Below are 144,179 nucleotides of genomic sequence, written 5' to 3'. Positions count from 1 at the left end.
ACTGTTAGATGTGTGATTGCTTTGGTAGCACCCAAAGAATGGAATTTATAGCAAATGAGTGTCAATAATGTGTTTTTGCATAGTAAATTGTAAAAAGAGGTATATATAGAGTAGCCAACAAGTTATGAGGATTTAGAATATCCCACATATGTGTGTAGGTTAAAGAAAGCGCTCTATGGGCTGAAGCAAGCACCTAGAGCACGGTCTGAAAATATTGGAGAGTATCTTTTCAACATTGGCTTTCATGCTTCTGATACTGACCACTCACTTTATGAGAGAAAGGGAGATGCGTGCTTAGTCATCATAGTCATCTTCTATATGAATGACTTGATTATTATAGGTGACAGTGATAGTGGAATTATGGACTTTTTGCAGAAGAAGTTTGAGATGAAGGATTTAGGTGAGAAAAGGTAATAGTATTGTGGTTAGACCATTTGAGAAATAGAGCTTGATCTCATTAGACCTTTATCAAGCATTAAAATAGAAAAGTCTTTGATGGCCTTTAAAAGCAAAAGTCACTCAAAAATGTAAAAAACGGGATGTAGTCTAATTTCTGACGGAGAATATATGATGTGGGTTTAGGATACCATTGAAAATGGTGACAAATTACCATTCCAATTTTAGAAATAAGCTAATTCAGGCATTGACAAGGAAGTTAGATTTGAAACATAGGTTTTCTATCCCTTACCACCCTCACTATAATGGGTTGGTAGACTCCTTCAATAAGACTTTGCATAAGATTCGCTTTAAATTGGTGGAAGACCATCCAAAGGATTCAGACAAGTACTTGCATCAGGCTTTATGGTCTTATAGGACAATTCCAAAGATGAGTACATGTTTTATCCCTTTTCATTTGGTATATGGTTAGGAGGCTATAATGCCTATGAATGTTATGTTTTCCATTATATAGTTTATAAGAAGATGTCAATTAGATCATTCATCATCAGGATTGGAAGTTGAAAGAGGATTGAATTTGCACATGCTAGTTGGATAAACAACAAACAATTGACTACTATGAGAAACAAAATATGAAAGAAGGGAATGATTTAATATGCAATTGAGAAGGAATGATCTTGATAAGGGAATGTTAGTTGTGGGATATGATAGTAATCTAGATTCTACTTTTCAAACTAAATTTTGAATCAGATGGAAATGACCCTTTATGATCAAGAAAAAATTTGAAAAATGATACTTATCTATTATTGGATCTAGATGATATGGTTTATAAAAGGAGGATCTGTTGGATAGCTATATAGAGCTCACCCTATCTAGACTAGGTCTCACTTATATATGTGTAGATTGTGATCAATATGAAGTAGTCTTTGGAAGTGTATATAGTGTGTTTCTTCTCTCTCTATCATGTCTCTACATATCTTCTCTCTCTCTCTCTCTCTCTCTCTCTCTCTCTCTCTCTCTCTCTCCATCTCAACATGGTATCAAAGCTATCGCGATCAACCACAACTAATTCCTTGAAGAAGATAATTAGGAAGTATATCTATGTAGTATCTATTCAATTATTGATTCATGTTCTTTTCATGCTTTAATTTGATGTATTTTGTATGTTATGAGCATTTTAGGTTATGAATTTTAAGCATAGAAGAAGCTCACTCGATCATCATTTAGATTGCAAATATGTTGAATTGTAGATATGCCTCTCTTGGACACCCTAAAAGTTTCTACTTGGGAAACTCTTAAGAAACTGCCTTTCCCAAGAAATCCAAGTTTTTATCATATGCTAGGACTCACAAATTTTCTTTCTATCAAATCCGTCCTCAATTTAAAGTTATGTGTCAAAAGTTATGTCAATTCAGGTAAATTGGACTTGAAACAAGAAAACAAACATGACAATAGCTTTTCATGTAGACTTCTATGAGACAGAGGTTTCGTCTTGATTACTCACTCTTGTGCTTCTGCATTTCTACCAAAATTAGCCAGATCATTATCTATTCTTGGCCAAAAAAGTAAAGCGATAACGTTTTGATTATTGTTCATATTTCTCATCTATGTTGGATTGATTTCTTCTCTCATACATTTTGTCTATTTTGGGTCACTTTATTATTGCCCATGTTTTGTCTATCTTAGGTCTCTTTCTTTTGGAGTATGTTTTTTGAACTAAACATCTTTCCTTACAACATAGCTCCTACATACGATTTGTTGTGCTGCACTTTTCTCTCGTCGTTTCATACATGGTGTGTAGATTTTGTGATCTTATATTGTATGTATTCTCTCAACCAGCTATGTCGAATTCGATAATTGTCAATGGATTTCCTTCTGGAAAACGTTGCATTCCTCACTTTGAAGGACAATGATGTCTTGGGTGGAAAGTAAAGCTAAAGGACCTACCTTGAAGAATGGCAAACTCTTTATAATGAGTGGGTCAAACATGACAAAGCAGCTCATCAGTATATTCTTTCTGCTCTTCAAGAATCTCTTATGGTTGATGCATGTAATCTTTTAACCTCACAAGCTATATGGGAGTATTTGATAGCAAATTTTGAGAAGAAATTTATTTTAGAAATACTTTATCTTTGTAGTACTCAGCTCATTGAGTTGGAATACAACATTGAAACTTCTATGACAACACATATCGAATCATTCAAGAACATTATCAATCAACTTGTTGCCTACTTGTTGCTGGTGATGCTATTCCATGAAAGCAATTGGTAACACAACTTCTTGATACTGTAAAGGATCCTGCTTATGATAATATTGTTACCATATTATTTAACAAAGATGGGATTAGTTTTGATCAAGCATGTATATCTTTGATTGAATATTCACAACAACATGAACGATGACACATAAATTAAGAAACAGTTATGATCTCACAAGATGACACGTAATCATAACAAATCTCCCAAGCTTTACTTACTCGAAGGCATCCCTTTCCACGCTCTACAGGATTTGCGTGCGGGTTCATAAATGTCACTCGTCACAGGGATGCTAAGCGAGATGGGAATCATGGATGAAGAGTACTCAAGATAAATTCATGGATGTATACTTGTTGAACATGTTGAAGACCATAATAAAGAAGCTCTTTCAATTGTTATTTATAATGATTGGGAGCAAAGTGACAGCGGAGAGATCACCTTCCCTTCTTAGGAGCTGCTTTTGTAATTATGCTCAACGGATCAAGACTTCTCACACAGCATTTAACTTTGATAGTGGATAATTGAAGGCCAACTCTTGGAGTATTTTCACTTTGGAGGCATCTTAAATTTTGAACTTGTGAGACCTCTTCACCACCATAATGACAGAATTGAATTAAAGGAAATTCCACAAGGTCAGTCACACTCGCAAGAAAGACAGTTCTGGTCTCTTTGATCTTTTTAATTGCTCTCTCAATATCTTTAGGTCTTCTCTCCAACTGACGAATACAAAGAGCCAAAAGATCTTCTCTAGTCATCTCTTCTTACTACCATGGTAAAGCACTCCAAGTAAGTGTGTAAGTCTCTGTAGGCATGGCTGGCTTCTGCCCATACATCAACTTAGTTGGCATATAACATGTAGTCACATTGTGAGTAGTGCAATCAGCCCATAAGGCGTAAGGCAACAATCTAGATCACTCCCTGACCCCCAACCGTCCACTGCATGCTTTGGCCAAGGTTTTCACAATCGGTGGATGGCCTCTTTTGCTCTTCTCATTGGCTTCTGGATTATATGCCGAATTCAAAGTAAGTTTAATGCCAAGACGAGAGAAAAATTCCCTAGCCTCATCAGCATCCAACTCACCTCTATCTACAACAATTTTTCCAATACATCCATATCTGCAAATAACATCTTCCACAACAGAAACTTACAAACCATTGAAGTAGACTTCGTCTATAATGCTCTTCCTTCCATTTGATTTTTGAGATCTTCTGCCAAAACAATGTAACGCATGTTCCATAAACCAACATGCATAGTAATCAAATCAAGAACCCACTTGTAATGAATACATAGCGCGTAAGTAGGATGAAGCTCGTCTCTATGCCTCACCAAAGAGAAAGATTGACAATCAGGGCATGTCTCAACAAACTGTGAGATATCTTTGTATATGCCTCCCACCAATAGCGCTCTTTGATCTTCTCATAGGTCACCCAAACAGCTTGATGTCCAGCCCAAAGACTTTCATGAAAATCTTTCATGATCTGCACGTATAAAGCTTTATCACAAACAACTCTCAATGGTTGTCCTCCTTGCTTTCGTGGATGCTTCCAAAGTAGCCCACTTCGCAAGAAGAAACCATAAGCTTTTCTCATTATTTTCTTGAAGTCTGCATCAGTCCATCCATCTTGTCTAGACATGGTACTCAAATAATGGCCAATTTATAAATACTCTCCTATATACAAAGACTCATCAATGCTTTCCAAAGGAGACACATGACAAATATGATCAGCATGCATGGCTGAAAAATTAGCCCCATCATTAGCATCATCAATGCAAGAAACATACATATCATCATACCTCGCTCATGAAAGTATATCGACTACTGGGTTGTTTTTACCTACTATGTGTATAAACTCAAGATTCATGGATTTTATGTACCCAATCCACCTAAGCATGGCAATATCTGGAGTAGAACAACTTGTGATCATACTTAGAAGAGGAAAACAATTAGTCTCAACCATCACAACAGCACCAATGAAGTACTCTCTATCATTGTTGAGACCCATGACAACTCCAAAGAGCTCCCTCTTAATCTGTGAATACCTACATTGCTACTCCTTTAGGACTTTTGCCCCAAACGAAATAGCATACATATTCCCATCTGCATCCTCTTGGCCAATGGCCCATCCAATGCCGATAGGACTAGTATCAATAGTAAGAACAATAGGTCTCCCACACATAATCTACCTTTCAAAGAGTCGGAGCAACTCTCAATAATTTCTTCATTTTCTGCATAGCTTTAGTATGTCTCATCTCCCAAGAAAAAAAATTCCATTTCCTCAAGAGCTAGTAGAGATCATCTACAATATGAGCAAAATGAGGAATCCAAATAAGATAAAACACACAAACTCCAAGAAACTTACAAATATCTGAAGTAGAAGAAGAGGTCTTCACAATCTTCTCTATGATATCAACCTTTGTAGGAGAAGGCTTCCTGCCATAATATCCACAAATATGTCCAACAATCAAAACTTCTCTAGCTCCAAAAATAGACTTCAACCCTGACAAGGTCAAATTTTCTTCCTCTAGCTTGCAAAGAATCCTTTCAACATCTCTAATATGTGAAGCCACAAAGAACCTGCATCCATGATCATCTAAAGAATCATCCTTCTCTTTCTCCAAGTAACCCTTGATAGGTAAATCATCAATGAAAGGCATGTTAAGCTCAGGAATAAAATCTCATAGAACCTTGTTCATCCCATTCATCATATGGGCAACCGAATTAGTAGCTACTTGCAGAAGCGTACACATTCCGACAAGGCCTAAAGGTGTCTTCATCGTAGTCAAATCTTTGCTCTCAAGGCCAAGCTGGAACTTATCATATCTGGAATAAAGATCACCCAGTGAATAGACAGTACGTCTAGCAAAAGCTTCGACAAACTCATCTACAATAGGTCCTACACTAACATTTAGAATAGTGACCTTGTTGTATGAATCTGAGTGTCTTAGTCTTCTTAGGAACTGTGAACCATCTATTGGAATATGGACCCAAAGATGGTTCTAAAATTTCCATTTTGATCTGCTCATTCAAAAGTTCCACGAATTTGGGCAAGTGAGCCCTAAGCACAGGAATCGGCTATAGATTCCAAGGGACATGCGGAATGGTAAAAATAACCATGGGTATCACAACCCTAGGATCAACACATCCAATCTCATGTGGGAATAAAGCAAACGCTTTCCCATGTGTCTGCACAACATCTCTTCAAAACATCTTACCTCTTCTACAAGCAAAAAATCTTCAATCCCAATCTTCATCTCTTTCATTGTCTCAGCTGAAAACTTATGTCCAACACCTATAGGATCTCGTAAGGGAGGTTGCATAGCAGCTCTCCTAATCATCTCATCACTGTCCAAAGGTAGCGGTCATACAACTGGTCTCACCTTTTTGTCAACTATCTTATGTATTTTTTGAACTTTGGCTTCATTGCTACAACCTGCAAATTTCAGCCCTTGTTGAAAATACATTGGTAAACACAAATTTTGCTGTGTATAAAGAGCGATATCCAACTCTTTTTCCCAAAATATGTCAGCAAAGAATACTTTTTAATGAGAATCCTTAGCACCCAAATTCTCTTCAAGCATGAAATAAAAAATATTGCAATACATTGCTAGAGAATGGACCTGTAAGACATATGACAACTCTTGATTGTTAGTATTCAACAATACTGAAAGATCTTCCATAGTATCTGAGCATGCAAGGCCATCATAGAGACCATCTATTCAATCTTCTTCTTGCAAAACACATGCAAGCATCAATTATTTTTCTTCTTTTTTTACATACTTCCTGGTAGCTCTAGGCATATCAGAATATGCTAAACACCCAAAGTACTTTCAGTGGATACACCATGAATACATGAGGAAAAACTGTCGCTACCAAGAGGCAAGAGCTTTCCTTAACTTGTGCCACTATCGTCTCGAAAGACAGTGGTACCTAACAAAAATTCGGCTCTCATACTGGAAGAGGGGAATCCCTCAAAGAATCTTTATTTCGCTAATGGTTGATACAAACAATTGTGAACTAGACAGCTCTCTTTCCATCCTTGCTTTGGATCCGTGCATAGGCAAAACCATCATCTAGAACCTTAGTCTCCATCCAAGACTTAGCAATAAATGGCTGCCCCAAAATAATATTAGGATAAGAACAAGAGTTCTGCACAAAAAAATGATAAGACTCACCCACATCTCTAGTAGAAAACTTTAAGTTCAGACAAGCATCATACAAATCTCATGCAGTGTTGTTGGCCGCACGCATGCACCAACCATGATCCACATCAACTAGCCATCTACGTGTATCATATAAACCTTGCACTATGACATTAATCTCTGAGCCATGATCCAAAAGAGAAACACAAGGAGTCTCTGTCTCACCAAGCTTTACTACAATCTTTGTAGTCACACAAGCCCAGTGACTATGAGAAAAATGGCTATGAGGCACCAATCTAGGTGCATCTTCACTTTCATCATACTGTACGGGTTGAAGTAAAGGATGAAGAGACTTCTTGGTCAACATACATAAAGCTCCATTAGTAGAATCCTCAATAGTCTCCTCATCAGAATCAATCTTCTCAATGTGCAACCCATAGAGAATAGCCTCGGCAATAGCTAAAGCCTCTCGATGGATCATATCTTGTGTCAGCTCTTCAATAACCTGTCATTTTCTTTTAATGATGTCAATGATAACATCATGAAATTCTCTTTTGGAAATCGCCAAGACTTATCCAAGAGTAAATTCAATTTTGCAATTAAGAATCTGATCGTCAAGTACCTTTTTCAATTCGATGGTCATCTCAATGTCAAATAGCAACTTGAATCCATGTTGCTTTTTTGGCTTCAGATCCTTTGTCTTTGGGGCCTTCTGATCTTCTTGTACTTTTTGCTTCTGTACACCCATACTCTGCTTCAGTCCTAAAGAAGAAGGCTAAAGAACTAGATCACTCCTAGTCGCCCTCTTTAATCCTTCAAGCTGATCATTATCTCTTTTTCGCTTCTCTTCAACATGCGCTTCAAATCCTTGAGATTTCGCAATGTAAGCATAGATAGAAAAGACATCAACTCGATCATTCCATCCAGTTCCTTTTCTAATTGCATTTCCTATGTGGCTGAAAGTTCCGATGATGAAGCTTTTCCCTTATTCTCTTCATGGAGTGCATAGGACCATAAAGGAGATTTGCCTTTCAGCAAACTGCTCCAACTGAAGACTATAGGCAACGTCTTCTCTTGCCACCTCTCAAATCACATAAGAAGAGCGCAAAAGAGATTCCTTCAATAATTTATTCATACCTCATTTACCAAAATTTGGTTTAATTGGTTGCTCTGTATCTCTGAAACATATCATCTTGTCCTTCCAGACTACCAGCAATCTTTTTGCCTCTTCAAAATCTTAATAGTCCTTCTGCTCATGGTCTGAACTATCACACCATATGCAATGACGAACATGATCATTTTTGGAAGAATTTGTGGGAGTAGAAGAGGTTGGGGCGAAAATTGGAGTTGGGCTAACTGGCTGTTGCTCCCTTCTAGTCATCTTAAATTGAAGATCTTTCAAGTTCTTTAATAACCGCATCAGGAATAGGCATAGGCAAAGGCATAGAAGTAGGCATAAACACAGATGGTACAATAGGAGAAGTCGAGGAAGGTGAAGACATCACTGATGGTGACTGCATCCTATTTTGCAAATGAGCCTTCCATCTTCGTCTCTTTGTCAATGTAGAAACCACATCGACAACATCCTACCAATCAGTCTTCAATCCCATAGGCTATGTATGGTCTTCAAGAAGCTCTCCCAATCATCTTGAAGTGCACAATTAGCCGCCTGCAAGAATAATTTCACTTTCTCCAAGTTTAGAGCTCTTTGCTCCAGTGCATCCAATTGATTGTATCGCTCTTCAAACTCTTACAAACTCAAAAGCAACAAGTATGAGAACCTTGTGTCTACCATAAGTAACGTTCCTAATCTCTCACTCAAAGACATTCAACATTCTCTACTTGATGGAGAAAGTAAAGTTAAAAACAAGGATGCAGAAGAAACCATCTCAGAGGAAAATGTCTTGTACACCAAGGAAACTTATGGAGCAAAAGGATCTGGACAAGGATTCAATACCAACAACAAGGATTGGGTCACATGTCATTATTATGGTAAGACTGGGCACATGGCTAGTGAATGTTTCCATAGTAAAAGAGGACAACATGTGCAAAATGGTAACCATCAAAATCAATTTATGAATGAAGAAGATGAAGAAAATGCTTCCACTACTATCGACAACAACATTGACATATTTTTTTGAAGAAATTATACTTCCCATAGTGGATTTTGTTGACTTTAGTGGATGTTGTTAAAACCCTTGCCAAAATGTATAGTTTCAAGCTTTAACTTGACTAGGCTGCCTATAGGCTAGTCTTCTGGGCCATGTCATCATGTAGGGGGCAAAAGCCAACAAGTTTAGGAACTCATCATTTGAGAGAGGGGTGTTGAAATATATGACAAATGATGTATGCTCCATAAAGAGATGCCCTAAATCCCATAGGCACAGTGATGCTTTAATTATGAGTAATGCAATGTCATGATGCTTTGTAATTTCAATTAGTGTCATTGTCATTGACAGTATCTTACACAAGATTGTGTTTATGAGTTTAAGATTCCATCTTGGAACCTAATTTACTTGTGTAATAGTTGGTCTATTTGTTCTCCATGTCACTATGAATCTAGTCTTCATCTTCCTACCTCCATAGCTGCCATGCTCTAGATCCATGTTTTAACAAGCAGGGTCATAAAAAATACAAGTTTTCCATTGTGTTTACAAATCATAAGTGTGACCGTTTCCTCTTTTCTTCTTATCTTATTTTTCTTGAATCTTTACAAAGACTTGGTTCCTTTTTGTCCTATGCACAACTCTTTGTGATAGTGAAAAATGTAGTCCTATTGGGAGGATTTGCAGTCTTCTCAATGTAATATCTAGGAACTTGAGTGGAAAATTTAAGTGTTTAATGGTATGTTGGCCACTTGTCATGGGAGAGGAACCTTACTAGTAAGGAAAAAATATGATAGATGTGGAAGGAAAAAAACATAGCAAGGTTGGATTGAACTCTCAATGAAAAGAAAGTGATGTAGGGAACCTTTTTTTGCCTTCTCTAGTGCTGATTCAAAAGATTTGTTTAAGAAAGGTTCTTGACTTTTGTCGTGTGGTGTTTTTCGAGTCAATACACGCCGACCACCCAATTCACCTATGCAATGTGAATTGATTAGATATCCACTATATGTACATGGAAACTTCCATTTACAACCACTGAAAAACTGATGAAATTTCTCAAAAACTACAAAAATATTCAATCTAAACCAAATCAATGATCTGATCATGCAATACATATAGATCCTCAAGAATAACATCTTGACTTAGAACTTGACAAAATACCAATTGAGTGTACAAATAAGTGATTTTGTCATCCTATTACAAAATAACTCCCTCAATAGCATTAATAATCTCAAAATAATATGAGAAACTTGCAAATCCATTGCTATTTTGACTTGAGAAACCTTTTATTGCAATAATTCTTTCTCTTCTTGCACCTAATTGATGATGAATAAAGCTTCAATTATTGCAATTTCAACTACATTTCTTTCCTTATCAAGCTTAGAAAAAATTCAATGAGCTATCTTAGTTGAAGATTAATAGAAGATACCTCATTTGAATCTTCAAGGGAAATTCAAGAACTATCTACATTTTTTTAAATTCTAATAATTAGCCAACTTCTCCAAAGCTATAAAACTAATCTCTTGATGTTTAGTTGAAGATTGATGATAGAACATATCTCATTTGAATTTTCAAGAGAAATATAAAAACGATCTAATTTCTATAATTCGACCACTTAGCCAACTTCTCCAAAGCTGTAAAACTATATCACTTCATGTCTAGAACCATATTCTCTATCGGGATAAAAAATGGGCCCTAGGGCCCACACTTTCTCTAGGGTTCTAGCGAGATCATATGCTCACCCATCCCCACAAACTCACACTGGTTAGAAGCATCTAGAGGCTATATACTACTATAAATAAATCACGTGTTTGTATCGATTTATAGTCCAAGATTTTTCCCATTTCTAACTCCAATAGAGGGAGTATCCCACACATACAGTTGACTAACACCTCATTATACACACACGTACTAAGCACCCCCTTGCTGATCATTGTGGCTCCTATGGCTCTCCTACACCCCAAGGATTTGGCCCCAAGATGAGCTGTCTCAAAAATAGAACATAATCATGATATTGTTCGCTCTTTTTCCAAGCTACACATTCTAGGAAATATTTTTGTTTCCTCACTTAATCAATCCCCAAAGAAAATCATACTATCCTATAGCTCAAGGATGCTCATAGTCTCATCAAAGGTCAATAGTTTTAGCAAGTAATTGTAATGCATTCAGCAGACTTCCTCCTTCTTGATACCATGTATAAGAATGAAACTGGGAGGTGTAATGCCATATAGTGCTCAAACAAATCAACCACAAACCAACCAATGTATCGTGTGAAAAATATTCTTTCAATGATTTTGTTTCTAACGTATTGATCATTGCTACATGGAAATTAGAATTTAATTGATACTTAACTTTTCACAATGCCTTTTTCCCTACCATTTAGATTTTGTAATTGTGCATCGGTTTAAGAGGGTGTTTTGTGTCCTTTTTTCCATGTAGGGAAGTGGTAAATATATACTTTTTTCCATGTAGGAAAGTGGTAAATATATACTTTTTCAAAAAGATAGATGTAAGCTAAGCCAAATCTCCATTCCCTACCTTCAACATATATCCACACATATGTACATAATTTAGTATAAATTATTACATATGAAAACTAAATTTTTCATCAAAATTTTATTTTATGATTTTTTATAATTCATTTTAATCTTAATTTTTTATTATTTTAATTTTCAAATTTATGAAGCTTATGTGGATTGTGATTTAGTATTATATTCAATATAACTCCATAAGAATACCATTTAAACCATAAGAATCCATGAATTATCATTTTTCTACTAAATCTTACATTACACACTTTAGGATTTTGATTTTTATTACATGAATTACATGAAATTCCTCATTATTCTATAATTTTAAACATGTTTAAGCATATTCACTCATTTTCAATTATATTTTATAACAAGAACAAAAGATTAATCATAAAGTTCAATAAAAGACGCTTATAGTATAATCCACATACATATCCCATCATATTTTAGAAACGAGAAGTCGTTGATGCTCTTTTACAGCCGATGATACCTTCTTTGCATTCCCTTGTTCCATTCCTTAGTTCTCGTCAATGAACTTGCATCCATTCCCCCTCATCCTCTTAGCTCATATGAATAACGTTTATGGAGAGAGAGAAAGAGGAGAGAGAAATATTGGATTTCTATCTTTTCATAGAATGCATAAAAGTGCATGCTATTTTTTGTGATATTTGCATACAATTCACAGAATCCATGGCCAAGAGGAGGAAGCCTGATGTGGAGAGATATAAAAACCAGATTTTTAATGGAATGGAGGGGCACCGAAAAAAATACCCCCTCCCCATGCCATTTGTCATTTTTTTGGAGTTTCAGGCTTCTTTTAATCATGCTTAGCTTATAACTTGTCAAAAAACTAGTTCATTCCAACACGTTCACACTATCCTACAAGTGGTTTTAGGCTGAATAAAGAGGCAAATGACCTTGGACTCGCGATCCCGATTGGACATGCAGTTTTTGGTATCAAAATCTATTATCTGGTCTCCGTCACTTGCTTTTCAGCTTTTTGATCAGGTAGCTATTTCAAAACACCAAACCTTGCAGCCATTAAATGGGGGATCAATTGACAAATGAACACTTGCATTGGGTTCTCAGCGTTGAAATGTAACTAGGAAAAGTCTAGCTCCTTGATCTATGATCAATATATTTTTTGCCAATAATGCCTCTTTTACGGATCTTGGGCCACTTTTGTTCTTTAAATTGGGCTCTAAAATTCAACTCTTGTTGGTGACAATGGGATATGATGACTTAGCCCCTCAAACCTACGAACTAATTTGTACAAACATAAACCATAAAAAGCACAAATACAACCCTCACCCTATCTCCTAACAAAATCAAAGCATGAACTCCATGAGAGGGATAGGCCAATTATAGTTTGACAAAGATCTAGAAATAGTCACTAGCCAACTACTCCAATATAAACTAGCTAAAAGAGCTTATCAAAGGAGTCATCCTAAGTGGTGGCCCGACTTGCCTACCTGACCTGGGACGATTGGACCAGGAACTTCTACTAGCTAAGGACTCCTCTAGCCTGGGCTATTGAAAATCATATATTTTTTCATTTTACCAAAATTTTTCAATACTTAATACTTAGGCATGTAAAAAGGAGGGAGTTGAGTAGTGTATTGTGGCCCAAGGAGAACAAGGCATCAATCTCAAGTCCTGTCTTGGTATCTAAGAATCTATCAAGCTCTCGCAAGTGGAAACAATTTTTCTTTTTATTCTCACTCACTTTTATTTTTCCTCTAGCTATCCTTATTTATTTTTCGGCAAAATGCCATCCCTAGGAAGTTAAGGCATCGATTGACTCATTCCCAAGAACTTACTAGGCTTGTACAAGGCAATCATTATCTGCTCTCTTGAAAAAAATTTCCTTTTGAATTTTCTTATTTCAAGGGTTTAAAAACCCCTTTTTATACACCTCTATATTATATATATTTCAAATATATTCATCATGTTTCTCTTTTATTTAGCTGACTTCCCTAGTTGCCTCACAACTAACAAGGATTCCTAGAAATAGATGCTTGGCATGCTAGTAGGATAGAAAAACTAAAACTACCCTAAAAAATATCTCTTAGATTTCGTGACAAGGTCTTTATAAAAGGCAAACAATAGCTCCAATCTCCCCAAACACATCTAACTGAACCTTGGGACTTCATGCCTTGAATGTCAGTCCCTAATAAAAGAAAAATACACAACATACCCAAAGCTGGTACAAGTTGAAAATGGTCCATACGGAGTCACATCCAAACAGAATGTGACCGTTCTCTATTTTCTACAAGTTGCCATATTGGACCCACTTATAGATCAACTACTTGTTGGATCCCATGCATATTTTCAAGAACATGGGCAGCTTACTATGGGACCACATCACAGGAAAGAGAGACACTGTAGGGGCACGAATGTATTTGAAGGAGTTAGGCAAGATTGAGACACTTTGGCCGCAGTCGAGTGCCAATGGTCACTTGCAACTACCTCGCAGTCCTTAGGTTTTGTCCACTAAAGAAGAGCACATTGTGAAGCAAATTGTCAAGTCTATCTGCACTTCGACAGGTGTGATGCGTTCTCTCGGGTCTACATTTTCTAAAGACGACCAATTATTAGGGCTAAAATCCCATGATTAGAATAAGACATGTCAGGTTTGTACTATGAATCGATTGTAAGTAGCGTGCGTATTTTGCTATATGGAGTGTAGTCGTTGTTCAAAATGTTTTGTGGCAGTTTGTACTATCGATCGCGATTGCAGGATCCCTTACTCCAAACATATGCGGGGCGATTTACATGTTGTCAACTTGATCTATCTCTTTGAGAAATACCTACTCATCAGCATGCTCACGATACAAATCCACCTTCTTGTGCTTGTAGATGAAGTGGAGATTGCTGGACCTGTCCATACGTGATGGATGTTCTTCCTGGAGTACTTCATGAAAACCCTGAAAGGCTTTGTGGGACAATGAGCTTGGCCAGAAGTAGCATGGCTGAAGGTTGGTTGGTGTCTGAGGCGTTAGTGCATATTTGACAGTGGCTACCAACGGTGAATTCAGACAACAATATGCTATGGTTTGCTGAAGGACGATGATAGACTGACCGGAGATGTGGTGGTTGGAAATGGGGTAGAAAAAAAAATGGATGTTGCAATGGAGGAGAAAATGAATTGCTTTTGTATGTTGCACCATGCCTCCATGGAGAGGTGGCTCACTAGGTATGAGCAAGCTAGGAAAGATCGGGAAGAAGTGCGATCTGAATTTCGACATAGTATGTGCCATCGACCAATTCGATATCCCGAGGGCATAGAGAAGATGCCGCGGTTTATGTCAACGCGATGGTTGCATGGAGCTTTGACCACAACGTCTCGCGAAGGGGCAAAGATCTCAACCAGGAGTTGGAATTCTCGAGGGGATGTAGTCCAAAGGTAAGGATGTGTTTAGGGTTTATCGTATCTATATGTTATATGCAATAAATAATTGAGTGTTTCAACTAGTACAGTACAAAATATATAGTGAGGCTTGGTCGCACTGATGGCATTTTTGCGTGGAGCGTATTGTTGAGAGTGAAAAAAGATTGAATTTTTTATTAATTTTTGTTATTTTTGAGGTCTGAATGGTTGATTTTTAATAGATTTTGAGTGATATTTAGTTATTTTTGGAAGTGTTTGAGAGTGTTTTGGATAATATTGATTATGTTTTGGAAGCTCATGATGATTCTTACTAGAAATATGAGGCTCTGTGATGTTCTTTTAGGTTCTGTTGAGGTTCTGATTGGTTCTGATACCTTCTATTTAGCCTATTGCTAGAAGAAAAAGGAAATATGAAAATGGGTATAGCCCCATTCCCCAGCAGGTTGGAGAAGCCCGTGGATCCTATCAAAGATTATGACTTGGTCAAAGACCTAGATACCTGCAAACCAAACCTAACCTTCCGACAATTGTTGATGCTATCTCCTAGTTGCCAAAAAATATTCAAAAGCATCTTAACAAGAAGACGTGGCCTAAGGATTGCTCCCCTAACAACAACAAAGTCCAATAGAGCCTCAGAACCTACGAAGGAAGTGGATGTGGCTAACACCTTCCTAGATCCTAGAACTCCAGAGATTAGTGTATGGATAGAATGATGCTTTATTTCAAATGCATTGATTGATGAAGGCTCATCAATAAACATAATAACGGATGTGACAATGAAAGACTTAGGTTTGCAAGGAATTCAACCTACACAGTGGCTTATCAGATTGGCAGATCAAAGCAGAATTAAACCATTGGGCATCCTCCCATACGTAAAAACAACCCTTGTAGGAAGAGACTATTGGCTGACATATTTGGTGGTCAAACCAAATTCTTATGGGACCTCATACCCTCTGCTCTTGGGAAGACCTTGGCTTTTTGAAGCAAGAGCCAAGACGGACTGGTTCAAAGGAACCCTAACCCTAGGCAAAGGACCCAATAAAGTGGCGTTGAAATTTTATGGATCACAAAAAGGTAATGGATCCACATCCATCGAAGTCATAACACATTCCTCCAATGAAGTAACAAATGGTACATTAGGAGACAAAGAGGCTGTTAAATAGATCTTTCCCAAGAAAATAAAGGCACAGTCCCTAATAGTGGGCATTGTAAGCCAACTACCGAAGGAAGTAAAGCCTTTGTCTATGGGTGAATACCTCCTACCTCAACTAAAATTGACTTCTGAAATCACCTCTGACAACGAGATAGAAGCATGGATGTATTGTTCCCCCTGTTACATGGCAGCCACAGAGTCAGAAGCAGAGACAGAGCCAGAGACTGAAGAAGAAGCAGAAGTAGATGTAGAGGCAAAAGATCTGTTCTTCTCCTATAGAGCCTCTACAAAAGCAAAGACAGAGCCTCTAGAGGAAGAGGATGAAAATGATGAGGAAGAAAACGAAGCACGTTATGAAAATGCAATTGAAGAAGATCCTCTAATAGCGGATGATCTTGTTGATATCCCTACAGAGACCTTAGAGGCCGAAGATCTCGTGGTGTTAGATGGAATGACCATGGTTCCATTTGGGTTGACCAATGGACCACAAAGTATGCAGAATCTGCATAAGAAATAGATCAAAGGCATAAAAATTAAGTTCACCAGTGGCTCTTGTCACCTTGACCATTCTATCTGGAGAAAAAATGATGATGATGCCCCTTGTCAATAGAAGCTAGAGCCATCAGACCCATGGCTTACAGAAGGTCCGTGCTCTGTGACATTTCTAGGCGCATCCTTTGAAGATGAATCCCTAAGTCGAGAAGAAATTACCAATCACACAGAAGCAAATAAAGCTCTGATACCCTTCTAGAAATCTCAACAGACAAATGAGTCATCTGTCCAAAAGGAGAACACTGGTTCTAGTGGAAAATCAAATGATGACATTACTCCCTTGAAGGAGTCTGACCTCTATCCAGAAGCAATTTGTGGGACATTTATCCGTGAGGTGGAAGGTGAAAGGCAAGTGACGTTGTTGGATACTAATGGTACTGAACGTCACCTGAAAGTGGATCTCAATCTTCCAGAAGAAGAACTAGTGTTGAACTCGAAGAAGAAGAAGGATCATTTCCCTATCCCTTTCACAAACCAACTGTTGGACACATTGGCAGGCCATGAGCTTTATTCCCTCTTAGATGGATTCAGCGGATATAAACAAGTCCAAATTGCAAAAGAGGATCAATCCAAAAGAACCTTCACCACAGAATGGGGAACTTATGCCTATAGTGTGATGCGGTTTAGGCTCTGTAATGCTCTTGTCACCTTCCAATGAGTAATGATGGTTGTCTTCCAAAATCATTTGCATAATTTCATTGAGGTGTATCTTAATGACTTCTGTGTCTATATCTTAATACCTGAGCATTGGTGACACCTAGAGCAATGCTTTGACAGATGTCGAGAGTATGGGATCTCTCTCAACCCTGACAAATATATCTTTGGCGTCTCATCAGCAGTCCTTCTAGGCCATATTGTCTCTACACAAGGGATTGCAACAAACCCGGTGAAGTGAGAAGATTGCCACCTTGACAACACCAACAAACCTCAAGCAACTAAGACGATTTGTTGACCATGTAGGCTACTATAGAAGATTTATTGCAGATTTTGCAACTAAGGCAGCCCCTTTGCACAAGCTACTAAGGAAAGATGCGGATTTCCTTTGGACTGATGATTGCAAAGAAGCCTTTAATACCCTAAAATAGTGCCTTATCCAAGCACCTTTTTTGCAGCCTCCCAACTGGATGAAGGAGTTCCATGTGCACATAGATGCATCAGTTGAAGGGCTAGGTGATGTCTTATGTCAAAAGGGCCCCTCTAAATTAGATCAACCAATATATTATGCAAGCCGAAAGGTCACTAATAAGGAATGGAACTACACACTGACAGAGCTTGAGTGCTTAGCCATGGTGTTTGCACTGGAGAAGTTTCAACACTATCTACTGTCAATGCATTTCAAGTTCTACGTGGATCATGAAGCCCTGTCCTTCCTGATGAACAAAGAAGATGTTAAAGGACGACTAATGAGACGGTTACTCCTATTCCATGAGTTTGATTTTGAAGTGGTCACTAAGTTTGGCCATTCCCATGTCCTAGTCAATCATTTGTCACGAATCCCTCAAACTACAGAAGAGAAACAGGATGATCCAGACCTTCCTGATGCTTTCTTATTTCTAGTTGAAACAGTTACTCCCTAGTATGCAGACATAGCCAACCTCCTGGAAACTCAACAGTATCCTCCTGGCATCTCAAGCCATGAGAAGAAGAAGCTTCTGTTAGAATGAGCCCCCTACACCTTGCTAGGCAATGCATTATACAAGAGAGGCAAATATGAAGTGTTGTGAAGATATGTTGCAGGAGACGAAATTGGCATAGTATTGAAAGCATGCCATGACAAACCATGTGGTGGATACTTTACACGAGAAGCAATATCCAGGAAGACTCTGTTGGCGGGATACTAGTGGCTGACCCTCCACAAGGATGCATATGACTACTGCAAGAGATGCGATGCTTGTCACTGAATGGAAAAACCCACCAAAATGTGACATGCCATTGCAACCTATTCTTCCCCTAAAGCCGTTTGAGAAGTGGGGGATTGATTTTTTTGGACCCATTGATCCACCCACCAGACAGAAGCAGAACAGATACATCTTAGTATGTACAGATTATGTCACAAAGTGGTGTAAAGCTAAAGCTCTAAAGCGGGATGATGGTAACAGCGTAGCCTTGTTCATGTATGAGAATATTATCACCCGTTTTGGCAGTCCCCTCGAGTTGGTAAGTGACAGAGGTACTCATTTCCTTAACAAGATCATGGAAGAGTTGACAGAACTGTATAAGATCTACCATTGCAAGTCCACTCCTTACTACCCTAGGGCCAACAACCAAGTTGAAGTCACCAACCACATCCTCTGCTCGATCCTGACAAGGATGATTGCCGCACATGGTCATGATTGGGATGATCGACTTACAAAGGCCCTTTGGGCATACCGAACCTCCCATAAGGCTGCTACAGGACAAACTCCTTTCCAACTGGTGTATGGTATAGAAGTTGTTTTCTCAGTTGAACTAGAATTGCCCTCTTTGCGAGTGGTAGTTAAAGAACACTTGGGAGATGATGAGTCACTGCAATGCCATCTCATGCACTTGGAATATTTGAATGAGATTCGGCAGATAGCCCTACAATGTACAGAAACCACTCAAGCATGACGCAAGGTCTATTATGATAGTTTCATTAAGCACAAGAAGTTTAAAGAAGGTGATCCTGTACTAGTCTATGATTCGAGATTTGGCAAGTTTCCTGGCAAGCTTCAACAATGGTGGATGGGCCCGTGCAAGGTACTTGTTGTCAACCCTAATGTCTCTGTTCAGGTGCACACAATTGATGCCTCTGATGATCATTTTCTGATCAATGGCTATCGTTTGAAGAAGTACTTCCCTCCTTGGGGATCTTGACAATCACAATCAACCTACCCTCCCTTATGATCTTCCTCATGAGATGGTCTCATTCTGCTAGCCCCTCACAGATACCTCTCAACCCTACCTTGTTCTCTTCTCATCTGATCCAACAATGGTGGTGAGGTTGGTCCTGACACATGGTATTTCTACCGTTCTCTTTATTAATGAAAGAAAAAAAGTTAGAAAAATAAAAAAATAAACTATCATGGAAGAAAATGAATAAATTCCATGTCATAGCAGGCCTCGTTCCAAGAAAAGGTGAAAACACCCTTGGGCATGAAGCTGCCTGTGGAAAAGGTGGTAACACCCCACAATTCAGGACAGTTGATTCATTAGTAGAACCTTTCCGCAAGCAAGTTGAAGCCATCCCCCTTTGTGTACCGTTTGTGCAATATCAGTCCAACTGTCCTCTTTAACAGATGATCTTTCATACAAATCATTGAAGTACCAGACTTGTTGGCTACCTCCCTGGGTACGCCTCGTCTTCAACATCCTGATGACAACAACAGACAAAGCGACCTTCATCACCAACTCCCTGAGTGACGCAAGCTTTCATCCTAACAAGTGGGGATGTAAGTATGGGTTACCCTCTGTATCTATTAAAAGAGTATGAGACAGAGGGTGGGGTGAGTGACCGATATTTCCCTTCAAATCAAATGAGAGGTGAGATGTATGAATGGAGTGTTGCACGCACGGGTTGGGCCTCTCAATACACAAAGCACGATCTGTTCATGTGCACTACACCATAAGGCTCCCTGGCCTTCCTTCTTGCACTGCATGCCGACACAGGACAAGATGCACAGTTGCACCATTAAATGCGCACAAGGCATACAACCTCTGCACAAGTGATAGTGAGGATTACATCAATGGGTTTCAGGAACCAGTCGCCCTCCTGTATCTATCAAGCAGAGCGTGAGACAGTGGGGGTTGAGTGTGACTGATGTTTCTTGAATCAATTATTGAGAGGTGAGGATTGAGAGACATTATGATAATTGGATTCAAGTATGTTCTCATTTCCATATGCACCCATAGGATGGGTCTCTACCATCGTCACAAGACACGCCACTCTATTATGTACACTGCACCGCAAGGCTCCCTGGCTTTCCTGCTTGCACCTATGCCAGACGAGTTGGACGCACTGATGCACCATCAAGTGTGTACCCTGGCATACTCCCTTTGCACCATTCCCTTTTCGATTCCTAAACTAGGTGTGAGATCTAGGTTTCCATCAATATTCACTCGCGTGATGTAAGTTATAGGGCAAGTGACCGTTCTCTCACCCCATTTGAGTGCCTGTGAGTTGAGTGACTCTCCTTCGTCAACGACACCTACCCGATGGGCTTTCTCAACCAGCAACCTCCCTGGGTGCTTCTGCATGGTCCTTGCCATGCTAGCTCAATGCTGGAGTGAACCGTGTTGCCTCCTGCAACTGACTCTAACCCTTCTGTAGCAGTGACAGTTCCTTCGACCATACGCTAGACGGGCCAATTTTTTTTAACCTTATCCTTATGATTGCAAGTGTATGTTATGTTTTAAGTGTGGAGACGCCAGAGTCTAGTCGGTTGATGAGTTCTAGGCTATGTTGCTACATCTAACCCTATCCGTTAAGGTTTTTAGTGTGGGGACAAGTCCCTGCGCATCTATGATATATGCCCCCCTACATATGTCTCACAATAATCCTATATGTATGCCATGACCTTATTTTACCCTGATGGGGTCCGTTCCCCACCCACCCATCCATATTCACCCCACCCTTGAGGCCATTCCTTCTCTTTTTCCCTTTATCCCTTGTTGTGACATTTTTCCATATGAACGCATTCTACATTCACCACAATCCACCTCCAACCTTACAACCTTGTTCGTCCCTTTGACCTGACCATTTTTCCTTTTACCAACCCCTGTTCTGGTCAATGGTTCTTGAGTTATTAATTTTTTACGCACTTCCCGTAAAGTGGATGGTTTTCCATGTGAACGCACCTTTATTGTTTCGAAAAAACACTATGACATGCCAGCCCTAGCCTCCATCTTTCCCTTACCCTTTTTCCTTTTTTCTCCCCGTCCTTCCGATGCATGGTTCATCTCCTCTTAATTTTTGTGTGTTTTCCACATCATCGTCCACTCTCACATTCAGTTCCATAAGAGCCATCCAGAGAAACTATATGCACCGCTAAAGAGCTTCAAAGATAAGTGCTACATGGAGTTCCTTGAAGTCATGGATTTAGATCTCTACAATTTTCTCCACTTGTCTAGCTTCTTTTCCATGGTCTTTATCGCAAGGCTACACCTCTTGCAGCTCACGAGCTTTATGATGCACCCAGTTAGGAACGAGCTCTCCATTTATTGGCATACTTGGGATAAGTTTCCCTTCAGTTGGGATCGATGATGGCATGATGCAGGAGATTAGTTCCAAGTGATGGTTGATTGCTTCAAGCTAGCAAGTGCTGTAGCACCGGACTCACCTCCTTTGGCCACAATCATGATCGAGGTGGCACGTGAATTTGACTCCATCGAGGAGGCCTCTCGAAGTATCCATGGAGTGAATCAAGATTGAGATGTGGGATCCTTTGATAAGATTCTCAAACAATACAAGGATTTTAAAGATTGTGGGTTGCTTTTTCCAGACGTACGACAGCAACAATTTCTTTGTTGCATATTTCTAGACATTTCACTAGATCTCAAGCAAAGGTACATAGAACTTGTAGAAAAGAAGAGGCAAAATGGAGATGAAGCTCCAAGGGAACATTTAGCTAAACATTCCAATCCCTCACCAAGGAAACGACGAGAGGATTCCAATTCTAGTCAAAGTACAAGCAGCCCTTCAATCTTTATACATGATGAGTTCTAGCTCATGTTCAAGGAAGTTTTCCTTTCTTATCCTACATGCCAGCAACATGATTGCTCCATCAATGAAGCTCAAGTGAAAAAAGTGATGTATAGAGGTATAGAAACCTTTGTATCTCACATTGTTGGCAACTAAGTATTGGTGATTTTTTTTAATGCGTGAAATAATGGCATTATGAGCAATCTTGGGCATAACAACATGATCTCGAAGCAAATGGTTTTTAGGTGTTGCATTAGAACAAAGCATCTATCGACATGACAATGTACTCCAATAGTTCAACATGTCAAGTTGATGATTGAGAAAATGGTAGTTGTGGAGAACATGAGGTCTTGATTATGACAAGCACAATTGGGCATCACACAACCAAGAATAGGATTGGAGCCTTCATCATCTCCAGCCATTGCTATTTGAAAAAGGGCTACACTTATCATTTTAGGGTATTTGTGCTGGTGTATGGGATGAGGAAATTTGATTTGTATGGTGATAGTAGCTCTTGCGATGTCAAATGTCGTGATTGATTTGATCTTTGGGGGTTTTTGCTAGCGTACCTAATAGTGTCCTTTGAAATGTCAAAGCCATGCTTCATGGGCATTTGAAAAACAACAACAACAACAACAACAACAAAACACAAAACAAAAAACAAACAAACAAAACATAACCCCACACACACCCAAACTCAACCACACACACAACAAAAACCACAAACACATACATAACTCCATAAATAAAAGAACAATAAACTAAGCAATATCAAACCCAAAAAAAAAAAAAAACAAAACAAAACAAACAAACAAAAAACAACAACAACAACAAGCAAACAAAAACAAAAAAAAAAAAGAAACCAAAAAACAAAACCACAACAAAACAAAAAAAAAAAACAAAACCATGACACACGATAGACCAATCCTAATAAAGATTTATTAAAAAACAAAAAAACAAAAAAATCCCAAATAACCAAATGCAAACCACCCAAACAACAAATCAAAATAAATACTCACACAAAAAAAAAAACCCAACACCCACAATTTTTTTATAAAAAACATAAATAAATAAATAATTAATTAATTTGAAAAACAAAAAAAACACATACACACCAACATACCCATAAGAAAAAACATAAAAAACACCAACACCACCAAGAAAAGACACAACCCACTAAACAAAAAACAAAAAAGAAACAAAAACAAAACACACTAATAATTTTCCAAAAAAAAAAAAAAACTTACCAACCGACCTAAGACCTCGAAGAGCCAAGCTTTGATACTAGTTGAAAGGTGAGAAGGATCGAGCACGAGAGCACATAGGTGCCCAACCACATTCAAGACCTTGAAGAGCCAAGCTTTGGTAGTAGTTGAAAGGTGAGAAGGATTGAGCAAGAGAGCACAAAGGTGAGAGCTATGGCAAATGAAGCAAGAGCAAGAAAGAGAGAGACTCCAAATGTGAAAACTCCAACAATCACAATGTGTGACCAACCTTCCCTTTATTCAAATGTCACTGAAAGAATAATGAATGAAGTGACAATGATAGGCGCCTGTCGCCTACAGTGTGCCGGTGTGGGTATTGTGAGTGTAGTAATACATGAGTGACTAGGCGGAGGCGCCTTTACCCCCAACATAAGCAAATCAAGCAAGATAGGGTCCTAAATGAGAAATTAGTCACTCTTTTCAACGCCTCAGTTCTTGAAAGTAGTGCTGTGATGAACACTTGGGAAGAGCTTGTTGATGACTATGATATCAATGATGAAGTTTATACAAAGATTTTAGGCATTTGCAATGATTGGGTATCAAAGAAGCTCACACGTGGAGCTGATGCATGGTCCCTACCAAGTGGAGTAAAAGATATTGCAAAATTTCTAATTGGAAAAGAGAAAAATCCTCTTCAATAATCCATTAGTTCACCTTGGCGTGTATATGTTATCAGATGCAATCTAGAAACCTTTGATTTTATACATACTGTATACCGAGATCCAATTACCATTGGGATTATTGTTCTAGATGCAACACATGGGGTTGAGGGAATGAAATGGGACTCTATAAAGTTTGGAAAGGTTGTATCCACTCTACTATAAATGACATGTGAACCTAAACAATTCATGTTATTATCATTTCTTGATCGAAAGCAAATAGCAACTTTGAAAAATGCTCTTGAAAGCATTTCTTGCAAGTATCACATGCTAGTTGGTAGTGTTGACTTCCTATCAATGGATCGAACCTTTACTTTTTGATCTATAGATTTTTTTGTGGTTTTGACATTAGTGACCATGGAGAAAGCTTCATCAATTTTGAGTGATATATAAACAATATCAGCAAGCCTTCCATTTTGGACTTTGAAGGCTTGGATAAGGAGTGCAATGATGAAGACCTTAAAGAAGACCAGAGGATTGCCAAGGCTATTTTGAAAAAGAAAATGAAAGTTATGGGAACTACAATCAAAGCATTCAATGATGCTCTCATGAGGTTGTATTTGATGTATATGCAAGTAGACTTGGATCTAAGGTGGCATTGGTAAATCACATGAAGACTATCACAGTGGTTTGCATCACTCAAGAGCAAAGAGAGATTGAAGCACAATTATGGAGGGTCCATAAGAGTGCCAAATAAAATTCAAATTTCCCAAAGGTTCCTCCTACTAAAGTTCAAGTTCTTAAAGTACCACCCGAGGGCATAGAAGAATCAAGCCAAGATATATCAAGTCTAATTATAAAAGAGAAATTAAAGGCTACTTTAGGTGTTTAAACTTTGTTTCTTCTCCTTTCATCAAGGAAGACCCATTGATGTAATTTTGAATTTTTCCTTGAGAAGTTACTTCCATTAGCATGTGCGATATTTTCTTTTTTTGGGTGATATTACTTAAAAAAACTATATCTTTAGTTTTTTTTTAATTTTTATAAAATGTACCAAGCATGTTTGGTTTAAAAAATCTATTTAAGTAAATCTTTTGCTAAAATAGTATTAAATAGCTTATTAAAATTTATCATCCTTTGTAAGGATATTTGTTTAAAGGAGATATTATAATCTAGTGTGTAAGAATACTTATCATAATGAAAAGTTTAAGCTAGCTATGCAAAATTTACTTAATTTTATTTTAGATCTTATTTCAATTAAACTCTTTTATGTGTTGTGTAATGATCTTGTTATATTAGTTTTGGTTAGATTTGTTCACATGGTCAAATCTCTTATCTCTTATAACCTCTTATACTATATCACTGATGTATGTCTATGCACGTACCTTAGGATAAGAGAGCCAACAATATATTGCACACCTAAAAAAGGATTCATTGCACCTCCCAAAGGAGTTTTACCTCAGTAGCAAATATTGCAACAAAGATTTCACCTCCAATGTATATTTTGAGATGTATATATTGAATATTAAGGTAAAATGCTTGTTATAATTCATGAGTTTAAATATCTATGGGATATAACTAGTTTAAAAATAGAATGGTTAGTCCTTAAGAAGAAACTATGAAAACTTATCTAAATAGAGTATCCCTAAGAGCTTTTGCATGGCTATGAAATATATGCTTGTTAGAAAATTAAAGTGTTTTATGTAGTTATATTGGTGTTTTTAAACACCACCAATATCAATGAGAGAAATTTACTTAACATTTTTTATTCTTTCAATAACATTAGTTAATTGTGTTGAAATTTCTTATAAAGTGGTCGTTTATGTCTTAGCTAATAAATAAGTCTTAATTAATAATAAAATTTATGTCTATTTTTTTAGAAACACAAACCATTGGTTGAAAGTTAAATCTTTGGTCTTAGAAAAATCATAGACTTCTAGCTTTGTATATAAATCTTTATTTTATAATATGAAAGTTCATTTAGATGTTTAAAGTGTTAAGCTAGTTGATTTTGGCCAAAGCCAATATCCATCTTGTCCATATATTGTTAAGATAGATAAAACTTTTGAACAAAATACATTTATATATTATGCATATACACACAAAAAATACAAATAGAGTAAGCAATTATTTAACATAGTTGTGTTTATTGATTTACACAAAAAAAAAAGAACCATCACATCATAGGTTATCCAAACTTATTACTATATTGTATTATATTAAGTTATAAAGCCACACCTAGTTAGTGGTGACTCTTTTAAGGTCCTAATTCATGAAACTTATACATGTCACTTTGAATGATGTTATATCTAAAAGAAAACTCATATTATAATATCTTCAAATCCATAACATTATAAATTTTGGCCATGATAACATATATTCACATAATGTTTAAGGCTCTTGTATTTTAAATTCTCTCTGTACTCTTTCAAACCTTTGTATTCTTACATTAAACTTAGAAATTTCTTAGGTATATCTTAGCTAAGCCTCTCTGACGTTTCCACCACCATACAACATCTCTTTTTGTTAGTATGCTAGAAAAGATAGAGGTGAAATCCAAATCTCCTAATAGCCAAATAGCTTACACTTCATCACTTATGCTCTCAAGATGTGTAATCTCATATTTGTAACATACAAAGTGCCTTTTAAAGACAAATATAAACATAGTGCTCTTTTTCATTCACAAAAGTAAGACATTCATGAAAAGTGAGACTTGAGAAATTCTCAAAATCTTTAATATGGTGTTTATAAAGAAAATATTAATTTTATATGCTGAGAGAGAGAGAGAGAGAGAGAGAGAGAGAGAGAGAGAGAAAACTAAGAGAGGAGAAAAAATAAACTAAAATAGAAGGCACAGAAATGAGATAAAATTAAACATAGGAAATTGAGGGGAGAGGGAAAGAGAGAAAGAGGGGTAAAGAAAAAAAGTAAAAACAAAGAGGAAAAAGAGGAGAAAAAAAAGAGATGAATTATTAGTGAAATTGCTATGCGATACGGCAACTTCACTTGCTAATTCGAGACATCAAAATGGCCTAGCGTTTCGTGCTACAATTGTAATGACAAGATACAAAGCACTCACGGAACACTAGTGTTTATACAATTGTAATTGCAGGTTCCCAAAATTAAAAAAAAAGGTGCGCCTTCATCAGTCGAGATGAGAGCAGAGACCAGCTGTTAAATGACGACTAGGCGCTCCGCGCCTAGGCTCGCCCCGACGTCGGGGCGGGCGCGATTTTTGCAAGGGGAACGGGTGCTGGACGTGTGACACCCGCCCCTGCGTTCTCTTTGTTTTTTTGGGGGAGGTGAGGGCCTGCCACGTGGCACCCACCTCACCCTTTCCTTAACTAATAGTATAGATGAGAGACCTCTCCTGCTTCCGGTACTTAAAGCTGACGAGTCACAGCTTGCAGAATGTGATGTGGGTCGATAAAACTAGAGATATACAAAGGTATGTATTGATTCCTGAATTGCCATATCTGCCGTTAGAGAGAGAGAGAGAGAGAGAGAGAGAGAGAGAGAGAGAGAGAGAGCATATCTTTTACGAAAAAAAAGAGAGAGCATATCTTACACCACTGCAACGAGTATTCCGAAAGTTGAAGGGGAACACACATAATTTCACGTCAATTCCGATTGCAAAGGAGATGGCTCTGACAGGAAGATGTAATTAGGTACATTGTATGAAGGTTGCTGAATGCATATCATGCCTGCTTCTATCATCAGGACATTTAAGAGGTAAGTTGGGATCCCTGCCCATCAAGGAAAAAGAAAGTGCTGAATCCGTTAGCCTACCGAGGGGCATGATCAAAGTCAGCTTGCATGCTGCTTTATATCATGGCACCAGTGCAGGCCTTCTCAAACGTTGATCTTCTATCAAACAAGTCGCAGCGCTGCTTATGATTATCACTCACTTCGCTAGTTATCATGCCTGTGCTAATTAACAAGGGGATTCTGCAAAGCTGCGTTTGTGCTTTTGTGTTTTGGATTTGCATGCACGTGTGCTCAAGCAGGATTGAACCAATTGGAACAAAGGGAGAGTGGCCTTTCTGCTGTCTGATCATCCCTCAGAGAAGCTATAGCTGCCAAGAATTCACAGTAAGGGAGCTGCAAGCATGCATGCATGTGTAAATCATGCACTTCTGTAGTCTGAGTTTGGTTTCCAATATAGTCTGCTGGTCAAGAAGATCTTAACAATTCGAGCATTGTATACAGAGTCACACAGATGCGTGCACTTAAGTACATGTGCAAGCCTGAAATGAGTTTTTGTACTATAGAGATGGTTGTTTATGCTTCCCTGAATGCATGAATGTAGAACTTTGTGTGTGAATGCATGAATGTAGAACTTTGTGTGTGTGTGTGTGCGTGGGCGCACGCGCGTGCACTTGCATGCGTGCATGCATGTTTTTGTTCTTTTTAGCACATTCTTGAAGATGTAAACAGACAAAAAGAGGTTGCAAAGGAAACGGAAGTGCCCACACTTGCTAGTTCAGACCAGAACAAACCATTGATTCTCTGTATATAGCATTCAATTGACCTGTGCTACTATCAATTTGAGAATTGACATTGTGTGAATATTGAGCAGGTGAAAACAAGTGATGGGTTCCTACTTGGTGTTCAACGAATGGCTGCCGTGTCAAGGAACAGAATCAAGAAAATGCCAGTCTTCCTCATGCATGGAACTTTATCTATATGTTTCATTTGGTTGTTTATACAGGTATCATACAAATCTGCTAGATCCACTGAAGATGAGAAATTTTTGGGTCCAGGGAGGAGACACGTGGGTTCTTAATTCACCTTCCCAATCTCTAGCTTTCATTTTAGCAGATGCTGGATATGATGTCTGGATTGGCAACACTCGTACAACAGATTTCAGCCATGGTCATGTTATCTACACAGTGATAAATAAGGTATGAAGTTATGTCTTAAAGAAGCTCTTTAAATACACTAAGTTGGGTAAATGAATTTTCCATGCAAAAGTTTCTTCAATCATACTGTTTCCCACATGGGGTACAAAACAAGGCATACAGACAGTCGTTTTAATCTGGCCTCTTTTCATGTCTGACTTTGAAGGCAACTTATTCAGGAGCTACCTAAGCAAGATAATCAGTTCATTATGTGTTAAGTGTGATAGGATTACTGGGATTGGAGTTTGGATGAACTGGCTGAGAAAGACCTGGTGCCCATGTTGGAGTTGGTATACACAACTGCCGTATACCCTTTGCATTATATAGGTTATTCACAGGTAATGGAGACCTATCAGAAGTTTTCAATTAGAGACAGGCTTTTTTGCAAAGGATAAGGCTATGGTTTTTCTTGGTAGTTCATTCTTTATGAGTGTTGTCAACAGGACACATAAGCTGCTTTTGCAGCCTTGTCCGAAGGTAGGCTTGTGAACTGGCTAGATAAGGTTGTGATGATGGCCCCTGTAGCTTACCTGAAGCATGTCCCCAATAGCATAGTGATCCTTGGAACCACACTGCGTTTGGACCAGGTGTGCAGTGCCTCGTATAAAGGATTTTAGAATCCTCCAAACTTTGACTGACCAAGATAGGAAATTGAAGATGGAACCCTTTGACCCAATGCTCAAAGAAACTATGTGAGATTAGGTAGCAAAGGCAGGCTTACACAAAGCTTTGTATCACTCAGCATACTCGAACACAATGTGCTTATGTACAATTTCAAGAAGGTGCATCAAACTATGGTCTTTTGATACTCTAGTAAGCCCAACACTTTTTTATATAGGAGAGATTGTGGGGCTGAGTCTCTACCACATGAGATAACAACTAGCACACGATGGGCTTGAGAGAGATGGAGTTTAAGGATATATGCTATTGTACTCTTTCTTATGAGATCGGGGGCAGATATCACTTTCTTTTTGAAAGAAATTTTCCTCTTGTAGTGGGTTCTAGAGAATGAGGACCAAAGGTACCCATAGGCTTATTCTTGCTGGTGATAAGGTGACATAAGACACATTTTTGAGAGAGACATACACATTCATCATGTCCACCTACATAGAGAGTGAGGGTTTTTCACTACAGTTACCACTAGAAAGCTCACCCCTTCACTAGCGACTATCACACCCTCCCTACCACTAGTAGCTTTGGGATTAGCCACCTCACTTTGGAGTTACCATATAGCAAGTCATTGCCATATGCCAAGTGAGATGCCCCATAGCCCCCAAGGAGATGAGCTCACTACCAGCTTTACCACCAGTTCAAATCCATCATCATTTGGCAAAGGAGTGTGAATACCATGCCATGATGGATCTAAAGTAGACCAGAGTGGTGGTGTGACACTAGATGCTATCTATGGATACCTATGGACAATGGCTTCTTTGAGGATTCGAGCCAGACTTAGTACACGTTGTCTTTTAGCTTCATCTTCATATTTAGGACAACAATTCCCTTTTACTCACCTTCAATAAGATTTTATTAGATTTACTTTTTAGATCCAGATCTAGATTAGTTTTGTTTGACACTTTGTTCACACGCATTCACCTATCCCATCTATTACATTCTTTATGATGAGATGTTATTTGAACATGTACTACAACCCTAGGTCTCAGAGGTATTTATGGTTTTGGAGATATTAATCTATTTTTCTTTATCACCTACATTATTCAATATCTACATAATGAGATAGCAAAATACATAGAATGAATGGGAGGCCCTAGACTAGGGCTAACTAGAGTCATAATTCCTATTCTTTTATATGAAGGCACATAGTGCTTATTATATACTTAAGAGAAGGCTTATGCTAGTATCTAGATGCATTGTGCACCCTTTGTACTGACCTAGGGAAGATGAGAATTACGTTCTTCAATAGAACTCAACGATAGGTGGCTAAATCAAAGCCTCAAATTATTTCTTGTGTATCTAGGCATTAGTTTTAGAGGGCCGAAATTCTTCATGAGAGATTTTGTAGTTGTTAGATTGGCACATGGATTTGCAGCCCTAGGTGGCCTAGAAAATAGTGTGCTAGTGTATTGTCCTAGCAACACCACACCTAGGTATGGTGATTTGAGGTATTGGTGGTCACATTAGCCCTTTTATATGGAGGATAAATCAAAGGGTCCAATGTCTATCATACTAGGAGAGAGTCATTAGTAGGGCAGATAGTCCAAAGAGGGATCACTATGATGGATGGTAGCTTATGGATAAACTATAGTGACGATAACATGCATGACTCGAGCAAAGCTAGGTGTAGTACCTCTTGTGATGGAGGCTATCTATGGATTGAGGTTCTATGACCTTTTGACTATAGTCTAGATTACCCTTGCCTATCACTTAATTCTCTAGAGCTAAACCAAGTGGCTAGAGAAGATATTGTGATTGGACACTAATATGATGGGTGAATAGAGTACAACAATTTGGCAAGAAGATGGCTCACGATCAAGCAAACTTTCAATGTTTATCTAACACCATCATATGACCAGCTTATATCTCAAACCATAGGCCAGATCCATACATCTTCACACCAGTAGAGGAGATAGTGAGATTTGAGAACATACCCTTAGAGGACTGTGAAGATATGCTAGGGTTTGTGAAACCAACCTTTCTTCTCGGCAAGGGTGGTGCATGACCTGAGTTAAAACAGATTATAGCAAGTAATAAATTCACAAATATGAAAATGCTTACTTTAGTAAATCTTGGACTGCTGACACCTGATTGGCCCCAACAATTAGTGCCCCTGCAGCAATAAATTCACAAATCTGAAAATGCACACTTTACTAAATCTTGGATAGCTGACACCTGATTGGCCCCAACAACTAGTGCCTCTTGTAGTATTTCTTTAATTTTGTATTGCCCAAGGTTGAAATACAATGAGATATGGACTGATCTCCTTCAATCTTCAATACAGTGACTGTCATAAATGATCAGCACCTCTTAGAATCAAATTTCCCCTTGATCGCGTCCACGATCTGGGAACCTTTGGGTCTTTAATCTCTTACATGAGGGCCACAATAAACGGAGAATGGGCTTAGCCCTCCGATTAGTTGTAAACTCTTTGTCTTCAACTACTACATTGAGTGCAAGGTCTTTAATAATTGGGCATAGATCCCAAGATGACTGAATGCCCTAATTGTTGCTGTAAATCATAGTTTGAGCAGCAATTTCTTCAATTGCTATTCATTGAAAGCTGGAAATAGCTGAGAACTGTTGAAGGGTCTCTGATTTGTGTTGCGAGAAAGTGCTCAAATTTGCTGCTGCTTGTTGTGATGCTGTTCTGCAGCAGCTTGGACTCTGGAGGCCTCTGATGGTTGTCACTCTACCCAGAATGAAGTGTGAGCAATTGGGCACCTTCTGAATGTGTCCCCCTAGTCTTGGACTGCTTCTTGGTGGCTGGAAATGCCCTGAATCAGTTGGCTACCTACTACAGCAGCCTCTCCCCTATGTCTCTCAGCCTCCACAAACTCCAAAATGACTGGGATCAGCCCCAACAGCCCCTCTCAGTCTTGCCTGGGAAGTTTGCCAGTTTGCAGCAGTCTTCTAAATGTAATTTCCAGCGTTAATTAATTAATTTTTAGAGTCTACACCAACCTAGTAGTTGCTTGTCTCATGTGCCTATAAATAGGGCATGGGCATTCATTCATCAGTGCCCTCTCCCTATTTTTTAGCCTCCTTTATCGACTGTAGTAACCTTGCTTCCTCCCTAGTGGTTGCTGCCCATTTGATAGAGCTGCTTCCCATCACAACCAGCTGCCACCTAGTTAGAAGCTGCCAAACACCTGCATTTTCAGTCTTCTATGGCTGCTTCTCAGCACCGCTGGGGGATTCAACAACTGTTATGACACCTGGCAGTCCTTGAGTTTGCTGCCTACAAGTCCATTCATCTAACAAAGCCTTCTAAATGTAATTTCCTGCTTTAATTAATTAATTTTTAGAGCCTACACCAGCGTAGGTAGTTAAGTGTCTCATGTGCCTATAAATAGGGCATGGGCATTCATTCATCAGTGCCGTCTCCCCATTTTTCAGCCAGTCTCCTTCTTTATCGACTGTAGTAACCTTACTTCCTCCCTCACATAGTAGTGGCTATTGCCCATTGGAGCTGCCTAGAGCTGCTGCCCATCACAACCAGCTGCCACCAAGTTAGGGGCTGCCAAACACCTGCATTTTCAGTCATCTATGGCCGCCCAGCATTCATGGGGGATTCAACATCTGTTATGACACCTGGCAGCCCTTGAGTTTGCTGCCCACAGGTCCATTCATCTAACAGATACCTGCATTTTCTGTACCAGCAGCTGTGAAACCCTATATTTTGGTGTTCTAGTTGCTACCCAGCTTCACACGTGGCTCAATAGTGCTGTGTTCGCAGTTTTGGACCTGTTTGCACTGTATTGCTTCCACGTTTCTGTCATCAGGAGGTTTCCTAGCTGGTTTTCTACCCCTTGGAGCACACTTGTGTTGAATTGGAGATGGCAGCTATCAGCTCAGCATAGAGTGTAGATAGTAGAGAGAGTGAGAGTGTGGTCACTGCATGACTGGATTAGTTTCAAAGTGTGTAACACAAAGTACAAAGTACAACCCTTAGACTTTAGGGTTGTGTAAGTGCCTTAAGGTGTGTTCACATACGAAAGTGTGTAATGTGTAATAAGTGACTGAACTGTGTGACATAAATTCACAAATAAAGAGCAATATGACTGGGGTTAAAAACCTCTCTTACGGAAAGTAAAACGTGCTCTAGTGTCTTACTATGGATCACCGACACTCCTATGTGAGCATAGGCGTGAGTAAAACCCAATAGAACTCCCTAGAGTGAAAAGTGATCAGCATACAAAGATCATTCACCAAAGGAGATCAAATTTAAAGCATTGCGAAATGCTTTAAATTTGTCGCAAGGAAGAGCTTTGGTGAAGATATCTGTTGTTACCGTGTTTCTCGCAGCACAGAGGAGCGGAAAATGGAAAAAAAGAAATAGCAAAAAAGGCACAGGATAAAAGCAGAAAAAGACGCCTTGACCCATAACCAGACCCTGAAAAATTTAAATATTCGGGCACGACCCTCAGAAAGTCTCAGTGTCGCCCCGAGACAACAAAAGAGTAAAAGGTGCACCATTAAAATGCGGAAGCGCTTCGGAATCCTTGTAAAAGAGCGCCAGGCTCGCTCCTGTGCAAAGTGTACGCATTAGTTGGGAATATGATAAATTAGAATGGTGGGAAATGGGAAAAAGGGCCTAGGCTACGGCCGGCCATGTAAGAAAGGGAAAAAGGGGATGACTGCCCAAAAAGGATTTAGGGCTTTGTATATAAAGTTGAAAAGTGAATGAGAAGCTCATTCTTTTGGTGTGTGGCAAAAAGCGTCTTCTTCTTCCTCTCTTCCTTTCTCCTTCTTGCTTGTGTGTGCGCTCTTGAGAGAGGGAGTGTGAGAGAGGGAGTGTGAGAGTGTGAGGGAGTGAGTGTGTGGGAGTGAGGGATCAAGTGGGTGAAGCTCTTCACCATCTCCCCTTCTCTTCTTCTCCTCTTCTTTTCTCTTCTCTTGCGCTCACGGCTATGGAGGATGGAGCTTGGAGATGGAGGAGGATTGAGGATGCTTGAGCTAACATCAAGAATCGTGGAGCTACCGGAGTGCAAGAGAGAGGAGGGTACTCGATCAAGCATCAAGGTAAGCTCACTACACTCGTAGGATTGACGGCGCGTCGGCTAGGTGAGAGAGAGCCATTAGAGCTCACTTGGAACGCTTGAAATAATAAGCGGTCCGTGGGTCTTGGCGATTGAGCGAAAGTTCCCACATTTTGGTTTCATTGCCAGGACCAACGGATTCAAGCTTGAGCACTTGCGCGTCTCATATCGAGCATCGAAGTAAGGGCTGCATCTCCGAAATGCAGCTTGAGGTAGGTAGGAAGTTTGGGTGTTTTTGATCTTCAAAACAAGTATTTTGGAATATTTTGGTTGTTTGATGATTGGAAAACATGGAGAAATTTGTTCAGTTTTTTGCTTTCGATTCGTGTTGCGTTTAGAGTAGGCTAACATTAGGAAATCGCACCTGAGAGGCATAGGGTTTGCTGCTATATAAAAGGGAGAAAATCGGGGAAAATGAGTGAGAAATGGGGAAAATGCTCATTTGAATGTGTAGGAATCGCAAGGAGAGTGATCAATAACATCCGGGTAATGTCTAGCAAGGGTATAAGTTCTCGAAGGGCAAGGAAATCCTCATTTGCAACCAGCTGAGAGAGAGAGAGAGAGAGAGAGAGAGAGAGAGAGAGAGAGAGAGAGAGAGAGAGAGAGAGAGAGAGAGAGAGAGAGAGAGAGAGAGAGAGAGAGAGAGAGCGCTTGGGTGACCCATTCCGATCGATCAGTGCGAGGAGTTACGGTGCCATCGGCGATCCCCAGGTATATAGATCTCTTCCCCATCACTTCAGCATCGTTCCTGTTGAATCTTGTAGTCTATAGTAATCAATACCGTAAGATTCTGGACGATTTCATGCTCGAAAGTGCGTTCGGATCGGCGGAATCGGACACCCGATTCAGTGTCTGATTCTGAGAATCGGACATTCGGACAACCGTCCGATCGGACCAACCCGTTCGATTTTGGAAATCGGACCACTCGAACACTCGGACTAACCCCGTCCGATCGGACTCTTTGTTCGATCGAGGAAATCGGACCTATGGAGTAGGATACGTCAGCAATTGGACCACCCACCTGGTCCGATTTGCCCACTTGTCCGATTTTCGAAAATCGGACACTTGATCCCTGTCTGATTCTGAGAATTGGACAGCTCGAACTCAAACCCACCTAGTCCGATTCCGGGAATCGGACCACTGGTAAATCGGACGTTCGATTCTCAGAATTGGACGCACCCTTAGGCAGAAAAAAGAAAATTTATCCCCACGACCGACTGGAAGCGCAATCCGCTCCAGGGCAATATAGCGAGCGCCTTGTAGGCAGTTCCTGACGTAGGAGTCACCACCAAGGGACAGGGAACGGTGCTGGAGCACTCCCCAGCGACTTGACGCGTGAGAACGGAAATGCAATCGTAGGACCTGTGATCGACCCCCTGGTGAACAGCAAGAAGCAGCGCAGACCCTAGAACCCGCTAGAACGGCCAGGACTTGAGCAATGAAGCTTATCAGGCCCAAGACGAGACAAGAGGGCGTAAGCATATGAAGATTGATTGCCGCACTCACATTGAATTTTGCACTTGAGGTATGCGTGAAAGTCTGATTGACCACAAGTGCACGAGAAACAACACGCACTGAGTGATCATAAATTGAGGACTGTATTCAATAAGTCAAGGAACTCACTCAGATAAAACCACTCAAGGAACCCACCAGCAGGAGAGAACCAAGACATAGACAAACCATCAAAGCGCAGAATAGGACCAAGCAAGGAGTGCCAATGACGAGGATGTGCCAAGTCTATTTAACCTGATCGACAGCATAGTGGAGAGCGAGAACTCGACCATGACGGAAGAGAGCTCTGACCATCGGTCTAATGAGGAGCTCGATTTGAACGTATTCCCAGATGCTATTCAGTAGTTGGTGAGCAATTACAACGCGCACGCCCGGTATGAGCACTGCGGTAGGACAATAGACGCAATCATTGCAGACCTAGAAGAGGAGAGAAGGCTAGCCCGTAAGGCATTGCAGGGCATAGCCGAGTACAATGGGGATTAGCAGGCTAGGAGCCAAAGGCAAAGCATGGAGCTGCATGAGGTGTAGCGAGTGCTGAACTTGGCTGGCCGAAACCGAACGGACCATGAGAGAGCACTAGAGGGAGACTTGATGTTGAGCAAGCTTCTCATGAAACGGCTGCTCGATAATACAACAGTAGAGCAGAGTGCTACTGCACTAGTGACGTCGCTGCTTGCAGGATTAGGGGTGAACCAAGGCTCAAAGAGCTAGGCCAAAATACTGATTGTTGCCAAGCAACTTGATAAGTACCAACCTCATGACGACCCATACGGCTTTGTTGAGCAGTTTGAGCAAGTCTGCAAAGCCAACGGCCTCAACGACCAAACTCAACGCTCGCAAGCATTCGGACTTTGCCTAGGCGACAAGGGTAGAACGTAATACACGAGTCTAGATGTTGTAGAGCGAGCCAACTTCAATGACCTCAAGGATCTCTTCGTCAAGAGATTCGCCGAGCCCGGATACTCCGATAACCTGCTAGTACGATTGATGAACGTTAAGCAGAAAGAGGACATCCGCGACTACGTAACCCATGTGAGGAGTCTCTTCAAGAGAATCCCTCTGGGCGAGTGACCGACTGAAAGAGTAGTTTCGACTGTATTCATCAGTGGAATTCGGGATGAGGAATTATATAAGGCTTTGGCAGGCAATTCAAGCTTGCAGCGAGACGCGGTGGCTAGAGTGTTTAAGGAAGCCATCAGAGTCGATGATCAACTGAAAGAGCGAAGCTCTAGGGGCTCGAACTTAGAAGAGACCAACCCGCGAGGTTCCGAGAGAGCGTTAGCCTCTAGGGAGCGGGCAATCCCATCATCCCAAGATAAGGGAAAAGCCACCGAGACAGACCAAGGCTTGGCTGAGGTTAAGATGGAATTAGCCAAGTTGCAAGACATGTTGAGACGACCAACATGCCTGCACGTCCAATGCGTGTACTGTGGCGGAAACCACTTGCCGGCCGAGTGTCAAGACCCTAGGTCAAGACCTCGTGCTAACTGCGGTAGGTTTGGCCATGATGTCGCGCATTGTAGATTACCAAGAAGACTTCCATACTCGCAACCCTAGGGCCAGTCTTATCTAACGAACAGGCCGCAGCCATTCTTCGGAAGGGGAGCCCCATTGGCTCTTCCCGCGCCTAATGATATGAAACCAGCCATCCCTAGAATGGACATAAACCCTACCGGCATTCCTAGACCGCCTGGTCCTTACGTAACCCATCCATCGAGCGACGCTTCAGTTCACTACGTGGAGGAACCGAATGATGAAGAGACCTATATATACCCTTACGTCTCGCACGACGACGAGGGCAACGCGGTCCTCATGGATTATCGACCTATGCCGGTGATGGCATTAGGAAGGGGACAAGGTAGGCATCTAGGAGGGCAGACGCAGGATCCAGTCACTTGTTGGACTTGCGGTCACCCTGGCCATGTCTCATCACGCTGCCGTGAAAGAGAGCAGCAAAATAGAGATAAGGCTGACCAAAGGTGCGTAGAGTGTGGAATCACCCATCTTTTCGTAGATTGCCCAAAGCGAAAGCCATCCTCTAGCTTAGCCAACTTGCCATTTGTCCCATTGGGGTTGTTTGGTGTCGAAAACCTCGATGGGGAGGCCATACCCATTCCACTGCGGGTCATGACAAGAGCCCAAACGAAGCAGGCCGGCATCTCTCTGCCAGGACCTAGCAACCTTGACGCAGCCTCGATAGGGAAGAAAAGCCGCAGGCGGAAGGAGAAGAGATCGGAAGCTAAAGTCGCACTAAAAACTGAGAGTGCTACGACTCTGCTTGCTGGAAAGAAGGTTTCAGACGCAGAGGCAGAGAGTTCAGTCCCTAAGACGGCCGAAAAGGGAAGCGCTAAGATAGGGGAATACCCGCATCCGAAGCGACAGTTAGAGGCCATAGAAAAGGTGAAGGAATGGGTGAAGGAGGCTCAAGAGCACCTTAAAGACGCTGAGCCCATCATAGAGAACGAGTTTGATGACCTCTCCAGCGTAAGCACGCCAATATCACCGCCTCAACCTAAGTTGGCAGAAGCTGAGCCCATCGTAGAGAACGAGATCGATGACCTCTCTAGCGTAAGCACGCCAATATCACCGTCTCAAGAGCACCGCAAAGACGCTGAGTCCATCGTAGAGAAGGAGATCGATGACCTCTCCAGCGTAAGCACGCCAATATCACCGCCTCTACCTAAGTTGGCAGAAGCAACCGCGTCACAAGTAGTGCCGTTAAGACCAAGCCTTGACGCGACAGAGCCTCAGATCAGCTGCGCCCATTGGCCCGGACAATCTAGGTTAGGGGAGGAACGAGTATCCAACGATCTCCTGACCACGCTGGTGACTATCCCTGTAACACTTAGCCTGGGAGATCTGCTTAAGCAGCATCCTACCCTATGGCAAGATCTTAAGCAGTGGGTCGAAGGGTCACAAGAGCAGGTCATGGCAGATCCTCAAGACCATGATGCAGAAACACAATTACTAAGTTTGACGCTGAACTCTGTGCCTAAATCCTTGCACGTCAATGCCTTTTGGGAAGGCTCTGAGATGCACGCGGTCTTACCGGTCCTAACCCTAGGTGACACAACAAGAAAGGGAATCGTAGACACGGGAGTTGGGGTTAGTGTGCTTAGCCACGCAGTGCTCCAGACTTGGGGAAACCCGCCTGTCGAAACTGCTAGGTTTAATGTCACATTAGCAAACTATATGAGAGTGAAGCCATTCGGGGTACTTAAGAATTGGCCAGTGAAGATCGTAGGTGTCCAGTTCTCTGTTGACTTTATAGTCATGAAGGGAGTGGACTACGATATCCTATTAGGCCGACCCTGGATACGCAACGCTAGAGTCATCGAAGATTGGGGTAACGGCTTGATCTTCCTTGGCAATAGAACGGATGCCGTGAGAATAGAGATGGACACTTGGAAGACCTCACCAGTTGACCTAGACGCCGTCTCTGCTATGCTCAAAGGGAACACTTAGGTCAAGAAGCCCTATGGGCCCTTGACCAAGTATATCCCATGCCCAGAGGATGAGCAGGATTGGATGCACGTTTTTGCTACAATCGACCTGCCACTCTCAGATCATGAGGCGTATGAGCAAGCCATCAAAACGATCGGCAAGTCTAACGAAGCACTCTCTACACCAGTCTGCATGATGGCTGGAAGTCTCCGTGGAAAGCCTAAGCCTGTCACCTTCCACGCACCATCCAACAAAAGGGAACTCCAGGGGATACTGGAATACCTAACGAACTAGCTAGCTGGCAATCCAGCAGCAAATTTCAAAACACTCCAGGATCTCTTAGAGGAATCCAAGTGGCAATGGACCAGGGTGCACGATTTAAACCTCATGTATAACTGGGCCCTAGTTCTTGACCAACGACACGAGGCATACCAAACCCTAGGAGACGACGAGCAGTCGGATGACAAAGATTCTAGCGACGAATAGAAGACTGCCAATCCTTCAGTGATGAGAGCGAGGTTGAAGTAGATACCATAGAATATAACACTGAATGATGAGAAATTGAGCAGATACGAGCAGACGCCAAGCCGCAAAAAGGCAGACCCTTAGAGTAGAGCGAGGAGTCATACGCATGGAATGTGATTGCGCTTGGTTGGAACGCGTAGGAGCCATAGACCTTGAGCAAGCAGGCCTAGCCCAGCCAGGAATGACATCAATACTTAGGACTGAATCACCATTTGAACTGCGGCCACCAGGGGAGACCACCTCTTCTAGCGAAGATGGAGGGTTTGACTCTGAATCAGAAGTTAGTTCGGATAGTGATCCAGAGATCCCTAGGCCGCCCACGACCAGACGTACCAAGGGGGACCTACCTGTTCACCTGAGTTGCAGACGGTTAAGGCAAAGCAACCCAGGGATACACGAACAGAAGAACAGCGAAAGCCGCAGGACATCCCTAAACGCTTCACGAAATTCAAAAAAGGGGATAGGGTAGTAGTTCTGTTAGGTGCCAAACGTCAAGGGCAGATGAGCGAACCAATTGAGGAACCAGCCAAAGTCAAGGAGGTAGACTTAGCCCAGGAAGGAGAAACACCCCGACCAGTGTTCATTGCTGACGACTTGACTGGTAAAGAAGAAACGAGTCTCGTCGCTCTCTTGCGAGAGTATATAGATGTGTTTGCCTGGTCCTTAGAAGAGCTACAGGGGGTAGATCCGAGTGTTGTGACTCACAACATACCCATGACGTTGGACGCAACGCCGGTTAAGCAGCGACCATACCCTATGAATCCAAAACACGCTCATGCTGTCAAAGAGAAAATTGACAAGCTGATGAGAGCTGGATTCATTTACGAAATTGAGCACACAGACTGGGTATCACCCATAGTCATTGTGATGAAGAAGAACGGAAAAATCCGAGTGTGCGTCAATTACAAGAAGGTGAACGTTGCTACGAAGAGAGAACTATCCATTGCCGTACACCGAGCACATGCTCGAGAGGGTGGCAGGCAAGGAAGCCTATAGTTTTCTGGACGGCTTCTTAGGGTACAACCAGGTGCAAGTGCATCCTGCGGACAGCAGGCACAAGACCGCCTTTGCCACTGAGTGGGGCGTCTTTGCATATATAGTCATGCCCTTCGGGTTGACCAATGCCCCCATCACTTTTCAACGTCTCATGTGCACCATCTTTAAGGACATGCTTCGCAAGGAGTTAGAGGTCTTTGTCGACGACCTGTGTGTCCATTCGACCTGGATCGAACACTTAGACAAACTCCGTGCAGTCTTTGAACGGTGTCGCTTATATCGTCTCTCCTTGAACCCCTTGAAGTGCCAGTTTTGGGTAAAGCACGGATGCATCTTAGGACATGTAGTGTCGAAGAATGGCATTGCTACTAACTTCTCGAAGGTCAGGGTTATTGTTGACCTTCCACCCCCAATTTATTACAAGGGAGTTCAATGCTTCTTAGGCCATACAGGATACTATTGGCGGTTTGTACTGAACTACACGTTGATCGCCAGACCATTGTACAAGTTGTTGATTGTCTTCGAGTGGACCGAGGCATGCCAACGAGCGTACGAAGAATTGAAAAAAGCTCTAACAACATCACCAATTCTACGAGTCCTAAATTGGACCATTACCTTCCACGTGCACATCGATGCTTCTAAGTTTGCCGTGGGGACAGTGTTGTGCCAACTTGGTGAGCACAACTTAGATTATCCAGTGAGCTTTGCTAGCAGACAACTCATCGAGATGGAGATGAACTACTCGACAACAGAAAGGGAGGGATTAGCCATGGTGTTCGCTGTGAAGAAATTCCGGCATTATCTATTGGCCACACCCTTCATCTTTTTCGTGGACCATCAAGCCCTGCTCTATTTAGTGAACCAACCTTGTGCTACAGGGCGCATAACTCGATGGCTCCTTCTACTTCTAGAGTTCGATTTCTCCCTGGTAGTACGAAAGGGAAAACAACATTACATGACTGATCACATGTCATGCATCCCCATAGGAGAAGCCGCTGGACAAGGCATCGTTGACGAGTTACTCGACGCCCACCTATTCCACCTGTCCAGTGAGAGAGACTTATTTAAGGCTGATCTAATGCCATATTGAGCGGACAACATAGTCCAAGTGCTCGAGCACGGACTACCTGAGTGACCAATAGAAAAAGCCCGACTTAGGCGCTTGATCTTGAAAATCCAGCCCTACCAGTTGATTGCAGGCTAACTCTATAGGCTGGGGCAAGATGGATTGCTGCGTAGATGCGTGTGTGAGCATGAGATGCACGATGTGCTCTCAGAGGCGCATAGCGGCATCGCGGGAGGACACTTTAGTGGAGACACGACAACACGGAAGGTGCTGCAGTCTCAATTATGGTGGCCCACACTTTTCCGCGACGCCAAGTGATTCGTCAAGCATTGTGACGAGTGCCAACGGACAAGAGTCCCGATTCGTAAAGATCAAATGGAGTTGATCCCAATTATTGCTCGCCAACCCTTCGAGAAGTGGGGAATCGATTTCATAGGGCCCATCAGTCCTGCGGCGCAGTATTCACAAGCCAAGTACATTGTTGTAGCCATGGATTACCTCACAAAATGGGCAGAGGCAAGAGCCACACGAAAAAACGACACTAGGACGACTGCCAAGTTCTTATGGGAGCAAGTGATCTCGCGCTTCGGCTGCCCCATTGAATTGGTTAGCGACCAAGGCACACACTTCATCAACAAAGTGATAGCACATCTTCTATCCACCTTTCTCATTATCCATCGCAAATCCTCACCATACTACCCTTAGGCGAATGGCCAGGCAGAATCAACTAACAAGATTCTTATCAATGTCCTGACTAAAGTAGTCTCAGCCTCACGTAGCGACTGGGACAACAAGCCGATGGCAACCTTGTGGGCCTACCGCACAGCTTATAAAACGGCTGTCGGCCAAACCCCCTTTAGGCTGACCTATGGAACTGAGGCAATTCTACCATTAGAATTCTTCGTTCCTAGCTTGAGAATAGCACTTCAAGAACAATGGGAAGGGAAGGAGGCATGGATGCAACGCCTGGTTGAGCTTGAACGCCTATTAGAGACTCGTCTTCTAGCTACCCACGCGCTTATCTACGAGAAAGCCCGACGCAAGAGCTGGTTTGACAAGCATGTCAAGCAACGCGAGTTTGAACAGGGTGACTTAGTGCTCCTTTACTCAGTTAAGGGGCATAAGCAAAAAATGAAATTGAGAGGTTTCGGACCCTTCAGGGTTCGTGCGATCAGCCGAACTGGCAATGTTGAGCTTGAGACACTAGACGGTGAGGGAATAGGCTTCTTCAATGGCAGTCGTGTCAAGAAGTACTACCCTCCCACGCATCCTTTGCATGAGCCACCATTGTTAGAACTGCCGGTTAAAGTACGAGTAGCTACAATCACTGAAATCAACGAAGAGGAGGAGGAAGCCGTAGAACCCTCTTACCTCTGTATCATGATCATTGCCAAGCAAACATGCTCTTTCAACGCCTTGATCGACGAGGGAGCAGACTTTAATGTCTTAACCCATCGTCATTGGATCCAACTTGGCAAACTACTACTCCAATCCACAACTGCCAAATTAAACCCATACGGGGCCCAATCATACGCACTTCTCGGCAAGTGCAGAGTCGCCATTTCTATCGAGTCTGAGACTGTTCCAATGCTTTTTTACGTATTGTCAAATGCTACAGACGCAGGCACGGAGTCACTGCTGGGGCGAACCTTCAAAAAGCAGACTCACTACAATGTTGATTATGAGTCGCAGCCCATCCACCTAGCAATAGGCAAAGCGTATTGTCACAGCTTTCAGCAAGGGCTGTGCGACACCATCACCATCCACAAAGCCACCGGTAGAAACATCCGTAGGCAAGACTAAGGAGGGGGTAGCACGCGGCTGCTACTCCCCGACTTCCATAAACCGCAACCCGTAGCAGCCAAAGCTAAGGCCCAACAGCCTCGCTTTCAATGGGTGCCTAAACAGCCGCAACAACCGTCTAGGAGTCGACGCTCCTATCCTCATAAGACCCAGAACTCTAAACCTAGAAGGCCAAGACGCAATCACAGGAAGCGCCGCGTGATCAAGCAAAGATGGGTCCCTAAAGTCCTCTTGCATGTGCAAGGCTACTACGAGGGAAATACCTGGCTGTGGATCCCTAAGGCCCCTACGGCCAGAGGCACTATTCATACGCCACCCTCAAGCTTGATCAGTCCACGTCCCATAGCACCTCAAAACCATAAGCCGCAGTGCTCTCCAGCGCCCCAACTATCCAACTCATTTGCGCTTCGGCCCAAGAGAGTCGCACAGGCCTATTGGCCTAAGCAACAGCCACCGTCACAGGAGGCATCATCCGACCAAGCCAATCCGACTCCCCAAAGCAAACCTGAATGCAGCAGTTCATCTGTTGTGGCTGACCCTAATCCACCCATATTCCAAACAGCCCACCTGCAGTCTCAAGGAAACTCCCAACTGCAACTCTGTATTGTCAAGGCCTCTAGTTCTAGCAAACCTTGACCACCCGTCGGCCTTACGCCCTCCTATGAACGAAAATCCTTTCTAGCGCTAGCCACTGACCTCGCTGAGGACACCGGGGATGACGTGGTGAAATGCATTAAACGACTCGATGCCACCTTCGTGTTGCTAGCCCTCAGCTATGACCGCTTGGACTTAGGTCTATTAGAAGAACCCTTTGCAACGAAAGTGCGCAATATGCCTTGCTCTTGGGAGACTTTTGAATTCGTATTTGCAAAAGCTTCTCGCTTTGCTGCTGAGTTGCTCAACAGCGAGATCTCCAAAGAGCAAGCCATTAAACAATGTCTCATCACATCCTACAATTAGCGAACCACTTTTGCTATCACTGATCAGGAAATCACCGAGTTATCCAAGCTCGTTGATACTGACTCTACGTTTTTGAAGCATTGGTACACTCTTAGACTGCAATGGGAAGTTGAGGGGTGCCGCATAATGACCAACGTTGAGCAGCGCCGCGCAATCAAATCAGCAGAGTACGACCCCACCTACGTCGCGCCAACCTCGTATCGAGTATTAACCACTCTTTGTGGCCGACCCATGGAAGAGTACATCAAGGGGCATCCCTACCTTGACCGCCTCTTAACAGAGGAAGAGCTCCACATTGCAAGTCGGGTCGATTCTGGCGATCTCCTAACCGATGTTCTGACATACATCACGCACGTGGGTATCCGTCCATTCGAATTAGACCGTGAAGCTCAGCTAGAGTAAAACCCCAACTTCTATGCTTGGCTCCTGCGCAAATAGACTGACGCTCTTTATGCTGAACGCCCTTGTCCTCTCAACCTCCAATCCTGGGACGGATTCTTCTCGTTCCAAAGGGGGAGGGGGTAAGGTGGAATTTAAAAAGTGAACCAAGTATGAAATGTCAATAAAATTTGAAATGCAATGGTAAAATGTAATGGTAAAAGTCTGAAAAGAAAAGTTAAACCAATACTCAAAATATTTCAGATCAATAAAATTTGTTACGCTTTTCTTCTTTCAGCAAGTTACTTGTAAAAAAGCACTAATGGTGGAAATGGCTGAACTTGCAGGCATCGATCATGGCAAGCCAGGACAAGGTTGGCAAGCTTCCCTTTTTGGAGGAGGAGCAAGCGAAGTACGGCCTCATGGTGGAGACTAGAGCCTTTAACTGGTTGACCGTTACATCTTCAACCTTGAAGACGTAGCCATCGAAGAGCCAGCAGTGCACCAGATTATAGACCAGTGCCATCTGCAGAAATACCTAGACGCAGTGGGCCAGAGGGTGGACTACACCTAGTGCGCCGACTTTTTACGCACCTTTAACAGAAACAGAGGCACCATCACGGTGCGCGAGAATGAAGCCACCCGGCAAGTATAGATCGAGCTGACCCCGGAGTTGGTGGAAAGGGCACTGGGGCTGCCAAATAAGGTGGAAAGAAAGCCGAAGAGGGACATCTATGCCATGTTGGGAATGGACAAGGTGAAGGTCCATACCAACGATGGGATTAGCTTGGCAGACATCCCAAACCCAGACATCTAGCTGCAAGCAAAAATGGTGCACGCTTTGTTCTCGAGCCAGAGGTACAACAGCATAATGAGCCGGATCAACGTGCCTCTGCTCGACAGCATTGCGGCACAATCACTGGACGAGGTAAACCTGAATGGGTTTGTGAGGAGAACCATAGAGGCTTCGGCTAAGGCCCTAGCAAGAGGAGGAAGAGCCGCTGGAGGAGAATCCCCATCGTCCTTATCAACATGCAAGGCAGCATCCTCCAAAGCCTCAACCATAGGGTTTGGAGGCGTCCTTACTGCCATAATCCAAGAAGCACTAGGGCAAGGACGGGAAGAAGAAGATAAGGGAGGCAAAGAAGGAAGTGACGAGTCACTGTCACAATCCCCACCTCACATAGAAGAGTAGCGTAGGTTTTCAGATGAAACGGAGACTGAGGAAGACGAAGAGGTAGAGTCCCAGGGCAGCCCACAGAGGCACGCAGAACAAAGAACGAAAGCCCTGCATGGAAAGAGAGAAGAGGAGCGCAAGAAAAAAGAAAAGGAAGATCTGGAGAGGGCTCGAAGGGAGTCGCTCAAGGATGAGAAGGAGAGAAAAAAGAAGATTGAAGAGGAGTTGAAAAGAAAGGAAGAGGAAGAAATAGCGCTGGCCACCCGTCGCTCCATTGAGGAGCAGCATAAAAGAGACGAGGAAGGTGCAAAGAGCCCGCCGCACAAAACAGAAGCACCTGGTTCCAGTACCAGTGTGCCGGAAATTGCACCCCCGCCCCCAGCAGAAGGAAAAGGCAAAGAATTGATGACGCCAACTCCCCCTCTCTTCGTACCTTCTACGCCAGCCACTCTCATCATGACAACGCCCACTGCCACCGCCACCTAGGGCTCCACTCCAAAAGTCGATGAGAGCAACATGGTCACTTGGCTGCAGTTCCTGGTGGAAAGGGAGTTGGCAAGAGAAGCGGGCGTGGCCACCCCAGCGTCAGGAGTGAAGAGGGCAGCCATGGTTGATATGGAGCCAAGGCCAGAGCTTAAAAGACAGAAAATAGAAGCCGTTGTCACCACCTCCACCATGTCCCATCCCCCACCTCCAGCAGGCCAATACGATGAATACGTTAAGGAGTTGCTCTCATAGCTAGAAAAGGCCAAGGAAGAAAAGAGAACAGCCATGGAGGAGCTGGCAACAGAGCGAGAATCTTGAGCCGCTCTCCAGCTGGAGAAAACAAAACAGATAGCAGAATACCAAAGGGAGATTGCTGTGCTAAAGGAAGAAGCCAACAATAAAGATGCAGAAGAATCAAAAGCCCTGAAGGAACGTGATGCTGCTTGGGAGGGAAGAAGAAAAATCTTAATGGATCGCCTCAATGGAGAGAGGGAGACCAATGCTCACCTGTGGCGTAAGTACGACCAGCTCACTGCAGTCAACCTGGAGGCACAAAACCAGCTTGAGAAGATCAGACAGGAGACTGCAGAGCTGGACCAGCTAAGAGGAGAGCAGGTGCGAAGGATGCAGGTGAAGCTGGACCAGCTCAACGCACAGATCGCCAATGAACACTAGGAGCAATCCCGCCTACATCGCGAGCTCGAGGACCAGCAGCAACAACTCATGGCTATGACCCTCCATCAGGGGGAGAGCCTGGAGGATATGGAAAAGAGAGCGAAAGAATGGGCTGATCACAACGAAAGGAGAGTACGAGACCTGGCACGCCGACTGGCCAAAGCAGAAGGAGATAGAGTGTTGGCTAAGAATCAGGCAGAGGCTGCCCAGCTCTCTATGATAGCCCAGCAGCACACTTTCCTCAACACGCTGCTCCACTCCACCAAAACGGAAGAAAACGAAGCCAATGATCAGCTGTGCAGAAGAAGCTAGTCATTGCACGTAGAGCCCTAACAGCAGGCCTGCACGTACCACTGCAGCTAGGAGGCCTGCTGCAGAGCCTGGAGGAGCAAAGAAGATATCTTGCACAGGTAGGCCTGACGGTGCAGGAAATCGATGAACTCGGCTTCACAGAAGAGAAGGCGTAAGAAGACGGGCGAGCAGAAGCGGGTGAACCAGAGTTTGATCTGGGACCTCAGGAGGAGGACTATGTCCCACCACCCCCTCCTCCATAACAAGATGAAGTGCAACCCACTGACACATCCGCTAAGAGGAAAGCAGCCCTGGCTACGCGTAGGAGAGAAATGGTAGAGAAGGCAAGGAAAAAGCTGAACGTTAGACCTGTTCTACGACAACCTGCCCTTCTCCCACCGCGCCCTGAGAATCTCCCCACTGAATTCCATGCAGAGTTGATTATCTGGGAACAGCAAGTGCCTGCGATCCCTTCGACTTGAGCTTTGAGCTTCCCGCTATACTAAACAGAGTAATGCCCATTAAACTTGTAAACGACGTAATTGCTATGGGTGCAAGGCTCAAGGACAAGTGGCTAGCGGAGCGAGAGGCCAACCCAACTGCTTGGGGAGCCGAGGACTGCGAATTTTGGCAGGATAAAGTCCTCCAGGTGCCTAGATCGGTGGAAGGCTATAATTGCCAGCCCACCTGGAGAAGACACATTTTTGATGTCAACCTTGACGCTTGGATGGCGTTTTGTAACACCCTCCCTTCTGAGAGAAACGACCCCATTTTCATGCTGTATCCTCGAAGGGTAGGCGTGGATTTTAATCCGTCCATCCACGGCAGGTTCGACTTTCCCATCATCTATAACGCCAATAGCACCTCCTTTAAGGATGCCCTTGTATTTACCCTCCCTAATTTGTACAGTTCTATAGATAGATTCCTTAGTGAGTTCACCTCCTGTCCTGACCCCGCCTTCATAACAGCTTGTAATTACCTCAGACTAATTAGGGTCCTAGCCCACCAAGAGCCTGCCCCTCAAGAACGCCACCTCCCACCCCTTTTCTTCGACCCCAACGCCATAGACCGCAGTACCATGACTCGCCTCATGATGCGCGCTACTCTTTTGCCATCCTTCTGTATTGCATTGCTTGAGGATATGAGCGATAGCAAATTCACATAGTGCAACCATCCCTTTCTTTCCACCACCACTCTCAAAACCCGCCTTAATCTCAAGGGCTACTTGTTGAGTCGTAGATTCCTTAACAAGGCCCCCCGCCCTCCATAATCCCCTACCCGCCATTCGGATGACGAGGATTAAACTCCCGTCATGCCCTTGTATCACATGCATCTATGTGTAAGCCTCTTTATATTAAAAAAAAAAAGCCACAAGGCAATAAAAGAAAAGGGTGAACTGGAAAGAAGAGACAACAGCAAAGCATAGCAAAGCTAAGGGGTGCATCTACTATTAAGCAAAGATAAGAGAGAGAGACCTTCGCAAGATCCGCTTGCAATTCCCCTTTGCCTTGTCGTGCACCACAATCACTGCACCTAGGGTTCTCCCTAGCCCCTTCTCCACTTCACGCTTAGGGCACATCAAGGGCAGGACTTTCAGACCTGTTATCCTAAGACTTGCACTGCACCTCCAACGACACACGAACTGGGTCCTCAAGTGTGGACATTACCAAGGGCTTGCCCAAGGTTAGACCCATCTTCCAGTTCCACTACCACAGGCATCACGCACTACACGGAGAGGCAGACACACCCCTTAGGGAGTGCACAACTTTTCTTGCAGGTTATGTTCGAGTTTCAAGAACTGGGTACTCAGCTGAAGAAGATCACCCACGGCATCCTTGAATGACCAAAATCTGTTCCATATGCTGGACATGACACCATTGCTGCTGTTTCAGGAGCTTTTCTGCATTGGAGTGGACGGACCAACGTGCTTCATGCCGCCAACCATCTGCCTGCTGATGGCTACCATGATTGAACCAAATCAAGCAAAAGGAGTACTCAGTAATAGACATGCTATTGGCATAGATCTTGGAACCTCATCTTCCAAAGATGCATGCCCAACGCCTCAAGATCTACCTATCGCTTATTGATTCCACAAGCCTGAAGAATTTCAATGCAAGGTTGAAGATCTTCAACGCAGCACTGAAGATCTTCAACTCAAAGACAACGATCTTCAAATCAAAGACACAGATTTTCAATGCAAAGACAAACCATATCATTGCCAAGGCAGAGTTCGGGGGGGGGGGGGAGGGGCTTTTCCAGGATAAATCCCTCCAATACCATCCTCCTAAGGGATTGCTTATTGCTTCAAGCGTTTCTGATGCTCAAGGGACGACCGGCTACATAATGGATGCTACAACTGTGTGAAAGATGCCGAGCATCTTCATGAAGCCTAAAGCATGCCGGAATCTCTCCTGGTCATCGTCATTAAACTCCATCGCCTCTCATTCACACAACCACCTTGAATGCAGTGTCATCCACCTACCAGTTCCGCCTAGCAGCAGACCTAACTAGCCACCACCCCCTCTGCAGTGCCATGGGACTGGCACTTGGCTAGGAGGGAGGTAATGTTACCGTGTTTCCCGCAGCACAGAGGAGTGGAAAATGGAAAAAAGGAAATAGCAAAAAAGGCGCAGGATAAAAGCAGAAAAAGACGCTTTGATTGGTAACCAGACCCTGAAAAATTTAAATGTTCGGGCATGACCCTCAGAAAGTCTTAGTGTCGCCCCGAGACAACAAAAGAGTAAAAGGCGTACCATTAAAATGTGGAAGCGCTCCCGAATCCTTGTAAAAGAGTGCAAGGCTCACTCCTGTGCAAAGTGTACGCATTAGTTGGGAATATGATAAATTAGAATGGTGGGAAATGGGAAAAAGGGCCTAGGCTACGGCCGGCCATGTAAGAAAGGGGAAAAGGGGATGACCGCCCAAAAAGGATTTAGGGCTTTGTATATAAAGTTGAAAAGTGAATGAGAAGCTCATTCTTTTGGTGTGTGGCAAAAAGAGTTTTCTTCTTCCTCTCTTCCTCTCTCCTTCTTGCTTGTGTGTGCTCTTGAGAGAGGGAGTGTGAGAGTGTGAGGGAGTGAGTGTGTGGGAGTGAGGGATCAAGTAGGTGAAGCTCTTCACCATCTCCCCTTCTCTTCTTCTCTTCTCTTCTTTTCTCTTCTCTTGTGTGCACGGCTATGGAGGATGGAGCTTGGAGATGGAGGAGGATTGAGGATGCTTGAGCTAGTATCAAGAATCGTGGAGCTACCGGAGTGCCAGAGAGAGGAGGGTACTCGATCAAGCATCAAGAATCGTGGAGCTACTGGAGTGCCAGAGAGAGGAGGCTCACTACACTCGTAGGACTGACGGCGCGTCGGCTAGGTGAGAGATAGCCATTAGAGCTCGCTTGGAACGCTTGAAATAATAAGCGGTTAGTGGGTCTTGGGGGTTGAGCGAAAGTTCCCACATCTGCCACGTTGTTGTTGGTAGAATAGTAGACAAGACTGATATCCCCTGCATGTAGCCTCTCTCTGACAAAGTGATAATGTATCTCAATGTGTTTCGTGTGTTCACGAAACACTCGGTTTTGTGCCACTGCAATGGCACTTTGACCATTAGTAAACAATGGAATAGGCTCCGTGACAAATACATCAAGATCAGCCAACAAATGTCTCAGCCATACACATTCAAATGTAGTAATGAAAGTTGCCTTGTATTCAGCTTCACAAGACGATGTGGCAACAGTGGATTGTTTCTCGCTAAGCCAAGAAATGCAAGAAGAACTAAGAAAGAAACAATACTCTCTTGTAGAGTGATGAGAATTAAAATCTCCAGCCCAATCAGAATCACTATAATTTAATGCCTCTAGTATCATGAATAAATTGAATGCCCAAATAGTAATGCAAAGGCCCCAAATTTGACATTTCAAAAAATTGCTGCAAATTTTTCTTAAATGTTGAAATTTGATCAACATGTCTCTTTTTGAGCAAAAGGTCATCCACATAAAGACAAATGACCGGCAAGGATCCCCCCTCTTTGTATATGTAAAGAGTAGACTTTGATGGGTTGTTAATGAACCCTTGGCTGAGTAAGAAGGCATCGATTTTGGCATACCAGGCTTGTGGATCTTGCTTTAAACCATACAAAGTCTTTTTTAGTTTGCATACCAAGTATTCAGATCCTTCAACTACAAAACCCATGCGTTGCTGAGCATACACTTCTTCCTAAAGTTCTCCGTGTAAAAATGCAGTTTTAATGTCAAGCTGGTGCACAATCCAACCATAATGGGCAGCCAATGCAACCGTATGCCTAATAGTAGTCATACGGGATGTAGAAGCAAATGTCTCCTCATAGTCAATGCTTTTCTTTTGTGTATAGCCTTTTGCCACTAGCATGACCTTGTACTTATCAGTGGATCCATCCGCTTTTTGTTTGAGCTTATAGACCCATTTAGTACTAATGGCTTTTGTTCCAACAAGCAATGTAACTAAATCCCATGTTTGATTCTTCATGATAGAATCAAAGTGAGCTTGCATTGCTGCCATCCAATGCACACTTTGTTGCGCATCCTCAAAAGAATTAGTCTCATCATCATTAAGTGTGTTTGCTATCATAACAAACTCATTAGTATTAGCATGATCATGTAGACGTGTTTGTGTTTAAGTACGACTAGCAAGAGGAGCATCCAAATGATTGTCGGGTAAAGTTAGCAAGTACCATATAGGTATTTGGTTAGCCTCTTGATTATGTACATGCTTTTGATGAACCTCAAGTTTAGCATCTTGTTGAATATTCAGATCAGCCATAGGCTAAATTTCTGCATTACTTAATGGAGCAGTTGGCTGAACATTTTGTTCATTTAATGAAGCTCCAACTGTATCACTGAAAGAAGTAGGCAGCAACCCTTCAAACACATCATTTGCATCCTGATATCTGTCATAACCAGCAAGAGATAATTCTGATATTTAATCAAAATCACATCTCTACCAACAAAAACTTTCTTGGAAATAGGATTAAACAACCTGTACCCTTTGCTTTCACTGCTGTACCCCACAAATATGCACTTGACAGCCTTACTGTCCAACTTTTTTCTCAATACTTTGGAAATATGAGCATATGCAAGATACCCAAAAGTACGAAAGTGACCAAGTGAAGGTTTACGGCTATTCCAAGCCTCAAAAGGCATTATATTTTTAATGCCTTAGTGGGACATCTATTCAAATGTGACAAGCATACATAACTGCTTTCATCCAAAATCTATGTGGCAATTTTTTAGCTTTTGGCATATATCTGGTCATCTCCATGAGTGACCGATTCTTCCTTTATGCAACCCCATTTTGCTATGGAGTATATACAGTAGTACACTAATGTGCAATACCTTTTTGCTTTAAAAAATTCTTTAGCAAGGAAGATACGTATTTCCCACTCGGTTCGAATGGAGAGTCCTAATTTTACAGCCAGATTGATTTTTCACAAGTGCAATAAAAATTAAAAATGTATCATATACTTTCAACTTTTTCACTAGTGAAAAAATCCAAAAAAAACGAGTAAAGTCATAAATGAAGGTGACAAATAACACCCCCCCAATGACTTTGTTGTATGGGCCCATACACATTTGAATGTACAATTTGCAACCTAGCCGTAGCTTTAAAAGTAACATCATGAGGAAAAGAAAAATGATGCATTTTCCCCAAAATGCATTCCTCACAAATGTGCTCAGGAGGTTTCTCCAAGAGGTAAGCCTTGGCCCTTCCAACATTTGAGTACGTTGCATAAGCATCAAACTGCCATAGTTCACATGCTCCATACGAGCATGCCATAACTGTGCCTGTGGCATAGCAGGAGTAATAGTAGATGCCTAGTAAACTGAATGATCAATTGAACGAGCATCTAACTCATAAAGTCCATGACATAATGTGCCAATGAGTATCAAAGTCAAGAATCCCTAACTATGCATTTATCATCATCAAATGTGACTTGCATTTTACTCTTTGCTAAAGAAGAAATGGACAACAAATTCTTCTTTATTCGTGGCACATATAATGCATCTTGCAAATGGAGAGTAGAGCCATCAATGGCTATCAAGACAATCTCTCCAACACCTAGGCTTGTTGGTTAGTTTTGACAGCAAGAGGCAGTTGGATTAGCGGAGGAGGTCAGAGGATCTTAGTTGTAGTCCATTTGTTTGCAATAAAAGTTAAAGAAATACTGCAAGGGGTGTCAATTTTGGGGCCAATAGGACATCCAATGTCCAAGATTTTATGGTAAAGTGTGCATTTCAGTTTTGTGAATTTGTTAATTGCTGTAATTAAGTGCTAAATTAGGTTATTTACCACCATATCCGAGAAGGAAGGCTGGTTTCATGGTTCCATCGTCGGGATACCATCAATTTCCTGGAATTGTTGAGCCTGAGGTACCTGATTGAAGGTCAAAAGTTTTGCTCTAGTATTGAAATTGTATTCAGTTGAGCATTATAGCAAGAATGTCTTCAAATAGTGAAATGGGATCAAGCAAGGATGATGCCTCTCAATCTAAAAATTCACAAAGTGTTGGGGAAAATAGAATGTTTGATCTTGGATAAGGCACGCAATATGGACAGCAAGCTTATAATGTTGGTTTAGTCTAAAATGTGGGTCCTTTTGGGCCTTTAGAAGCTGGTGATTTGCAAGAGAAAGAGGAATTTGATGATTAGTTTAAAGATCAGCTGAGTACAGTAGCTGAAATGTTTATGCAATTGGTAAAGGATCCTCGATTCACTTGATTTTTAAATGCTCCTAAGCACAGCAAGGGCAGGAAGAAGAAGTCATCTTCTATACCTTCGGGATAGCAAGGTGCACCGAAGGTAATGCCAAAGCCTTCACCTGATATGCCCAAAGAGGCCAATGAAGCAAAACAGCTGGTATCTATGGGACAAGGAATATAAATGCAAGGCCATCGTGGAAGTGCCAATCCAATGGATTTAGGATAGCCGGGTATGCATGCTACGATGGGGCAGCTCGGATACTTTGGTGGTAGCACGATTTTTCATGCTATTGTTGGATAGGGACCGTATACGGGAATGTATGGCACAAATCCCTATGGTATGCAACAGCCAATGCGTGATGTACAAGGCCCAATGTATCTGAGTATGGTTAGTAATATGCATGTATAACAATGTTGGCATGATGCTGGGGCACAAAGTGGCAAGTTTGGCTCAAGTATTGCTTGATGCTGAAGGTGGAGGTAGCACTTCCACTCTGCCACGGGTCTCAAGTATTGCTTGATGCTGAAGGTGGAGGTAGCACTTCCACTCTGCTAGTTGTGGATAGCTCTTGTATATAGTGGATCTCGGATGTATTCATTATGCATTCAAGGTACTGTGCTAATAGTATGTTTGCCATGAGGTCACCACTCAGTGTATTAGTCACAATGAGATGTATGCATATAAGTATGGTTGTTACCGTGGCTTTGAGACTATACTTTTGCATTAGTTTGGGATCAATTCATGATCAGTTGGGCATGAGTTTTTGCCTCAATTTTGAGATGAAAATTTGATCAGTTTTGAGATCAAATTGTGATAAGTTTCAGCTCAGTTTTTGATCGGTTTGAGAATTGTTAAAGGTCACTTTTGGAATCATTTTTGCATTGATTATTGACAAGTTTTGGCAAGCAGTTTGTGATTAGTTTGAGGTCACATTTGCAATAGTTTGTGAATTGCTCTTAGATCAGCAAGTGATCAGTTTATGATTAGATTATGCTCAATTTTCAATGATTTACAGTTGGCTCCATAGATAGCAGCATGCGAGTAAATGCCATTGAGAGTTTTGGCCATGGTTTATGTTGAAAATATGCTTTACTATGGATTTGAAGTCAAATCAGTTGAGAAACATGAGTTATGGATGTATCCAATGGGTTTCTAGCGACAGTTTTGGATTGTTTTTCAGATTTATGTCATGTTTATGATGATTGGAAATTTTCAGCAAGGTTTGGGGCATGTGGCATGGTTAGACAACAGTAGCCATCATTGTGACTATGATGCCTTGTGGAAATTCTAGTACAATATGCTTTTCCTTTGGTACATTGTAGTGCAATCGAGGATGATTATGGGAATTTCAATGGTGAGGATTGTCACAGGGACGTGAAATTTTGAGATGCTTTAATCTTGTCAATAACATTTGATTAAGTTGTTAATCAAATGTGCAAGGTTGTTTAGCACAAATGATGCACATGGCAGTTATTTGATGGTAATAAGCCAAGAACCTTGAGGATGCAGTGGGTGTCAAAGGAAAAAGTTGTAATAAGTTATGCTTGATAGGTACTAGGTGGTGTCACGGACATGTCATGATCGAGTGTATAGATTAAATCTTGCCCATGCCATATGAATTCACACTCCATACGAACGCACCCTTAACAAGACATTCTCGAGCCAACCATGCGAACCCACCCTTGCCATGCCATTATAGAACCTTGTAGAAGATGCACATTGCTGCTAGAACCTTTAGAACATATACCATGTCATCGCTTGCATCATCAATGATGTCATCATGGAACATTTTAGATCTTTAGTCGCCTTTCAATACCTATAAAAGGAGGGGCTCGCCATAGAGCTCCTTAGTCTTATCAATGCTAGTCTTGGGAGCTCAAGGAGTCTGGAAGAGCCTTTGGAACCTCCTTGGAGTTCTAATTAAGTTATCCACCACAGACAATCATTCATAGACTGATGGTCAAACAGAATAGGTAAATCAAGTCTTGGAACAATATATCCACTGCACCATTAACTACCATTAGAATGATTGGTTTGAGCTCTTGCCCTTTGCAGAGTTCGCTCATAATAATAGTATCCATGTATCTACCAAGTAAACTTCTTTCTTTGCAAACTATGGCCAGCATCCAAGGATGGATGCACATCTCTCCAATAAAGTAAAGAATCTTGTTGCCTGAGATAAAGCTCAACGGCTAGCAGATATGTACGAAGAACTCAAGCAACAAATCAAAAAGGCTCAGAATCAGTACAAGCACTATGCGGACTAGCATTGTCTCCAATATCCAATATACAGAGTCGGTGATAAAATATAGTTACTCATGCATGAAGTGTCAGTTTGGTGACACTAGAGGTGTGGCGTTTAATGGTATCTAATGCCGATCTAATGGTCAAAGATGGCACATAGAGACTTGGGAGTGGAAGATGCCTAGCCAAAAAAATTATTGGCTAGTCAGATTATTTTTCTAGGCACTGAAATAATTATTAGATTAATTTTCAGTGATTAAAGGTTGAAAATTAATATTTAATGATGGATAATGTTGGAAAAACCATTTGGGAAGGCTGCCACTTGGCCTTGCCACTTGGCAAACTTGCCCATACAGGCTGGTAAAAGGTTGAAGAAGAGGTAAAATGAGATCATTCTTGTTGTAGTAAATGTGGGAGAGATGTGAGCAGCCATGGCCAGCCTATTTTCAGCCATTGCAACCAGCCACGAGTGAGTTTTGAGGAGTTGATTGCAGTTTCAGACCCTCTATAGCTGGGCGATTGCATCGAGGTACATATGTCTCAGTTGTAGGCGACAGCATTTAATGTTGTTGTGGCAAGGCATCAACTACATTTGACTGATTTTTTAGTCATTCTTTGTGACAAAACTCTGAATTTTCTCTTTACAGCTTTCTCTCTTATCTCCCAGCCATTTCACAACGTTGCTCCTAAGATCTCAGCATTGGACCCTTGGAGGCTGAGAAATTGCAAAATTATTTGCTGTAAAGTCTAATTTACAATGTAAATTAGGGTTAAGCAGCAGCCCCGGGAAGCGTGCCAAAAATTGGAAGCTCCAAGTCTTGGATTTTTCAGGGTTGAAGGTGAATTTTTGAAATTGGTCTATGACTCACATAAAGCGGTAGTCCCTTCAATTAATGCCTGGTCTTTTCATGTACACACAAATAGAGACCTCACTCCCTTGCTCAACACTAGCTCCGAAGACTGGCGCACCTCTCGGTATTTCTTTATCAATTAAAAGATGGAAAGTTACAAAAATGAAATGCTCCAAAATACAAAACCTGTGAACAGTTGGTTTTCATCTTTTCTGAGTAAATCTCAGCTGCATAAGGACAGTACAACATCCCTTTTAGGAAAACACTTTCTGTGACCATAACTCAATAATTCAAGTGCATAATTGCAATCTGCAAAACTTTGTATTTACTGTTCATCATATCTAGAACAATATTCCAAGTAGGAAAACACTTTCTGTGACCATAACTCAATAATTCAAGTGGAGAATTGCAGTCTGCAGAACCCTGTATTCATTGTTTTTACTGTCCAGCATATCGAGAACAACATCCCGAGTAGGAAAACACTTTCTGTGACCATAACTCAATAATTCAAGTGCAGAATTGTAGTCTGTAGAACTTTGTATTTATTGTTTTTACCTGTTTCTTGACTTGTTCTCAACCTTATTCCATTCTAGATCTGTTCCAAACCAGTCGGACTACAAACTTTTTGACCCTAGCATCATTTCAGCAGTATAATAGTCCCACAAATGACATTAAATTAGAGCTGAAAACCCTGTTCATGTGTGACGTGGTCATAACTTTCTTTAGTTCTTGCATTGGAGAAGCAATCGGCTGCTCTTGAACTTGGACAATGAGGCTCATGCCTCAGCAAAAGTACAAAGAAAACACAGAATTGTACATTCGATGGAATCAACCCATCATGCATTCCTAAATAGTAACTCCCTAAAATTTAGGGATGGTGACCCCTGCATTCCTCAAGTTGTTCTGAGCAACTTTTATGACCACATTAAAAAGTGTAATGTGGCTCAGCTACAGTGACTTTTATTCTGTGAGCATTCTCACATGTGCATCTTTTGTCTTGTCCAGACTCATTGTCTTGCACCATCTCGAGTGGCTAAGCATACAATTCCAAACCACTGACATTCTATTCTTGAGTGCCCATTTAATATGGAACCAGTCCCAACGCTTAGACACACCATTAGTCCAATTTGTCCCACTGGTTGCCTCTTCTGGCCATGCAAAGATCCTGGCCAAATCCAAGAGAACTCTGGGGGCACCTAAAGAAAAGAAAAATAAAATATTTATATACGTAAATAAGGAAAGCAATTGCAAAAAGTATCACCACATGGTGATAATTTCAGCTAAATTCAGGTGGAGGACTAGCCATCCATTAAATTTGGGGCATTTTCATCGTCTATGAAAAGGGTGAAGGCCAATTAAGTGCCCGAATCAAGGAGCAAATCATTGCAAAGGAGATTGGAAGAATCCCATTGTAAATCAACTTCTTCTTCAATAAAGCTAAAGAAATACCGAGAGGGGTATCAAGTTTGGGGCCAATTGGGTGTGCATTGTCCAAGATCAGTAGGTAAATTTGTATTTTCAGATTTGCATTTATTGTTTGTTGCTGTAATTAAGTTGTAATCAAGGATTTACCACCCATCCATGGAAGGAAGGCTGGTTTCAGTCTCTTTGGTCATTTAGTCATTTTGACATGGTATCAGAGTCGGAGGTGCTCAGAGAGCCACAAAGATCCTCCTCATCAAAGAAAACAAAGACTGATGGCGGGTTTGGCATCAACATTTGATTTCTCTATCATTTTGGCTGTGCATAGGGAGATATCCTTTTCTCCCTCCCACCCTCCCTTCTCTAGTTTGCCACATCAGTATCATGGCATCTCCATCGACGGATCACCAGTCTACTGGGTGTTCCTACTACGGTAAGAACAATCATTCCACGGATGACTGTCGACTTCAACCTTTCCCCCCCCGGAGTATATGCGTCTCTCACCTGGTACTTTTTGTGCCACCTCTCCTTTCTGGCCATAGAGATCGTTTTGCATCAGCTATCGGAGTATTATGCTCAAGGCAATAAGCCACAAGCGGCACACACTAAGTCCTTTCGAGCACATGGTGGCTCTAAGACCTTACGAGGCAATAAGCCCTCCTAGAGATTACCCCACTGTGCGGAGGTTTCCCCCATCCACTTCCAGGTATAGTGGCTTTCATGGCCCACATCTCCTCCACAGTCCACTCTCTTGAGAGCCCACAGCCATTCACCACCCTTGGCTCATCCTAAGCCTCCTTCTTCCCCACCCTCTTTTACTCGGGTTCAAGAGGCCACTTCTAGGTGCTTTTCGGCTTCTTCTCCTGAGCCCTAGATACTTTCTTCGGCACGACCGGCGGGACTTTCTTCGTCATTAAATGCTTTGCAGTCTGTGAGCCATGAGTGGTTGGATTCCCTCTCTCTTAGACTGGGATTTAGAGGGGGGGCTTTCTTACTTCGCCCTCAGAGGGGGCTTCTAATTCTTCTTCGGCTTCAGAGGGGACTCCTACTTCTACTCCTTTCGATTCAAAGAGGGACCCTATGTGCTATGAAGTTCTTCACACACCACCACCTTTCCCTTTAGAGGAGTGGCTCTCCTTTGAGTAGTCATTTCCTCTACTAATACCCAGGATCTAGAGGATCTACCTTGATCGGGGCCCTTGGGTCTTCAGTAGTGACTTGGTGGCTAGGCCTTTGTATTCCTTCCAGCATGGAGTCACGGAGCTAGTGGCTTCTCGCTCGAGGTTGAGTTTCGGGAAAGATGTAGTACAACATGAAAGGACTGCTGTAAATGCAGCCAAAACAGTTCCTAGATGGCCGTTATGCATTCTCTAGGAGAGTAAAATGGATGCTCCTTTACCTTAGTGTAGGGAAAGGGCCGCTAGACATGTAGCACATGATGCAGGGGGGGACATATTTAGTTGATTTTATGGAAGTTGATGATTGTGATGAGCATGTGTTTATGAGCTCATTGCTAGATGATGATGAGCCTACTTTCCTGGACGAAGCTCAGTAAGATGTATATTGGATGTAGGCCATGCAAGAAGAGTTAGATTCTATTGCCACTAACTCTACATAGGATCTTGTGGATTTGCCACTTGGTAAGAAGAACATTGGCACGAAACGGGTTTTCAAACTCAAATGCAAGGCCTATGGCACTATTAATAGGCACAAAGCATGGTTGGTAGCAAAAGGCTATGCGTAGAAGAATGGCATAGATTATGAGGAAACCTTTGCTTCTACATCACGTACGAGTATGGTGAGAGGTGTGATTGCTATGGGCATATGCTGCAAATTATGTCTGGAAAGTACATCGGTTGGACATTAAGACTACATTGCTGAGAATGGGGATGTACATGAGGATGTTTATATGTCGCAACCTTGTTGCTCCCACTCTCTATTTTAAGAATGAAGTGGGGGACTGGCTGATTATCATTCTTTATGTGGATGACATGCTGCTCATTGGACCTAAAGAGGATACAATTGCAGATTTCAAGGCTGAATTGAAACATGCATTTGCTGTGTTCGATATGGGCTGCCTACACTACTATTTGGGGATTTGGTTTATCCAAAATTGGCATGGCATCATCATGCCTACACTATTATTTGGACAAGCTTTTACATTGGTTTAACATGCAACATTGCAAAACCTATGTGCACTCCCATGGAGCTAGGCTTAAAGCTGTTCATGCATGATGGTAAAGAGATGTCTAATGTTGCAATCTACAACCAAGCTGTTGGTTGTCTTGTTTATCTTTGCAGCACACGCCCATGCATGCTGGTGAAGAGATGTCTAATGTTGCAATTTACAGCCAAGTTGTTGGTTGTCTTATTTATCTTTGCAGCGCATGCCTTGACTATCAGTATGTAGTATCTTAGCTGAGCAGGTATATGTATAGCCCACGAAATATACATTGGCTGTCCATGCATGATGACGAAGAGACGTCTGATGTTGCAATTTACAACCAAGTTGTTGGTTGTCTTATATATCTTTGTAGCACACGCCTTGACTTTCAGTATGCAGTATCTCAGTTGAGCAGGAATATGCATAGCTCATGAACTATACATTGGCAAGTTGTTAAGCGGATCTTCAGATATTTGCAAGGTACTTAGTCATATGCTTTGTTATTTCCCAAGGGGGGACACTTACACTTATAAGCTTATAGTGATTCAAATTGGCCTGGTGGTTTAGACACTAGGTAGTCTACTAGTGGACATTGTTTCGTTTTAGGCCGTTTATGCATTTCATGGCGAAGTAAAAAACAACCTACAACGGCTACCTTGTCTTGTGAGGCTAAGTATAGAGCAGCCTTAACAATGAAATGTGTATGGTTGCGTAGATTGTTGACTGATTTATAGATTTCTTTGGAGGGTCCTACACCCATTCTTTTAGACAGTCGAGTGCTATTGTAGTGGCATAGAATATTGTGTTTCATACTCGCACGAAACACATTGAGGTACATTATCATTATATCAAAGAGAGATGCTATGCAGGAGAGATCAGTTTGATATATACGTCTCTACGTAGGAGAATGTTGCTAACATTCTCACCGAAGCACTTGCAAGAAGTGGCCTTTCAAAAGTTCTTGAACTTGCTATCCTTTGGTGATTGATCTTTTTGTACTCCTACTACATTGGCACTATAGGGGGGTGTTAGAATTTGCCAATTCTATAGGCAGTGCCCAATGTTTTAGTTGGTTGGTTTTTAGTGTAAACACAACTACATTAATAAGTTGTGTCACCGCTTCTAGAGCTACTTCTAGAGTTAAATTAACTCTAGTTGAGTTAGGGATAGTTCTATCTAGAGTTAAATTAACTCTAGTTAAGTTAGGGATAGATCTAACATACTTAAGACCTATTGTACTTTCATTCTATAATTCTAGTGTTTACATCTTTTGAGTATGGAATTGCTGCCTACTCTTGCTTATAATCTTGTGTTTCTCTCTCTCTCTCTTCCTTTATTTCCAATAGCTTTCTCATGTGGTGGCCTTTAGCTGTAAAGGTTCAATGTTTAGCAGTGGCAATGGCGGAGAGAGAGAGAGAGAGAGAGAGAGAGAGAGAGAGAGAGAGAGAGAGAGAGATGCAATCATGTAATCTTGTACTTTCTTCGTAATTAATACAATTACCTTTTACGAAAAAAAAGAGAGAGAGAGAGAGAGAGAGAGATGCATGACATGTGGGTACAAAGAGTTGTACCTCTCTTAGGTTTTTGTGATAGTTATATGTAAAGTACTAAAGTACAAGTGCTAAGGGTGTGTTCACACCTGTGCATGTGTAAAAGACACAGTTGCCTCTTATTTCCAACAACATCCCACCTAAAGGCAATGTGCCTTAAGATCGAGGAAAAGAATCAACTAAGTCCAAGTATGCACAAAGCTGAGATACATATACTATCTAACTCCCATCGTCTGTCGGCAATGTGTAAACCTCTCTGTTGGAAGACCCGTTTTGAGAAGATCTGTAAGGTTATGATTTGTATGTACCTTGACAAGCTCAATGCTTTTGTTGTCAATAACATTCTTGATAAAGTGATACTTCACTTGTATGTGCTTCGTCTTTGCATGAAAAATGAGGTTCTGTGCTAGCATGATAGCACTTTGACTATCACAATGGAGGACAAGGATGTCGGTAATGCCAAGCTCTCCCACTAGACATGAAAGACATAAAGCCTCCTTTCATGTCTCAGTGGTAGCCACATATTGTGTCTCGGGATCGAGGAAACTGCTCCCCTTGTGAAGGTGAATACATACCCTGAAGTAGACTTTTTGCAGTTAGCATGACCAGCGTAGTCTGTATTTGTAAAGCCAAGAACAGATGCCTTTTGCTTTTCAAAGCAGATGCACAAATCCTTTGTGTCTTTAAGATATCTCATGATACCTTTCATTGCTTTTCAATGCTTTCTACTAGGATGTGCCATGTATCTGCTAACCACTTCCACGGCAAATGCTATGTCAGGACGTGTAACAACCATAGCATACATCAAGCTACCCACAGTTGAAGCATATGGGATCTTGGCCATTTCAACCTTTTCATCATTAGATGTAGGGCTATCTACTGCACTGAGTTTCACTTATGGAGGTAATGTTACACTAATTTTGCTTTTTCCCCTTCCATATTGAAACATTGCAAAATCTTGGATACATACTCTTGCAGTGACAGATAAAAAAGACCTTTCGATTTGTTCTCAAGTATATGTATACCGAGAATATGAGTTGCTTCACCAAGTTTCTTTAGATCAAATCTGCTATGTAGGTTTTGCTTCAATGTGTCTAATGCATGAACATCCCTACCACCAATTAGCATGCCATCAATATTCAAAATCAATATAATAAGGCAACCATTTGTTGCCTTCTTGGTATACAAGTAGTGATCCACTTGACTTCTCTTAAATCCTTGAGATTGAACGAATGTATCAAACTTATGATACCATTTACGTGGTGCTTGTTTCAGCCCATACAAGCTTTTGTTGAGTTTCCATACCATATTTTCTTGCCCTTTGGTCACAAAACCTTTTGGCTGTTGTATATATATGCCCTCATGTAGATCACCATGTAAGAAAGTAGTCTTTACATCCATTTGTATGAGTTCGATATCCTCACATGTAACCAATTCTAATATGGTTTGCCAAATAGTTATTTTGACTACAAGAGAAAAGATCTCATCAAAGTCAATAGGCAAATGCACCAAATCCCAAGTACCATTTTTCTTTAGAGATTCTATCTTTGACAGCATAGCTTTATGCCATTCTTGCTGTCCTCTTTGTCCATAGCTTCGTTGGAGCATGATAGCTCACCACAATCTGTCAACATGACATAATTAGCAACATAATTTGCACCAAGAACAGACCAATCTGACTGTCTGGTATTTTTGGTCGATCTATGAATCCAATGATTAGTGTTTGTTGGTTGTTCAGTTTGCAAATTTGCATTAATAGCTTGTTGTTCAAAAGGTCAGCATGTTGTCTTGCTTGTTCTAGTTGTTCCAATGGCACATTTTCTTACTGAAACTATGGTTTATCATGGGAAACTTCTTGTTGACCAATTTCAGCATCATTCCTTGCATTTATAGGGTTATTTACAGCAAGTATTTGTTGCTGTACAATGGGTACTCTTTGTTGTCCTACAGGTATTTCTTCTCAGAATACAACCCTTCTCACTTTCTCTATCTTTTTGGGCTGTTTATGCATGTGATATTTCCAGAAGATTATATCATTGTAGCGTATAATTTTCCTTTTTTTGGGATACCATGATTTCTACCCCATTTCTCCCTCGTCACTATATTCTACGAAAATGCATTTATAGAACTTTGGCTCCAATTTGCTTCATTGTTCATTGCGTATGTGCACAAATGTCTCGTAGCCAAACACTCTTAAGTGTGTATACGAAGGTGGCTTTCCCGACCACACTTCTTGAGAGACTCTCCCTCCCCAAAGATTTGTTTGGTGACCGATTTATCAAGTGTACGGTTGTCATAGCAGTCTTTGCCCAAAATCCATGAGGTAATGCATCATGAGACAACATGGTACGAACCTTTTCATGAATAGTCTAATTCATATACTCTGTGATGCCATTTTTTTGGGGTGGATTATAAGGGACAGTGAGTTCTGTTTTTATCCCTTTGGTATCACAAAAGGCCTAAAAGGCTTTGGACACGTATTTTCCACCATTGTCAGAGCAAAGATACTTTAATGTCTTGCTAGTCATATTTTCAGCAAGTGCCATGAATTTTTTAAACTTATCCAAAGCGTCACCTTTACGATGGATCAGATAAACCCATGCTTTGCATGTGGCATCATCAACAAAATTCATAAAATATTTCTTTCCTAGCATCTCACATACATTTGAATGTAGCAACTCTAAGGGTGAAGATTTTAAAGAAATAGACTTTTTATATGATGTTTAAGGATTCTTGCCAAAAATATAATGGTCACAATGATCAAAATCAGCATACCTTAAACACGACAAATAACCCAAACGGGAAAGCGCTTTCATTCTAGTTTGACTCATGTGCCCCAATCGAATATGCCACAAAGACACACTTGGTTGCTCGGTTATGGTGACAACATGATCATGCACACTAGATATATGTAATGAATGTAGAGTATCACTTTTAGAGCCTTTAGCAACAATCTTAGAGCCCTTGCATATCTTTCATTTGCTAAAGCTTTCATCATCTAGCTGCCTTGTGCTTACCAAGCTCTTCTTGGGCTTGGGTACATGCCTCACATTATGCAAAATGAACACTGAACCATACTGTAATGCCAATTGCACTTTGCCAATCCTTGCAATGTCACATGCATAATTGTCCCCCAAGTGGACAACACCATGTCTACTACCACCATGGTCAGAGAGCCACTCATGGTGTGGTGTTACATGGAATGAAGCTCCTAAATCAAGAATCTAGATGTGCATGTCATCATCAAAATTTGCAATCAATGGCTGTGCACTAAAAGAAGCAACAAAGAGTACATCATTGCCACTGTCACTCTTGCGACCAATTACACTGATTTTCTCTATCTTCACACTACTCTTCTTTGCATGTTGGCTGCCCTTTTTCTCATCTTTGTTATCATCAGTGTTTTTGCCTTTGCCCTTTTTTTTCTTCCACTTGAAGCAATCCCACTTGAAGTATCCTTTCTTGCCACAATGATGGCACTTCACATTTTTACCATGAGACTTATTACGTGCTTTGTTGTCAGAGTGTTGGGATCTGCCTCTAGTATGCAGTGCATTGGAAGACTTGTTTGCCGAAATATTTTTCCTATTGAGCTCCTCCATGAGTAAAGAGCTCTCCACATTTGAATATAGCAATATAGCATTAGAAGTACTCATTGCTGTCTGAAAAGTGACCCAACTTTTAGGCAAAGTGCATAGCAAAAGATTGCCTTGAACTCCTCATCAATGTGAAATTCCAAAGCAATCAGATGGTTGAAAATAAAGCATTCAAATGTACAAACATGGCTGTACCTTCCTTAATATGAAGGGCCATCATAAATTTCAACCAATAAACCTTTTTGGCTGCACTTTTTTGAGCATATAACTCCTCAAGTCATCGCCACATATCATAGGAAGATTTCAATTTCTCTATGTTAAAGAGCAATGTCTGACATTGAAAGCTCTATGGTAGAGCATGCAAGTGTCAGAGTGCAGCAATGCAGAAGCGTAGGACAAAGATTGAGAGAGAGTGAACACAGAGGGAAGAGAGAGAAAATGAGACAGTGTAAACGTAGAAAATCTGCGGTGTAGTATGCTGTATAAGAGTGTAGAAATACACAAGGGGGTAGAGGAAATATCTGCGTATGTCTCCGACTTGATGACCTTGATCTCCGTTAGCCCAAGCACAATCTGTCTTAGCCAACAGATCTCAAGATCAAAATCTGAAATCACTGAATAATAATGACCAAATGTGCACCAGGGGCTGGCTATTTATAGCCAGGAAAAATAGCAATCACAACAGCAGGTCGGCTGCATTAAATGCAGCCGAGTGCACATAAAATACTGCAGAATCTGTCTGATTGCTGACGTGTCCTCTGCTGACTGACTGTCCAAGAAATGACACTGTCTAACACCCCCTCTCAGATCCTGGATGGGTCAAAAGACTGAGGGATTTGGAATTCTGCCGAAGAAGAGCCTGGGGAAGCGCCTTCGTGAACAAATTTGCAAGATTATCCTCTGTCTTGCAATACTCCACATCAATGGTCCCGGCCAAAAGCTTCTCCCGAATGAAGTGATACTGGATCTCAATGTGCTTCGTCCGGGCATGGAATACAGGATTCTGTACCAAGGCAATGCAACTCTCATTGTCGCACCGTAGAAGAGTAGGATGAGTCTTGGGGACAACCAAGCTCCTCCAATAATCTCCGAAGCCACATAACCTTACATGTGGTGGAAAACGCAGTTCGATATTCTGCCTCAATAGAAGAAAGGCCTACCGTGGGCTGCTTCTTGCTACTCCAAGAGATAACACCTGTACCCAAGGTAAAACAAGAGCCTGTAGTAGACTGTCGGTGTCCACATTGCCAGCCCAATCCGAGTCACTCCAATCTGCAAGAACCAGATCTGAAGCATCTGTACCTGTGGGATAAGAAATCCCTAAGGCAGATGTCCCCCTCAAATACCGAAGAATCCTCAGGGCAGCCTGCCAATGCACCTGTTTGGGTTTAGTCATGAACCCTGCCAAAAGACTCACAGCAAAACAAAGATAAACACGAGCGTTGAGAAGCCAAATCAAGGAGCCAATCAACTGACGGTAGTGTGACACATCCATTACGGGAGAATCTGAGTGAGAAGTGGCCTTCCAATTCTGATCCATAGGAGAAGTAATGGGCTGACAAGTCTCCATCTCAAAAGTCACCAAGAGCTCCTAAACGTACCTCTGCTGAGAGATGAAAATCCCCCTCTGAGACTGATAAATCTCGTGACCCAAGAAGAAATGAAGAAGTCCCAAATCTGTCATCTCAAATGCCTGATGTAAAGCTGTCTTGGTCTCTCGGACCTTCTATGCATGATCCCCTGTCAAAATCAAATCATCAACATATAATACAAACAACACACGACCAATCTCGGAAGTGTGCACATAAAGCTGTGGATCGGCCGTAGAGCGCCAATATCCCAACTTCGATTGAAGAAACGAGTCAATCTTCTCGTTCCATGCATGCGGAGCTTGCTTGAGGCCATACAAGGCCTTCTTCAACTTGTAAACTTTCCCATCCGAGGATCCAAAGCCAGGAGGCTGCTCAACATGGATCTCCTCTTGCAAGTTACCATTAAGAAAGGCTGACTTCACATCGGACTGATAAACAGGCCATCTCCTATGGCCAGCCAAGGCAAGAACAGCTCAAATAGTTGCCATACAAGCGGTGGGGGCAAAAGTATCATGGAAATCAATGCGTGGGCGCTAAGCAAAACCTTTAGCAACAAGGCGGGCCTTGTGCTTGTCCAAAGAGCCATCGCTAAGGTACTTGGTCTTGAAGATCCACTTGACGCCAATCACCTTCTTGTGAGAGGGACGAGGCACAAGAGACCAAGTGCCTTTCCTCTCAATAGCCTCTAACTCTGCTTCCATGGCCTTTCGCCAATGATCAGACTGCAAAGCCTCCTTCACTAAAGTGGGCTCTCAATACTGCATAACACGGATTAGCAAACAATAGTTGGAGCAAACAAGCTTCGAAGAATGTGCCTGGTTCCTTCGTGACCTCTGCGGTCCATCTTGCGGTTCCCACCCCTCAGGGACCCCCTCGATCCCTGAATCTCGGAGTGTGTTACGGGCCCAACGAGGAGGAGGACGCTCTCCATCTACTGAAGACTCAGGAACATCTATCAGGAAAAGCTCCTCGGGGGTGGCCGGTGGAAGAGAAGACTCTGAATCAGAAGAAGAATCTCCATTAAGAGGCTCTGGCTCCAAAGGAAGTGTCTCGGGAGCCCAATTCTCCCCTGGATCTCCAAGGACGGGGTGCTCCTCACCCCTCTCTGTGGTTGGAACTTCCATGAACTGCACATCTCGGCTCGTGTAGATATCCGTCTTGACGGGATCAAACAAGCGATAACCTTGGGACTGGGAGATATAGCCAACAAAAGCTTGTTGTTGAGAAGCCTCCTTGAACTTATCACACTGTATCTTCGGAATGTGATCATAAGCATCACACCCAAAGATCCTGAAATAAGAGACATCAGGCTTAGTCCCAAAGTAAGCCTCAAAAGGTGTCATCCTGTCAATGGCCGAAGTGGGAGATCGATTGAGGATGTGAATTGCGGTAGCCACTACCTCGGTCCACAAAAACTGAGGTGTCTGGTGCTCCATCATGGTGCGTGCCATCTCGATCACACTTCGGTTCTTTCGCTCCAAAAATGCCATTCTCTTGGGGAGTGTTGGTGTTAGCAAACTCCTAGTGAATGCCTCTATTTGCACAAAAACGAGCAAACTCATTAGATAAAAATTACACCTCCCTTGTTTGAACGCAAGGTCTTCAGTTGCCGGCCAGAACGGTTTTCCTCAAAGAGAAGCCAATCCTTGAAGTGAGAGAAAGCCTCTGACTTCAAAGTCAAGAAATAGGCCCAAGTCATCCTGCTAGAGTCATCTACGATCAACATGAAGTACAAGCTCCCCTTCGGGGACTCGGTCCTCATCGGGTCACAAAGATCCGTAGATACAAGCTCCATGGGTGAAGTAGACCGCCTAGAAGCTTTGTTGGGAATCGCATCCCGATGTAGTTTTCCACGAATGCAGGAGACACATGGTTGATGGCTCACCACTATGTCCGGCAATTCTCGGACAAACGACCCTTGTGACGCCTTCTGAAGGTACTCCTAGTTCAGGTGGCCAAACCGAGCATGCCATAACTCGGACTGTGTCTGAGAAGTAAGATCTGAAGAAGACTTCAATTTGTAGACGCCATTCTCCTCATACCCTGTAGAGAGAACCTTCCTCGATCCACGATCGAGGACTCGAATAGTATCACTGTCAAACTCCACCAAGAGGCCAAGAGCACAAATCTTGTGGATTGAAAGTAAATGATACCCCAAACCTAGCACATGCAACACCTCAGAGGTGTGGGTACCACCACGTCCATCTGGAATAAGATGCATCTCATCCCGCGCAGCAATAGACATAGAAGAGCTATCTCCAATGAGAATCTGCCCACGCGAAGGTCGCAAATGGGCATCACCATCGCAAGGAGTCATGTGCCGTGAGGCACCACTGATACCAGGTTGTTGGGATGTAAAGGTCCTTTATTCACCTCCGTGTATTTTACACGTGTATTGTTATGTTGTACATGTGAATGCACCCTTATGGGCCCTAAGTATAAATACATTTTATTCTTTGTGTACCAACACATTGTTGGTACACCCAAATCTATTCGTCACTCTTACTCTCACTCTCACTCACCTGTTCACTTCCTCTGTTGCAAATCTTCACGCTTCCGCTACCCGCGCGCTCCAACAACTGGTATCAGAGCTGAGGTTAAGGTGCTCGCGCTCCTCGAAGTCCATGTGAGACAACACCAGCTCTTCGCTCACGAGAAATCAGTAAGTCGTCACTCATACAAGTCAGGTCATCACTGTTTCCAGGCACGTGTATGTGCTGGACAGTCAGGCGACAGTGTTGCAGGTCACGTTTTGTGCAAGCGACAGCCTGATAGACAGGCGACAGGTCGTTTTTGACCTGGCAGACAGGACAGGTCGTTTTTGACCTGGCAGGCAGGACATGTCGTTTTTTGATCAGGCGACAGGCAAACAGGTCACGAGCAGCCAGGACAGGTCGTTTTTTGACCAGGCGCAGGCTGGACAGGCTGCGTGGCATCAGGCGCAGGTCAACGACTGCAGGCGACAGCTCACGCAGGCTGCGTGGCATCTGACGGGCAGCGCGATAGTCAACGGCTGGTGAGACAACACCAGCTCTTCGCTCGCGAGAAATCAGTAAGTCGTCACTCATACAGGTCAGGTCATCACTGTTTCCAGGCATGTGTATGTGCTGGACAGTCAGGCGACAGTGTTGCAGGTCACATTTTGTGCAAGCGACAGCCTGATAGACAGGCGACAAGTCGTTTTTGACCTGGCAGACAGGACAGGTCGTTTTTGACCTGGCAGGCAGGGACAGGTCGTTTTTGACCTGGCAGGCAGGACATGTTGTTTTTTGATCAGGCGACAGCCAAACAGGTCACGAGCAGCCAGGACAGGTCGTTTTTTGATCACGCGCAGGCTGGACAGGCTGCGTGGCATCAGGCGCAGGTCAACGACTGCAGGCGACAGCTCACGCAGGCTGCGTGGCATCTGACGGGCAGCGCGATAGTCAATGGCTGGTGACGGGGTGATTCGACACATTATTTCTTCCAGAAATTTTTTAAATTTCTCTAAGGTTTATTGCAAGCAACCCTTTTGCCACTGACGAGAGTTCGCGCGCGCAAGCACAGTTCTCAGATTTGGTCAAATTTGAACCTGGAAATTTGGGGCTTTTCCCAGATTTGATGCTGTTTATGCTTGATAGTGACATCTGTGTCAGAAATTGCAGACATTGTGCGCATTGACCTCAATTAATTTGGGGATTTTTCAAAATTTCTTGGAATTTTGCTCATCCGAGTAAAATTTCTTGGCATTGGACCAAGGAAAATTGCGGCTTTTCATGTATTGATGCAATTTTGCTCAGCTGAGTCAGTTTGGGTGACATTTGCGCACATTTGGACCTGGAAATTTGGGATTTTGTGCAGAATTTGATAAATTTCTGCATTATTTGCCTGTGTAGTGGCTGGTTTATGTCAAAACAGCAGAGGATTATTGCTGGTTATGCAAGAACAGCAGTGTATTTGCTGATTTAGCTTGTGCTCTTGCAGTTCAGTGTTTTTTACACTTGTACTTGTGAAAAATGGCTGCAACTTCTTCCAGTTCTGACATTAAAAGTTTGATGGAAATCAAGCGATTTGATGGTGAGGGCTTTGATCTTTGGAAAGATCGTATGCAAGGCATACTGTTATTAAAGGATTGTGAGGATGCCTTGCAAATGGATAAACCTGCACAAATGTCTGAGGCGGATTGGGCCAAAGTCAATAAAAGGGCTGTGGCTTATATAAAGATTGGTGTCACTGATGACATTTTGACAGACATTAAGGGTTTAGACACTGGTCATGCAATATGGGAGAAGTTGAAGACTACCTATGAGATCACCACACCTGTTAATTAGGTGCATTTAATGCGCAAGTTGGTGAATATGCGGCTGGATGAGTCCAAGCCTGTAGCTGAGCACTTGAGTGCATTTACTGGCATTTTAAATCAGCTCAAGGATGCAAGTTTGGATTTTGATGATAAGTTGAGGGCGATCTTTTTGATCATGACATTGCGTGACTCTTGGGAGACTTTGGTTGTTTCTCTGAGCAATAACCCCAATCTCACATGTGATGGTGTGAGGGGTTCCATCTTGAATGAAGAAATTAGATGTAAGTCTAGTGGAGAAGGCAGCAACTCAGCTTATAATGTTAGAGACAGGGCTGAAAAGAAAAATGCAAATGCTGGACAGAGAAGCAGGAGCAAGAGCAAAGGAAAAGAAAAGAGTGATGTTACATGCTATCAGTGTGGTCGGAAGGGCCACAAGAAGCCTGATTGCAGGTATTACAAGAGGAACAAGAGAGAAAGAAGAATGCAAGAGACAAAAAGAAGAAAGAGGAAAAGACAGATGCATCTGAGGCAGGTAAAGGCAAGGAAAATGCCAATGTGGCCTCCAGTGTTGTCATAGAGGAGCTCTCAGATGCAGAGGCTGATGTATTATGTGCAGTGGATTATGATACCCTTGTATGTCACATGCAGGATATGCAGATCACCAAGGCTGATGTGATTGATGCACTTTTGTCAGTTGATGATTGTGTCACTCAGACTTGGATTGTAGACTCTGGTGCCTCTTTCCATGTGACTCCATGCTTGGAGTGTTTTGCTACTTTTGATGCAGGCTGTTATGGCAAGGTTTACCTTGGAAATAATCATGCTTGCAGCATTGATGGGATTGGCACCATACACTTGTCTTTGGATAATGGGCAAGAACTTGTGTTGAAAGATGTCAGATATGTGCCTGGCATCAAGAAGAGTTTACTATTTGTTGGACAGCTTGACTTGCATGGTTACACCACACTGTTTGGTGGTGGTTTATGGAAATTAAAAAGGGGTTCCATGCTGATTGCTAAAGGAACCAAGAAGGGCACTTTGTATTGTCTGCACTGTAAAGCTTTGAATGGCAAGTTTCTTGCAGTTGCTGAAATTGGCTGTCATTTGGAGTTATGGCATAAGAGATTAGGCCATATGAGCCAGAAAGGACTTGATGTTCTTACCTCTTTGAAGAGGGTTGATGGAAAAGGCTCTAAACTTGATTTTTGTAATGACTGTCAGTTTGGAAAGCAAATGAAAAATTCCTTTTACTCTGGTGTCTCTCGTAAGTCAAATGTATTGGACTTGGTGCATTCTGATGTATGTAGCATGCCTTTGAAATCATTGGGTGGTGCTGCATACTTTGCCTCTTTTATTGATGATTGTTCCAGGAAGATTTGGGTTTATTTGTTGAAAAAGAAAAGTGAAGTGTTTGCTGTTTTTAAAACATTTCATGCATTCGTGACCACTCAGACAGGTAGAAAGTTGAAATGCTTGAGAACTGATAATGGGGATGAGTTCACGTCTAATGAATTTAAGTCCTTTTGTGACTTGCCTGGGATCAAGAGGGAGCTTACAGTTGCTTACAGCCCTTCTTCAAATGTTGTGGCTGAAAGATACAATAGGACTCTATGTGAGAGAGTGCGGTGCATGCTGTCCACTGCTAATCTCCCTCATGAATTTTGGGGAGAGGCACTTAAAACCGCGGTTCACATTTGCAACCGCTCTCCAAACAGGTCCCTAAATAATGGCATTCCTGAGGAGGTTTGGTCTGGCAAACCAGCCTCATATGACCATTTACGAATATTTGGCTGTGATGCTTTTGTGCATGTTAGAAATGAACTGAGGAATAAACTTGACCCGAAATCCACCAAAGGCATTTTCATGGGCTATGGTGATGAGGGTGAATTTGGCTATAGAGTGTGGCTACCTCAGTCCAAGAAAATTGTTCGCAGCCGTAATGTTGTGTTTAATGAGGCAAAGTTGCTGAAAGGTACTTTAGCCTCTGATGAAGACATGAAAAAGGTCAAATTTCAGAATTTGCAGCCACCTACTACTTCAAATGATGAGCCTCATGGTGCTGTACCGCAGGCTGACACTGATGATCAGCCGGTTATCTTTGAGCCAGATGATGATGGACAGCAAATAGAAGCACAGGGAGGTCATGGACAGCAAGATAGACTTGCTGATTATGAAAATACAGGTGCTGGAAATGAAAATGAAGGTGCTGTACAGCATGAACAGCATGCTGAAAATGGCTTACAGCAGCCAATAAATGCTGAAAATAACATGCCTCCAGATGTAGATCCGATTCCTGAGAATGTAGATCATTGGGTACGCAGGTCTACATGCCTAAGAAGGCAGCCACATAGGTATGACCCCTCTTTGCATTATGTGATGCTTACTGATGAGGGTGAGCCTCTGACATACAAAGAGGCTAAGTCATGCAAATTCAGCAATAAGTGGGAGCTAGCTATGCAGGAAGAGATTAAATCTCTGTATGCTAATGATACTTGGGATCTTGTGTCGTTGCCCAAAGGAAGAAAGCCTCTTCCAAACAAATGGGTTTACAAAGTAAAGACAGTTGATGGGAAACCCAAGTACAAGGCAAGATTGGTTGCCAAAGGGTATGCACAGAAGGAAGGGATTGACTTCCAGGAGGTCTTTTCACCTGTCGTGAAGATGACCACACTACGTGTGCTTTTTGCTCTCACTGTTGTATTGGATTTAGAGCTGTACCAAATGGATGTGAAAACAACTTTTCTGCATGGTGACATTGATGAGGAAATCTACATGAAACAGCCCGAGGGTTTTGTAGTTCTTGGAAAAGAGCAGTTGGTGTGTAAACTAAAACGCAGCTTATATGGGCTGAAACAAGCACCACGGCAGTGGTACAAAAAGTTTGACACTTTTATGCTCTCTCATGGGTTTACGCGTAGCCATGCAGATCATTGTTTGTATATGAAAAAGGATACAGATGGCAGCCCTATCATACTTGTTTTGTATGTGGATGATATGTTGTTAGCTGGGAAGAGAAAGACTAGCTTGGATGCTCTCAAAGATCAGCTGAAATCAGCTTTTTCCATGAAAGATTTGGGGAATGCAGAGCATATATTGGGCATGAGGATTCGTAGGGATAGAACGCAGAAATTGCTGTTCTTATCTCAAGAAAAGTACATTGAAAAGGTACTGGACAGATTTAACATGGCTGAAGCTAAGCCTCTCGGGGTACCCTTACCTCCATACCTTAAGCTTAGTAAAGCCAACAGCCCAAAAGATGACATGGAAGCCAATGCTATGAAGGGAGTTCCTTATGCATCAGCTTGTGGCTCTCTTATGTATGCTATGGTTGCTACTCGTCCAGACATTGCTCATGCAGTGGGAGTTGTTAGCAGGTTTATGTCAAATCCTGGCAAACCACATTGGAAGGCTGTCAAGAGTATTCTTAGATATCTGAAGGGTACACAAAGAAAGTGTATTTGCTATGGGCAGGGTGCACTTAATTTGCAGGGTTATTGTGATGCAGACATGGCAGGTGACTTAGACACTCGCAGGTCCACTAGTGGGTATGTCTTTACAGTTGCTGGAGGGGGCTGTCTCTTGGTGCTCCAGGTTGCAGAACATCGTCGCATTGAGTACTACTGAAGCTGAATACATATCAGCTACTACTGAAGCTTCTAAGGAAGCTATATGGTTGAGCAGACTCGCAGAGGATCTTGGCATGTCTATGAGTACTCCAGTGTTGGGATGTGATAGCCAGAGTGTTGTGTATCTGGCTAAAAATGCCATGTATCATTCACGCACAAAGCATATTGATGTGCGATATCACTTTATTAGACAGATTCTGGAGGATGGTCTAATCACATTGACCAATATCAAAACATAGGACAACCCTGCAGATGTTCTCACTAAAAGTCTAGGCAAGGCTCAGCATGAGCATTGCATACGACTAGTGGGAGTTGGTTAAAGGTTCACTCCGGACCTTTAAGTGGGAGGTTGTTGGGATGTAAAGGTCCTTTATTCACCTCCGTGTATTTTACACGTGTATTGTTATGTTGTACATGTGAATGCACCCTTACGGGTCCTAAGTATAAATACATTTTATTCTTTGTGTACCAACACATTGTTGGTACACCCAAATCTGTTCGTCACTCTTACTCTCACTCTCACTCACCTGTTCACTTCCTCTGCTGCAAATCTTCACGCTTCCGCTACCCGCATGCTCCAACACCATTGTCCACAATCCACTCTCGAGCCTGGGGAGCTGTCATCGTAGCATTAGAAGTCTTCGGTGTAGAGTCCTTAATGATTGCCAAGTGTAGAAAAGCAATCGATAAGGGTGCAGTCACCGCTCCAGAGTCCTTTGTATCCTTCTTCGTAGTATTCTTCTTGTCTTTGTCGGGGCAATCCTTCTTTCAGTGACCGGTCTTTCTACAAATATGGCAAGTCGATTCCTTCTCCTTGTCCTTCTGGGATTTGTTGTCCTCCTCCTTCTTTTGGTCCTTCCCCTTCTTCTGAGAGGCTTGACCAACCAATGCCTCTGTTTTGGAAGCATTTTGTTCCTTCAATTGTTTCTTTTGGTCCAAGACTATAGGAACCAACTCTTCCTACCGAAGAGCCGACTCCCACCTTGATGCAATAAGAGCGGAATAAGAAGTATTGAATCGTGCGGGCAGCTGGGATAGTAAAGTGATTGCCATGTCTTTGGAGGAAATAGGCTTCCTCGCATTTTGAACCTGCATCTGAAGCTGCCGAAGCTTGTCGATGTGTTTCCGAAGCGAAGAAGACTTATTCACAGACAAAGTCCGCATCTGTACCTCCAAAGGAACCCTCTTCATCAGGGTCATCTAGTTGTACATCTGGTCGAGCTCCAGCCATATCTCACGAGCCACCGTCAAATGCTCGATGTGAGCTATCATGGCTGTGGTGCAAGACAAAAACAGAAAAGATCGAATCCTGACATTCAGTTTGTTCCAATGAGTTTGGGCCTTGGTTAACTCCGCATGAGCATTGGAAGAGAGTTTGGACTCATCCCTTATCGAGGGCTTGTTAATCTCTTCCATCACCAATTTCGCCAAATCATAAGACTCCAAAATGGCCAACATCATCACCCGCCAGATGCGGTAATTGTCACCATCAAGCTTTTGATCGGATGGAAGAGTTGGTAGGACAGGCACCTTCCTGTCCATGATCGCCTAGAACTCCAAATCAGTCTCTGTAGACATGTTAACCTGCAATACCTGCACAAACGCAAAATCAGCTCCCTCTGACTATGAAAACGCAGCCTTCTAGGGCTGATTCCTCTGCTGCCCAAACCTTCTTCACTCGCCGGAGGCGATGAAAAGGTAAAATCTGCAATGGAAGGCCTCAAACGCGGCCTTCCTCCCCTTCGAACAGCAATAACCTGCAGCAAATTCACCGATTAGACTCCTTTCTCGCACGCCCATGCTCGCTTCAGCCCTGATCCGATGCGTAGCCCTCCCGCTCGCCCTCGAATCCTGGAAATGCAGCCTTGTGTCGCGCTGAAATCTCCTCTTTAGATAATTTCAGCCCTCAGTCAGTCCATCTTCACCGCTTTGATACCATGTCAGAGTGCAGCGATGTGGAAGCGTAGGACAAAGACTAAGAGAGAGTGAACACAGAGGGAAGAGAGAGAGAAAAGGAGACAGTGTAAATGCAGAAAATCTGCAGTGTAGTATGCTGTATGAGAGTGCAGAAATACACAAGGGGGCAAAGGAAATATCTGCGTATGTCTCTGACTTGATGACCTCGATCTCCCTCAGCCCGAGCACAGTCTGTCTCAGCCAATAGATCTCAAGATCAAAATCTGAAATCACTAAATAATAATGACCAAGTGTACACTAGGGGTTGGCTATTTATAGCCAAGAAAAATAGCAATCATAGCAGCAGGTTGGCTGCATTAAATGCAGCCGACTGCACATAAAATACTGCAGAATCTGTCCGACTGCTGACATGTCCTCTGTTGACCGACTGTCTAGGAAATGACAGTGTCTAACAGTAAGCTCATCTAAGTCATCCCACTCATTTGGATCCATGGTTGCCGGTTTTACCCCTTTGTCTTTATAGGCTTCACCTAATTCTTCTGCACCAAGATATTATAGTATTGCTTTTGCCATATAGCAAAATTGTGTGCACCCTCAAGATTCTTAATGTACAAAAGATTGCTGCTATCATTGTTGCCAGCCATGATTTATAGCTCAAAAGTGACTCAAAAGTCAACAAATGTGAGTCTAACTGTATACAAATGACCAAGGTACGAAGCAAGTATGAACAAGCAATGAAAATTCAAGTAATTGCAGAAATTTCAGATGTGCTAATCAATTTTCAGAGGTATGAAATGTGTGCTGTAGCACACCATAAGCAATTACATCCATAGCACGGGCTAATACATCAATTTTATGAGAAAGCCCCAAATTTTAGTTGCAATTTGACACTGAAAGCTCTAGGTAGAGTATCCAAGCTCATCTAAGTCATCCCACTCATTTGGATCTATTGTTGCCGGTTTTACCCCTTTTGTCTTTATAGGCTTTACCTAACTCTTTTGCTCCAAGACATTATAGTACTGCTTCTGCCATATAGCAAAGTTGTGTGCACCCTCAAGCTTCTTAATGTGCAAAAGATTGCTGCTATCATTGCTGCCAGCCATGATTTATAGCTCAAAAGTGACTCAAAAGTCAACAAATGTGAGTCCAATTGTACACAAATGACCAAGGTACGAAGCAAGTATGAACCAACAATGAAAATTCAAGTAATTGCAGAAATTTCAGATGTGCAATAAATTTTCAGAGGTATGAAATGTGTGCTACAACACACCATAAGCAATTACATCCGTAGCACGGACTAATACATCAAATTTATGAGAGCGTCCCAAAATTTAGCTGCAATTTTTGCTTCAAATTCATCCACAGGCACAAATTTGACTCCCCCGGTCAAAAGCCTAAAAAATTCTTTCCTCAAATTGCTCAAATGACATCAAACATAACTCCTGAATGGATTGTACAAAAGCCGAATTGCCAAAATTTCACAAATTCTGTAAAAGTGGCAAATTTGTCCGGGTCCTATGTGCTCAATTTGCATAGAAATTGCATTGCAAGTATATATCAAGACTAGTGGATGCTTTATCACGTATGGGGGCATTCTTCAAAGACCGTATTTTGCATGAGATGCATTCTTCACCTTTAGCAGGTCATCATGGGTTGTTCAAAACATTTGGAAACATCCATAAGAGCTTTTATTGGAAGGGTATTTGGTGGGATGTCAAGGATTATGTGATGCAATGTCTTCCATGTGTCAACAAAATAAAGACTCATCTCTTCTACCCAGCGGCTTACTTTAGCCACTCCCTATTCCTTAAGGCAAGTGGACTGATATCTCCATGGATTTTATAGTGATATTGCCTACAACTAAGCATGGGTGGAATAGCATTTATGTGGTAGTTGATCGGTTGACTAAATATCCCATTTCATCCCTACTAAGGCCCAATTTATAGCAAAGCAAGTAGCTCAACAATTCATGGAATATATTTTCAAGCTTCATGGTTAGCAATTTCTGCACACATGTGAAAAGCCTCAATTTCTGAGACCCAATAGTGTGCACGAATCCACAAATTTTACTCAGCTGAGTAATATCTTTATGCATATGCCAAAAGCCCCAAATTCCAGGAGTAGATGCATGCCCAATCTCTAAGATTTGTCGAGTTGTGCTTGTGCACGTGTGATAGCTTGCGAAGTACCAAGGGAAGAAGGAAAAAGAAAATCATTAAAAAAAAGACTTGTCGGCAGGTCGGGCAGCATGCAACCTATGTGTCTCCTGCCTGCGTGTCACTTGCTTGTCTATCGCCACCTGCCTGCTCTTGCTCGTTGTTTGTGCTTGCCTATCACCTTTGCTTGTGTGTTGTGGTCTGCCTGTGCACAAACTGCGACCCGCTCCTGATTGCTGAACAGTCCCATGATCTGTTGTATCATAGCTTGGACAAGCTCTGGAAGCTCAGTCGGGATGGCCTTCAGCTCTGATACCAGTTTGTAGTGGCCTTCAGCTGTGAAGGTTCAATGTTCAGCAATGGCAATGGCAAAGTGAGAGGGAGAGAAAAGAGTGAGCAGCAGTAGAGAGTGAGAGAGAGTAAGATGCACAACTTGTGGGTACAAAGGGTTGTACCTCTCTTAGGTTTTTGTGATAGTTATATGTAAAGTACCAAAGTACAAGTGCTAAGGGTGTGTTCAAAACCAAGCACGTATAAAAGGCATGGTGGCCCTTTCTTCCCAACATCTCATTCTTGAGGATAGGGATAGTTCTAGGAATAGGTTCATAGTTGGATTATTTCTTCGCTTGATGATAAAGTGGAGGAACTTGTCTTTTCTTTTACTATATGTGGTTGCTCCTTGAACACATCGCAGCTCGCTATAATATTCTTTGCCTCTTGGTCATACAATTTGTAAGCCTTTTGCTCATCACGATAACCTATGAATATGCATTTGGTGCTTTTTGGTTTGAACTTATTTTGCTTCTCATCTGGAGCATGTGCATAATATTCAAATCCAAAAGTTTGGAAATGTGAGAGAGATTCTTTCTTACCAAAGTAGGCCTTATGCAGCCGCTTGTCTCACGATCACTTTTGGGGGAGGAACCACCTTTGCCTTTTGCGACAGTGGAGAATGGATTATCTCAATGCTGCCTCTTCTCAAGCTTTAAGCTGCAAGTCCTCCATTAGCAATCCACAAAATTCCTCAAATGTCAAAGCTTGAGGTCTGACTTGTTAAGAGCTATTACCCGTCCATTAAACTTTGGTGGAAAAATCTAAAGACACCACTAATCTAGCTCCTTGCTAGTCTTTTGTATCCCAGTGCTGACCATTTGGTCACGTAGATTCTTGATCCGAGTGATGAATGCTTCATTAGTTTCTCCTTCAACAAACTTGTTTGCTGCTAGCTGCTAGTTGATTCTTGAGGGTTTGGATATCATGTCATCACTTGTAATCTTTCTACATTCTATAATTGTACATCACTAAAGGTTGGTTCTTGACAACGCATACTTTCAAGAAAGGCATTTGGTTACATAAACAAATGTTTGGATGTTTAAATTGAGATTATACCTCAAGGATTCTTTTGGAGGTGTCATTTAATAGAATTTTCATTTCTTGGGGGAAAACAATCACTCTATCTGCATGTCCCTGACCTGCATTCAGTATTAGGAGATTTCAAGTTTCTAATACATTTTGGTGCCCAAAAGGGGGCAACGCTTGCAAATAATTTGGTTGATAAATGTTCTAGTCTTAGTTTGTCTTTTTCAAAAGCTCATTCTAGATGATCATTCTTGATTATATCATGCTCTTCAAATCAAGGTTTTCATCTGCTAATATTTTTTGGTTTTCTGAAGCCTGTCTGGTAAGCAGGTGGTGGATCTGATATGTGCTTAACAGTGGTAGATGCTTCAACACTGGGCCAAAGTCTTCACAGGTTCATCTATGCTTGGACAAAAGTATTGGAAAAGAATATGAATAACCTTGGTAATCATAATGTTACATGTCTAAGGTTCTTTAGCCTGGCATATGCATTGTGTTAATGGAAATGAGTGAGATCCATTGCAGTTTTCCTGGACTGTTGCATGCCAGTAACAAGTCTGGAAGAGCTGAACTGTCCTGTTTTACTATCAAGTTCCCAGTGGCTCATGTCCTTTAGGTTGCAGGTGACAATTGCTGTATTAATGTTACCCGGAGACCATTTTACAATCAATATGAGACTCGGGCAACATCCAGCCAAAATTTGCATCATTTGGGACAGTGTAAGTGTTGCTAAACCTTTATTGCCCTTTTTTCATAACATGGATATAATTCATATTCAGTTGTCAAAAGCAGTGTAAGAGAGAGAATGTGTAACTGGCCTGTTCTCTGGAAAGGGCAGTAGTGTACAACCAAAATATATAAATGCTTTCACCCAATTCATAGTCGCCCACTTTACCTGAACTTAAAGACACAGAATCGAGAAGAAATACAGGAAGCTAGAATGCTCCTGTTGCCACACAGACACCCTGTTGGCCCCTAAGTCAGGCGCCCCTTGCGGTATTTCTTTATCTTTAAAAAGAGAGAAAGTACAATGGGCTGTCTTTCACCTATTCTGGGTGAAATTTGGCAGCATAACAGTACTATTACTGACCCAAAACAAGTTGACCAAGAGGGGAAATTTTGCCCAAGTCTTAAACTTTTGGTTGGAGCGCAGAATTGACCATTTCAGCTCGCTGTAATTACTGGTTCAGACCTGTTTGAAACCTGTTTTCAGCTCATATTGTTCCCTGTACTGTTCTTCAACATCTGTGCCAAGTGCCCCTTGATTCTGACATCAATTGGGCTTTGAAATAACCTCTGAATATTCCAAAATCAGTACTGATTTAGTACTGTTTCGGACACTTGCTTGGTGAGGTTACCACCCTCACCTGTTCCTGCTTGGGGCAGCAAACAACTGCTCCTGTTCCTGGAGAAAGGAGGCTCTTGCCTCATGCAAAAACAGCATATTCCCACACAATTGTACATGAATCAGAAGAAAGGCCCTCGATGGGGGCATAACCATAACTATCAGGGAGAGAGAGAGAGAGTAGGGAGCAAGCTCAACCCTCTGTGCATCATAGACAAGGTAGGCAAGCTCTCAATAATTCTCCATCAGCAACTGTCCATCTTTTTTTCCTCTTCAAATGAGCCCCCCAAAGGCCGAAGAAACTACACGCCAGCCCCTCTTTAAAGAGGAAAGTGCACAAATTTGTGCCAAATGGCAGCAATGGAAGGTGTTTCCCGTTCTAGCCTTCCGATCTAAAATTCTCCATGCTCGGTGCAAAATTTGACCTTGGCACAGACCAGAGGATTCATCCTCCTGCAAAAACGAAGATAATGACGTGAACAGATTGTGGGGTCCAAAAGTAGTAACTCTCTAAATTTTAGGAGTTGCTTCCATTGCATCCCCACTAGTCTTTTGACCATCTTTGCAGACTATGGCTACATCCAAATTTGCAATGTAGCTCAACTGAAAGTGAATTCCACTGATGAGCCCACATGGACTAATCTCTTGGAGATTTATCCATCTTCACTTTGAACTAGTCTCTTCTAGGCTAGTTCTTCAACACACTTGTCCATATACACTTTCACAAGTCTCTTCCAGGCTTGTCAATCTACAGTGCCATCAGTCTCTTCCAGACTTGTACTGGACCTTAACTGTCTAGTCTTGACTCACTAGACATTCCTGTCGGTTTCACATACTGGCCATGCAACTCAGGCATTTTGATTTCAAGAGGGATCCTTTCAAAAAGAAAAACCAAATAAAGTAGTAATAAAGAAATCAGCAAAAAGGTAATAGTTGTCACAATCTTGTGACATACCTCCCTCTCGAAATCGCAAACGTCCTCGTTTGCATGAATGTCATACATGCTTCTAGCTAACCCAGTGAACTTACACTTGGCAGCACATGTACAACACATACATGCTATCAATCAATATTGTGTACTGAACACACTGTTAACACATGTATGTTCTAACTGTGAAACATGGCAGACTATCATCATGTGACTCCACATCACTATTTCCAGATATAGTGGCAAGTACACCACAATGATATCCCCATAGTGGCAGATTCTCATTTGATGACTCCACATCACCCTGACTAGAGATCTAGTGGCCGGTTCATCAAAATGATATCCCCACTGAGTCAATTCAGAGAATACATGCCTGATCGAGTAACCATTGTTACAACATGTATTCAATTCAATAGAAGTAAAAACTGTATTCTTGCAAGCAATACTTACTTCTTTAGCACTGAGGAAACCATATGGACACAATAAGTGTTAACCTGTACAAAATCTGTTTCTGTACATAATTTCTTTTTTGAGCAATTGTCACTTTGACAATCTATTTCAGCTTAGAGATACAAGGGGTTAAGGTAGGTTGCAAGCGAAATGCTTCAAGGTAAAGTTCCAACACATTAGGTGACTCTGCAAGTTCACCTTCGTCCATCCACTTAGCATCTATAGATGGATAGTTCTTGAACTTAACCAAATACCTTCTAGCAACGTTGCCTTTCACTTTCCTTTCCTTGTGTGCCAGTACCTGTTTTGGAACAAGAATTTCATCAAGTTCCTCAACTTCGGGCTGTTCCTCAACTGGCATGTCTTCTGGCACATCACCCACATAGGGACTAAGAAGACTTATATGGAAAGCATTATGAATCTTCCAATTGTCAGGCAGTTTCAGCCGATAGCTGACATCACTAATCTTCTCTGTTACTTGAAAAGGCCCATAGTATTGCATACTAAGCTTAGTGAAAAGACTTTCCTTGCCTTTCCGCTTCTTTAAGGGTGCCTTTTCAAACCGCAACAGTACCCAATCACCAAGTGAAAATATCAATTCACGACGGTGATGATCAACAGCTTTCTTTTGCTTTGCTTGAGTCCTTTCAAGGGCATGCTTAACTTTCTGATACATTTCACCCATACTCTGCACATATTGATCTGCTTGAAAGATCTTATCCTTTGTATGCAAAATGGGAGGAACCTTTTTACCACCTTCAACAATTTCAAAAGGGGCTTTGCCTATTGACAAATGCACAGTATTATTGTATGCATACTCGACCAAATGCAAATACTACTCCCACTTTGACCTGTGCTCTGACACATAGCACTTAAGCAGATCCAAGACAGTAGAATTTGCCTCTTCTGACTGTCCATCAGTCTGTGGATGAAATGACGATGAGAACTTAAGCGTTGTGCCCATGTTCTCAAATATGCCTCTCCAGAATAGACTTGTCATCCATGGATCACGGTCACTGACAATAGATTGTGGCATACCATGGTACTTGAAGACATTGCGCATAAACAAACGTGCCATCTGGTCTGGTTTTATCTTCTTCCTGACAGGAATGAAATGAGCCTGTTTGCTAAGCCTGCAAATAATAGTCTATATCCCATCATTTCCTGTCTGTGTCCTGAGAAGATCAAAGATAAAATCCATAGCTATGCTTTCCTATGGTTTATCCGGAATAGGCAATGGCTGTAAAAGCCCTGGTGCTTTTTGCCTGTCAAACTTGACCTTCTGGCAAATCAAGCACTGCCGCACAAAAGCATCCACGTCTCTTCTCAAAGTAGGCCAATAAAAGAATGTCTCTACTGCTTTGACTGTTGCATCAATACCACAATGCCTTGCATACAGTGGAGAGCGACTCTCTGTCATAACTTTCTGTCTCAATGCATAGTTACACATAGTCTACCATGCATCAATATGAAACCATCCTTGAGAAGATAATGCTCATGATGTTGTCCATTGACAAGCTAATCAAAGATCCTTGCAAAATTTTCATCATCAGCATACTGTTCCTTCATATCATCAAGCTCATGATGATAAGGAATTGACACAGCTGAAATTTGTGGCTTCCTTGACAAAGCATCAGCCACAACATTCTTTTTGCCTTCCACATGCACAATCTGAAATTGGAACATTGACAAAAAGTTTGCCCAACGCATATGCTTTTCTGACAGCTTAGTCTGAGTTAAGAAAGAATGCAATATCTGATGATCTATCTGGACAACAAAATCTGCCCCAAGTAGATAGTGTTTCCAACAAGAAAGCGCATGAATCACAGCCAACAATTCTTTCTCATAGACCTGCACAGTCTTCTCTGGCCCTCGCAGGATTCTGCTTTCATAAGCCACTACCCGGCCATCTTGCATTAACACTGCACCAATGCTATTGCCACAGGCATCACACTGGACAACAAATGACTTCCTAAGATCTGGCAGAATGATCACTAGACTAGAAGTCATCTTTTCTTTAAGAAGATTAAAAGCTGAAATCTCTTTCTGTGTCCACTAAAAAGAGATTCCTTTCTTCTGTAAAGCATGTAAAGGTGAAGCAATCTTTGCAAAATTGCGAATGAATCTCCTGTAGTAAGAACACAAACCCAGGAAGCTTCTAACATCATGGAAAATCTTCAAATCTGGCCATGTCCTAATTGCTTCAACCTTAGCAGGATCCATTCGGACACCATCCTTTGACACTATGTGCCCCAGGAACTGGATTTCTTCCAAGAAGAACTCACTCTTCTTGCCATTGATAAGCAACCTATTACTGCGAAGCTCATCAAAGACTGCTTTCAAGTGTTCTCTATGCTCCTTTTCATTCTTTGAAAAGACAATCATGTCATCAAAGAATGTACCAACAAACTGCCTGTATGGACGAAAAATCCTGTCCATCATTTGATTAAATGTAGCAGGAGCATTAGTAAGTCCAAATGGCATTACCAAGAACTCATAGAGACCAAACGTGGTTCTAAATGCAATCTTATGCACATCCTCTCGCTTAATCCTGATCTGATGGCATCCACTCTTCAAATCTATCCTGTTGAAAATTGATGCTCCTTCCAAACGGTCAAGGATGTCGTCAATTCTTGGAATGGGGAACCTGTTCTTGATGGTACTCTTGTTCGACGCTCGATAATCTATGCACATGCACCAAGAGCCATCCTTCTTCTGCACTAAGAGCACTGGTGAGCAAAAGGGAGATGAACTTGGCTGAATCAGCCCTTTTTCTAACAGCTCATTCACCTGGCTCAATATCTCTTTCTGTTGGGCTGCACTAACCCTATACGGAGGTCTATTTGGTGGGCTACTGCCTGGCACCAAATCTATCGCATGATCCTCAGACCTCTCTGGTGGCAACTGTGATGGTAATAAGTCAGAAAAACAATTACTGAACTGAGACAAAAAAAGCAGACCTGTCTCTATTTAACATAGAGAAAATTGACTCATCATTATCCTTGACATCACGTGCAAAAATCAAGTACACAGAAAGATGATTCTTTATTACAGATGTAATGGCAGAAGCCAATACAACAGGTACAGACTCTTCTTTAAGCTTCACATCAAGCACACGAGTCTTTCCCCTATGTTCCAAAGTTAGTTTCTTGTTAAAGGCATCCAACACACCATGCTTTCTGAACATCCATGGCATTCCCAACAAGACATCACAGCCTTCAAGTGGCATGATATAAAATTCTTCTGCATCAACATAAGACTGTATATGAAGAGGCAGCCTTCCAAGAATGGGTGTCACAGACTCTGAGTGGCCAGGACATGCCAACCTTGCCTCTGCTGTGTAGCCCATCTCATTTGCTCTGATGCCCAAAGTAGAAGCCAACTCTGGTGAGATAAAGTTTGCCTTAGCTCCAGGATCAAAGAAAATGAGTACATGTTGATCCCTAACTTTACCCTAAGCTCTGCAAAGCTCATTAGCATTCGAGTGTGGCTTGTCTCCCAGCATATTTGGCACTAAACCTGCCGAAGGTTTGGGCTTCTTTCCTTTCCTGTCCTCTTTATCATCATCAGCTGGTCTCTTATTTTTGTCCGGACAGTTAGACGCAATATGACCAGTCTGCTCACAGATAAAGCACTTCCTCTCAGCCATTAAAGCCTTTCTCTCTTCAAGAGACTTGCGCACAAAAGGTTTCTTCTGGTCCTTTGACTGCTGTCCAAAGAACTTGGCTGGCTTCTTCTTGAACTGCCAAGGTTTACCTGTGCTCTGAGAAATCTGAGAAACCTGTTTACCAAATGGCTTCTTTGCTGAAAATTTCTCAGATTTGTCCTGTTTAATGCTGCCCCCAAAACCACTTGACAGTCCCAACAATAATGCATTTCCTGTGCTGGCATTCTCAATTAACTGAGTCTAAGTCGTGACCTTTGTCTTTGTACAATAATTCCGGAGTTCCTTGGGCAGCCCGCAGCAATATTTCTCTATCTGCTCGGTCAATGGCACAACCCTGTAAGAAGTGACTAGAAGTAAAGCCTCCCAAAACTTCTTGTTATAGTCTTCCAGATCCTTGCATTTAGATGCATCCAAATTGTGCCAAGCTTACATAACATCGATCTCAAATTCATTGGTCAACCAAGCAGAAGCAAATACTTGCTTAAAGTAAGTCCAAGTGGCAGGAGCCTGTCCTTGCATCAACAGTGTACTCCACCACTGACTAGCATTGCCCTTAAGAAAGGTGGCAGCTTTTCGGACCTTAGAAGGCTCTGTAAAGTTCCCTCCTGCAAATGCGGCATCAAACTGCTATAAGAAAGAGAGAGCCTTAGTCCTATCTTCAAATCCTCGAAAGATGTCAAACTGTACGGCTGCACCACCTTCCTTGTATGGCTTTGGCTTCTCATGAGCCATCAAAGGGTCCGTAGGATATGCCTGTAATATAGGAACACTAACAGGTGGCATGGAAGTTACCGGACCACCGACTACAGGGCTTGTAGACACAATACTTGCTTGCTGATTTTGATAACCAGCCATACCAAAAGTGCCCTGTGGCATGCCAAAACTGCCCTGAACTCCTTGAAATCCAGGCTGCATGCCTATATTACCATACATGGGGTTTGGCATAAAACCTTGTGTACCCCCAAACACTGTTCCTGGTACATAAATCTGGTTTCCAGGTGCATTACCAGCCATACTTTGAAATACAAATCCACTTCCAAAGTACCCAGGATGTACAGAGGTCGGTGGGAAAACCTGAAAACTGTTTCCCTGTCCATTTAAGCCAACATTTGGCTGCTGTAAAGTGGTGAGCTGAACTGGCAATGCCTGTGTAACTAGTGTTTCCGCCACCTGTTCCTGGACAGTTGGAACCAATCTTGGAGTCTCCATTGACTCCGCAAGCTGCCTTGGTGTTTCCACTGAATCTGCAGCATGCTTACCCTTATCCTGGACCTCTACTGGATCCGAAATCTTTGCAGATTGCCCAACTTGCTGTAAAGGAAGGGAGGGCCGCAAAAATGTCAAAAACCTTGGATTCTGCATCACTTGAGTAAACATACTCATAGCAGCAACTAACTGAGTCTTGAAAATGTCTTCATCCATAGAAGAAGCCGTAAGAACTTGTTGCTCAACCATAACAGGAGGAGTAACAAACTGTGAGGTCTAGAAGACTCTCCCACCTCATGAACAACAGGGATCTCCTGTGATGAAGACGCTTCCTTTCTGGTGTCTTCCTTTCCATCAGCCATAATGCACAATTTTGTGTCTTGCACCCAAACAAACCCTGGCTCACTCTTTAGGGAAAAAGTGATTCGATCCCGGCATTGGAACCATGTAACCGGGCTGTTCTCTGGAAAGGGCGGTAGTGTACAACCAAAATATATAAATGCTTTCACCCAATTCACAGTCGCCCACTTTACCTGAACTTTAAGACACAGAATCAAGAAGAAATACAGGAAGCTAGAATGCTCTTGTTGCCACACAGACACCCTGTTGGCCCCTAAGTCAGGCGCCCCTTGCGGTATTTCTTTATCTTTAAAAAGAGAGAAAGTACAATGGGCTGTCTTTCACCTATTCTGGGTGAAATTTGGCAGTATAACAGTACAATTACTGACCCAAAACAAGTCGACCAAGAGGGGAAACTTTGCCCAAGTCTTAAAACTTTTGGTTGGAGCGCAGAATTGACCATTTCAGCCCGCTGTAATTACTGGTACCTGTTTTGAAACCTGGTCCAGTTTCAAAACAGGTCTGAACCAGTAATTACAGCGGGCTGAAATGGTCAATTCTGCTGGTTGGAGCGCAGAATTGACCATTTTAGCCCGCTGTAATTACTGGTTCAGACCTGTTTTGAAACCTGGTTTCAGCTCATATTGTTCCCTGTACTGTTCTCCAACATCTGTGCCAAGTGCTCCTTGATTCTGACATCAATTGGGCTCTGAAATAACCTCTGAACAGTCTAAAATCAGTACCGATTTAGTGCTATTTCGGACACTTGCTTGGTGAGGTTACCACCCTCACCTGTTCCTGCTTGGGGCAGCAAACAACTGCTCCTGTTCCTGGAGAAAGGAGGCTCTTGCCTCATGCAAAAACAGCATATTCCCACACAACTGTACATGAATTAGAAGAAAGGCCCTCGACGGGGGCAGAACCATAACTGTCAGGGGGAGAGAGAGAGAGAGTAGGGAGCAAGCTCAACCCTCTGTGCATCATAGACAAGGTAGGCAAGCTCTCAATAATTCTCCATCAGCAACTGTCCATCTTTTTTTCCTCTTCAAATGAGCCCCCCAAAGGCCCAAGGAAGTGTACGCCAGCCCCTCTTTAAAGAGGAAAGTGGACAAATTTGTGCCAAATGGCAGCAATGGAAGGTGTTTCCCGTTCTAGCCTTCCGATCTAAAATTCTCCATGCTTGGTGCAAAATTTGACCTCGGCATAGACAAGAGGATTAATCCTTGTGCAAAAACGAAGATAATGACGTGAACAGATTGTGGGGTCCAAAAATAGTAACTCCCTAAATTTTAGGAGTTGCTTCCATTGCATCCCCACTAGTCTTCTGACCATCTTTGTAGACTATGGCTACATCCAAATTTGCAATGTAGCTCAATTGAAAGTGAATTTCCACTGATGACCCCACATGGACTAATCTCTTGGAGATTTGTCCATCTTCACTTTGAACTAGTCTCTTCCAGGCTAGTTCTTCAACACACTTGTCCATATACACTTTCACAAGTCTCTTCTAGGCTTGTCAATCTACAGCGCCATCAGTCTCTTCCAGACTTGTACTGGACCTTAACTGTCCAGTCTTGACTCACTAGACATTCCTGTCGGTTTCACATACTGGCCATGCAACTCAGGCGTTTAGATTTCAAGAGGGATCCTTTCAAAAAGAAAAACCAAATAAAGTAGTAATAAAGAAATCAGCAAAAAGGTAATACTTGTCACAGTCTTGTGACAGAATGCTTAAGAAATGTACTGCACAAAAGGTTGTTTCAAGGTTTCTGTTTTTAGAATAAATAAGCGTGATCAAAATTTTGGACAGTATGTCAGCTAGGTACCTTTGCGAAATATGACTATGGAGTACTAGGGAACATGCAAAGATATAAATCGCTCAAGCCACCAGCTTATGATCTCACTAAGATTGATACCAGCAAGATGCTGCTCATATATGGTACAAAGGATGCTCTATCTGATGTAAATGATGTTTTGGAGCTTTGCAACCAATTGCCTCGTTGAGGCTATAAGTCACTACTTGTTGAGGATTATGCCCACATAGATTTTATTATAGGGTATAATGGTAATACTAGAGTGTATAGTGAGATCCTTAAGTTTCTAGAGGAGCAGAACTCTGATGTATATATCTTGAATGAATATATATTAGCTTTTTATATAAGGGATTTCAAATGTTCCTGGGCCTATCTTACCCTACCATGCTGTGTGCTCAAAATATTTTAATAGCTTACACACATGGGCATGCTTTTTGTGTGTTTTGTGGTATGTGTGCGCGCATGTGTGTGTGTGTGTGTGGCGCTCCTGTAGTTTTTGAACATATGACAGAATCAAGCCTTCTAAGATTTTCTCCATTATCATGTGATCTTATTTTGATGCTAATAGAGGAGTGGATGTTGGATCTCAAACCTTTGGCAACAAGATATGAATATAATTTATCATTTTGTAAATACTAGTTTAGAAATGAGATGTATTTTGTCATGGAATTAAATGGATATATTAGAAACATTTTCACAGGCAAATAGTTATATGGGAAACATCTTATAAGCAAATGGTCATATTGAAAACATTCTTATAAGATACAATTAAGTTTGATAGGAACAACATTCATGGTTACTGAAGGGTAATTTTACTAAAATAAATATATTTTCATTAAAATAGCAAAATCAAGATGACTTCTCTATAAAAAAACAAAAAGAGGCTTTTTGATTTTGGCTGAAAATGAATTTATTATAGTGCTTTGATATGTTGGTCATATAAACTCAAAGTTAATTTGCATTGGGTTACAGTTCCACTTGAAAAGAGGTTTTAAATGACATTTTGTATTTCTATTAAGTTTCAAACGTGTGGTAAATAAAAAGCATTTGATCTTTGTTCTTGTTCTTTCGTTTAATTTGCATGTAGCATTGGATCAATTAGCATTCTTTGGCTCTTATTGTTTCTTTAGATCCCTGTTGCTTAGTAGTTTCCTAAACACACTCTTTTGTGTTGGCTTCATCACTCAACCCTCACCTTAGTATAAAATTATTGTCAGCCCAAAAGTTATAAAGTAGTAAAGAAATCTAGATTTTGGTGCTTTACTCTTTGTATTTATGATTGTATCAATAGGATTTTGAAGGCTAAGTGGAAGAGTATGGAACCTTATTTCCCTTCCTCGCTCTTGTTTTTCCCTACGGGTGCTCGTTACAAACCTTTATGGGACTTCAAGTGGTAACCTATTGTAAGGCACAAAGTGGTAAACTATTATAAGGCACAAAAATGGCACATCAGAAAGGGACATAGAATATATCAATAAGGAATTCTAGTATTCATGAAATATAAAGATATAACATGTAGAGACATATTAGGACTACACCCCCGTGACACCACATGTGAGGGTTCACCATTGCACAAAGAATCACATGTAGAGAAAATCCCAAGTAGTGCTAGAGTTACTACTACTTATATAGGTGCATTTATAGGTAATGCCATGGTATACTTACAAAGGTCCAAAATTTTTCCAAGTGTATCCACACATTTATATGACCAATTGGATATGATTATCCATTTTAAGATTTCTTTAAAGTTTTCAATTTTCCTTTGTGATCATAATATTTCCTCTTTCAAGATTTAATATTATATAGAGGCGACATTCTTGATATGATGTGACATTGTTGAATCTTCTTATTGATATCCTTGTAGAACAAAGTGCTAACTCTCAAGTATTACTTGAATGTCCTAAAGATGATGGCCTAGTCAAAAATTGGGATCATAATCTTAAGGTTGTGGATTCAAATCTCAAATCTCAAATCTCACTTGGTGCATCATTTGGACATACATCTATGTTTCCATGGAGTGTTCGTGTTAGTTTGGTCTCTTCTCCACTCCCAAATTTGGTAGGTTCTCCTTGGTAAGTTATTAAGGAATGTCATAGTGTGAAGAAGCTTTGTTGTTCACTGGTCTTGAAAGCTATTCTATTTGTATGTAATGAAAGTTTGAACATGGTTGTTGCTCACACTTTTAACTAGTGTTTGGAGAGGAGGTGCTTGCCCTTGAGGGTCTTTGGGTATGTGTACTATCTTAGGGAAAATTACTAGTGATCTAAATAGACTCAAAGAGGATGATTTAGGTTACTTATGGTTCTTAAATGAGCTTCTTGAACAAAGTACATCTTAAATGAGCTTCATGTACAAATTAAATCTTACAATCTTTTAGGGAAGATTAGGCACAAAGTCTTGTTAGCAATTTAAATGAGCACATGCTTTGAAATTGGTGCTCTATTGCCGCTGTAGATATGCGCATTGAGATTGATACTTCCATCTCTTCTCTTAATGTTTATATAATGTATATTAGCTTTGTGGTGTCACTAGGTTAATTTCCTATACATCATGGTTATTCAAACTCTTAGCATGATGTCATTATTCTAATAGTGAGCAGGTATCGTGGTAGGTTTTGTAGCCTTTATAGCAATGTAGCATTTGTATTTAGGTTTCCTTTGCTCAAAATACTCTTGGTTGTGTTGCATTTTGAGGAGATTTTGGTGGAAGGTAAATACCTTGTTATAGCTATCTTGGTTATGTAAGAGGGGGATCTGTGTACTCAAGGATGTTGGTTCAAAATAGTAATTTTAAATAAGGCAATGTGTGAGAGGGTCTTAGTGTAGTTGCGTTATACTTTTCTTCCGACCTTACTAAGCAATAAAACATGTCTCCATCAAGACCGCATACATACCCATGCATCATAGCACAAGTACTCCATGATCATGGTTTGTATGTCACATTGGAAATGTGAAACATTGTTAAAAAGCATATATTGAACAACCACAATTGTGATATTCACATATTTGGTTTGTAGTAAAGCTTTTTGATTGATAAATAAAAAAAATCTGTGAAACCAAAAAACCTAAATTGTACATTCTAATGTGAAGCAACAACTTTAGTTGGTGCCCATGTAACTAAAGGACAACGAAGAGACCAAAGCTTCAATGAGCAAAGACTACAGGACAACCACTACCAAGAGAGCAAAGCTTTGATTAGCAAAGACTCAACTAAACCAAGGTAGGTGGATTCTAAGAAGCCTATATGGGCACTAAGAACAAAATTGTACGCTTCTTCAAACCTAATACATCTTGTTGATGAAGATTTAGTTATATAATATGTTACATTTTCAAAACTATGGAGGAGCTAGCAAATGGAATAGGAAACCAACCTTTGTATGAAACCATGGTCAATGCAATAAGTGATTGGCTAACATGGGAGGAGCATTAGCACCATCATCAAAAAGCACATAGAAACAACAAACTAAAACTAATCCCTTCTTGTTACTATAGTCAACATGAATGTAATGAGGAGATTAGTCACGTTAGGGCTAAGATTGAAATTAGGAGTCCTTGCAAAAGAAAATGGCATGCTTAAAAGCTAGAAGTAGCTTAGAAAGGCAACCATAACATGACAAATGTGGAGAGTCATAGAGCCAAGACAACAATGGAATATGATCTGACTTGCATCGGCTAGACTTAAGCTAAGTTAATGGTCCATAATAGGATCCTTGTAGAGAGGAACTACATATTGTGAGTCACTTATCCAATCCGAATGTGCTAGAGTTATCATTACATACTTAACATTATTTACATTAATATATAAGATGGAGCTAGATAATAACAAACCCACACAATGAAATTGAAAACCTTTAGAATTCCAAAGGAATATTATGTTTCGCGGATCTGTGAAGGCCAAGTAGAACATGCAACTCGGTCAGGTTGTGTGGATCTTTGAAGGCCAAATAGGAAAAAAAAGCACACAAATGAGGGATGATCTACACGTAAGAGAAAAGACCAACATGTAAGAGGTAGAAATGATCAAATCAAGGCAATACAATTTTACCGAAAGGCTACTTCGAAAAACACCAGAATTATTTTTGGCATTAAAAATATAATCAACTTCATTTGTAGTGCTCTTTTGTTCGAAGTAGTTGCAATCTCTTGCTCCAACAGGGCTCTTTGCATAGAGAAAGAATTTGACATCAATTACGTATGAGTTCCATTTCATGTATAATCCCTCTCATTTCCATAACACATGAAGATTTTTGCTCATTCATGCATTAGAGGCATCAAACTAGGTCTCTCTGCACCTCTATTTATAGATGTAAAAATGACAAAGTAATGAATTTGATGTGAGCAACAGATTTTATTATTTTTTCATGGTGGTTGACCTTATAGAAGACGTTACTCAAATATGTCCTGCATACCCCTATATAAGACGTATGCCTACGTCCTACAACGCATTTCAGATGCATGGAGGTTAACAAAACATGCTTAAGTTTCATGTAAGTGGGCTGCCGAGAGCTGCATCGCACTGGGTTATAAGGCCCTGCTCAGGTACACCTGCAGCCTAGCCATGCCCTCGCTTGCCTTGATGCCTGCATGGCCGCATGTTCACCACATCGTTGTCATCCACAGCGCCCACCCGATGCGTCAGATGTCCTGCACCGCCGAGCATGCATAAGAGAGCAGCAGGCCTGACGGGTGTATTCGCAGGGTCTCCTTGATCACGGCTTCCAAATATGGAAGCGTGACCAAGTCCAGCTCTGTGATAGATATGCCACCACCTCCAGCCACGTACTCAATCTCTTGCTGCATGTGGGATGGACCTCCTCCGGGTGCAATACCAGCCTATCCATTCCATGAGGATGGCCTCATGGCCATTGTGTCTGTGCCGCAAAAGATCATTTCCTATAGTGATGGTGGAAGCTAGCATCCTTGTGAGACACGAAATAGCACTTATCGCTCAAGTAGGACGGCTATCAACGTGAAGATGAGCGCACCGTACTAATACAGTATGATAGGGCCCCATGATGCTACCAATCCAAGGCATTGCAAGCATGCACTTTGCATCACGCAGCTTCTTCGACTCAGTAAATATACGAGACGTTAAAATTACAAGGAAGTATTGTCTTGTTGGTTGGCCTGACAACTTCTTTCAGAAGATCGGGTGTTCGATTCTTATTTCGAATGGGCAATTTTTAAACAGTGGTAGAATTTACTGAAAATAAAATTTCAATCACCGACAGATCTCTCTAGTCGCATGGGTCCCTCGAAACTCATGCATGTAAGGCGGCGGAGATGGGATCCATGCGTATATGTATCCGTAGCCGTTCTAGTTGGGTTCACCAGGTTGAGACGAGAGAAGCACATATCTCAACTTGGTGAACCCAACTAGAACCTTCCAATCTCCAACAAGTCCACATTTTCTCCTCATCATCCTTATTGCAATTGTGAGGGTAAGGGGTGTGCATCTAGGAGAGAGATAAATAGTGGGCTGAGGCAAAGAATGCAGAGAGAGAGAGAGAGAGAGAGAGAGAGAGAAGCTCCCACGGTAGCTTGATACAAGACTTGACGAGAGAGTATTGTTATCAAGCTACTTCTAAAACGCCATGCACATGATCAATTGGAGTTGTTCTTATGATCAACGAAGATGGATTGCAGGGTTCAATTAGAAAGTGTTTGTTGTGTGCACATATGTACTAGCTCCACTGTTATGTGTTGCTAATTTGCATGGTAGAGATTAGCGTAGGAAAGAGATCTATGCAATAAAGTGACACGTGTCCAAGTGTTTACCAGTTACCATAATGGTCTAGAATTAGACCCTCATCATGGTTTTCTCTTCCATTGAAGTTAACCTTTGATCCAAAAATATTCCATTACCACATCAAAAAGGGTGAACAATGGTTGCTCCCCTTTCAACCATAGTTGGTAATGTGGACTAGTTGCGAACATAAGCATTAGCTATCCTAGAGCATCAGCTAAGCAACTATCACTCGTACAAAGAAATGAGGGAATTTTACTTACACACACACACACACACACACACACACACACACACACACACACACACACACACACACTTTAATCAGTGGCCTTGAAAATGTCTTGCAGTATATGCCTTCTCATTTTGTATGAGTTACTTTTTAAAAAATCTTTTCATGGGATAGTCCTTTTTTTGAAATATAAACTAGCCTATTGGGACTAGTAGAAAGACTAACTTATATGTTCAATACATTTGGGTACCTTATAGCTAGTTTGCAAATGAAAGCTTTTCTTAGAAAGTAGCTCAAATTAGTCCTTATTTTGAAACATAAACTAGCCTATTGGGACTAGTAGAAAGACTAGCTTATATGTTCAATACATTTGAGTACCTTAGCTAGTTTGCAAAATGAAAGCTTTTCTTAGAAAGTAGCTCAAACACAATGAAATGCATATGTACTAAGCTGTTGTCATGAAAATTGAAGTCCGTGGTATGAAAGCGGAGGGAAACTCGTATCCTAATGAGCTCAATAGAATGCATATAGGACATGTTGAGATGGGAATTCCAAGATGGTTTAGTCACTATAGTGACTTAACCATGGGTGCAATGACAAGTGTTTAACATGACTAGAAGAGGATGAAGTGATAAGCCGATTTGGAACTTGGGCAAGTGGAGGTTTGCATGTGACTTGAGTTAGGTGTGAAAGAGGGACTTTAATGAGTATCTTTGGGTAAATGGAGGCTTGCATGTGGCTTGAGTTAGGTGTGAAAGAGGGACTTTAATAATTATCTTTGGGAGCCTTTGGAAGAGCTGAAGGAAATCATATATTGGGAGAGGTTATTGATGTGGAAAATCTGGAGCAATAAAATACAAGGATAGGGGATGCATGATTAGGAGAAGAAGGGGGGAGCTTATGGCTCTTGAATATTAAAGCTTCTTACCAACATCTTAGGGTTGAATCTCATTCACATATTTATACATGATATTTGGCCTCAAGAGAGGAGCTTTAGGACTATTATGAAGGGTTTCTAGATAGCCAAGAATAGGGCACGAGTGTTGTGTCTATTCATCTTCAATCTTCATGATAGGGAATTCCTTCCTTTATCACTTAAAAACATGGCTAAATGTTCTCTATCCTTCAAGGATGAGTTTTAGCTATCACAGGAGGGATTTCAAGCTTCTTCGAATTGTAAATAATAGGTCTAACAACAAAAAGAATAGGGCCACTTGCTATTCAAAGAGTTTTTGAGCTCTGACAATGATTCCAAGGTCGTCTCTTGGGTGCATATCACTCCCTAGCATTGGGGAGTGCTTTATCCTTGCTTGTGACCAATTTTTGGGAGAATTTAGAGCAAAATATAAGTCATTATTTGCTGCTGTAACAAATAGTAAATTTAGGGCTAAAGTAGTATTTTGGTGTCCATATAAGGATTTGATAGGATTCAATGCTCCCTATTGCTTGGTTTTGTGCCCGGATAGTAGGAGCTTATGCAATTGTTCCATCATAAGGATTTGTAGTGTTACTTGTAGTGCATGCATTAATCTTGACCTATTGTACAAGATATCAATCGAAAAGCTATGATTTGGCTTCAATTGGTATGTTTGGGCTCTAGTAATTCATGAATTGCCTTTTTTTGAATTCTTTCTCTTCTTGCTCTTTGTATCCATTTTGTCCTAAACCCATGTGGTAAGACTTTGAAACCTACATGCTCTGACATTGGTGAATTGAATGTGAAGGTCATTGGAAGGATTGCAGACATGGGGAATTCTCGTTTTTCTGTAAGAACCAGTTATGATGTGAGATAAGTGTAACAATAATAAAGATGGCAAGAGGACTCTGATAAGATTGATATTGTAGCCATAAATGCTTTGCAAGCAGTTGAGCATGAATTGAAGCAGTCTAATGGTCATAATGTATTAGCTTATTTGTGAGAGTATGCAATAAAAATTGATTTTTTTGGGACTCCATAGTTTGCATGGAGCTAGTACTTTGCTTGTCTTGCCATGCACGCACTAAAATATTAACTTGTAGCTTTGTATAGGAACGATTTGTATCAGACTAAATTTATAATAGCTCTAAGAGAAGAGTTTTCTCTTGAAGACACTGGTTGGTCACATGTAGGACATTTCTAGGAGAAGAAATGGATGTTATTGACTAGTAAGCTTTAGAGGGCCACAAAATTGAATCGTTTTTGAAAATTGCATATTTAGCCTTATAGGAAAAAGTGGGGGACCGTTTCGAAGATGAGATAATAGAAACATGGCTGAAAATTGAGTGTTTGCATGTAACAAAACCTATGGATATGATTGTTAAAAAGAAAATAAGGAGATTGAGATTGGATATAGGGGCTATGCTTGCCGCTCTAGTAATGCACTAGAAATTGCAATTAAGGCATCTATTTCTATGGTTGTTTCTCTAGTTATATTTGCTATTCCAACTATAAAATAGGAGGCTTTGGATGAGATAGTAAAGGGAATGCATGTTCTTTAGCTTAAGTTTACGAAATTGGATGAGAAGATTGAAGAAATAGGTCACAAAGTAGCCCCAAAAACCTACTTGAGAGGGGTTTATACGTAGGTGTATATGGCGTGATAGCCTTGAACATGAGAGGTGGGAATACACGTCTTAATCATGATGCACAAGCTAGAAATCAGATCTTTTGGAAGGATGGTAAGATCCATTCAAGATAGACAAGTTTACCTCTTAAATCAAACTTTTGTAGCCATAGATGCTATCACATATGGTTTACAAATTGAGGAATCTCTTGGTCCTCATGTCACATGCATGGTTGACAAAGTCTCAACTGTGGTCACATGCTTTGGATTGTGTAGAAAAGGGAAAGACTTCTAACATTGAATTGTCATATGCTGATCAAAATATCTAGAGTATGACATGTTAGGATGCTCCAGTTGACCCTTTTATAGCCTATGCCTACTTGATAGAAGTGTAGAATATTAATATAGTTTTGGAGGAAAAGAGGAGAAGAGACGATGAGAGAGGATGACAGGGAGTAAAGTAGAACATCATAAGGATGTTGAAAGAGCCACTTGGAGACACATAATGGAAGATGTAGTGTAGGAAAAGAAGCAATAAGGAAAGAAGAAAGGCAACTAGCATGGGTATAAATTGTAGTCTGATATAGAGATTTCCACAGATATTAAAAAAGTTCTTAAGGAGTGTATCCTTAATAGCAGGGTTGAGTTTATGCTTGGTGAGGTACTAAGAATTACCAAGCACAAATTTCATGCTGAAATTATAGATATTATTAAGAGGAAAATGCAGTTTGTGGGAGAGACCACTTTGGCATTAATATGGGTCTGCAAGGAATTTAGTTAGAGTCTATTGATGAATTCGGTGCTGTTTTAAAGTAAGTTCAAGATGAAAATGGGTTGCTTGAGGATTGAAAGGTTGCTATATTGTTTGAAAATGTTATTGTGAATAACACTACTCAAAGAGATTTTGTGTAGCTATAGTTTCATGAGAATGAGGAATTCGGCAATGAATTGAAAACATCCAACAAGATTAGCATAAGGTTGATGTAATGAAAATTGTCCACTATGCTGCAAAAACTGAGAGTTTTTGGTGTAGAGCTCACAAGACAAGGAGTAATAACACGTTGTGTAGAACCCAAACCAAACTTCTGAATAATATCTTCAATGAACTTTGTTTGATACAATAATTTTGGGAACCATTTTTGAAGTGAAAAAGTGGCCAAGAGGTGTAAAAGACCAATTTTTCATGGAAAATGAAATGGTTGCGGATTGATGAGCTAGAGTTTTTCTATATAGATTTCAATGCCAGGAATGCAATACAAGTCTTGGTTCATTAATCGGAGGTCGTTTGACCCTCCATTTAATGAGTACAAGGTTTGGTGTTCTAAAGCAGTTATGTGATCTGGAAGCCAGATTAAAGAGCGTGACACCACGAAGCCACTTGTCCAATCCCTTCGCGAATCTGAGCTCGTTTACCCCTCCAAATAGGCCGAAACCACTTCATTTACAATGTGAACACTAAAAATCAAACGTGTTATTTTAATGTTTAAGAGGTTAATGACTTGCTAAAGGGCTTTAAGCCCAAATTTCACATGACATGGGGGGCGCCATTTTTTGGACGCCCCAAAATTTTATAAAAAAATCGATGATTATACTTGTTGGCATCGGGGGATGAGGTAAGAAGGGGCTGAGATGCTAATTTTCCATGCCTACAATTGCTTCAAACGGATCAGAAAATGACTAAGTAAATGGAACATTCAATTTCTAGTATTTCTCTCTCCTCTCTCCTCTCCTCTTGATGTGTGTTTCCATGGATCAATTTATGAGAAAGAAGGTGAGTTGAGTTGAGAGATATGGATCATAGGATGATGCTAGAGCATGAAGGAGTGTAGATCGAGGTTTGGAGAAGCGTTAGTGGCTATTGGGAAAGCGTGAAGAGCCTTCCAATCATGAGACACTTGAAATAAAGTGAGATTCTATGAGTAAGTTGTAAATTTAATCGTTTTATGATAAGTTCTATTTGTAAATGGTTATGCTTGGTTGTCAAAGATGTGATCTATCAAAAATGTTAAGGAAATAAAAAAAAAAGCAGTCATCTAATTATTTCTCTATAAACACATAAAACCCGCAATATTGCGATTTAAAGAAAAATCATGAGTTTTTGGGGTTCTGTTGTGTATATGGTGTAAATATGTAATATGAAATGTGATATAAAAAGAATTATTAACAAGCCTAATCAATCCAAATTAATAAATAAAAAAATATTGATATGTATCGATAAATAACTAAAAAATAGAGAAAAAAATTAGGTTTTTTAATCCAAGAAGAAAAATACATTAAAAATACTCTCTAAACCTACCACTAAATGCACAACCTTAAAGCAGTAGGGAGAAGGGGGTGTTAGGGATGATAATAGGATGAATTTTGATTTCTTTCTGATGCATGGTATATAGGACACATGGTTTTAAAAATTAAGAGGGTCCAGTAGTAGCATGAGTATGCTCGGTGCTTGCTGGCCTTATGCAATACAACGATTACATTTAGAGTAAAGGCATGAAAAGAAATGGTTTTACACCTTCACAATGCTGGTTGTTGATGGAAAAAATATTTGAGCACTATGAATCATACACAATTGCATTGCATGCAACATATGGTATCATCATGGATGCACAATATTGTCTTCGTGAACAATGACCCACATTGAGGAGATGAGGTATCCTAAGCTGTAGGGTTAGTGGTTCCTTTCCTTTGGGGAGTGTGCACTAAGGAATATATTACATCTTTTGGATCGATTCATTAAAAGAGTGGAGTATATATCGTATGTATTCTATGTATGAGCGACACATCTTGGGGACAATCCTCGAGCTGTAGGAGAGCTGTAGTGGGGCAATGCAATTAGTTGATGGGCACTTCCTTTATATGTGCTTACGCAGTGTATCACATTGGTATGTGTAGAGACTCCCTCTAAGGAGTGTGGGAAGGGTTATCCATTGGATTACAATCCATACAAGTGTGAAGTTCTACATTAGAGGTTAGTATAGTATACCCCTTACACTCTCCTGACTCTAGTATCGAATCCAAGATGAAGGACACTTGATGATGCTTTTAACATGAGTTTGAAAGAACAAGCTCCAGTATGGTATCACAGCCTAGAGGTTGAAACCATAACTATGATTGATTTATTTTTTGCAGCCTTTGCTACGTGTTCTTAATGTAACATGTCAAGAACCTCACGAGAATGTTTGAGGCTATGCTAAGAAATTGAAGGAAGTATTTTACAGAATTACATTCCCATTCTAGCTGCTACTTAGTCGCAATACTTTTTGGATGGGCTGGACTTTAATATTTAGGTGCAGTTGAGTAGTGTTGCTCTTGTTGACATTGATATGGCTATTACACGAGCAAAGGAGGTAGAGTCGCGGTTACAAGCTGCCTATACCTCTAGGGAAAACTAGAATCCAAGCCTAGGTGTTGGAAATACGTTAGCATTGACAAATGGAGGTCAAAGGACGCCCATGAGTGCTACTAATGGGAGAGGAAACATGATTTAGAATGTGCCAATGTTTCCAACTCCTCCTAATGTGACCATGCCTATGGCTAGTCAGATGGCTCCACCAAGTGTTGGAGGCCAAATAATAAATCCTAATGTTGTTCCAGGGAATAAGCAACCGATTTCCAATCAAGAGGTTAGGCCAATGGGATGACAGGTAGACAATCACGACTATGAGTCAAGTACCTCGAATGTCCTTGGCGAAGTTAAGGATATGATGAAGTACTATACTGACATGATCACCGAAAAATACAGGAAAATAGATGTTAATGTCAATTTTCTTAAGAAGCAGTAGAATTTGATAGGGAGTCGATGCCCTGAAGAGGGTGCCCCCTCAAGATTCAGCTATAAGTGGTGTGGTGGCCAACATCCCTAGGAATTGTCCAAATGTTAAATGTAACATATGTACAAAGTCTGGTCACTTAGCTAGTACTTGTTGGAGCAAGATTAGCTCTCTCCAGCAAGGAAATAAATAGCCAAGAACCATTGAGTACGAGGAAATAATCTCCACCAAGATGAGGAACCGAAATAAATACTGCAAAGAGGAAAGGATATTGTAGAGGAGCTGCCTAGTGGTAGTGGAGTGAGCCTTATTGAAGTTGTACATGTTAACGGCACTGAAGCTTCGAATTTATGGGTCATTATACAAGAAGTTAAAATGGTAAAGATGGTGATAACAACAAGTTAAAAGCTGTTGAGGAAAACCCTAAGCAAGATGATAAGGGGACACATGTCCTTAATCCTGACATGGAAGGCAAACCTAAAAAAACTACTGATAGTAAAATTGACCCCCAGAAGAATAAGGAATTGCCAAAGAAGAAGGAAAAAGCCAAAAAAGAGGCACCGAAGCCTGTTCAAAGACCAAAGATGTAATTGAGTTGGACCTTGATATGTTGAATGATTCATGGCCAATTAAATTAAGGTCCATGCTTAGTTTGGAAGAAAGGAAGAACTATGCATCCTTGATTTAGGAATTTCGCAACATCTTTGCTTGGATTTATGATGAGTTGAGAGGTATTCCTCCTAGCATAGCTGTTTATACCATTCCCCTAAAGGAAGATAGCCTTCTTGTGTGTCAAAAAGTAAGGTGTATACCTTTTGAACTAAGAGACATGCTATTTGAGGAATTGAAGAAACTATGGAAAGCTGGCCTTATATTTTTTGTTCAACACACAGAGTGGTGTTTACTAGTCGTTATCAAAAGAAGAAGAATAATAAGCAAATTTAACTTTGTGTAGATTTTAGAGAGCTTAACAAGAAGATGGCTAAGGATTACTATCTATTACCATTCATTGATCATATTTTAGATCAATTAGCGGGCAGTGAAATCTATTCATTTATGGATTGATTTGCTATAAACAACCAAATGGCTATTGCGGAGGAAGATAAGTTGAAAATGATGTTTATAACTATCTTTTGGTACCTTTGCGTATCATGTGATGGCCTTTGGGTTATGTAATGTGCCAGGGTCTGTTGAGAAATAGACAAATGATGTATGCTCCAAGAGGAGCTGTCTTGAATCCCATATGCACAGTGAGGAGAGTGGAACAACTCAAAGCCTATAAAGCATTGTACTTGACTATGAAATGAACACAATATCATGATGCTTTGTACTTTCAGTTAAGTGTCTGTCATTGCCAATTCTACACAAGATTGTGTTTATGAGTCCAAGCTAATCTATCTTGGAACCTAATTCACTTGTGTAATAGTTTATCTCTACTTGTCCATGTCATTATGAACTTGGTCTTCATCTTTGATCCACCATAGCTTGTGTCATGTCCTAGATCCGCATCATTTAACATGGTATCAGAGCCCAGTTGGGCATGGCACAGCTCATACTCTGAATCTCTAGTCTCCCTTCACCTCTGGTGATCTCTAACCATCTCACATTCAGCTCACATCTCCAGTTTCAACTTCAAATCTCAGTTGGACCTTGTGGCAGCCATAGCCAGACTGCACCTACCCACCTTGGAGCACTTGGATCTCTCTCTACGGGCCATATCTTCAAGTGAATCCTTTTGGAAGTATGTTCCCTTGCTCCAGGCGCTTCAGCCTATCACATCCGACAGCAACATTAGTATCCACAGCAGGCAGCATTGCGCGATTTCCAAAAACGGCGCAGTCTGAAACTGCGTGACGGTTCGTACAGCTGCACGCACAACACGCAGCGCAATCAACGCAGCAACCATAGGGCTTTTGTAGCCCATGACATAAGCTTCATGGCCATGTAAAAATTTCTGAAAATGATCAACTCTAGCTCTAGATATCTGGAAAAAACCAGGCCTGGGTCAAAACCCTAATCCAGGAAGCCATAGCCATCAAGGTGCAAGCTCTTTTTTCCTTCAATTTCTCATTCCTTTCAACTGAGGGCACACACTGCCACTCTTATCTGAGTTTGAACTCAGTTCCCAGCAAGATTAACACTTCAAATCAACAAGCACCGACATTCAATACTAAGCTCAAGAATAGTATCTATTGATACTCAACTAGTGTTAGTTGACACTAACCTCCTTGTGACACTTCACAAATCCCCCTTGCTGGTCTTTTCTCAGTTAATTGGAGCTGCTCAATATGGCAGAACTTGAGCAAATAGCAAAATTCAATGGAGAAGGCTTCCATGCGTGGAAGGAAAAGACCATGTATCACCTAATGCGAAAAGACTTGTGGGACCTATTTGAAGATGATGTAGATAACAAGAAGGAAGATGATGAAGATGGGTTCGTTGAAGAAGAACAGTTCAAATCCAAAGAATGGAAGAAGATGAATAATAAAGCACTAGGCATCATTGCCTGGGGACTAAGTGATGACGTGTTACATCATATATCTGGCATTAGAAATGCTAGAACCGCCTAGGAGGAACTTGATAAAATGTTTGGTACTCAAGCAAAGAATTCAAAGGTAAAACTTCTCATGTAGTTTTATAAACTGGATATCAAAGACAGTGCTTCTATGACCATACACATTAATAAGTTTAAGATTTTAAAAACTCAACTTGCATCTCTTAAAAAGAATATTGAGGAAGATGAAGCAATAGCCGTACTGCTTGCAAGTGTAAACAAGGATCCATATGAAAATCTTGTGTCCACTTTGAGTAATGTTCCAAGCCTCACACTTAAAGATATTGAGCACTCACTACTCGATGAAGAAGGCAAAGTAAAAACCAAGAATGCAAAAGACAATGTCTCATCATCTAGGGAAAATCTTTTGTACACCAAAGGAGCTGCTGGACCTAAAGGAAGAGGTCGAGGATTCATCAACAACAATAACAAGGATCGGATTACATGTCACTATTGTGGTAAGACTGGCCATGTAGCCAGTGAATGTTTCCACAAGAAGAGAGCCCAACAATTGCAAAGTGATCATCACCAGAACCAATACATGGAAGGAAGAGAAGAAGAAGAATATGCTTCCACTACCATCAACAACTCTGACAGATTGTTTTGAAGAACTTTCATTGTATCTTTCATATGTTTTTCCTACAGTGGATCTTCCTTTTCCTTAGTGAATTTGATTTGTACAACCCTTGCCAAGATGTAAAGTCTCAAGCTTTAACTTGACTAGGCTGCCTATGAGCTATTCTTCCGGGCCATGTTATAAATAAGGTACTGAGGATGATGTTTGTAAGATCAAAATCGATGTACTTGGCCCTATTAATTATAAGAGAATAGGTGAGATGTATGGGAAAATGGTTATTAATATTTCTTGCACTTTTGAGAAAGAGGACTATCTTAGCATATCTCATGAGGATAAGTCCATGCTAGTTGTAAAAAGGATATTTAATTGTTAAATTCTGTAGTTTATTGTTGCATAAGGTAAGGCATTTTGACTCTAAAAAATTTTAGTATATAGAATGATTATGCTATTGATTGCAAATAACACGCCTTTATTTTTGCTATTAGCCTTAGGGCATTGATTGCATCTCTTAGCCAATAAATCTCTAAAATTATGTGTATTGTTGAACACTGTTATCAATGGAATTGTTTTTGAGATCTAGTTTAAATATAGCAATGTCTTTCAAAGCTTTCGATTCCATCGCAAACTACCATATTTTTTTTCATTACATCGGATACACTCACCAGAGAAATTATCCTCATGAACTCTGTAAGTGGTATCCATGGCCAAGGAAGAATGTGGGTTGAATGGAATACTGCTTGCTTTTTGGTTAATTATTTATTTTATTTGATTGTCTATTTTTGTTACATGTTTTCATTTGCAGTGCTGGCAGGCTCGTGACTACCTTCTTGGACACCACATATGAAGATCTTGTTGATCCTAAAAAACCATATAACTCTCTCTAACAAGACGTACCATCGCAAAGTCATACATATACTTGTGGAAAGAGAGTGCTTTTCAAATGTCTGCAGGACAATAGATTCAAATATACTCAAGATAGATGGAGTGAACGTAAGTCTCTTTCATATTGCTGGTTTTTTTAGGGACTCTTTTTTACGAATTTGGAGTAGTAGGCTTCTAAGCTTAGGCTTAACTGCTTTAGATTAAAGAACTCGTTCATCTTCTGGGGGCTTGATATGTGGGTGGAAGATATCTCCCTTGTACCGCATCCTTAATTATGTCCCAAGTGATAGTGCCTTCGGGCGTTCTTTGGTCCTTGCACCATTGTTTCCACCAAAGACGGGCATCTCTTGTGAGTTTTATTTTGGCGATCATGGCTTGATTTGATGGTGCAGTTAATGCAACAATGAAATAGTCTTCCATAGATTGTATCCATGTTTTTGCTTCAGTTGGAATGTCCCTTCCTTTACCATCAAACTCTGGTGACTTGTATTGCTTGAGAAGAAATTTCTTCTCTTTCGGCTTGGGATCTAAAAGTCTGCTCTCTTTGGCAACCACAAGATATGGTGACTCAACCCATTGAATCCCATGAACTAATCTGCACAAACAACAACCATAAAAAGTATCAAGCTACCAGAAAAAAAAATACTCAATCAAAGCACAATAACAGCTATCACCCTACCCCTCGACAAAATCAAGGTATGAAAATCCTCAAGGAATAGGCCCAGTATGATTTGACAAAAATCCAAATCGAGTTGCTAACCAACTGCTCCAACACAGAGAGATTGGCTAAAAGAACTACCAAAGAGGTCATCCTAGGTGTGGTGGTGTGAACTACTTACCTAACTAGAACAACTAGACCAAGAACTCCTACTAGGCAAGAACTCCTACACCTGGTCGTCATATATATATATATAATTTTTTTTCCCTTTTCAAAGGTTTCATACTTAGGCATGTAAAAATGATGGAGTTGAGTGTACAGTGACCCAAGGAGAACATGACATCAACCAATCTTTTGTAAGACGACCTACCAAGCTCTTGCAAGGTGACACTTCAATATTTTTCTTTTCCGCTCACTTTTGTTTTCAATCCAGTTTTCCTTAGTAAATTTTTCCAGCTAGATGCCATCCCTAGGAAGACAAGACATCGGCCTTGGGTCTTGACTCATCCGTAGAAACCTATCCAACCTTCTCACAATGCGATAATCAACTGCTCTTAAGATTTTTATATTATTTTTTCTATTTTAGGTTTTAGAACCTCTTTTTACACACCTTTGTATAAAAATATATTCAAATTTTTCTCTTCTTTTCACTTCACTAGGCTTCTCTAACTGCCTCACACTAGTAGGGACTCTTATAACAATTGCCTAGTAGGCTAGTAGAACATGGTCACTAGAACTGCCTTCTAAAACATGTCTTTCAATGCTTAACAATGTCCTTACAAGAGGTAGATAACTACTCAAACCTCCCCCAGATATACCTAACCTAACCCTAGAACTTCATGCCTTGATCCTCAGTCCCCAACAAAAGAACAATTCTCTTGAGGTACATAAACACACATAATAGAAAAGAAAAGTACTCACGAACAAAGAACATTACCTAGAATTGGCCACAAGAAGCTTTCACAAAGTAGGAGGCTCCCTCTAGGTTCTACTAAATTAGTCTAGAACAACACTCAAACAAAACCCATTAACCACACCTGCACTGAATAGGCAAATGGTCCTCTTGGCCTAACAAAATGTGATATTTCACTATAGAATGATAAGCCCTCTTAGCCTAACAAGATAATCGACAAAAGGACCATTCAACAACGTACTAATGAAACAAACCCTTGGTCCTAACATAACTCTACCTGAAGCATAAAACTGACCAAGGATAAGGGCTCCTTAGGCTCTATACTAAATGCATCATGTTATTGGCTAGCCACCTTGCATAAATAGCAAGGGGTATCTGATGAATATGCTGATAAACAATCCTATGTGTCCATGATAGAATAGGAAGGTGCTTAGTTTGCTACCTGACTCATAACCCAAACTAGTAGCAACCTGTGGCCAAAATAGGATGTGTCAGTAGGAAGACCCCAAAGTAGACTTGGCCTAATATTAGTATGTAATTGTAAGATTTAGTAATATCCCCACCCCTTTGTATAGGAACCCCCCAAAAAAATCAAATTAATTGAAACATTTTTTTAAATCTTCTTCCCACTTGTCGTCACCAATAGGTGGCAAGGGGGAAAGAAGAGGAAATGGAGATGAAAGAAAAGAAGGAGAAGACGATAGTCAACAACATGGAAAGGGGAGAGGAGTTGTCGATGATGACATGGAGAAAATGGAGGAGGATGATGCATGATGATGAGGAAGGAGTGGAGGAAGCTGATGCAGAAGACGATGAAGGTGTTAGCTACAACACTACCATGCAGACGACGACAAGTGGTGGCTACCACCACCACCATTCCACGTCCCCCCTCTCAACCAGATTGCCATGCAAGCAGACAAGTGGTGGGTGGATACCACCATGACCACTCCATGTTTCCCCCCTCTCAAACGCCTATAGAAACCCCCCCCCCCCCCTCCCCCCCGCCCCCCCCCAATCGTAGAAGAGAAATAGAACATACTACCTCATTTTCCCCCTTGCTATTGGAAGAAAAACAAGGAAGCCTTGAAGGCTGCAACTTGCTATTGCATGGAGAGAGAGAGAGAGAGAGAGAGAGAGAGAGAGAGAGAGAGAGAGAGAGAGAGAGAGAGAGAGAGAGAGAGAGAGAGAGAGAGAGAGGAAGAAAAAGAAGAAGAAGAGAGAGAGAGAGGAGAGAAGAAGAAGAAGAAGAAGAAGAAGAAGAAGAAGAAGAAGAAGAAGAATAAGAGAGAGAGAGAGGAGAGAAGAAGAAGAAGAAGAAGAAGAAGAATAAGAATAAGAGAGAGAGAGAGGAGAGAAGAAGAAGAAGAAGAAGAAGAAGAAGAGGGAGACGGAGAGAGAGAGGAGAGAAGAAGAGAAGAAGAATAAGGAGAAGAGGGAGAGGAAGAGAGAGGGAGAGAGAGAGGAGAGAAGAAGAAAAGAAGAAGAGGGAGAAGAGGGACTCTCTAAAAAATCCCATCCCCCTTCCCCTCCTTAGAGGGTGACCACACGCGATTACCTGTAGCCTCATCTTCGACCGCGAGTTTATCTCCACCCCCTTTTTTGCAATAGAAGATATTCACCCCAACACGCTATTCTCTCTAACGAGAGAGAGGGAGAGAGAGATTTATAGGCTGAAGGTATGACTCCCAAATGGACGGAGACGTGCATCAACGACAATCCCGCATCAAACAATGGAGCCATTGGTTAAGGCGTTACCGCTAATGTGAATACAATGTTGGGTACGTATAATTTATCTTCGATTACCCAGGTATTAATTGACATCTACTCTATTCATGAGTCATAGGCTATATCTCTTCATTATGTGCATGAATTTATGTAGCTTGAATTTATCCCTATTGTCATGATTTGGCATTTTGATTGTTCCTTTTAACCCAACTTAGTTGCATACGGATTATTTGATGATAGGGAAACTACAAGGAAGAATTAGCCAAGGGATACAAGTAGCATAATTGCTTTAAAAAGTAAGCCATTAAGAATTGTGAATAGAAAAGTCCCAATTTAAAGTTTGGATACTTCAAAAGTACTTAGCCTAAGAGCCCAAATAACAAGGAACCCTAGATTCTAGTCCAATGCAAGGCAAGTTAGAGTCCAGTTACCTAAGATTATCTAGCACTTATCTTATCAAGTGTTTACACATTATGCCCATAACATGTTCGATATATGGGAATAATTTCCTGTTGCTTCATGGCTTGACTAGGTGCTAGTACAAGAAATTAATCATAAGGATTGAAACTAAGGTGTCTTAAGACCCATCTATTGACTATGACTACTATCAATCCAATTCAAGGTTGGATGATCCATCAATGTAAGTGACCTATAGAACTTACGTCACATAAAATGTTTGAACCCTTAACCTATGCCTTAGCCAATGGAAGGAAGTGTTAAGAAACATTTTTCATAGTATCGCCCTTTGATCCCAAGAGGGAGAGCAAATGTGCTAAGGAAATGTTATCACATCTATTCTTGCAATGTTTGGGAAAAGAATACCATTTCTTTATTGATTGATCAAATAACATCCTAAATTTTTTTGCATTAAAGTGATTGTTGGGATGTGATTTGGATGATTATTCCAAGTGCTGGTGCTTGGTGGTAAATGCATGGCAAGAGTCTGTGATGAGAAGTTTCCATGGGAATAAAGGAATGATTTTTGGAAGATGATATTAGGCTGATTGCCTTGATTGTGTTTGAATTTTTAATTGGATTAATTAAGGAAGGATATTTTACGTGGATGGATCATCTCCAAGGACATGCTATGTTTCAACCCGAGAGGGCACTGCTCGATTCACGGGCCGAAGGTTGTCAAGAATCGTGTGGTGGGGGGACTTGCTTGAGCTACTGCGCCAAACACACACATTGTATACACAAGAGGAGGCTCACTCAAGAACATAAGAAGAGAGATGGAAGCCAAAAAATTTTCTTGCTCATTTCTTCTTCTTCTTCCACACACTATACAATGTACACAAAGTATAGATAAGATACAACATAAAGGAAAGTGGCCTACTAAGTCAAACAATGCATAAGAGATTACAACAATCGTTTGGCGCTATATCTTTGCCAGCTATAGGTAGGTGTAACAAACTAAATATAATAAGTGATAAGTTAGTGGCCATGTCAGTATCATAATGACCACCAACGTGCTAAGTGTAGATGTGCAGACTCATCTAGCTAGGAGGTCCATCATCTATGTCTACACATGTTGAGCTTGCCATCTCAACACTCCCCCTCAAGCTCAACTCTATCTCTGTAACTCCAAGTAAGCTTCAAAAATTTCGAAGCTTCTCTGCACCCAATGCCTTTGTAAAAATATTAGCTATCTGATCGTGTGTGTTGACATATACCAAGTCAATCTCTTCTGCAAGTACCTTCTCTCTCATAAAGTGGTAGTGCACCTCAATGTGTTTTTTCCTAGCATGGAATGTTGGATTCCTAGCTAACTATATGCTACTCATGTTGTCACAATGAATGACAACAGGACCATCTCCCTGCACATCCAAATCACCTAATAACTTTTGTAGCCATACCACCTCACATGCTGCCATAGTAACACCTCTATACTCAGCCTCCGTACTTGATAAAGCAACTGTTTGTTGCTTTTTGTTGCTCCATGTAATGACTGCACTACCAAGGGAAAACATGAAACCACTAGTAGATCTTCTGTCTGGCATGCTACCAGCCCAATCTGCATCTCTCCATATCTAAAGATCTATACATCCTTACCTGCCTCATAAAAAAGTCCATAATGTAAAGTGGACTTCACATACCTCAATATATGTCTAACTACATCCAAATGAGGCTTTCTAGGCATCTGCATAAACTGACTGACAAGGCCAACAACATAGCTCAAGTCTAGCCTTGTGATAGTCATCTAAATCAGACTCCCTACTATCCTCGTGAACATAGTAGGGTCTTCTATCTCATCCCCAATGTTGGCACTAAACTTCACATTTTTCTCCAATGGTACTGAAAGAGGCTTACATGTTGTCATACCATACTTGGATAACATATCCAAGCCATATTGCCTTTGGGATAGCCATATACCATCATCACATCTGATCACCTCAATACCAAGAAAGTATCTCAGCTCACCCAAATCCTTCATGTCAAACTTCTTCTTTAAGAAGTCCTTAACTTCAGCAATCCCATTGACACTGTCACCTATAATAATCAAGTCATCCACATAGATGACTATGATGACCAAACCTGCATCTTCCTTTCTCACATAAAGTGAGAGATCAGCATCAGAAATACAAAATCGAATATTGACAAGATACTCTCCAATCTTGTCAGACCATGCTCTAGGTGCTTGCTTTAGCCCATAGAGCACATTCTTTAACCTGCACACATATGTGGGATGCTCTAAATAAATTCAAGAAGCATTAGGAATCAATAGAATATACGTGCATACACATATGTTGTTGCACGGGATTCGCGCATGGATTTGTGAAAGTTGCTCATCGCATGGACGCTTTGAGATGAGAAAAGAACTCAACGAAATAAAACTTATTCAAAAGAATTTTGAATGAGGAAAATAAATTCTTGATTTAAAACTATAGGCAAAATACAGATTTATAGATTTCGAATTGAGAGAGAAGAGAAGAAGGTGAGACGTCATGATTTGTGGAAAGAACACCAAGGAAGGTTTATAGCAACTCGTGATGATGGAAACTTTGATGTAGGTGAGGGGCTTAAAGCTCCGTCCTCAAGCCTTCTCTCCAAAATTCGATGATGGTCTTTGAAGAAGGTGAGGGATACAAGCTCAACCTCTAACCTCTCTCCCTTGATTTGATGGCTCTCCTTCTCTCCTTGTCCTCCCTTTTATAGCTTTTATCCACACTCATAAAATCTTAAGGAATTTAGCTTTAAAGCTTAGTTTTTTTTTTACAACTTTTCGCTATTTTTTTCTACCTTGTGCCTATCTACAACTTGTTTGGACCATAACTTCATCATGTGAACTCCGAATATAGTCATCCAGGTACTCAAACTGATCGGAACACATCTGGTTGATACACGGGCAGAATTGTGAAAGCCATAAAAAATAGGCAAAAATATCGATTTCCTTGATGTTACGATTTGTGGAAAGAACTTCAAGTTGAAAATATCAATAAATCCTCATAGCGACTCACGATGATGGAAACTTTGATGTAGGTAAGGGGCTTAAAACTCCATCCTCAAGCCTTCTCTCTAAAATTTGACGATAGTCTTCGAAGAAGGCGAGGGATATAAGCTCAACCTCTAGCCTCTCTCCCTTGATTTGATGGCTCTCCTTCTCTCCTTGTTCTCCCTTTTATAGTTTTTCTCCACTCCCTTTTACTCACAAAAGCTTAAGGCGTTTAGCTTTAAAGCTTATGCTTTTTTTATAGCTTTTGACTATTTTTTTTCTACCCTGTGCCTGTTACAACTTGTTTTGACCATAACTTCGTCATATGAACTCCCAATATACTCTCTCTCTCTCTCTCTCTCTCTCTCTCTCTCTCTCTCTCTCTCTCTCTCTCTCTCTCTCTCTCTCTCTCTCATAAATATCCAAAAGTTATTTTTTGCTCTCCTCCTTTATCTCTTCTCCTCCATCAAGTCCTACTTATTTTCTAATTGAAATTTCTCAAATTCAAAGTATATTAAAATATTTTTTGATTTTAGAAACTAGAAAACCTATTTATAAGTTACTCAAGGTAGATTGGAGTATTTATGAGAATAACCTTTAAAGCTATCACCTTAGTCCTTGATGTATGCTAAAGAAACCTATATTCATTATACTCTCCCTGTGTGTGTGTGTTACAGACACATTACGGACCATGCAACCCAAAAAGAGGCAAAGGAAGACCAATGAAGCCAAGTCAAAAAGTGAATAGAGAAGCTCATTCTCTCGAGGCAAGAAAATTGGAGGAGAAGGAAAGCTAAAAAAACGTGGGAGAGCACAAAATATTCTAGCAATGTGCTTCGAATGTCCTAGCAAGGAAAGTGTAGGAGGGCACAATGTAATTCATTTTATAAAAGAGTGAGAGGCTCCCTCTTGTGCAAATTGTAAAGTTTAAACAGGCATAGATGAAGGGATAAGGCATCTAGAAGGGAGTAGAGAAAGAGAACCTTGGCAAGATGCCCAGTCATGTAAAAAAGGGGAAGGGTGCCCAAGGGATTCAGGGCTTGTATATAAACTCAAAAAGTGAATGAGAAGCTTATTCTTTTGGGTGTGTTGCAAAAGGGGTCTCTTCTTCTTCTCTCTTTCTTGCTTGCTTGTGTGTGCTTGAGAGAGGGAGTGTGAGAATGTGAGGGATCTTGGAGAAGAAGCTCTCCATCATCTCCTCTCTTCTTCTTCTCTTGTCTCATGCATGGCTATGGAGGATGGAGCTTGGAGGCGGAGGCTTGAGGTTTCTTGAGCTCGCATCTTGAATCGTGGAGCTACCGGTTTACTTGAGGAAGGAGGAGAGATAGCTATTTGTGCTCGCTTGAAATGCTTGAAGCAATAAGTGGTCTGTGGGCCTTGGCGGATGAGCATAAGCTCCCACTACACTCTCTCTCATTAATATATATGTACAGATGTATGCATGTATATATTGGAAGTCCTAACACATACACATATACGTACACATTATTAGTTTAAAGAGTATATGTATTGGAAGCCCTTTTCCCAAGCTTGAGAACAATATTATTCACTAATTGAAAAAGTCTGAATGGCAAAGTATTCTTGCTAAGCTTCTTATCTTTAATAACTTGGCATTATGGAGGTCACCATGCCTACTTTTGGGATCATACAATCCAAGCTTTTCATTGCTGCAAATTGCGATAGCTATTGTTATGTTAAACACTTAGTTAACTATTGATACTATTCATTAGTTAAATATTAATCATGAGACACTTACTTAATTAGTTAAATAAAAATTAATTAGTTGTAATATTAATTAGTTTAATAATTATTATCTATTTAATAATAATTATTATTTCTACTTATAATGAGATTTTAATAATTAATCATTTATTTGTTACTATTATTCTTAGTAATTCTTACTTTAGTGTAAGCACAATAACTTAACTATTACTTATTTAGGAAATTAGTTAATAACTTAATAATTAATTTATTGTGAAGTAACTTATTACTTAATAACTTAATCACTAATTATTTTTAGTTAATTATTGAATATAAATATAAATAAATAAATAAATATAGAGAGAGGATGCGAAATTGCTTCAAATTTTTTTCCATAATGATGAGAAGGTGGTTAGCTACAACCCCTTCTTAGTGAGAAAAATTTACAAGTCCCTTCATTTTGACAGACATGGAGCAATGAATAACCCCTTTTCGAGCAAAACAAACATCGTAAGTCATCTCAGAGATGGAGGGGACTTCTAGAAAATTTTTTGCTAATAAGGGGTTGCTAGTAGCCCATTGTCTAGACTTGAAAAATATTTCACATCCCCTCCATGTCTTGGGACCTACTTTGAATTTTCTTCACCAAGAACGGGTTGTTGACAATTGCCTTTTTGATAAACAAAAACAAGTTGCATAATCTCACTCACTCACTCAATTTATTTTTTCATTAAATGTGAAAGTAAAAACACTACTTTAAAAAATATAAATTTTTAAAATAGGAATTCTAAGCTACAACAATAAGAAATTTATTTTCTCCTAATTATTTGATAGTTTAGCTAAACAAAATCTGCTTAGAGCTTTAATCATTTCAAAATAGTTTTTAAAAAAAATAATGTAAAAATATAAAATTTCTCTAATTTTATTTTTTAGTGAGGTAGAAGAAAGGAAATGTCAATTGATTCAATGCGATTTTTAAAACTTATTTCCCCCTAAGAGAGAGAGAGAGATATATATATATATATATATATATATATTAACGTCTTCTAAAGACCAAAACTGGCCTATGAGACAAACTGTGATACAACTGATGAGGTCCAGCTATCCAAAATAAAAATGCTGAATGAAAAGCTAAAAACTGGAAACTGAAAATACGGTGCTGTGAGTGTCATAAGTGTCGTGTATGTGTATGTGCGTATGTAGCTCTGGTACTCCAGATAATGGCTACAAAAGGGAAACAAATGTCGGCTGTGATAGGGGAACAACTATCGGCTGTGATAAAGTGGTGCGATGTGTATATGTAGCAGATGTAGGGAGATATACTATCCTGGGATGTAGTAGCAGTCGTCGAAGTCACTAATAGCAGGTGATCCCTCCTGGATGCAGGATGTGGTACATCGGCGGTGGAGAAAGAGCAAACTGGAGATCTAAGATCCAATGTGTCGAGTGTCGTCGGGTCTCAGTCTGCTGTCGATGTAGATCAAGAATCCTCCGGATCTCCTGTCGGTGTGGCTGTGGGGTCTGAAACCCACGGATCCTCGTGCAGCGTCGGGTACGCTGGTCCTCAGCCTGCTGTAGTGTGAGCCCGGAGGTCTGGCTGGAGGCTGGTATAGTAGCTCTCACTCTGACTGTCTGAAAGAACTGTGTAATAGTCGTCTGGGTGGGCCCCTCTCTGATTGGGACCCGCTGTGTGCTCTGCTCTCTGATGTGCCATGCCTCTCCCAGAAAACGGCCAAATGTTCTCTGATCCATATCAGTCATACATCCCTGAAGTGAGCTGCTCAATGTGTATCTAGATCTCAACTCTGAGTATGCCGGGCATCTGAGAACAAAATGCTCCTTACTCTCCACCTCTGATCTGCAAAGGGGGCATATCCTACCACTGGCTCTGCCACTCTCAATCATAAGCTGATGTGATGATACCCTGAGCTGTCCAATAAGAACTCTCAATCGATGTGGCATATAGATCTGCATATATCTCGGAATCTCTATGAATCCTTGCTCTGATATCCTCAAGAACTGTGTATAACAATGTGCCATCTTCGATGGCAGTGGCTGTGTAGGGCTGACCCATGTCCTCTGTATATAAATATGCCATATCTCCTGTCTGATGACTCTGTTCCTCTCAGAGAGAGAGAGTGTGTAAGTGGGAGCCTGAGTATCATATAGAAGAGGTGGGAGTCTATCAATGTCCAGCCCATGTCTGTCAAACCAACCTCTAGTCTGTGCATACCATGATGTGGTATCCCCCGCTCGAGCCATCTCCTAAGATGCCATATATGCTCTATATGCAATGCGATCTCTGTCCATATCCTGAAATCTGTGTAGGAAGCAGACTGTCTGAAATAATGCCTAGCATGGGCGGTGTGGCAAGCTCTGCTCGCACAATGTCATGTGGGACTGAGGCCTTGCTGCGAATGAATCTAGATATCATGGTCACCTGAGGTCTCTCCATCAATGTCCATACATAATCGGCAAGGCCTGGCCCCCATATAGCTACTCCATACATCAGTGCTGGAGTGACTAGAGTATCGAAGAGCCACCCCTTGGTGCGGGGCTCCTGGAAATGTGCCTGATGACACTGTCGCTCCATAAGAGCCAATGTTGAGTATCCTCTAGTGAGGCGGTCACGAGCTGCCTGTGTCATCGAGAAAGTCCCTGAAGCTGCTGTAAAGGTGACTCCCAAATATACATATGATCCAGTGACCTCAATACTCCCTCCTGCTGCCATGAAAATACTCTGTCTGCGTATCTAAGCTAATGTATGGAATATAAGAACCTTGGTTTTACCAAGGTTCACTGCCATGCCTCTCTGTATGCAAAAATCATCTAATGCTAATAAATGCTGTTGTAATCCCTGAGCTGAGTCTGAGACCAACACAATGTCATCTGCATATAGTAATATATGAACTGTGGCTCCACTGAGATCTATACCTCCACCGGCTCGCTGTTGAATAAACTCTGCTATCTCATCAATGTATAGCCCAAATAGAGTCGGTGAGAGTGGGCATCCTTGCTTCACACCAATGGTGCTCACAAGGGGATCTGATATACCTCCCGGACATCTGACTCTGCCAGTAACCCACTCATATAGTGCATAAATACCCCACATCATGTCATCATCCACCCCCAGATCAAGTAGGCGTTTGAAAAGCCTCTCTCTTGAAACCGTGTCAAAGGCTTTGCGGAAATCCACAAAGCAACAGTACAATCTCTGTTTCTTCACTCGTGTCTGGTAGAGAGAGAGAGAGAGAGAGAGAGAGAGAGAGAGAGAGAGAGAGAGAGTTCTAAGGTTGTACACACAAAAAATCTATGGGGAGAGCTTTTTGTGAGGCATGCTGTTGAGGGAGGGGCATGCTGATTTATAAGTAAAATAACTTTATAAAAATTAGTTAATATTTAACAAAATTTAGGATAAAATCTATTATACATTAACAGATTGTGCAATATTAAAATATTTATAATATTTATAAAAAATTCAGAGATAATTATCACTAATTTTTAAAAATCAATAATAAGTTAAAAAATTAATATATAAATATAAATCTAAAAATTGATCATAATTTGAATAATTTATTAATTAATAAATCTAATTTAAAAACTTTGTTATAATTTATAAAAATAAAAAATAAATACTAAAATATTTTTAATATTTTAAAAGTAACCTAAAAATTGGTAATTAAATTGTGAAAACTTATTTTGAGTTAGTTAAATAAACTTTAGAATACTTTGAGCTACTATGAGGGGTATGAGCAAAAATAAATGTAAGAAACTCATTGACAAGTGAGCAAGAGTGAACATATGACCAATTTGCGTCATATGCTACTAGAAAAAATTAGGTATATCACATTCTCTTTTGCTTAGAGAAATTGACATGTCCTTATCTTGAGAGAAACTGAAGGTGATCTCTTCAAAGAATGGATTCCTCAATCCAAGTTGCATCTTCTTTTGTGAAGCCTTTCCATTGAATTAGATATATCCCTTAAGATGCAAAATTTTAAGGGGTTTTTACTCATTTCTAGAATTCTCTCATATTGAAACTCATGAATCCCTTGGGTTTGCATTAAACTTGCTCATCATCCAGGATATGCAAGGTCAATGTGTTTTTCAACACAGATTCAGGACATATTAGAGGTAATACAATCCATAGTAACAATGCATCATTTTATGAGACATCCTTATATTCTTGTAATCTCAATTTTTGAGGAAATTTTTTATTTGGGGATGGATGATTTGTAATAAAACAAATTTAGCCCTACCTCTAGAAATTAGTGTTAGCTATAAAAGGCTAGAAACTAGTATTGTGCACATATTTTTGGATCATCCATTTGTAACTTCTCCAATATTGGAGTTTGGGGGGTTCCACCCTCCTATCTTGCATGGAGGTTGGTGTCCATGTCCACCTTGCATGGAGGTGTGTATCTATGTTAACCTTTCATGGAGGTGTATTTTCATGGCCACCTTGCTATGAGGTGAGTATCATGCCTAGACCAAGCCTCTACAGAGAGCCATAATCTATTTTCCCATTTGAGCTATGGCCATGGATTCTCCATGCCATGTGTTTCATAGTTTCTTGTGCCTTTCAACAATGCATGGTTTATTTATGGTTTTCAATATTATTGCTTGGATTCATTGTATTTCTAATTAGACATGGGTTTTGTTAGAGATGTTTCCCCTTTCTTACATGCAAAGTAAAAGAGTCAATCAAGTTTTGAATGATATTTTAAATGCCTACTGTAGTAGGGAATCAAAAAGGTGGATTGAATACCTCCCATTAATAGAATATGCCTATAATGCTTCCTTTCAATAAAACATCAGAATGACACTATTTTAGGTAATATATATGTAGAAGTGCCTATCTCCCCTAAATTTCTTTGCAACCCTACCATAAAGGTAGAAGTCTGTAAAAAGATGCTTGATGACATGTAGGAGTAGATCAAGGCAATCCGGTAAGATATAAAGGCAGTCCAAGATCAACAAAGGGCCTACATAGATGCAAAGAGACCTTATCAAATCTTTAAAGAAGACTATATAGTCTTCCTAAGGGTTTGACCCAAGAAGAGTTCCTTGTCTCTTGGAAATTCAAGAAACTTAGTCCCCATTGCAGTGCGTAGGGTTGAAGGTCACCACAGGGGTTTGGCAAGAAAACTAGACAAGATAGATAGAGATGTGTCTTCAAGAGATAAGTAGATTATAGTGAATGTTTAAAGGTTCAAGAGGTAATTCATGGTCAATCACAAGGGTTTGAGAACTTGCACATCCTCTGGCATGTGCCAAAGTCTTACAGATTTGCTGTGTTAGAAGAAGTATATTCTGCCATGTCAATGTCTTTATCTTCTACCTCTTCTTCTTCCTCTATGTCTTCATGCTCTTGAATTATATCCAAGTTTTCTAACTCATATGTTTAACTTTCTCTTCATTTGAAGAGCTTGATTATTTTTCCAACTATGGGTATCTTCATGCTTGTTCCATCCAATTCAGCCAATGAATATGTGGCATTGTCATGAATTACCTTTACCATATACAGGCCAAACCAACACTTTACCATCTTCCTAGAAGCACTGTATTGAATGTCTAGGCTATTGTTGTACACAAGCACCCAGTCATTTTCTTGAATTGCTCTTGGCCGAAGTCAATGTTACTTATCAAATCTTCTTTTGTTCTTTATTCTTGCTGTCTTTAGCTTCTCAATAGTTTCTTGAACATCTTCAAGCATTCTTTTTAGCTGCCATATGTGCAAAGTTAGTAAATCTTCTCTACTGATGCCTTCCTCCCAAGGTAGAAGACTCCATGTGAGAATAGATTCTTCGATTGGCATAATTGGTTGTTGTTCATGCAGCTAGTGTATAGCTAGTCACTATACTGTGAGTAGTCTGGTCAGCCCATAATGCAAAAGGTAGCATTTTAAGCCATTCTTTGATCTTTCCTCTACAAGACTGTGCTAGAGCTTTGAGAATAGGACGATGTCCTCTCTCACTCTTTCCATTTCCTTTAGGATTGTAGGCTGATGTCAAAGCCAACTTGATACGCAATTGAGCAAAGAAGTTGCGTGCCTCATCAGCATCCAATTCTCCTCTATCTGCGGTTACCTTGCCAACACAACCATATGTGCCAAATACTTCTTCAAACAAAAAGCAACAAACAGATTGAGTGGTCTTGGTTTTTAAAGCTTTACCTTCAACTTGATTGGTTAGATCTTCTCGTGCAAGCACTAAATACCGCATATTCCATATCCCTGTAGGCATGGTTACAAGATCAATAACCCATCTACAATGTATAGATAAGGGATAAGTCAGTTGTAACCCATCTCGATGCTTGACCATAGAATACATTTGACACACATAACAGGTTTCAACAAAATGCTCTATATCTCAATACATGTTCTGCCACCAATAATTTTCTTTGACTTTAATAAATTTTCCCCATATACCTCTATGGCCAGCCCACAAGCTTTCATGAAATTCTTTCATTCCCTGTAGCTGCAACCTTTTATTACCTAAACTGGGATAGGCGCTCATTTTTTCTTCTTTGTGTGCTTCCATAGATGCCAATTTTTAAGAAAGAAACCATAAGCTTTCCTCTTAATATGCTTGAACTCTTCATTAGTCCAAATTTCTTTCTTCTTCATCGTGCTCAAATATTGATCGGTCTTCTTCTTCATAATCTTCTTCAAAGATATGAACTAGAACTTGAGCAGTGTAATGAACATTGCTACCTTCTAGTTGACCACCCTTCTTCCATAGATAAATCTTTGTTATTGTATGTTGATTTACAGTAGTACCTTTTCCTGTTCTTATTGTACTTAATTCTATACCATTAAAAATATTAGCTTCACCTGCAAGATTCAGCTTTGAGTTTGTATATGTAGCAACTGAAAATGTACTTTTAGTAGCCATGGAATGAATTTCAGCAAGTATAGATTCTTTAGCTTCATCTTTTTCTATAAGCTCTTCTTCATTGTCATATCTTGCACATGATAGCATGTCAGCAACTAGATTCACCTTTCCTGCAATATGCTTTAATTCAGGGTTGAGAGATTTAATATATGCAATCCATCTTGGCATAGCAATGTTGAGTGTAGAGCAGTTGGCAATCATGCCCAAAAGTGGAAGACAATCAGTTTCTACCACTATGGAAGCACCTATAAAGTATTCACGATCACAATTTAATGCTATTACAAATTCTCACAATTCCCTTTTTACTTGTGCATACCTTCTTTGACGTTCATTGACAACCTTTGCTCCAAAACGAATTGCATACCTATTACCTTCAAGATCTTCTTGGCCAACAACCCATCCTATCCCAATGGGACTTGTATCCACAGTAAGGATGATGGGTTGGCCATTTGAATAATTAGCCCTTTTGAGAGTGGGGGTTGAAATTAACAACTTCTTTACTTTGCATATAGTGAGAGTATGCTCTTTTTCCTAAGAGAATCTTTGGCCTTTTCTTAATACTTGATAGAGATTTTTGGCTACATGAGCAAAATGTGGTATCCATATGAGATAGAATACACATGCCCCAAGAAATCTTCTCACTTCTGAAATATTTATGCATTTTTCTTGCATTTTGCTGATGGTATCTATCTTGATTGGTGAAGGTTTATGTCTGTAGGGGCCATAGAGATGTCTGACCACTAGGACTTCTTCTACTCCAAAAATTGACTTTACTCCAGAAAGGGTAAGATGTATCTCTTCTAGCCTTGTCAAAATCCTATCACAATCATGAATATGGTTAACTACAAATGTCCTACAGCCATCTTCGTCAAGCTCCTTATTCTTTTCATTGACTTCACATCCTTTGATAGGTACATCATCAAGAAATGGAAGAGTAAGTTGTGGAATAAAGTCCCTTAAGACTTTGTGCATGGCATTCATCATATGAGCTAAAGAGTTTGTTGCACCTTGTGGTAGATTGCACGTGCGGACCAATCCAAGAGGTGTCTTCATTGTGGTAATGTCTTGACTTTCTAATGAAAGTTGAAATTGGCCATATCCTAAATATAGGTCACCCATAAAATAAATTTTTCTACCTGCAAAAGCTTCAGCAAACTCTCAACAATTAGACCCGAACCAACATTTCGTATTGTGACACAATTAATAGGCTATAGATCTTGAATGAATCGTAAGGTTCTATTTTTCTTGGGCACGGTAGACCATCAATTTGAGTAAGATGTTGAAGAAGGTTCTAAAATCTTCATTCTCATCTTCTCATTTAGAAGTTCCAATAATTTGGGAAAATGCGCCCTTGGGACGGGAATGGGCTTGAGGTTCAAAGGCACATGTGGGGCCGTAAAAATGATCATAGGAGCTTAATATTTGGATCCACATAGCCTATTTCACTTGGCTGAAATGCAAAAGCTTTTCCATGTTTCATTAGCATTTGCATAAAAGAGTGTTTTCAAACGACGAAATGAAAGAAATTTCACCTATTTTAAGCTCTTTTATAATTTTAGATGTGAACTTGTGACCAATGTTGGAAGGATCACGAAGACTTGGCTAGTTTGCTGCCCTATCAGCTAGCCCTTCACTTTCAAGAGGCAGTGGGACTACTGCATGCTTGACTTTCTTATCCACTGTCTTGTATTTTGTCTCCACTTGCGCTTCAGCCTTATTGAGTAAACCAATGTCTTCCTACTCAACAAATTCTTGAATTGTTTGATAAAAATCCAATGCATATACTTCTATTGACTGATTTTCAGCCAGATTTTCTGTATAAGTAGCTGCATATATTTCAGCCAATGTGTCAGTAGTAATCAATTTAAAAAAAAAGCTGAAATATTTTCATTTTTAGCTATCATGTCACACGTTTTCAGCACCCTTTTTACATGACATGAATATTTTATTTCAGCTTTAGTCATGGCTGGAAGAGACTTATAACAGCCCATAATATTGGATGTACATACATACAAATTTACTAGAGACACAATTTTTGTAGCATAAGGAGGTCCAATCTTTTTACATGATGCACTACCATAGCCTCCTTTTATACCAGTGCAGCCCAAAAACCCTTGAACTCTCAGGCATTAGGAGGCATAGGATAATCACGCAGTTGATCTCTGTTTCGATGATGGTTAACACACGCAGTAAGAAATTGGAAAACTTGTTCATTATCCTTGCTTTGGATTCGAGCATAGGAAGAACCATCATCAAGAGATTTTGTTTCCAAACAGGCTTCATAAATGTAAGGTTGCCCAAGAATGATAGGGTAACTACAAGAGTCTTGAACAAAAAAGTTAAAATTTTCTTTTATGTCTCCAATAGTTACTTACACATTAGGACATGCAGCATATAACTCTCTAAAAGAGTTGTTTGTAGCTCTCATTTTCCAACCTAGATCAACATATATGGGCCATTTGCCACTTTCATAGAGACTCCTTGCCATGACATTCATCTTTGAGCCATGGTCTAAGAGTGCAATACATGGTGTTTCTTTTTCTCCAATTTTGACAACTGTCTTGGTTGTTGCTCTTGCCCAATGCATACAGGAGTAGTGACTGCTTGGAATGAACCAAGCCTCTTCCTCCTCATGCATGTATTGTAGATGACCTTCTTTTTGAGAGGTGGGATGCCTAATTGGTTTTTGGACCCAGCCAACCATTACATTTTCAACTTTCACTTCTTTAATTTTTGTATTCATGATTTCTTTATCTTGAGCTTCAATTGCTACAATTAACTCTTTAATTGCTTTAAGCTAAATTCCTTGTGCAGTCAACTTCTCTTTATCCTACACAAAAACTCAAAGAACTTGCAAAAAAGCATGCACTATTTCTTCAGCTTCATCACCAACATATTGTCTTTTCCTTTTGATTACATTAATAATTGCATCATGGAATTCATGTTTGGAAATTCCAAGAATTTCACCTAAGGTGAATTCAATTTTGCTTCCCAAATATAGTTCTTTTAGGACTCTTTTGAGATCAGTTGTAGATTCTATGTCAGACTGCAATTTGTAGCCTGGCTGCTTGCCTTTCTTCTTTCCTTCTGTCTTCTTTGTTTGTGGTGCATCTTGCATCTCTTGATCTGGGGTTATATTTTTAGGAAGCTTTGGTTGTTGAGGCGTTCTTCTAGTTACCCATTTTGGAGGGCCAGAAAAGGAAGGCCCTGGTTCATCTTCTTTTCTTCTCTTTTCTTCAATCAAGAATTCTTTATGATTGACATCAGCCAAATGTGCAAAGGTAGAAAAAGTATCTACCAGTTCTTTCCAACTAGTTATTCCTCAAATGCATTGACTCGCATGAGCAAAATCTTCTTTGGTTGCTTTACCACGTTCCATTTGATCTAGTGCTTGCATCCATACTTTAGATTGCACATTAGCTTTACATGCTTTTAAATTTGATTTACTTGGTTCAATTTGCAGCCATAGGTAGCTACATCAATTGTTGCATAGGCATTCTTTACAGCTAAATCTTCTAATCTTTTCTTCATTCCACCATTGCCAAAATTTCGCTCCACTGGAAGACCAGTTTCAACTGCATGAATTCTTTCCTCTTTCCAAAAGACAAGATTCTATGCTTTAGCCTCACGGAAGGCAAAACACTCCCTCTTGTCATGTTGTTGGCTATCACACCAAATACAATGCCTCTTAAAGCGTTCTCTCATGGGTCTTTGAGTTGATGGTCATCCTTGTTCTTCAACTTTGACATCCATCTTCTCCACCTTGGAACTAATTTCTGTAAGATTCCAATGAAGGCCACGCATGCTTTTAATGAGTTCATCCATGACATCATTTTTAAAAGGAACAGAAGAAGAAAGAGTTGGTTGATTAGTTAAAGGAATAGGGGATTTTGAAGGTGGAACAAGCTCCATCAATGGAGTTATTGAAGTTGAAGTAAAGCCCAATCTTAGTCACATATGCTCTCTTCGAGCAATCGTGTTAACTGCATCAGTAACAACTGTCCATGCAGTCTTGACTCCTAATTCAGAGGTAGCATCTTCTAGGCGATTAGAAAGCTTCTCTTGCAAAATGGGATTTGCAGCCTTAAGGAATAATTCAATCTTCTGACCTTCCATACTTTGTTGGTCCTTAGCATATCAAGTTGTCCAAATTTACTTTCAAACTCATGGTATAAAGCTATTGCAACTAAACCTTTGTTGGGTTTCTCAACCCAATCAGTGAAACTTTCCTTTGTCATTAGGCTAGATTCTTTTAAGAAGAATTTTTCGCATAGGGATTTTTTGAATGCAACCCAATCTACATCTCACTGAAAAAGACAATGGATTCTTTCTTGAAGACCATGCTTGGCTAGTCTGGCAAAATAGCGACTCCATGCATGTTGTGGTACACCAAAGAAGAGCATTTTCTCAACATACAAGAGAATGAAAATAGAGACATTTTGACCATTAAATTATTTTAATTCCTGCCCAACTTCCTCTAAGGCCTTGATAGCTGTGGAATCAATCTTCTTGCATTTCTTGTTGTTTTTGTAACATTTGGATTTGTTGTTGTTGCTGATTTTGCTGCAGTATACGCACCAACTGTTGTAGAGTATATCCTGAAGAATCCCCCATCTTACAGTTCTCTTACATTGACCTTCACGTCGGGTTCACCAATGTTGCAGCGTGTAGGGTTGAAGGTCACCACATGGGTTTGGTAAGAAAACTTGACAAGATAGATAGAGATATGTCTTCAAGAGATAAGTAGATTACAGTGAATGTTTAAAGGTTCAAGAGGTACTTCATGATCAATCATAGGGGTTTGAGAGAGAAGAATGTATGGGGGTTCAAGAGCTTAGACTCCGAAGATGGTAGAGATAAGAGAAGGGTTGAAGGTTTCAAGCCAAGTCCTTGAAGATGTTGATAGAGCTTCCAACTGCATGTTCTTAGCAAAGATCACAATAGTATTATCTCAGAAGTTCTAACTCAAATCAAGCTTGTCTTCTTGACTGTAAGAGAAATCACAAATTATAAAATCAAGTACAATATGTTGTCCTGTATCATAAACAACTCTGCATCCCATCATTCATACATGATGCCATAGCATGAATCAACTTTGCATGATTACATTCAATGTAGACTGTTAGGGACAAAAGCTTATGAGTCAGTTACAAGGCTTATAGGGCAAAGAGACTTGCTTCAAGAGAGCTTTAAACTGAGTTCCTGATAAGGATAAGTTACCACAGCCAAGAAATAATAGAAAAAGCTTCTCTTAATTCAACTCAAAGCATCTATGAATGATCTACAAACAATGCCCTGCCATAAGGGCACATAATACTTGCATATTTTGACAAGATATTTTTTGTAGAGTAAGAAATGAAATAAAATAATACTGTTGTAGCTAATTCTCTGAATATGGATGAAGATATTAACCCCAAATCAACCCAAATATCTTCCAAAATTCACCTCTGATGATAGCATAAACTTCCCCTAACACGGTGTCGGAGCGTTTAGTGTCGAAAGTCCACTACGAGGGTAAGAGATAGTAGGGTGAAGGGAGATTTAGGGAGAGGAGTAGATGCAAGAGAAGGGGTTCAAAGAAATAGAAGACGTAGAAGAATACTCACAAAAGGGAATAGAAAATGCAGAAGAATACTAACAGAGATGAAGCCTGTTAGTTTATTCCAGCATTATGAGAAGATAAAACTCTAATAGACAAAAACATGCATAAAATAATACCTTCATCCATGCTGCTTAGATTGCCAATCTGATGCTTCCATTGGCTCTGAAAGGGGGGTAAAATATCAGGACACCTACCCAGAATTCAGCCAGATCACTCCTTCTTCATGTCCCACTTTGAAGTTTTGTTCACTACCTGAAAACAATGATCGCGCATCACACGATTTCGCCAATCTCAATTTTTACATAAAATCCTCTCAAATTAACTGAAAGTTACATGCTTTCTTTTACATGTTATCATAATCTAGAAGTTGTCTACAGTTTTATGGATTTTTACAAGAGATAAGATCTAAAATACCATAAATTGGATAAACTTGTCCAAAAATCTAATATTTTGAACCATGGACACTAACACTAATGTCTAAAATGGCATTGGCTCTCTAAATTAATAAGAAAGCCACAGTTTAGATTTTTTAACATGGTGTGGGCATAGTGGCACGACACCGTTTTGCTAAGGTTTTCTTGGCACTTAATTATTATACATTTCCTTACCATTTATCAACAAGCTTAAAGAGCCATAATGATAGTCTACTATTCCAAAAGATAGAGCCATCTGTGCCATGGAAGACTATAGTCTATAGAGCACACACACACAAAGCCTTCAACTTCTCCTCTGTATAGCAATATTTGAGAAGAGGTTAAAATAATTGTCAATGGTACCATTAAGAACTTCAAATGCTTTAGCTATCCACATAAAAGGTCTGAGATTTGCCCCATCTATTATATTCTTCAAGCTCTCCCCAAAATTCAAAAGAGATCTACCTCTAGTAACTTTGGGACTAGAGCCATGTCTAAATTAGCACCTTTTTCAAGGTTATACTACATGATTAGTCTACTATTATGAGGTGATCCTATAGTTCTGAGGCAAATCAATCTACTATACTTGTGAAATGAGAATTTGTGGTGCTTGCTTGATGTGGTAAGAATGACCGCTTTGAAGCATTTGAGAGGGTGGGTTTGGTGACTATTGGGGATAATGGGGCTTGAGATGTGAGATTTGCTACTACTGCGATGGGAGCATCAATGGCAATTGCTATTGTGGCTGCTATTATTATAGGGGCTATTGTTGTCATTGATATTATTCTGGAAATGATTGCAATTGTTATAATTGTTTCTACTATACTTGTTATGGATCAAGGTATCCTCTAATTAGGGACAAGGATTAGAGCTTATGGTTGATGCAAGTGACTAGAAATGAGCTACAACACGCCTTGTTACCACTTTTTTATGTGAAATAGTACTTGCAGTTTTAGCAATAGATACCCTCTTTGCAATTACATTACTCGTAGAATTTGAAACTAAAGATAAAGAAGGTAAAGGAAAAAATTGTTGTAGAGCTTGAGTGCATTGAACTAAATGCATGTTGTTGAACCTTTACAAACTATGTTTGGTATAGAGTAGCAAGTAGTTTAGATGTACATGATGCCCAAAAATACATCCTTGCATTTGATTGTGTCTAGGATGAATGCTTTGTAGATATTTTTCCATGCTTGTATTAAGGTTGCCCTCATTTGCACTTTGCCCATGGAAGATCACACCTGATATGGGGTTCTTGTTCATGGTAGTGCTCATGATTTTCTTTGAGAAAAAAATGGAAATGGAGCTATTGATAGCATTTTCCGTGCTTGGATTCCCTTTTTCATGTCTAGTCGCTATCTTTTGTGATAGAGTGGGTGTTGAAGGTGCATGCATATAAACCACTAGGATGGGCTTCAAGATCCTTTTTTAAAAGGTGAGCTAGTATAGAAACTCACTAGATAAGTGCCTTTCTCCCATACACACTTCGTCACTGCTCTTCTATTATCTAAGACCATGTAATAGGTTGTAGATTTTCAGATTCTATGCACTATATTAAGATTGGAGTATTAAAGCCGAGCATGGTTGTTACTTTTGCACCATTTGCATTGTTCAACCTCTCTGCAAAGTATTTTCATGTCTCAAAGTTTTGTTTGTCTTGTCAACTATATAGCTTGCTATAAAAAATTTTGAGCCAACTCTCTCTTATATTTAGTCCTCCAAAGAGCCATTTGAAGCTTGAATAACTGACCTAAAGAACTTATGGCATGGCTTCTTGATGATGAGAGTGAGGCTATTGTACTTGCCATTGGAATAAATCTCAACTTGAATGTCTAAATTATACTAATCATTCTCTAGTATTTATTATGGAGAATGCTATTCCATAGCTCTTATGTCAAAGTAAATATATTTACGAAGAAGAAAGCTTTAAAACATGATTTCATAGTGGTTGTTATCTTGACCATTTCAAATTGTCACATTGCTCAACACCCCATACAGTGCTCTATTACTTGTCAATGATTGAAGCAAAAAATTATTGAGTTAATCACATTAGACTAGGCTAAAAAATGTATAGATATGTCTTGAATATACCTTATATAAACCTTATCATTGCACAATGCCTAAGAACAAGCTGTTTTTGTATGAATCTCCCCAAGTCCATTTGCCAAAATCCTTGAGAACAAATGCTGAGAATAAGATCTCGGTGTAAATCTCCCTTTGTAGCACCTCAAGAATAGATAATCTCCTATCCCCTCCTATTGGTTTCCCATCTACAATAAAGGACTAAGAATGCACTTGTTCACAAGTAGATTCTGAGAGAAATGGAGGTAACGCCACATCAAGAAAGTAGGCTCCATTCCCATTCCACCTATTTACTATATTATGAAATATTATACCATTTCTATCTACAAGAAAATGCACTAATACCTCTATATCAAGGGAAAAAAGCCCATTAGACGTGTAAGTTTTAGAACTCTGGGCTATAGTCCTAGGGGTATAGTTTCTCCCATGTCCTTAGACATGACAATAGGAGAAGAGATCTACAAGCAATCTCTTTGAGTTATCATACTTGATTCTATTACTCCACCATATTCCATCTAGGAATATGAATTTGGATCCCACTCTCAGATTAATTTGAAGACTACTCTACTTCAAGCAAAAAACATGACTCTAGCAATGCAAACTCACTTTCAAGATTTTCTAGGTTAGTGGGCTCTATAAATCCATCCATAAAGTCATCATTAGTCACCTTGAGGCAATAAAACCAACTTCTCCTATCACATTCATAGTACCAAATAACAAAAGGCTATACTTGCCTTGGCCAATCGCAATGTTAAGCATCTCTTCCAATATGTTTGGTTCATCAAAATAAGGGTATATTGGTGCGCAGATCGGTCGCTGTATGCTCACGTAGTGAATCCCGAAAGGTCCCCAAGAACAATGAACTCTACTTTTTGCACAAGTTACAAGGTAAAAAGCATGAACGACAAGAGCAAGAGACCAATTGGGTTCAATCTCCCCCCATGCCTTGTGTGAGCGCTTCACAAAGCATGTATTTTATGTATATTTCTTCTTCATGCTCAATAATAGCCCAATTTACAAAAATATATCAAGCTTTTAGCTTTTGAGTTTGCTTTTACAAAAATAGGAATAAAGCTAACGGACGGTGCCCAAAGAGTTTGGCACGCCCAATACAATGTCCAAATAGAAATAACATATCCGTGCGCATAGGCGCATACAAAATAATAATAAATAATCGATGCCTCAATAGACATGACAAAATATAGGCATGGCGCCTATCAAAATATAATCCATAGATTGAATACTCGCTAGACTCCAATGCTTTCCTCCGCCACTGCTGCTATCTCTACACATCAACTGAAGCATTCACAATCGTTGGAAAAATAATATAATTAAACCGACAAAAGTAAATACCTAGCAGTCTTTAGCTACATAAATAAATCAACTGGTTAGAAATAAATCCTAACCTTAATTTATTACGAGTGCGCACTCTAAACTCATAAATATTTATTAATTTAATATGCATTTTGCGGAATCACCCGCTATGGAATCACCCATGTACACACTAAATTAATGAAACGCCCGAAAAGGACAGGCGTCCCCATCAACTTCTCGCACAAAGAATCCACTTTGTATATGAGCCCCGATCATCAAAGTTTACGGAATCCACCGTGGCACGGAATCCACCGTGAAATATGCCTCCTGGCATCATACCCCCGAGGTGGGATAGCAATTGACCTCAATTGCTATTAGCTCAATGTGGAGCTAACAGAGTGGGGAAAGCATTTAAGTCTCTAGCGTGCATCCATTGTGCTTCTTCTACAGGATGGTTCTTAAATTTAACTAGATATCTAGAATACCTTCGGCCAGTTCTAGTGGTCATAAAGTCAGTGTCTATGATAGCTTCTAGTTCAAGTATTTCAGTCTCTTCCTCTAATAAAGATGGGTTTTCATAAACAGAGTGTACCGGTAATTGGCCTCTAAATGGTCTCAATAAACTAATGTGAAATGTATTGTGAATTTTCCAATGAGATGGTAATTCTAACTTGAATGCATTATCATTAATTTTATGAATGATTCTAAATGGTCCATAAAATCTGGGAGCTAATTTGACAACTGGATGTCTATCTACACTTTGCAGTCTACGTTTTTCTATTCTCAGCCAAACATAATCATCAACTTTGAAATTCATAGCTTGTCTTTTCTTGTTGGCTTGTTTGGTATATGATTGCTGGGCTTTAGCAATCATATCTTTAACTTTATCAAATATACTGTTATGCATACTAGCAATATCATTAGCACTCTGAATTCTATTAGACAAAGATGCAACAGGTGTAGATAATCTATATCCATAAATGACTTCAAACGGTGCTTTCTTTGTAGATGTGTGCGGTGTATTGTTATATGCAAACTGTAATAAATGCAAATGAGTGTCCCATGTCTGAGGTTTAGAGATAATATATGCACGTAAAAGATCTAAAATTGTGCTATTTGTGGCTTCTGTTTGTCCATTAGTTTCTGGATGAAATGCAGATGAGAAATCAATCTTGGTGCCTAGGTTAGCAAACAGGGTAATCCAAAAGTTGTTACAAAATCTAGAATCACGATCTGAAATGATAACTTTTGGCAATACATGGTTAGTAAAAACAATTTTCAAAAACAATTGTGCTACTTGTGATGCTGTTAAAGTTTTCTTACATGAAATGAAATATGCTTGTTTACTAAATCTATCTACGACTGCCCAAATCAGATCATGGTTAGATTTAGTATTTGGTAAACCAGTAATGAAATCCATAGAAATTTGTTCCCAAGGTTTAGATGGAATAGACAAAGGCATAAGTAATCCATACTGTTTACCATGATGTCTCTTAACTCTTTGACAAATCAAACATTCAGAAACAAAGTTAGATACATCAACATCCATATGCGGCCAATAAAAATCTTCAGTTAACATACGTAAGGTAGATATGATACCTCTATGACCTTGGTATGGGGGACAATGAATTTCATTCAAAACAAAAGATCGGAATGGAATGGTAACACACAATCTCTTTTCATAAAACATAAATCCATCATTATATGATAATGAATCAATAGGAATGAAATTATTTTGAACTAATTTATTCCAATCTGAATGAAAAGTAATATCCTGGTGATATGTATCTTTCATAGCAATCAAAGAATCAAAAGATATGACAGAAATATTATGAATGGCAGGTCTTCTACTCAATGGATCAGCCACTACATTTTCTTTTCCAGGTTGGTATTGAATGATAGGATGAAAACTTTGAATAAAGGAAGCCCATTTGATATGACGGTTAGAAATTTGAGGTTGGCTAAGTAAATGTCTAATACTTTGCTAATCGATCTTAATCATAAATTCTGAACCCATTAAGTAGTGTTTCCACTGTCTTAATGCTTGTACAACTGCTAATAGTTCTTTGTCATATGTGGAATATTTCAGCTCAGAAGGTTTTAGCTTACAACTAGAATATGCTATAGGATGATTATCTTGCATAAGTACGGCTCCTATTCCTGATCCACTAGCATCGGTCACTACTAGAAAGAATGGTCTATTAAAGTCATGCAACTGTAGATTAGGGGCATTGGTTAATGCATGTTTCAGTAAGTTAAAGGATTTATGTTGATTTTTGGTCCATTGATAAACAATTCCTTTCTTCAGAAGTTTGGTTAATGGTAAAGCAAGTAATGAAAAATTACGTACAAACTTCCTATAGAAACTAGCAAGACCAAGGAATGAGCGTAACTCATGCACGTTTTTAGGAACAGGCCAATTCAATATTGCATCAATTTTCTTAGGATCAACTTTAATTCCATCAGATGATACAATATGACCTAAATATTCAATTTCCGTTTTAAAGAATTCACTCTTTTCAGGATTTGCATACAGTTGATTTTCTTTCAATAACTGAAAAACCAATGACAAATGCTCATAATGTTCTTTCTCATTTTGACTAAACACCAAAATATCATCAAAGAAAACAATTACACAATACTGATATTTCAAAAAGATATGGTTCATCATTCTACTAAAGGTAGCAGGTGCATTAGTCAATCCAAATGGCATGACTAAAAATTCTCAATGACCAAACTGTGTTCTAAATGCAGTCTTGAATATGTCAGACTTATCTAGCCTCACCTGATGATAACTAGACTTAAGGTCAATTTTACTAAATATAGTAGATCCTTCCAGTTTGTCCATAAGGTCATCAACTCTAGGAATAGGATACCTATTCTTTACAGTGATCTTATTTAAAGCTCGATAGTCAATGCACATTCGATAAGTATTATTCTTTTTCTTGACTAACAGTACAGGTGCACCGAATGGAGAACTGGTAGGTCGAATCAAACCTCTATTTAGTAATTCCTCAACTTGACTCTGGATTTCTTTTTTCTCTATTTGGTTATGCCTATATGGTGCTTTGCAAGGTGGTTGTGTGCCAAGGATCAAATCTAACTTATGGTCTTCTGGACGTGAAGGAGGTAAACCTGGTGGTAGGTCTTCTGCAAAACAATCCTTAAAATATGCAAGAAATTCTTTATGCCTAGGGTGCATATGATTTTCTTTTACTTGCAATTCATTCACCCAAATGAGATAGGATTTACTACTCTTGCGTAATGCACGTTTAGCTTGAGTATGCGAAAGCAGTGGAAAAACATTAGATGCATGCATACCATATAATATAATAGATTTTCCTTGAAAATTAATATTCATTGTGTGTGTAGAATAATCTATATCTGGGTTATGCTGGTGTCGCCAAGGCATACCTAAAATAATGTCACTCTACTGTAATGGAACAACTAAGAAATTTCTTCTTTCAGTGTATTGGCCAATTTGAATCTCTAAGTCTTGCACTTCCTATATACCATTATACCTAGTGCCTAAAAATGCAGCTTTTATGCGATAATGCGTAGGTACAGTCTGTAATTTTAATTCTTTTACCAATTTTGCTGAAATAAAATCATGAGTACTACCGTCATCATGCAAAATAGTCTTTTTCTTTCCATGCACCAAACATTTCATAGTCAATAAAGAATGTGGAGTAGGCATACCTGGTAAAGTATCGGAAGTAGTAGTAGTGTCGTCCTCATCTTCAGTGAAATCAGGCATATCCTCATGTTCGTCTTCGTCCATGGCTCCAAGATAGTTGATATGAGCTGGTGGCTTCTTTGAATGACAATTTGCTACTAGATGTCCAGGCTGGTGGCATTTATAGCATACTATTGGCTTGGCTTTGGTTACATTGTTTGCAATGGCGAGAAGTCTAGGTACATTAGGATTTGACTGTGGAATAGGCTTAGAATTTGGATTGACATTGGATGGTAATGCAGGTGGTTTTGCCCAATTCTTGCAGAAAGATGATGAAGAGAAACAACCTGGATTAAATCTTCTAAAATTGGAATTGAATTGTTTAGATCCATAATTACCATTGGCTTGGAATTGCTGTGGTCATCTGTCTCTACCGCGTAGCTTATCTTCAGTGTCGTGAGCTAGTGAAATGGCATCTTCAAGGGTAGCAGGCTTGAACATGTTAACTTCAGCATAGTAATGCCCAAGAAGTCCAGACATATACTTTCGCTTATGTGTGGCTTCTGGTACGTCTTCAAGCATGCGTAGTTGGAGGAGTGCATTCCAAAAACGCTCTGTATACTGAGGTATAGGCTCACGATCCCGTTGCTGGAGTAGATCCCATTGCTTAATAGACTTCTCATGAAATTATGGTGGAAGGAAATTCTGCATGAACTTCTTCTTGAAATCTTCCCAAGTAGCAGGACATTCTATGCTCTTGCGTACTACAGTCCACAAAGTGATGCTCTGTCTACCAAATGATTAGTAACACACTTGATTTTATCTTTTTCTGCATAGGTTTCCTCATGGAAATAGTCATCAAACTGACTAATGAATGCTAGAACAGTCTTTCCTTCTCGTATGCCATTGAAAGTACGAAATTTGAAACTTCGTTTAGTTATCTTTGATTCCTTGCAAATGGTTTGAGCTTCAAGAGTGGCGTCGATGGTACGTCGAATCAAATCTTCAGCTTGAGGTTCTTCTTTGTCGGTAGACGCTCTTTGTAATTTTGCCAGTTGCGCTTCAATGCTTGCCTAGCCCTTCATTCTTCTTCCAATTGCATCATGATTAAGTCCAGCTTTTGCTCCATCGTAGGTTCAAGTAAGTCGTCTTCAGTCATAAGATCATCCATATGTGGTTCCGTCATCCTGTAAAACTCAAAAGACCTTTCTCACTCAAAATCAGGTTAGCGGGATGAGCATAGCTCAAGTTCGGGGTTACAAGGCTTATGTGTTTTTGGATATTTATTTCTCAATCTTCAGAAAATCTACAATTTTTCCTTCTTCGTATGCTGAAAATGCTTCAACAAACCTGCATATGGGTAGAATACCTTCCAACGAACAACTTTGCAGTTCAGAGTTTCTGCGTAGGAACATCCCTTCTAGGAGTTTTGAGCACAAGTCAGTTTTAACTCCAGTTGACTAGTCTGACTTGCAGAGTTACAAACTTGTGTGACTTGTAGAGTTGCAGACTTATGTGATTTGCAGAGTTGCAGAACTTAGCCGACTTAGTGAACTTGCAGAACTTGATCACATATTACTTGCAGAACTTGATTTCTGAGGTGTGTGACCTAGAGTTGTTGACTTGCAGAGAGAGAGATGACTTGTCTTACTTGATTTGAGTAAGCTTAATGGATTAAGCTTAGTGGGGGGGGGAGGGGGGGGAGGCGCGCTTCAGAAAAAACGGCGCATTCGTGGGGGGGCCGTTTTTTTTCGCCGCGCGAAAAAATCGGAGGTCCCTCTGAGACCTCGATGAGAAATGGTGAAGCTATTAAGCTTCTTTTAAAGCTTATGAAGCTTTAGGATTAAACTTTTGAAAAGATAAGATATGGAGTTTCTCACTGTTTGCCCACGACTTGATAATGGAGATGAAGGAGTGGTCCTCCGCCTGTACAGCCCGGTCCTTCGCGATCTGATGACAGAAACAGGGGTTCTTGATCACCAGAAGTCTGCATGTATCGACGGTTCGCGACGAGATTGACCGTAGAGCCCGATCGTTCGAGGAGCTCTGCCTTCGCACGAGATGGGTAGCGATTGGAAGCTCTTGATCTCAGCTTCGCTCTGATACCACTGGTGCATAGATCGGTCTCGCTGTATGCTCACGTAGTGAATCCCGAAAGGTCCCCAAGAACAATGAACTCTACTTTTTGCACAAGTTACAAGGTAAAAAGCATGAATGACAAGAGCAAGAGACCAATTGGGTTCAATCTCCCCCCATGCCTTGTGTGAGCGCTTCACAAAGCATGTATTTTATGTATATTTCTTCTTCATGCTCAATAATAGCCCAATTTACAAAAATATATCAAGCTTTTAGCTTTTGAGTTTGCTTTTACAAAAATAGGAATAAAGCTAATGGACGGTGCCCAAAGAGTCTGGCACGCCCAATACAATGTCCAAATAGAAATAACTCCGTGCGCATAGGCGCATACAAAATAATAATAAATAATCGATGCCTCAATAGACATGACAAAATATAGGCGTGGCGCCTATCAAAATATAATCCATAGATCGAATACTCGCTAGACTCCAATGCTTTCCTCCGCCACTGCTACTATCTCTACACATCAACTGAAGCATTCACAATCGTTGGAAAAATAATACAATTAAACCGACAAAAGTGAATACCTAGCAGTCTTCAGCTACATAAATAAATCAACTGGTTAGAAATAAATCCTAACCTTAATTTATTACGAGTGCGCACTCTAAACTCATAAACGTTTATTAATTTAATATACATTTTGCGAAATCATCCGCTATGGAATCACCCATGTACACACTAAATTAATGAAATGCCCGAAAAGGACAGGCGTCCCCATCAACTTCTCGCACAAAGAATCCACTTTGTGTATGAGCCCCGGTCATCAAAGTTTACGGAATCCACCGTAAAACCTCACGGAATCCACTGTGGCACGGAATCCACCGTGAAATATGCCTCCTGGCATCATATATTAAATCATGAAAGTTGTTGTTGCCACCGTCGACATGTATGCCTTCCATACTTGCTAAATTAAGCTTACAATGGAGAGGATAGAGCTTTAAAGCTCCAATCGAAAATCAGAGATGAAATACTTAATTCAGATTTGTTGTTCACTATCCTGAGGATAGCAAAAAATTCACTATTTCAACTTGATTTGAGGCTTGTCAAAGTGTTAATGGAGCTTATAAGCAGAATAGAACTTCAAAAGCTCAACAAGAGTGGAGCCATCTGATGTTTGCCATGCTGTTAAGAATAAGCATAAATTGCACTTGTATGTTTGCTATACAAATGGCTTCAAGTGCACACAATATCATTGTTAGAAAAATCATTGAGGCTTATAAAATGAGGATATAGAAGTCTTTTCAGACATAGAAGCTTCAAGGTAAAGATTTGAAGAAACATCTGCTCTAATGTAATATTGCTGAATACATTCTCCAAACCATATGACAATGATTATGAATACCAAGCTAATGAAGCATGGTTTACTCCTATAATAGTCATTTCTACTTTTAAAACATACATGAAGAGATTAGGAGGGATGTCCTCCATGAAACCTTGGAAAAGATCTTGAAGAAGAAGAGGAAAATGCTTATTCTCAAAAAGTAGAAGGGGAAATAATCTCCTCCAAGTCTTGTGATCCTCCAACTCTTGTGAAGCCCATTTTATACAAATTTCTTGAAAAATGGCATAAAATTTTAGACACTCTTCTAAATTGGTAAGAAGGCCACCATTTTGCTCCAATTCTTGGCCAAAAATCTTTAAGATAACCACTTTTTACTATAGAAGGACATGTCTAATCAAGATTATAGGAAATAACCTAATAGAGACTAGATGTTGAGAGTGGAAAAAGACTGAATTTTTGACTAATTTTTGTTGTTTTTGAGGTTTGAATAATTGATTTTTGATGGATTTAGAGTGATGTATGGTTGATAATGGAAGTGTTTGAGAGTGTTTTGGATGATATTGATTATGTTTTGGAATTTCATAATGATTCTTAGTAGACATATGAAGCTCTGTGATGATTTGATAGGTTCTGTTGAGGTTCTGATTGGTTGTGATACCTTCTGTATAACTTCTGTTTTATTCTGATTTTCTTCTATATGAAGCATGGATTGATGAATGATGAAGCGAGGAATCTTTTGGAAGTTGACTGAATAGTTTTTGATAGTTTGAAATGGTTTTAGTATGATTTATGAGGATTTGATGTTCTCTGATGACCTTCTGTAACCCTCTGTAAATCTTCTGTAGAGCATCTATCTCTATTATGTCTCTGCTCTGTTCCTGTTCTATTCTATTCTGTAGATCTTCTATAGGATGAATCTAAGTTCAAAAGAGCTAAAACAAATGGAAGAAGCAGCTGCTGAAGACTGAAGAGAAGACTGGAGTGACAGTGACAGTAGTGAGCTATGAAGAGACACTGTAGTGGCTCTAGTGCCTCTTCGCATCAGACATACCTCTTGGGAGGTACATCCACGACCTAAGAAGGATTATTGAGAGTCATTATTGAGTATTTTAGTGAGGATATGATGTACTATTGAGAGAGAGAGAGAGCTAGAGATAGCCAATTCTATCAAAATAGTGTATCTTTTTATGAGAGATTGAGAGAGAAAACTATGAAGACATTGCAGATGAATACTATGTGATTGATTTCCATTCAAAAATGGTGTATTCTTTTATGTTCATTGTTCTATTGATGGATTTTATGAAGAAGTTGAAGATTATGGTTGATTCTATCAGATCCGTGGGAGATATCTACTATGATGCTGCGTGAAGATTTGATGTTCTCTTTGTTTTGGTCATCAAAAGAATGAAATAAAAGCTTGTTGATGTTACAAGATAGATTTTCTTGCAGTAGAATCCCCTTTTCCTTGGTGTTCCTCTTGGGGCTCCATGTTTTTGGTGTGTAGCTGGGGAAACTTGCCATCAACAAGCATCGGAAGAGGTTGAAAATGAAGGAAGTGGCATTGCTAAGAAGAGGAGAATTCAATGGATGCTTGCAAAGTTCCTTCTTCCATTGAAGAGTTGGAGATTCTGATTTCTAAAGCCACTTTCCACAAGAAGTTCATCGCACAATGGCGGAAACATATCACCATCATGATGCAAGCTTTATGCGGTGGACTATTTCCTCTTCCTCTTGAGGCAACAGAAACTTGCATCTTGGTGGCAAATTGTTTGGGAACAAACTCAAGAGCAGAAACTAAGAGAATGACTATCCATGGAAGATTTAGCATTCATTGAGGAGTTTCCAGACATCATCAAGTGGGATATCGTGAAGAAGCTTCAGGAGTCGTGGTCTGTGGAGATTCACAAAAACAAGAAGGAAAAGAGTTGGAATTTGTTTGTGGATGCTCAACAGTAAGATGCATGGGATGCTTGGTGCACTAACAATCTTCTATTTGTCCAATTAGCAACCCACTGGAAGTTGGTAAACAGAGTGTTTTTCACAACATACACTGTTGAAACCCTCAAAATCTGGCATTATTATAATGATGGCATAACAATGATCCTAAGAAGAATGAGTTTTGATACTTTCAGAATGGAATATCTCCCTCTTTGTAGTGGTTTGAAAGCTGAATTTAGAGATGTTGAAAAGAAGGAAGTAGAGAAGATGTTGGCCAGAGAATCCCCCAGAGATTGAAATCCCTCTCTGATTCTATTCTGTTGAGTACTCAACAACTAGTTGGAGCCAAGCCCATGATGAATGACATAATCAAGAGGCAAGCATTAGAACGAATCTAGAGGTACGTGAGAAGAGAGAAGGCAAGAATCAAAGCTGAGAATGAGCTCGCACAGCAGAAGCCTCCTTTGACGCCCTAAAAGCACTCTTTACAAAAGTCCCCATAGCGACTTAAGGTCCCCTTCCAAGTCAGATTCGCCGTCCTAGAAATATCGATGATGATAGGCCAGCAAATGTAGTCCCATTACCAATTTTTAAGGGAGAGTACAATGAAGACCTTGATCTTCATGTAGCAGAGTTTATGGTAGCATGTGTGGCTAACAATGCCAGAACCCCTGAGCATTGGTTAGCAATATTCCCCGCCACTTTCAAGGGCACGGCATTTCAGTGGTATGAGAGACAAGCAACAGGAACTTTTGGCACATGGGATGACTTGAAGTTGGCCTTCCTCGCTAAATTCAGGCATAAAGATTTTTGAAGAGCGAATGTGAGAGGAGTTCATGAACCTAAGTCAGTCCTCTAGAGAAAGAGTAGAAGCTTATGTCTCGTGAATGGAATCCATCCTGAAGAGATGGACCAACCATCATTTGGACGAAGGTATTCAGAAAGGAGTGTTCCTTAGAGGCCTACAACCAGAAGTTCACAAGTTTGTGGAATTGAGAAGACCAATCAATTTGCAAGCTATAGTGGAAGGTGCAAGATTGTATGATGAAGTTGAAGCAAGGTTGTCAATGACTCCCAGAAGAGGAGTCTTACCTCCTCCCATGCCAGGAATGGTATACCCAACAAAGGCAATCCTAGGGATAGTTCCCCACCCCTATCCTTAGATGCAAACATTACCGTAGTATAGTGCACCTAATCCACTGTGATCGCCACAGACGACAGTGCCTCAAATGATGGTTCAAACACAACAACAATGGCCTCAAACAGTTCCTCCAATGGTGATTCAACAATAATGGAACGCTACCAATTGGAATCAACAACCCCAAGTCTCAGCAGGAGCTCTGAATCAGAACCAGAACAGAGGACCTTTTGGATCAACCCAACTAGTGTATGAAGTAATTACAGAAGCTTGACAAAACCCTACTATAAGCACTTCAGAAGGTGAAAATCTGAAGGACTACTTATCCACCTCAGTTGCAAGTATCAAGAAACAGCTTATGGATGTAACTACAGAGCAGCTATAGATGTTGAAGGTGAATACCGCCAATATATCCACTCCTGCGGAAAGTGTCATAAAGCGGGGCATTTAGCCACTAAATGTACTCGAAAACCAACCATTCTTGGAGCCTTCTGTTCCTATTGTTTGCGAAGAACCATACAGAGGATATTTGCTCTCTTAAAGAGATGCACGAACGAAGACAGAAAGATGAAAATGCAAGATTCAACTTGATAGAATCCAAAATGACAACACAAGATATTGGACCAAAGCCTAGGGAGTTTGATCCTAATTTCAGTCCAAAGAGGTTTCCCTCTCAAAGTTACAGAGGATGACAGTCTAGTGGTGGTTAGAGATTAGAAGTGAAATGTTACAGGTGTGGAGAAAAGGGTCATATCTCCCCGAATTGTCCAAACCCTAGACGATCTATGGATTACAAGCCCTTATGTAGCCGATGCAAAGGAGAAGGCCACACTGCAACAAAGGACTGTCCAAGTCCAGCCCTTGTCAAGGCCAATGGCATTGATAGCCAACAGAAGGTACAAGAGCCTGCCTCCAATTTGGTAGAGTTGGAAGTTGCCACTGTCATGCGTGCCAAGAAGAAGGAACCAATTGTCCAGAAAGAGAACAACTCCCCTGCCAAGACTGCGAAGTTCAACCTACCAACAGAGGGATAGAGCAATACGGGACAGAACAATGCAGTACAGAGCACTGCAGTGCCACAGAGAGTCACAGAGACAGTCCCAAAAACAAGACCAAAGGTCTAGGAGATAGATGATACAAAAGTACTTCCAGAAACACAGGAAATGCCGATGCTGCCATTGCTAGAAGAAAAAGGAAATATGAAAATGGGTGTAGCCCCATTCTCCAACAGGTTGGAGAAGCTCATGGATCATATCAAAGAATATGACTTGGTAAAAGACCTAGACACTTTTAAACCTAACTTAACATTTCGGTAGTTGCTGATGCTGTCTCCTAACTGCCGAAAGAAATTCAAAAGCATCTTGACAAGAAGACATGGACTAAGGATAGCTCCTTCAACAGCAACCAAGACCAATAAGGCCCCGGAGCCTGTAATAAAGGAAGTAGATGTGGCTAACACCTTCCTAGATCATGGAACCCCAGAGATTAGTGTATGGATAGAAGGATACTTTATTTCAAATGCATTGATTGATGGAGGCTCATCAGTAAACATAATGACAAATGTGACAATGAAGGACTTAGGGTTGCAAGGAATTCAACCTACACAGTGGCTTATCAGATTGGCAGACCAAAGCATAATTAAACCATTGGGCATCCTCCCATACGTAAAAACAACCCTTGAAGGAAGAGACTATTGGGGCTGACATATTTAGTGGTCAAACCAAATTCTTATGGGACCTCATACCCTCTGCTGTTGGGAAGAACC

At 40.7% G+C, this 144,179-nt stretch overlaps 1 protein-coding gene across 13 annotated transcripts; it reads left to right on the top strand.

Annotated features, from left to right (window-relative positions):
- The first annotated feature begins 27,440 nt into the window (after positions 1 to 27,440).
- LOC148021112 (triacylglycerol lipase 1-like) lies at positions 27,441 to 92,981 on the top strand. 13 transcript variants are annotated; one of them, XM_087698954.1, is made up of 7 exons: positions 27,441 to 27,495; positions 27,716 to 27,779; positions 28,627 to 28,758; positions 28,869 to 28,951; positions 81,770 to 81,899; positions 82,079 to 82,174; positions 91,201 to 92,466. In XM_087698954.1, the coding sequence occupies exons 5-7, from the start codon at positions 81,800 to 81,802 to the stop codon at positions 91,392 to 91,394; spliced, it is 390 nt and encodes a 129-aa protein (XP_087555080.1). In that variant the 5' UTR covers positions 27,441 to 27,495; positions 27,716 to 27,779; positions 28,627 to 28,758; positions 28,869 to 28,951; positions 81,770 to 81,799; the 3' UTR covers positions 91,395 to 92,466. The 13 variants fall into 13 exon arrangements, 8 of the variants coding, with proteins under 8 accessions (XP_087555080.1, XP_087555084.1, XP_087555083.1 ...); XR_015694668.1 differs by having other exon boundaries at positions 28,627 to 28,951; positions 81,786 to 81,899; XM_087698958.1 differs by lacking the exon at positions 27,441 to 27,495 and having other exon boundaries at positions 27,507 to 27,779; positions 81,786 to 81,849.
- The last annotated feature ends 51,198 nt before the right edge of the window (positions 92,982 to 144,179 follow it).

Source organism: Lygodium microphyllum, chromosome 18 (assembly GCF_053477565.2).
Source record: "Lygodium microphyllum isolate KBCC chromosome 18, Lygodium_microphyllum_v1.1.10, whole genome shotgun sequence".
Classification (NCBI taxonomy): domain Eukaryota; kingdom Viridiplantae; phylum Streptophyta; class Polypodiopsida; order Schizaeales; family Lygodiaceae; genus Lygodium; species Lygodium microphyllum.
The sequence above is the reverse complement of the archived record's forward strand: the minus strand, read 5'-3'. Positions and strand labels throughout refer to the sequence as shown.

What these genes read in the sequence shown, in the direction of transcription:
- LOC148021112 (XM_087698950.1), top strand. Translation starts at nt 63,590, where the DNA reads ATGCACAAATCCTTTGTGTCTTTAAGATATCTCATGATACCTTTCATT. An exon ending in ACTGAGTTTCACTTATGGAG is followed by an intron (nt 63,831 to 81,785) that starts GTAATGTTACAC and finishes TCTGGTAAGCAG; the next exon opens with GTGGTGGATCTGATATGTGC. An exon ending in TTTGCATCATTTGGGACAGT is followed by an intron (nt 82,175 to 91,200) that starts GTAAGTGTTGCT and finishes AATTTTGGACAG; the next exon opens with TATGTCAGCTAGGTACCTTT.